This window comes from Lonchura striata, chromosome 1 (genome assembly GCF_046129695.1).
Source record: "Lonchura striata isolate bLonStr1 chromosome 1, bLonStr1.mat, whole genome shotgun sequence".
In the NCBI taxonomy this organism is placed as follows: Eukaryota; Metazoa; Chordata; class Aves; order Passeriformes; family Estrildidae; genus Lonchura; species Lonchura striata.
Window position 1 is genome coordinate 88,680,772 of NC_134603.1, and position 104,671 is coordinate 88,785,442.

Below are 104,671 nucleotides of genomic sequence, written 5' to 3' on the forward strand. Positions count from 1 at the left end.
AAACCCTTATCCCAGTTAATGGGAAGTTGCATCACCCCAGCAACACAAACCATGTTTGGATGTGTCAGATGTTATGGCATTTGGAGAACACGACCTACTTCCTCTGGCTGAATTTTTTCTTGTTTCCAGAGAATCAGCCACTGCAGCACAGCCAGGCAGGGGAGCAGAGCTTGCACTCAGCTGTGCTGCAAATCAGTATTTAACCTTCCCACTGCTGCAAAGGGGAAATTGCTGTGTATAGATCCTTGCAGGGTCAAACCTCTCTAGTTTATTCCATTTCTATTCCTTCCCAAGCTAAAGGTCAGATAAGAGAAATGGCCACGACCTAGCAGCTTGCACAGTCCCATCCCCTCCTGCCCCTGTGTTCCCAGACTTTGGAAGTTGGCACTTGCTCAGTCATAAGCCATGAGGTGCCTCATTATCCAGTCAGCAAGCCCACCCACAGGCATGATTCAATTTCTTCTGCAACCCCTCCAAGACCCTTGTTCTCACTGTTTAGAGCCCCCAGACTTGGCCCAGCTGTGGCAGAGTGCGTGACCATGGTCAATCTGCACCTCTGAGAAAAAGGATATCCTGCTTTCTGGATCAGGAATGTGGCTCTGCCCAGTGTGTTTGCTTCACCCATCCTTGAGGCCACACAAGGAAGATCTTTGGGGGAAGTGGAGGAGGAGAACAGGGAGGGACAAGGACATAAACACAGCTTCCTGTTATTGCTCAAGTATGTTCAAGTCAGGTGCCTCCAAGAGTTATGCAGAAGAGCCCCATCTGCAGGGTCAAGTCAAAGATGTGCCCACCTGAAGCCCTAATAGAGGCTTGAAAACTTCCCCCAGAGATGTTGGAAAAGAAGATTAGGTGCTGGTGTCCAAGATGTCAGCTCAGGGCTCTGTGCCACTCCAGGATCCACTAGGCAAAAGGCATGATCTCATATGACATCCCCTGGCAGCAGGGCAGAAGGGTCCCCACATGTCCCCCCTCTGTGGGTAGCTGTACCTCTCTTGTGCCCTGTGGAGCCAACACCAACACCAGCTCAGCAACACATGCAGGTCTCCATGGGGTAATTCATGCTGTGGTGTCCACCCATCTGCCAGTCCCTGAGCTGCCACTTTGAGAAACCCAACTTCAGACCCTCATCACCGACCTCCAACATCCAGAATCACTTCTGATTCCTCCGGGAGCGCAAAGTCTGTCAGCGTGCCCACATCAACTATTTCCCAGCAGAGACTGGGCAACATTAAAGGAAAAACAGCTAAATCATTCCATGAAATCATCTGGCATGAATCCTACATTGTTTTTTTACCTTTGAGTCAGACAATTATTGTTTTTTGCTTCCTGGCCCCTGTTTTGCCTGTTCACCTGTGTAATCCCTCAGTTACAAGTTGTTTCCCTGCAATGACACAAGCAGGAGATTCAGAGCAAGGAGCACAGCCAGAAACTGATGCCTCTCCACAGCTTTTCTGGCAGCTCCATTGCTTCCTGGGAACAGGGATGATGTAGTGCAACCTGCAGTATGGTGGCTATGATGGACAAAGAAAACTTCAGAAGTGCAAGACAAATCTCTCTGACACTCATCACTGTTTCCCTCTTGCTCTCCTTCTCCCTTCCCACACTCGCTTTCTCCTCTGCACAAAGTCACTGGTGAGCAGTCGCTGTTCCTGCACTGCTGCTGCTCCTCTCTCACACATCACCTGCCCTGTGCTGCTCAGGGATGCAAGCAAGGTGAGCTGGGTTTTACCTCAGGGCATTTGACTCTCTGTGTTACCACTTAGCCCAGACATGCACTGAATGCATTTACTGTGGGTACCACAAGAGTAAATGGCAGAATCCTACATCCAAGGCAGTATTTGGTTCTTCTTTTTCCTCTCTCTTTCCCACCTTGGACTTTCACATCTTCCCCCCACTGTTTTCCCAAAGATGTAAGTGAAACACAAACGATACAGCATAAAACAGTGCAAATGGTTTCTAGTTAAACCCTGTTTAAAAATAAATGGCATCTTTGCTTTTAGTACATTAGCATCCATTTTTTAAAACAAATCTTGGGGAGGAAGCTATTATACTTTGCTTGATGCAGTCCATAGAGTATAAAACAGTCTCTTCTTCCTCTGTCCTGCCAGGCCACGGGAATGCTGCAGCCCAGCAGCAATCCCAGCAGGCCCACATCAGTGCCAGCTTTACAGGAAGCTTTGGATGTGCAAAATCCCGTAACAAGAGGCAGAGGGCACATCTTCAGCCAAAATCACTGTCATTTCAAAGAATGACCAGGGCTAAGGGGAACAAGGATGATGGTGACACATGATTTGCAAAGAACAAAATAACTTCATCTTCCCCCACAAAATGCCTCCAATCCTCCCTCAGCAAAGAAATGCCCTACATAGCTCAAATGCCTTATCACCCCTGGACTTCTCCAGGCTTCAGACAGCCAGGTATTTTAGTTTCACATGCACTGGAGCATAACCGTGTTTGGGAAGAAACTGGTCACTTCAGGTGTTCCAAAATCACTGTGTTCATATAAATATATAGTTAGATAATGGCAATTATATAAAATTATATGATAGTATAATGATAACATGAGTAATGGGGCTTATAACACCTCCACTGCTGAGGTCATAAGCAATCTTGGTTGTCACTGGTGATTATCCTTCCAGCATGACCTCAGTTTAATGACAGTTGCAGACTTGGACTGACACCAAACCCTCGGTCTGAGAGGGACTCACCTTCCCAGAGGAGTGGGAGCAGGATTACTGAGTACCTTGCTGCTCCTGTGCAGGTCAACCTGGGGGAGAAGAGGTGAGCTACAGACATACCTCCCTGCCAGGGTATGTGTGCTGGGGGCACACATTTCCCTCTAGGCCACAATCGCAGACTGTGCCAGAGAAGACCTTGTAGATACTTAAAGCTGTAACACCCACTATCCCAGCCTGCACAGGCTCCAGGGTCTGCTGGAGTCACTCAGGAGTGAAGATGTTTACTGTTCACTTAGAAAAGCCACCAGTCTAGTTAAAATCAAGTCTCTCTTTGGTTTTAACTAGAAGGCTGGGTCTCACCATGCCTCAGTAACACCCAAAATACATGGATGCAGGATCAGGAGACACAAGGTTCTTAGGAAAAGAAGGGGTGGTGTCAGGGAATGGGTGTCACCCATTCCCTTGGGTGGTGTCAGCAACAGATGAGGCTGCTGGAGGGAGGCAGGCGTGCAATTCCACCAGTCTCCACTGCCATTCAGGGTTTGTCTCCTGCAGTGCTGTCATCCCACAAAAGTTTATACACAGGCACAAACTTGGCACAGAACACACTGGCAGCAATGGGACACACATGCACACGTAACAGTAATCACAACCACAAGCCCAGGCCTGGCACCGTCAAAACCCAAGCCACAACTGGCAAGAGTGACCAAAATCCTTGGGGGATTATAAACCACCAGAACCTTAGAATTAAGGGCTTGCTTTTAATTAACAAAGAAGTACATGCTTGATTTTTGGTGAGTTACCCCCTGTTATTTACATACATGCTCTTTTATTTGAATTCTTTTATTGATCCCATATGCTTCAACACTGGCAGCTGAACCAAGTCATCTTACAAAAATTAACAAAAATAATGTGGTCTTACATATTACTCCCATGATTTGTTCTCCAACACAGGCATTTGCCTTTCCCTACTTTAAAAGTGTGTTTCTCTCTCTGCAGTCAGGTTTTTCCTCTGCAATATTTATTTCGAGAGGGGCTCAGAGGAAGGGTCTTGCCACACCAGGAGCTAGCTGCCAGGAAGCAAATGTGAGCAGAGCCCTGGAAGGCAGGAGAGATACTGGGGCAGCAGCAGTCAGGCTCCCCCCGGGTCCCCAAACCTGCCTCTTCTTCCAGGCTCTTGGGGAGTATCGTTCATATGCCCTGTTCAGGTCCAAAGCTAGGATTCAGGACATTGGACAAAAGCTTCTACAACCATGCTCATTCCCCTTTGTGTTTCCTGTATAAACAGGTCTCACCTTAAACACACAGTTTAACTGGCTCATCTATAATGGGATTAGGGCATTGTTGAAAGAACTCATACGTGGAGAAGAGAGGTAAAAGGACCAAATTCATGACAAAAACTCTCCCTTCATCTCACCATGGTAGTACCCTGTCCAAGCTCCCTACAAGTAATGAACAAGTCCAAGCCAAGCTCTGTGCAGCAGCACAGCCCTGCAAAGGAGACACATTTACCACCTCTCACAGTGCTCAGGCAGAGAGATCCTCTGGAGTGGCTGTACCGGGCACCAGTTCAAATAATTACATAACAGCATGAACAGCTGTGCTACTTGTCTGGAGGGAACAGGCAGGAAGAAAACCCACAAGCATCACAGTCTATAGGAGGGATGGGACATTATGGGAAATCACACATCTTCACAAACAGAATTAGTAAGAGGGTCATATTTACCAGCTGAACTTTAACCAGGACACCTTTGGCTAACTAGTGAAGTGTCTTTTCCTCCAAATAATATCTGCAATACAGACCAAAACCTTTGATTAAACACTACCACCATACCAAATGGAAATTTTCTTACAGCCACCCAAAACCTCCATTCAACCTTCCAGAGTTCTCCTGCGGCCAAGAGCCCTAGACCACATATCGAGATGATGTGTAGACAACATAGCTCAGAGGTGGTAGAAATGAGTGTTAAACCCAGCCAACCCACCACTACCACATGCACTCTTCTGGTTTCTGAGCCACCACAGATTTATCAGGCCCTGCTGGACTTCCTTGCTCAGCCAAGAGGGACTCAAGTCTGGCTGCAGCCCAGAACATCCCTGTTACCACTTTGAAACCACTGCCCCTGAGGAGCCACAAACTGCTCCCTCCTGAACCGTGTGATGACACAGGATGGAGACCCCAGGGCATGTCACATTTTAGTTGTTTGTAGTCACAGCCTGAGCATTCTGATTGTGTTTTTAAAATGACACTACCTCACTTGGTGCCACTGGCACTATGACACTGCTCACTTCAGCCAGCTTTGGTAGCAGACATGCCACAAGGAGTCTACAGTCAAAAGATCATCAGGAACATCGTCCCTTCCAGGCAACATATAGATCAGCAAAACTGAACACAGTGTAGCAGAAAACAGATTAATTCCCCTCTCCTGGCAGTGCTGAGGGCAGAAGAACAGAGCTTAGTCAAGCTTCAGTATCCCAGATATCAATCTTTCCCATTTATCTCACTGTACACTCTGACTGGAAATCCCAAGAAGAAAAACCTCCAAATGGAAGCAGGTACAGTTAAAAAACAACCTCAAAGCTTTCTCAAAAGACCTGATCAAGGATCAAGGTCCTGAACTATCTCCTCTCCTATCCAGAGCACTGCTTCTGGGCACTTCCACAGGGCACTCCCTGAATCCCCTTCCTAGGGCTTGACTCACAGACCCCCATCCACAAAATAGTTTGGGTTGTAAGTGTCTTTAAGGTCATCTAGTTCCAACCCCTTGCCACAGGCAGGGACAACTTCCAGTAGATCAGGTTGCTCAAAGTCTTACCCAGCCTGGTCTTGAACACTTCCAGGGATAGAGCACCCACAACTTCTCTGGGCAACCCAACCAAGCAATAGGATGTTCAGACACACTCACATGAGTCAATCCAACAGCTCCCAGAGCAGCTTCCCCACTGGCTGTAGTGCCCAGGATGAGCAGGGGCTGCTGGAAGTGCCCACCTGGGCTTGAATACAAATTTTTTTTGGCCAAGGAAAGACTCAGAAAAATACAATTACCAAGTAATTGGCCAGTCCTCTAGGTTTCTCAAAAGTCTGAGCTCTTGACACAGGCATGGATCTCAAGAAGCGAGACTGTGAAATTATCGACTGCGCTTGATAATGGATGATGATAAAGGGTCAGCATTCAGGAAGGATTTTTCATTTCTTCGCTACATGATACTACCAAGGAAAAAGACATGAGGTGCTCTTGCTCAGAGGCTTCACCCTTCTGCAGACACTTTTTATAACCCCATTTTGAGAAATCAGAGATCCAGCAATTTTCCCCTTTTGGATAAAACATGAGCATGTCTTCAGGCATGTGTGGACACAAAACTTGCTTAAGAGCTCTGACACAGTTATTCCAGTCTCCCTATTAAATTTTAAAGTGCACCTATTGCTAGGTGCACTGCTCTCTAGAACAGCTAGAACTCAGATTAGGGAAAGGCATGACAAGAAAGTATTTAGGTTTTTTTTATACTGAGTATCACAGTGCAGATTTGAAGACTTGAGTTTGCCCATTGCCCTGTGAGACTCAGCGTGGCAGTGGCTGCAGACATGGCTCACTACAGAGGTCCTAACAAGGTGTTCCTTGGGCTGAGAAGCTCAGCATGAGACGTCCCATTCAAGAAGTAACCCATGGCACCAAGTGGAAAGTGTCTCCTCTGAGAAGTATGATTTTGTGGGGTGGTATGGGATGTTGGTTTGGTTTTATTTTTGTTTTGGGTTGCTTTGGGTTTTTTGATTTTTTGGTGTTTTTAAGTTATGTGATGTCCATGGAAGGCTCTATAGAAAGACAAGCCTTTTTGTTCTAATTTTACATGATCTCCGGTTTCCAAAAACTAAGGAGTTTTCACACTGGAAAAGTTATAGAACTTGAAAGAGAAAGGAGATGCCAAGCAGGCACCAGGATCAAAGGACATTGGGAAAGATCTTTGCAAGGGCAATCCTTCTGAGAGGCAGGCCATTGCTGCTTACAGGGGAGGAAGGATTCCCAGAAGTCACGGGCCCACACAGGAAAATGTGACAGAATGATGATCAGGTGGGTAGCACTATCCACAGAACGAAAATGGGAGACCAGCAAAGGTTTTTTAAGAGGGTAATGTGGGTTGTGTTTGTCAAACTGGAAGGATGGATCAGATTGTGGATCGTGTAGAAGTAGATGTAGGTGAGCGGACAGATGTGCACACACAGAGGTTAAGAAGATAAATAACATCTTATGTAATCTCAAAAAACATGTAGAGCTTAAAATTGAGGGATATGGTTACAAATAACTCTGAAATAAAACGATTTTGAAGAAAACTAATCTTCATGACAAGTGCAGGAGCTGGGAGGGAAAATTGCACCCTGAAGCTGGGATTAAATCAAATTTGTATCCATTTGTTTTTTTTTTTTATTTTCCTGGCCAGAAGATGTTTGAGTTGCTCAGACTAGTCTGATTTGGAATTTTAAATACTGGAAATTCAGAAACGTGTATCTTTTTCTTGGGAAAGATTTGTTGGTGTTTTGTTCAAAGTTGCCAGGTGAGGAGCTGGCAGTTTGCCCACCACTGGCAGCTGGTAGGCTGGCAGGGTACCAGGCACACTGGCTGCCAGCAGCTGGTGTCCATCACAAGTCTGACAGAATGGACACATTCCCATCAGAAAGATGGTTGTTCACTAATCAGCAAGATCCTCTGAAGGAAAAGTGCTGTGCTGGAAACCTTCATTCTGCTGCAAGTCATCACCTTTTTAATTTGTGGACTGGTAAGTTGCTCCTGCTTTGTTGAACAAGACCAGAGCCTTGAATACACACACATTAAAAAAAAAAATAAATAAAAAATGTACTGTGTTTAAGTGGAATAATATCAGTCCTGAATTTACTCTAAGCAAACTAGTGGGGAAAAAAATATACATTCATGACCAAAATTTAAGCTGTAAGTGACAATGGTGATATTCTCCTCAACCTTCATCCTGAAAACATGTTCTCTGAGGCACAACTATCGAGACCTTTCAGATAATATATTGAGGTGAAAATCCCCACAGATGACAGACAAGGTTTCCAAGGATGTGTTAGCCAGTTGGAAAATCCTGCCTTCAGATGCTGAGTAATTGTAGCCAAGCTAGAAATATTTAACATAAACATCGCCTTTGTGTGTGATGCTCAGAACCACAGCTGTGATTGTCTCTTGTAAGCACTGCAGGATGTGGGAGTGTGAGGAGCATGGATGTCTGAAAGTGTACGGCAGGATTTAGCCATCCATCAGGTCCTCTGGAAACTCAGAGCAGGAAGCCCTGTTCTGCTGCAAGGACAGGCAGGATTGAGGGAGCAAGTGAAGAGAAAGGGGGCTCTGAAGCAGCAGAGTTTGCTTTATGTAGCCTGCCACACATCCCACATCCACTTCCTGGGGTAGCTCCAGCTCCTGGTAGCTCCCAAGCCACAGTCTCCACCAGACTTTGCAGGGGAGCAGATCTTTAGTATTTCTGCATTTCCACCTATGGAGAGCAAATACCACCGCTGTCTGCATGCCACTGCAGCAGCTCCCAGGGCTAATCCAGAACCTGCCCCACATTCTCTAAAAGGATTTTAATGTCAGTAATTCTTAAGAAAGTAAATAAGAGTCAAGACTCTTGATCACAGCTTTTTTAACTTCTTTTATCCTCAAGTTTCCATTAAGCACATCTGATGTATTCAAATTATTTCCATAAATTTTCTATGTTATCTTTTTAAAGGCAGTTGAAGATTACAACAAAATGAGATGACGTCTTTACACTGATTTTTTTAATGTTGCACATTTTGCATTTTATAACATCAGAAGAAAAAAAAACCCAAAGTAAACCTTAAAGACAGAAAATAAATATAATTTTTATGAATATATGCAGAGAGAGTGCAAAAAACTGCATCTGGAAAACATTTAAATGCTGAATCATACCACAAAAAAAAAAAAAATTACAAAAGCACTTATTTCTTTATACATGTCAGCTTTCTTCTTATAAACACAAAAATATTTTAACAAATCTTACAAAGATCAAACCCTTTTGCCCTTCACCAGAAGAAAAATGGTGAAGAAAGTGTATTACCCGGAGGAAAAGAAAAAACCCTTAAAACCAGATAAACAGAATGTAAAATCTGCGAGGGGCGGGACAGGGGTCTGTGGCTGCTGCTGGTTCACACCACACACACCCAGTGTCAAACTTGGACACTTCCATCTACACACATTTAAAACACAGGCTTTTCTAAAAAATAAGCAATGCTGGGGCAGTCAAAAGAGCTCTCACACAGCGACCCTTGGTGCCTGTGATGCCAATACCAGAATATGGAACAGTTCTGCTTCTCCTCATTCCCAAGCCTTGCTCTGTGGGTCTCAGATTCAGTCAAAGAAAGAAACTGAGAATTTCTAGCCAGGCAGAAGCCTGGGAAAGAGCTGGAGAAGAATGTAAATAATTCTTTATCTCTCTTGTTTATCACATTGTTTACAGTTAAGTTCTATCACTGTGCGTCAAGTACTCTGCACCAATGGTGTGCATTGTTTTCACTTCAGAACCAATGGACTTGGTCCTCACGAAGCTCTGTATAAAACAGCAGTGTATTTTAAATAAATCGGAGTCTTACTCTCACAGCCTTGTGAATCAAGTTTATTCATTCCCGTCCTTCCTCGACAGCAACATTGCTCATTAGGGAAAAATAAATGATCAGACCAGCTGAGCTCCAAATAGCTCATGTCAACTGAAGCTTCTGTGAAACTGGACCAGGCCAGCAGCGAGAGACTTGGAAAAGGAACAGATTTGCTCTGGGTTCTGGGGCATTTTGGAGGTGGGCTGGTAGCTATGGATAGGGCCCCAAGCTTGAGATAGGGCACCTGATGAAGATCCGGGATACGCTCGAACATGGTGAGATGGCCCAGCACAACATGTGCCATAGAGCTGGTGACACTTGAATCCTCACCTAGCCGAGTCCCTTGTGCACCACATCCACTGCATGGACCCCAGGAAGCCATAAAGCTCAGGCACCTTCTTGAAATTTAAGCAACTCATTGCACACGTACTGAAGCATTGCACATTCAACTGTCAGGGGTCTCCTGGCACATGGCCACCAGAAGATACAGCTTCTGTCTGGACATTCAGAAGGCATAAGCAGATTACTGACATCCTTAATTTTCATCCAAGAAAAGATAAAGTTTCTTGGGAAGAAGGGAAAAGAATGAGATTGTGTCTGCTAAAAAAGATGAGGGACCTTGCCAATCAGTATAATCTTTTATAGCCCAGATTGTGATAGCCAATAAAATTCATTGCTAGGAAATTACCTTTTCTAACAATAGAGATTTGCTCGATTCAAACAAGTAGCTTGAGGGATCATAAAAAAACCTCTGATATAACTACAAAATGGTAGGAAACATTTACTGTGGACTGCATCATATCACAGACATTTACTTTGCAGGTGCACCAGGACCTTCTCTATGGGAAGCAGAGGCGAAAAGCCTTCCAGTATGAATTCAATTAAAATAAATGTATCATATGATAAAAGCAATGATACTTCAGCCTTAGTATTTTATAATTACTAATTATAAATTATATTTGCATTGCATAAATTATAATAATAAATTATAATAATAAAACCACATTGTTTATGAGAAACTTGAGTCTCACGACACAAGACACATATTTGGGCTTCCTGTCCAGCAATTTCATTCAGTTCTCACTTCATTACTAACTAGAGGAAAAAAGAAAATGAGACTGCAGTTCTCCAGAGTCTTAGCAATAAGCTAACCTTCCAGAAGACTGCAGAAGAACCAACTCTTGCTGTTCCAGGAAAGGTAAATTTTCACATCTTTATTTTGAGCCATGTAAATTACCGTCTCATCCTACACACTCATGTGTGAGAGATGTCTGACAACTGTTTTATAACTAGCACACTCTGTTCAACTGCCTCAGCATATTTATAAGATTATCTTCCTGGTTAAATATACTCTAGAAAACCTCCAGAGAGTGAATCCTTAAATCACAAATCTATACAAGAGAAGTAATTTTGATTTATAATAAAAATACATATACAGGATGTAGGTTTTTTCAGGTTCCCCCCCGCCCCCCCCAGCAGATTTCCAAAGAAATCTGCTTAACAATAGAAGCATCTCTTCTGTGAAGCTCAAAAGCTGTATGGCTCCCTTATCTATGAGCTGTAACAAAGCAGCCCTTATTTAGGTCTTACAAGAGAACTTCTTAAGCCTCAATAAGTTTTTCTAAACAAGCCAAGTCTGGAATTTCTAACTTCAGTCAGGTAACTCAGCATCAAATTTCTTTTTAAAACCTGGGAGAAAATGGCTGGAAGATTTTTATCCTCATACAAAGAAATCTACTAGCTTTGCTCTAAGACTCTGGCCAGAATACAGGATGAAAAATAAGATCATAAAAGAAATTAGTTTGAGAAAGAATGACTGGGAGAAGATTAAAGTGCAAAACAGATTTCAAAATTTTAAAGGCAGGTACTACAGCACAACCACCCATTGTGCTATCAAAAAATGGAGTGACAAAAAGTTGATTTTATTGTCCCATCGTGGAAATGCAGTTGTATCTGTCCACTTGTATTTATTTCTTCATGCAAATATGGAGGCAATATCCAGTTTCTCTTAGTTCATTCAAGTAAACTTTGTGTACATTTTAAACTTATCTTTGGATTCATGCTATGTTACTGGACAGACAACAAGATGTAGCATTTAGCATCATTAAAGCACTGAGAAGCATTAATTATTGTTACCCCTTGTACCCTTTTTTTGGGGTAAGTAACCCCACACACCAAAAATAAACCACCACTTCCTGAAGGGCAGCACTGAACACCCACTATAGTTCTGGAATAAATACTGCAGAGATGCACTTATGCTGTAGCATGACAAGTATCTTCTTTTTATTAAGAGATGGATTTGGGAGCAGGTATCATCATCCTCGTTTTAACACAAGAACATGGAATGCTGAGTAGGATCTTCAGCTGTATCTGACACAGATCCAGTGACTGGTGGGAAATGATGTGATATGTGTCCATGGAGATTTGTGGCCAGATGCAGTACAAATCCAGATTTCTAGCACTGGTCTCTTAAGTTTAGGAACTGACCTTTAAACACCTAGAGCCCAATTTTCATAAGGTCTGAGTGCTCCTGGTTCAGAAGGAATGGCTTACTTTCCACTTCAGTTCTCTGAGAGAGGTGTCTGTGAATGTCACATTAAAGGGCCAAAACCCCCAAGGTGTCTCTCAGTGGATTAAGGCCCAAGAACGAACTGGTGATGAGTCCAGGGTGGGCAATGTGCTACTGTGTGGTACCTGCACTACCACAGCCCTGAGCTCTCCCCTGGCTGCTGCCCCCACACCAGCCACCTGCCACAAGGGCAAGAAGAGAGGGAAGAGCAGTGAAGCCTGGTAGTTGGTAATGTGCACCAACGCACACCAATGTTGTGTACATCACTCAGATGGAGCTCAGGAGAGCAGATTTACAGATACCTTGATTAAGAAGAGTCAGATGTAGTCAGAGTCCTGTCATCTTTAGTTCTCCTTAATTATTACTAGTATTATTTGTCATGCTTTCAATAAATCTTTTATAAAGTGACTTTAATGTTTCTTACAAAGTTAAAAAACAAACAAAAGCAGCACAAAAGCAAAAGCCAACACTGTAAAAAGATTCCTATTAAAATGTTTCTCTGGAAACTCTGTGAGCATAGCCAGTTGGTGCAAAATAGCTGCCTTCTGGAAAACAAAGCAACGGGGCTTTCCTGCTCCCAGAGCTTCAGCACAGGTAATGCTTAACTTGGCCAGGCCAGGGTCTACTTAATGCACATGCTCAAGTATTCCCATACAGTGAAAATCCAGGATACTTGGGGCATTGGACATGGCCTTTTAAAGAAAATCATTGTAAAGCTTTAATTTTAAGCTCTGAAGATGTCTAGAGTTTCCTTCTTGGTCCACTTGTTGCACCTACACAGCCAAAGGAAGGGGTGCCTGTAGCTCATACCTTCCTTATCCAGTTTTTGTGTAAAGATTCCAGGAAAAGCCTGGGTTACCAATCCACATCTAGATTTCTTAGATGCCTGGACTGGCGCTGAGATTGCCAGGCTGCATGACTAATTTGTACCAGTTTTGATATGCCCACCAGGCACTTAAACTGGTGCAAGACAGCTGCCTTCAGCTGCATTTCTTTAGCAGAGGGAAGAACCTGAGAGTTTTATTAACACAACAGTATTAATGAAAAAAAAGATCTGACACCTTCATTCCAATAAGCATTTTAGCAAAAACAGGCCAACAGAAAGAGCGAGAGGACAAGGAAAGAAACCAGACTACCAAAGGATGCATCGGTCATGGGTAAGATAACAAAACATGAAAAAACCTCAAATTTCAACATGCAAAGGATATTGGTACATTGCAATGCTGGTTATGGTTAAAGAAACTGTACAGCTCCTACATCTTTGTCCTTGTGGCTTTGTTAAAGTAAGACCTGCAACTTCAAGTTCATAAATAAAATGGAAATGACAGTAGTGCCATAAAAACGTAGGTAGAAAAATAGTGCAAAGCCAAGGGCTGGACACTTTAATCTGTCACAAGTACCCCAAAGCACTACCATTAGTGCTCTTCAAGAAAACACATACAGAAAACATTCTTTATCTATTATAAATGGCAGTTGCCTGCATTGCACTCTGTATTTAGAATGTCTACCCTTCTGCTTCCCTTCAAAGCTGAGGATGAAGAATAAATATAGCCTTTCACACTGGCGAGCATTGCCTGCCCTCCAGCTATGACTGGTAGCAAAGTCATACAGTATTTATAAAAGAAATCAATTAAAAAGTAAAACAGACAGTATCATTTAAGGCCTCTGTCCTTGCTAGTCTGCTCAACAGACTACACTTTCTGAAAAGAAGAAAACCTGCCACTTTTGTTACAGTAACCGGAGAGTGAAGTTAAACAGAAAAAAGGTCACATTTCCAGCTGCCAAGAAGGCAAAGTTCCTGAGGCTCGGCCAAACACCACGCACAGACAGCACTCCCAGCACCCTCACAGCACTCTCCGGTGACCCGCGCTGTGTTCGGAGAGGGGCAGCCGGGCAGAGCGCGAGCCCGACACCACGCTCGGGCTGAGCATCTTCAAACCCTGCAGCCCTTGCGGAAAGGGGTTTGGAATTACAACCAATTATACAGTGCAAACTTGCATCTGTTCCCACAGATATAGAATGCACAGACGGGAGTCCAAAACAAAAGCGCCACCGGCCCCGGTTGTGAGAAGCACCATCCATTAAGGAAATAAACTCCAGGGAGCAGAGTCTGATCTCAGCTACTCCTGACTGACCCTGGAGTAATTCCAGCTCTTCAGTGAGTTTCCAATGAACTTATACAGGTGTAACTGATACCAGGGTTTGAATTGGCTTGGTGGTGAGGCACCAAATTAAAATGAAGCACTTATTAAATGACAGCCTTTCAGATTTAGAGTAACTAAAATATAAATAACAGAGTTTGTTAACCTTGAGCAGGACAAAAGAAATACCCACCAGTGGACAGAGGTCACATTTACACAGCATTTCTCAAGTATTCACTTCAGCAGGTCCATAAGATTTTGAAGGAGGGCTTGGCTTAGCTTGGTTTCAGTAACTTTTTAACAGGGTTCTTGCTGCCACCCCATGTAAACTGTTGAAAAAAATACACTGACTGCCCATATGTACTTGGTATATCTGCGCCCATGCCACCACTCTGCACACACCCAACCAGGATCCCAGTGCTCTGCACAAAATGGGAACTGTTATCACAGTCTTTCTAACAATATTACCTTCACTGTGAGTTTGCTACACCCATGATACTGAAGGCATGCCCAATGATAGGGAAAATATGCATATTTCAAATATTTCATGGTAGATATGTCATGTTTGATGTGAAGAAAATAGCAGCTTTCTCAAGGTAGTCCAGTCTCTCAGTAGAGAGCCCTATCTTGGAAAGAGTTTTGTTGTTTTTTTACTTCTGTAGTTGAGATCAATGGCAAAAATCAAATCTATTTCAATGCTGAAAGAAATGCCATGGTAGCCAATTGACAGGAAACTACCAAACGAATTTTCTTAATGGTTTGTTACATTTAACTGGACACAAGCTAGCAGACAGAGGGACCCAATCAGGCTTTTCCCTCTCCCTCTTTCACAAAAGACCCAAAACTTTCTGAGAAATCTGTGTCACCAAGAACCAGCAGCAAGCACAACAGTACTGACTGAATCTGCAATGACAGAGTAATGTGGCTGGATCAAGTCATGTGCAGCTGATGGAAAATGGTAATGTTCTATCCGTCTTGAACAGCAGATCATATTAGAATATGAAGTACTGAATGGTGTCCTGTTTTCCTCTTCAGGAAGCAAAAACCTATACTGCATGTACTGCACAATAATCTGGACTTGTTAGTGATAGAGTAGCCTGTAAAGAATAGGCACTTATCCCAAGAACTGGCAAAAAAAGGGAGCATTATTTGGTAGGTATGGCACCAAAACATAACCATTGTGCTTTCTCACATACATATGCTGTACAGATGGAGACTCAAAAAGACACAGAATTTTAGGTTGTTGGCAGGCTAGGTTTTTTCTTTTTGCTCCGGCAAGATTTGCAAATGCAACAGATGATGCATGGAGATGCCACAAGCAGCAAGGGGGAGGTCACCAACGCTATGATACCTAGTCCAACGAGGATCCCCACAACCTGAAAGACAGGGTGGTGAAAAATACATATTTAGATAGCATGGGAAAAAAATGTGCATGTGCATGCATAAACATAGCATAGGTCACAAAAAAAAAAAAGATGAAAATATGAAAATAATCATCTTGGTTCATCTCTGAAGGCTAAAATCTCTTTGTTCCATACATGCATGAGAGCTCTGCCCAGCTGGCTAGGAACACACCTGTGTTCTGTTCCACATCACTGAAGCCCGTGAGTGGCCCAGCTTGTTTCTGCAAGGGCCTCTGTCGTAATGTCGTAAGAAAATATCATTCTGAAAAACAAAAGGAGAAGCTGTAAGAGCAGGTTACAGAATTGCAGGAAGAAGTTCAAGACCAGAGTGGAAACACAACCTTCCTGGCACTGCTTTGAAATTGCCAGCTGCCAGCAGACAAGTTCACCCGTCTTCTAAATAATTACCTAGAATAACTTCTTGCAGTTTCAGAAATTGGCATATGTTTGGCACCTGAGCTATCTATCACACAGCATCTTTCCTCCTCCACTTTTAAAAAGCATAAGCACATGAGTTTCACCTAATTGCACAAGTACCTGGTCTATAATTTGGTGATGATAAAGGGAACTGAAAACAACAGGCATTTCTGAAAACTAGCAATGTAAGGTATCGTCTTCCTGAAGTATTTTACCTTCTGTTCTCCTGATGTATCTACTTCGCAGTAGTTCTCTTCTTAGACTTAACAGGAAAATACAAAATGTACAAAAATCCTGTCTCATTTCTCTTTTACCATTAATATTTATTAAACTACCCATTCTTTTCTTCAGAACGTGACTCATGCCCTGCATTACCCTCCCGAAACCACTGTGCTGTAACCTGATGCTGCTTCCCCTTTCATTTTTCAGCTCTGCTCTCTAGCTTTGCAGGTATTACCTTCATCTATGCCCGGAGCTCCTGTAACCCCCACACATTCAGAAAAACTACATTTCAATCACACAGCTACAGTTTCTTTCTCTCTTTCTCCCTTTGAACTGACAAAAACTCAATAAGGGCACGTCTGCAGAGGCTGCAAGAATGTGACACTCTTCTGGTTCAGCACAAAGTTAAGCAATCGCCATGTACTGCATGTACTCTGAGGCAAGCCCTAAGACTCATGTTGAAAAAGCACATTCACCCACACAGAAAGGGGACATAACACTAAGGGAAACCTGTTTAGCACACTGAGTAAAGGATGAAGACTGAGGAAGTCTCGTTTGCTGGCTGTGGAGTACAAAAAAGACGAGAAAAGCTAAGTAGCACGTAACATTTTATTTCAAGTGCTGGTAAAGTCCTTTTCACACTCCCATAGTTGTTACTGGTGACTGTGCCAAAAGGGCAAGCTGCCATATATACAAGTGCATTACTTCCAGAACTCTTTGTGCTGCTAGGATACTTGAAGTCCACACAAGTTGAGACTGGTTTGCAACCTTTGAGAAATAACTAGCAACATGCACTTCACAATCCATGTTCATGATCCAACATTTTTATCCTCAAGCCTAACAGCCAATCATTCTCTTAAGCAAACACAGCACTAGAGATGGACTAGTGAAGGAGACCTAATCCTCCTTAGCAGGGAGCCCTTAACCCACCATACTATGGAACAACCTGCTTCACCCAGTACTATATCATTTTTTAGACACCATTTTGCATCTTTTGCTGTTGAAACAGGTGGAAGATATCTATTTCCCTTACTCTCAACCAAATTGTTTTTAGAAAGAGGGAATTGGAGTAAGGTATTGCTGGAACAAACCTCCAGAAAGCAACATGTTAGTCCCATTTCCCTCAAAGAATTAACATGGGACCCATAGACATGGCCATAACCCTTTATGAAGAGTTATGCACTTATATGCACTTATGGAAGAAATAAAAAACTATATTGATATAAATAAAAGGACTGAGTGAGAGAAAGCCACTGAGTCAGAAATTGAATTGAGCCAAGAAATTCACTAGGACAGCAATGAACTAACAAAGAGCTTGTGCAGGGCCTCAGACTAACCCTAACACCATTATTTTTTATCCTGGTGATTTTTCTGCAGCACTTACATCCAAGTTCTGTAGACAATACCAGCAAAATGTGTGCTTGCAATTCTTGCACATCATCTGAGCACAGCCCTCGTTTCGCTCAATATAAATTCGACAAACTGGGCACTGCTTAATCGGCGCTTCTGTCTCTGCTCCAATAAGGAACCTAGAAAAGTAAGGAAACATTAAAGTGAGATCTGAACAAGATTGTTGGTATTCAGGTCCACTGCCTGATATTTATTGTGCTTATTCTACAGAGCATCTAATATTGTTGTCCTAAGTGTCCTCAGTGTGAGAAGCTTCTTATATTCAGTACAATACACTGAATCATACTCACTACAAGGTGTAAGACTATTAATATCACATAAAAGTGAAAATCACTTGCCTTGTTCCTTTGTGCTATATAAAACCAGCACTCACTACACCCACAATTAATCACCTATAGCATTAAAACTTAGGACTTCGTTACAGAGACCTTGCACAATTCATTTAACAGGACTGGATTATGCAACTCGTAATCCTTGTCTGAATCCTCCTTGTCTCAATAAAATAGGCTTAAACTCTGCCACAGCCAGAGATCACACCTGGAGAAGAAAAATCATAGCAAGAGCTTTTTGGCAACTCCTATTCCATGGAGTCACTAGCAAGCAGAATGCTCTAGGTTTGAAGTTTTTCATTTATTAAAAACAAAATGATAGAGAAGTTTGAAAACATGACTCAACATAACCTGATTCTGAAAACAAAGATGGATAGCCAAAGACATGACATACTTTAAACACAGAAGTCTCTCTTCTATAGATTAATGGCTTTTACAACCTGATCTGCAGGTTGTTTGCACTTAAGGAAAATCAGCATAAATCAGGCTTCTCACTCCAAGTGATATTTACACTGCGTAGGAGTTAAGGTATTTCTATGCAGAGATTCTATAAATATTACGCAGGGGTGATTTCTTAATCACAGTATAAGCAAAATCTGAATCCTAAAATATTGGTATATTGGATATCTTGTATGGGCACAGGTCATAATTCTAGCATGTGAACAAAGCCTTTAGGCAGATTTAAAGTCCTGGAGGGTTTCACCTTTTAGAAGTGTCAATTGCAACCCAAGCTTGACAAGTACACAGATAATATAAGTATTAAAAAATAAAATGTATCATTAAAGTAATATTTAGACTGGAGTTGTATTTAGGAAACACCAGGAGAGAGGGACAGGCTCCGAGCTGAAGCTGTGGACCTAAAAGAAAGTTGCTCCATGAACCCGATGTGAGCCCTGTGATGAAAAGAACCAAAAGATGGCACGGCCATTGGGGATTCCCATCTTACCCTTGCTCGGTCGACACCGGAGTAATTTGGTTTTCCTGGCACAGGTGCTGCCCATGCCACGGCTCCTTGCAGGAGGAGCAGAAGCTCAGGTGGCAGGTGGGGCACTCCACTGGCACCGGTGCTCCTGACTCGCTCGGTGCGATGTGGCACACTGTTTGGCAGTCGGCTGTGGGGCACCATGTTCTCTGGGGGTCCAAGTGGACTTCTGAAATGCAACAGAGAGAGAAAAATAAAACTTTTTATACAGTCCCCCTCTTGTTCCAGTGACAAGTGTCTAGGTATACAACACCCAATTCTGCACAAGGGTGTGGAAACCAAAGGGCTCCACACCCACGCCCATGGGCACTTGGGCCTTCTCTTCTTTAGGCAGGTCTGCATTTGTGCTCTGCTAAGCAGCTGTGCTGAAAGCATTGCAACAATAGAAATACATCCCACAGAATGTGTTCGTTGACTTTTTATAGGGAGATTCATAAAAAATATGAACCTAACTGCTGCTTGCTGAGAAGCATGTGTCTTTTGTAACACTAGGCCACTCCATGTCTTTGACATGTGCAAGCCATGCAGTAACTTCCATATAAACATCAGAAGGACTATAATTAAATTCATATCAGGTCACTTTCCATGTGTTATTTTTCTTCTCTACCTATAAACTGCAGTTAATATTCACTGTATCATATCATTACTATTTGTCTGGTATCAGATTATTACAGGAGTCAAGATTCAGGGTGTAGACACTGAGTTACAGTCATCACCACACGGAGAGAATGATAAATGTTGATTTTCTCTCTCACTTCCCAATCTTTATTCAAGGAATTTGCAACAAAAACCCAGCTGGGACATATTCACTGTCAATTCCATGAGATGCAACTGAACACTCACACCCTGCAGAGCCTCCCCAGAAAAGGTCTGTCATGTCTGCAGGAACTACCTTGCCCCTCCTCCTTCCCTGGGAGCTCTCTGGTACCACCATTGAAAATAAATAGATGGAGGGGATGTCTCCGAAGTCACTGGAAATCCTGACTGTGAGATGGCAAAAGCCATTACAAGGTACCTCCAGCAGATAAAATTAGCTGTCCCACTTGAAACAAAAAGCTGCACAAGGATCTCATATATATGTTCTCTGGCAAATTTTGCTGAAAGCACGTATGGATGTTCATCTTCTCTGCTGGCTGCAGGACACACAGGTACACAGTGCTCTGAATTCAGTAATTTCTGAGTCTGTGTCAGAGTGCTCCAAGAGATGCAGAGAATTTCTATTTCTATGCAAAGGCTGTCACCTACAATTTAGGCAGTGACAGCAAAATACCTGTACCATCTACCCTCAGCCATTTCATGGATCTAGTTGCATCTTTTTCTCCGTATTGCACACTCCTTCTTTACCTCCCAAAATAAACATTTTGCTTTCTACCGAATGAAAGCAAAAACAAATTAGTTCTCAGCTTCATTAGTAGGGAGAAGCGAGTCACAGCAAAACAAGTAACTTTTCATATTTACATACCTTTAAAAGGTAATGTCCAGACTGAGAAATTTTTATTTCTCAATGTTCCTTTGGTGTCTCTTAAAAGAAACTCTAAATTGGGTAAGACTATGGCCTAGTTCTTGCTATTGAATTTAATCCTTCACACAATAGGTTCTGCATGTTTTCTGTTGAAAATTCAGCTTTGGAAACCTGAATTCTCCTATCCTGTGTTTGGGTGAAAGACAGAATGTCTGGTTTTGACATCACTAGAAGGAGGGGAGTTGGGTTGTAAAACTGCTTTTTATGAACTTGTTGCAGCAAGATGTAATACAAGAGAAGAAAGTCCCTCCTCTCCTACTTCCTCCATTTTACAAAGAACCTACAGATGGTGTTTTGCAATCCACGCTGTCTCATACTGTTTGGTTTACCATGGAGTACAAGCAAAACCAGAAAAAAATAAAAAGACACAGCCAAAAAAGGGAAAGAGGCTATGATCCTGCTCTGGCAAGTTGCTCCATCTGTTGGTTAGGGCCATTTCTCTCCCAAACCTTTTCCCTGCTTCCCTGGAGCAACTTCAGTTGCAACTCCCTCCACTCTCAAGAGTAAAAGCCTTCCCAAACAGTTCTGTTTTGGGCAGGGATCTGGCCAGTTTTCATAAAAAATGCACACCAGCAGATAAGATGTGGGTGGCAGACAGGGGGAATGCAGCACCCTGAAGAAAATAATTTCTGGCTCAGAGGAGGTACTCACTGGAAAGACAAGATTATGGCTGTATTTCACAGAAATCTCCATTTAAAACAGACTACTTTTGAGTCCGGCATAAAATGCAGATTCTCTTCATCTACCGAAGCCTACTGAGTAATTGCCACAGAAGCAAACATAATTCATGTGCCCTAACCACTTACCATGTGCCCTAATCACTTAACCACATACCCTAACCACTTTCCTCTGTTTCTTTACTTCTGTTGACTACATCAAGACCATCCTAAATAGACACAGAGCAATTCCTGGTTTCTAATAAATATGTTTCAAAGAAGCTCTGTGGCTTAGCCCTGACTGGATGCAGAGAAGTTACAGATATGCAAAAAGATCTTGTTTTTAAAAACACATTTGCATTTTAAGAACACAAAACTCACAGGAGAATAGCATATTATCAGTGCATCTATTATTAAATTTAACAATTGTCTATAGATACAGCATTCTATACCAATTACTTCTCACTATGTTTTCACACAATGTTATTGGCCCATTAAAAAAAGAAAGCAATGAAAATGAGAATAAACATATTCTATTAACATAGCTAGCACAGATGGGGGATGGAGGAAATAGCTGTCGGATGTGTAAGTCCTTCTTGGGGTGCTCCAAATTTTCCTCAAAATTCATCTCACAATGGAAAATGTCTGGAAGGGCTCTACCGATCACTTGAAGATCAGGAAGGAGTCTCTGGACACATTCTGGGTCAGAATCCATCCCCAGCAGATGCCATCAGTGAGGTTTATTGCTAGTTTAAGAAAAAGAGTGTCAGACCAGGGCAGGCAGGCTTTGCCAGGTAAGGCTCAGGTCTGAGAATGGAGCTCCTGGCCAGCAGAAGTCAATAAGCCAAGTCCCACTGACGAGTGCAGAAAGGTCAGCCTTGGGGATAGCACTAAAACCAGGATAGACAAAATGTCTTGGCTAAGACTTGGATTAGTGCTAGGTCTCCAGGTCAGAGCTTTAGCTAGCAGGAATCGTTGTTCCCAGACATCAGTAAGCTGGATTTATTGCTAGGGCCAAAAGGCAAGGCAAAAGGGCTATGTCTACGTCTGCTGCTTGGACACCAGTTTTATCATAAAGGAGCAAGGGCAGATCTTAGAATCATAAAGAAGAGAGATAGCAGAGGTGGAAGAGGATTTGTCAGACTAAGGCAAGAAAGAAAAGGAAAGGAGGATTTAAAAAATAGACAAGTTTCACACTTCTCTGTGTGGGAGGCAGGGAGAAAAAAGTAGCAGTGAGTTGGGCAAAAGATCATGAGTTCAGCTTTGGCTAGTTATAGAGGAAGAGATACGAGGAAACCAGTAGTTTCAGAGCCTTCAGTTAAAAAAAGGTTTTGCATAAAACAGATTAAAGTATTGCAAGATGTTTCTTTTTCTTAACTCTTTAGTATGGTGATTTGACAAGCTCTGATTTCCATTGTCTAGGACTGTAGACAAGCCACTTAGCTTATGAACTGGAGAGACTTTGTAAGAAATCGTAAGAATAAACAAGAAAGTGGTAAAACAGGAGAAAGAAATAAAAAAATAAAGCAAGATTTAGGATTTTTTTTTTTTTTTTTTTTTAACCTGAGTGCCTGAAAATCATAGCTACTATCTGCACTTGCCCATAAACTCTGGGGCATGTCTGAGTATTTTGCAATTTTTCTACCTTGTGGTCATTCACAAGGATTCGTGTCAGATGAGATTCTGTAAAAACCTCTATAATCTTCTATCCAATCAACTTTTCAAGTGCATTACTTTGCCTAATTTTTATAGACCTCTGCATTGCCTTACACAATCCACTGCATCTTAGCAGGCATGCAGAGCAAGAGTATAAATACAGTCTTTCAAGGAAAGTTTGAGAACAGGCAGAGTGGGGCAGTGTCTCAGGCACACCACTCTGCATGCTACCATGCACTGAGTTCTCTGAAAAACACTACACCTTCCAGCTGGTGGAACTTTCAAGCTGGTGGCAGTGTTTAAAATCAGGAATGGGATCTCATCTTTCTGACTCGCAAGTTTATTCTTCAGCCTTGTCAAGGAACCATCTATTACTGCAGAAGAGTGACCTCTGGGCATGGGAAAGCTTGGCCTCAGTGAGACTTTCAGTTTTAAACTTCTTTACAAAGTAGGCCTTTCTCAGGAAAGAGTGGACCTACTATTCCTTGGGAAGAAAACTACTAGATGAATACACATGAGGCTTCCGCATAAGCAAATCTATTTTGTAGAGACGCTTGCAAAAATTCGCATTGCATTTCAGAATATGTGACACTTCCAGAAGCTCTGCAGTTGTGCATCCAGAAGCTCTGAAGACCCCTATGGCTGTGTAAAAGGACTGTGTGCCCTGACCAGCACCAGTCTCTACCACCTTGACAAGTTCTACCAGTACAACCAGCTCAAGGATCCAAGAAGAATGTGCCATTGGAAGAACAATGGAGTCCCAGGCTGAGAGCGTTGCCCACAAGCTTGAGGAGAAGTCTAGTAATTCATTAATGCTGCTTTTTTGATTCTGCAAAACAGAGAATTTCAAATTTGTCTGTGGAACACAGTCGGACCTAGTGACTGCTCTTAAACTATTTCAAAGCAAAGACATCTTCTCTGTCTCTTCCTTAATTCACTCAACAGGCTCTGTCTCTGCCATATATAACAGTGCTGCCTCCACTGACAAAAGAGAAGGTAATAGAAACAAAAATCTTCACACCTCGTTCAAACTTCAACCTCTTGTATAACTCAAACTGGTCAACAGGAACCAAACAGGCAATCTGAAATGAGAAATACATAAAATAAGCATTAGAAATATAAACTTTTAAAAGTTCATAGGCACTATGTTCTACACACCTGCTTTCCTGAGCTGGCTCTCAAATTCACCTTTTTGCTCCTGCTTGCTTTCAGTATCTTATTCTTCCATACCCTGACTTCTCCAAAACTTAAAAAAGTAGTTTTTAACCTCCCCTATTTCAGCCACGCAACCCAGTAGTTCAATCCATGTCTTTCTTATCATGCACACAAAAACCTTCTCTGTTGATTGCCTATTTACTTCAGGCTTCCCAGTTTTATTTCATGTTGGTTTAGTGTAATAAAGTTTGACATTTTGCCTGCCCTGGAGATTGCAGCATGCTGTTCATGCACAAGAATACAACTCAAATGAATGGTTCTTCATTCATGTCTCCCAGTGTTAATAGCAGGGGCTACTTAGCTCTCAGGAACTGAAAGCCAGTCTGGTTTCCATTTTTTATTCATTTCATGGGGTTTGGGCCAAGACAGCTCATGTCATTGCTGTTGGAATTTGCCTTAGACACGGAGCAGCCTATTGGGAACCCAACTGAAGTTAACAAATTTCATTGGCATAGACAAACAGGCTTTGCTGATACATTTTACACATTACCATAATTAAACTAGCAGCCTAAAAGGCTAAATGCTCTAATTCCAATTAACAGTCTACGTAAGAAGACCAAGTACCCTATTTAAAACTAATAAGCAAACCTGCACACAGGGTATGGAGGGGTTTAAAAGAAACTTCACAGGCACTTCAGGAGTCACATGTTTGTTAGATTCAGAATGTGGGACTATTCTCTTTATCTGATCCATTTGCAATATTGTACCAGCACTGAAAATATTTTTCTCGTTTACTGAAAATAAACCTAGACTAATATAAGACCTGGAACCTGATCATTTGAAGTACTGCGAGATAGTGTAGAACTGACAGCTTCAAAATGACAGGCTTTCAAGTCTCACATCCAGTATCCTACTATAGTCCTTCAGATTATTGTAAAAGGCAAAATTTGCCCTCAGGGAAGTGGACACTGGCCCTTGCTGTCCTCCTCAGTTGAAGGATACAGCACTCATGAGAAGAAATATAATGACAAAAATCCAATATATATTCAATATCATGCTGTGAATACATTCTCTTTCACAGATGTGAAAAAATTGTATTATAAAATACAAAATTGCTTTATTAATATCTCAAATCATTGGACTTGATTGCACACAATTGTATTTTGTAGCAGATGCTTGGATCATTTATTTAACCTAAGCCAGAGTAATAAAAAAATTAATCCAAATTATGTTAAGATTTAATAATTTAAAGATTCATATGGCTTTAAATAATTAATATAACTGTAAGACACAGAGATTTTTCTGGGAAACTCTTCACCTGTTCATCAGAAGTCAGCTGAAACACTCTTGGAAAACACAAAAAAAAATTTAAATCAAATGGGTAAAAAGAATGAAGTTTAGCAATTTCAGCAATGACATATCATTTCAGTTTTGCCCTCTCCTCCCCAGGGCAGCTTCACATAAAAATAGTTTGTAAAGTGAAAAGAGTCATCTGCATTTCTCTAGCTTGGTGAGCACTGGCAGCTATTTTAAATTTTCCTTCATTACAACAAATTAAAAGAGTGAGTCTCAATGCTGTAAGAGCCACTTGACTGAATTGTTCAGTTGGCCAAGGTTCTTCTGTATTTGCTTTTACTTCTAACAAACAGTTTTTTCAAAAACCGTTCTACTGAGCCCAGAATTTCCCATGTATTAAAAATTAGCCTTTTTGATTACAGTGGGAACAGAGTTATGCATCTTAACGCAGATCTCAACAGGAAGCAGAGGCAATGCTGAAAGTTTCCTATTCTCCTGGGGAAAACTTCAGCTTACCATGCCAGCTTTCCCCACTGGCTTCACTCAGCTCCACTCTTTTTCCTACATATCCTCTTCACAGCTCAGCTTCCCCCTGCTGTGTGCAGCCCATCACCTGTGCCACTGACTCCCACAGGCATGGAAACACCAGGTCCTGAGGGCACCTGCACATGGGTCAGCCTGAGAGGTGCTGAGCCAAAGCCTCTCACAGATTAAAAATCTTTAGGCATGAGGAAAACAATGCAAAAATTCCTGCTGCTTGAATTCAGTGCCACATGAAAGCTGTATGTGCAAACTTAATTGAAAAAAAAAACCAAAACAAAACACAAAACAAACATTAATATCAGGCCCCTATAAAAAAACAGCAAATCCTTTCCTCAGGGGACTTTTAATCTCATTTACACCTAATCAAGATGGACAGTCATAAGTACAATAAGGGGATTAGGTGTTTATCTCCTCCTACTTGGCATCAGTCTAAAGGTACATTTCCAGACAACTTCTGGGTGTCTGTCCATTCCATACACCTACTCTCCTGCACACTCATATCTCTGGGCTGGTCAGGGTATGTAAATCTGGGGATGCAGCAAACCAGTAACCCAGCAGATGGCAAAAAGCCAAAGACCATGAGCATACCAGAAAACAGGCTTTTCTTATTTTATGCTATGAAATTATTCTATATAGGAAGAAATGCTAGAGGACAGTTTGGTTAACTTTTCGGGATTTTTTGGGTTTGTTTTTTTTTTTTAACACTGGGGGTTTTAATAAAAAAAATACAGGCTAAACTCTCTTCTCCTGAAAATATCTTGATTTGAGTCTTATTAGGCTGTTAGGAGTTGAAATAAGTTTTCTGATTTCTCAAACCCTGTAAGCAACATCTGCAGTTAAAATACTCTTTCTGAACAGCACAAGAACACACAAGAGCTATTGCTAAGAACAGCAGCATTCACCTGAAGTAAAAATACTGATGGACAAAAGCAAAATTTTGAAGGCCTACTACCACAAAGGCTTCAGCTGGATCCTTGTCAAGCATCCAAAAAGATCATGTCATGGAATGTGTCACAATAACTAGGGTCCCTGCTACTACATGAGACAAAAGAGCTAAGGAAGAAAATTGAAAGAGTTCAAAATAATTTTGTTCTGTGTACACAGCAGCAAACTCTTCCAGGCAGTGTAGTAACCAGGACCCAAGGAAGAACAACTCCCCTGTTTTTAAAAACTGGCTACCACAGCGGAAAGGAAAAATCACTACTCCACCTATTCTTGAACTTTCAAGAGAGATGCAAGGAGGCAACCAAGCAAATTGAATAGATCTTACTTCCTTTCACACCCATATGAATCAAACCTTGATAATGTCAAGGGAGGGAAGTTCAGCAGGACAAAAGCTTCTCCCTTTCTCACTTCAGCTGACAGGCAGCAAGGGCAGATCCTGCACTGGCAGGGTGGCAGTGCCCACCTCTGCCAAAGCCCCACTCACAGAGGCAGTGTCTTCTTTTGCAAGCAGTGTAAAACAGTTCCAACAGGGGCTCTGGCTTGCTTTTGAAAGGGGTATGGGAGCTCAGTCTCTATGCTGTTAGAAATTACACCCACAACTTTCTTTATCAAGCTACCATGCTCACCAGAGTCATAATGAAATACTAAATTATTCATGTTCTCCATTAAAGAGCTCTTCTCTTATTTAGCGACAAATAAAAACAAAATTAAGGCTCTCTCACTTGCTCCCCTAGGCCTTATTTAAAAACAAGTAAATATGAACAACAAAAATTTTTATTTTGATCCTAAAAAAGACAGGTCAGCCTGCAACATTTTCTCACATTCCTTCTCATTTTACCATTTCAATCTCGTCTGCAGCAAAACGTAAACCAATTTTGAAATTAAAAATCAAACTGATATTTTAGACCGAGTCCCAGTGGGATTTTGTGTTTGGCTACATATGGACTATAACACAATTAAGAATTCTAAGATCTGGGTTACTGTCCTATTTCAGCATGGCTTTACAGAGTGCTGACAACCCTCTGTCAGGCTAGAACTGGTGTGGATCACGGATTTACACAGACAGAGGGATAACAAGCAGAATCTGCGCAGCATGCAAAGGGGTAATTCTGGACAAATTTAAGAACCCAAATCAGTGCCTCCTTTACCGATTGCTGCACAGTTTTAATCCAAATCAGATTATGTATATATGGATCACTGCATCGATGTTATAAACCTTAGAACAATACAGGAATCAGAAACAGCAAAGCACAATGCATAGATATTATCCAAGTGGGCATTACAGTAGAAATCCCTGTATGCAGTCGAGATTTACTCTGATTCATAGCTTACACTGGTGACTGGATTCACACCAAGTGAAATAATTTCAAACCATGATAAATTACCCCTTATTTAGATTAGGGATATTAACTGGTCCAATTAAATCAATGGAGCAAGTTCCCAAGAGAGACAGGAATATTCTAGCCAGAATAAGTCTGCGTGTTTAAAGAGAACTATATTAACATAAGATGTTCCTTCTACCTTCTGCTTCCAGGAAAGAATCCAAGTAATCTTTGTTTATTGTGCCACTGGAGCTTGAAAGGGCAAACATTTTGTTTAACAAGATTGCTTTGGAACTTCCCCTGTTTTGGGTAACCAGCTATTTGAAAAAGAGTCTGTAGCCAAAACCATTGCCTTGCCACCACCACCCCTCATTTACTTCTGCTACAAGGCAGATATACTACAGCAGCTGCTATCTAGATGTAACAGGTCAAGATGTGACCTAGGATTGCACTTGATTTCAAGCACTTCAGTGGAACAGTTCCTTCTGTTTGAATGCACTATTTGTCAAAACACAAAAACTACTGGGAAATAAACCAGTTTCAACTAGATTTTGTTGAAGGAAAAAGAAACCCAAACCAAACCAGAGGGGTTTCAGAAAACATATTTTCAAAGTACTGAAAAGTACATTTTTCTAGTTTAAATGACTTTTCACTTTATGAATTTTAAGAATAAAAACCTTCAACATTTTTTTCTGAGGTCTAGAGGGATCTCAGAAAGTAAAGTCTTAATTCCCAACATCTCCTATACTCTGTGAATAAGCAGTTTATTCCCCAAGCACTGATGAAATATTCAACTGTTTTAGAGAAACACATTCCTACTATTCACATTTGCTCATTTCTTCATGAGACATACAAGAAGAAATTCTATTCTGTGTTTAAATTGTTAACCAGTTTTTCCCTCCCTCCCTTCCCCAAAAGCAACTGAAGAAGAACACAAATCAGAAACAAGCAAGAGCTTTGAAAAGGTTCTAGTAATTTAGGACCAAACTAGACAAACTCTTAAGAATTTTACTGAGAAAATAAACAGGACTTAATTCTGATTTGTCTAAATGAAGACAAACAGGTCACTGGAAAGCACTGAAGGAATGCTACATACCCTCAATAAGGAACTCAAGAGGGAGAAGAAGAGGAATTTTCATAGCTATACTGGGTTATATATGCTTATAAGCTTTGTTATTAATTGCTCAGTTTCCTTATTGAAGAAAGCTCAATCTAAAACTGAAGTCAATGAAGAGGCTTCAAATTATGTCTAAAATAATGACCTTTATTCTCCCTTACGCAGGCTATGGTAAAAGGCATTTCAAAAAGCAAACAAAGCAACTGCTTTAGCTAACATAAAGTGATGCATTTTGTCAAAGTATAGGACCCAATTCAGCAACATGTCCATGACAAAGACAGTTTGAACTGTTATTTTTTTCTCCAAATTGTAACAGTATCTGATGAACAGCAGTCACAGCATAGTCTGAAATGAACATGACATGAAAAATACACCTTTTCAAAACACTTGATGCTATCTTAGAGAAGATAAAAAAGACCTTTTATTTTTGTTTCTCCCCACAGTACAGGCAACATGTCATTCCTCATACCATGGTCCCGGTGAGGAACCTTGTCCTGACAGAAGCCAGAGACAAAAAATCCAGACCCCCCAGAGGTGAGGAGCCTCCTACTTTTACACCAGGAGTTTGAGAGTGTAAGGAATAAACTGTAACTCTAAATAGTACTTCCATGGCAAACAATAACCCTAGTTAAGCACATTCTGTATCATTTGATAAGGTTTTTTAAGAAACAGCTTTCAAAGGCCACATTTTCACAAAGAACAGTCCTTATTTTAGAGGAAAAAAAATAATAGAGAGTGTTCATACATAAATCTGTAGTTTACATACTGTTCTTTTGGACTGTAAATGGAGTCAGTCTATTCTTTCTGTCATTACTGTTAACCAGGTTGGGGATTTGTTTGCTATTCAAGCAGAAGGCTTGTGTTTCAAGAACATTGCCAAAAGGGAGTGTCAGAACATTCAGTCATCCACAGGACACTGATGCACATTTGGGCTGTTTATCATTCTGCTGTCAGCCCAAAAAAGGATTAGGTCAGTGGTCCATTATTAAATACCCCTGGAGTGTCCTTTACTAAGGGGCATCTTTCTTAATTCCTATAGCATTATAACCCTGGTTGAACAGAACAGAATTCTTCGGTTATTTGGTAATTTTCCTTTAAAAATAAATTTTCAATAAAGGCTAGATGCCTCCAATCTGGTGCAATGGGTTGCAGAACATCGCTACACCCTCTCTGTATCTTTGCAGAAAGGGGAGAAAGGGAAACAGCTGGATACTTTACAGCTGGATTCAGCCAAGAAAAAGGCTCCACCATATGCCTGCATGCCATAACAAACATAGCTGAAAGTCCCATGACCTGATTCAACTCAGCATAACATTTCAAATGTATGCTAGAGAGCACATCCAGATTTTTTCTGGAGAAAAAGTCATTTTTGGTATCAGGAGTCACACTGTCACTGATGGCATTTGAATAGGATTATATATTTCTGCCACAGTTATGGCATCTGTGTGCACAGGGCTCAAGACAAACTTCTCTTCTTCAGTTTGAGGATGGAGATCTAATTTTCCTTGATTTTATTCCTCACATGCTGAGAGAATGCACCAAATACACCAAAACCAATCAAAAATCCTTAGGCATTTTATTTTTTCTGTTTGGTTGGGTTTTTGGCTTTTTTTGTCCTACTTCTATTCTCAGGCCCAGCAGGGACATTCCTGCCTCACAAAGTAGGCAGGCAAGCATCCCTTGGGTGTATCCCAAGAGACACCTTCCATATCTCTTAAGATCTACTTCTACCTGGTATTGTGTAGGTACCTTTCTTTCCATAGAATTATACAGCCCTGCATGATTATACTGGACTGCAAATTGGTTGCTGCAGCCCAAGATCGACATACACAAGGAAATTCTGGCCTTGCATACCATAAATCTGAGTTCTTGCTCTTAAGAAAGATGCAAGAATTTCAGTGTTTGCATCCAAATCAAATCTGACTGAACTGACAGTCTAATGGAGACTCAGCAATTCTGGTATTCTGGTTAAGTCACCATCATGGGTAATTCAGAGGCTATCCAGATGCCAAAGGAACTTCTCCCCCAAGGCATGGAGGGAGGGAAAAAGGAGCAAAGCCTTGAAAAACATCTGTTTGTTTCTATCACCTCTTGTCAGTCAGGCCTCCTGCCAAAAGCTCATAAAAGGTAATTAAAGGGAGGGAAAATTGTATGATTTATATTTATTACTATGCAGATAAAGAAATATGGGGGATATACATTGAAAAAGAAAAAAAGAGAGAGAGAGAGAGAAAGAAAGAAGTATGAGAAGTATAGATACCTCTGCTTCTTGTAGGGTCCCATGGTTCAAGCATACCATGTCTGGACATGTGATGGGGGAGCCACAACCTTCTTGAATTGCCAGCTTCATGTACTGTTTTAGACACTAGAAACAAGCAAAGAAAAGAAAAAAAAAAGTTATAGCCCACATGTTGGTAACAGCCAGATGTCAGAGATGCTGTGCAGTTCCCACCTTCACCACCTTAATTGGCTGTCCTGAAGCTCCAGCACACAGCAAACATCAATTACTATAAGCGTGAATGCTACAAGTCATTACATTGGAAAGAATGCAACAAAGAACAATTAATTATGCATGACTTCATCTGCTAAGCACTGCATTTACCTAAGTCAGCAAGTCAGACCTTTCAGCCCTAACAACCCCTACACTCTGCTAAACTGGGATTGGAGGATTTGGCAGGGGTGAGTATTTTTTATCCTAATTAAACAGGCTTTGTGCCTTTGTTTTTCCTCCTGTGTTCTCAATTCAAACTCTCAGACAACAGTCACCGATGTAGGAGAACCCATTTACAAAAAAGACACTGTTCTCAGCTGCACAAAAGAGGAAAGGGGTTTAGCACCTTGTTGGGAGGCTATAATCTGCCCTGGAAGATGTGCAGCTACCAGTTTTTCCTCCCCCTCAACCCCACCCCTCCCACAGTTCAAATAATTTCCATAATTCCATACAGCCTCTACTGTATCCAAGGTCTATTTCTAGCATGGAGGCCACTTTATGAATGTTTCCAGATTGTTGCATTACAAAAACAGCAGGCTTCCCCTCTAAGTTCTCTGTTCTCACAATTTATCTGGCATGCCAGTTTCAAATATATTCAACTTGTCTTTATAACACGTATTATAGAGTCTTCAGTAAAATCATGGCACAAAACTCATGCAATGGACCAAAGAACAGTGCTTGAACTCCAAACTGCCCAGATAAGTAAGGTCAATTCACATAAAATGAACCAACAGTCTCCACAAAATAATGGCAAAGAATACAATAAATTGCAAGTCACCATTAACAGAACAACAAAGTATGGACTTCTAACAGATTTTGGTATCAGCTTGCATAGTTTACTGTAAATGAAAATAAACATATGTTATTAAAAGTAGGACTAATGCAGCTTTTTCCCTACAGTTTTATCTTTCATTCCCACATACAAACCTCCTCCCCAATACTGCTGATTTCTTCCTTATTGTCTCATCAATTTTCAAGAAATATGTCCAAGTGAAATATGGTTTTGAGACCTCTGTCTCTCCGCCAACTTTTTGAAGAGGCACTGAGTTCAAAAGCTAATAGATGAGTGATGGGGAAATCGCAGCCCTTCTGTGTATGGCAGCCTTAGACTCTTCAAAAAACGTTGGTTTATTATTTATAGGCATGTAATATTCAAGTCTGTGTTAGTCTGGACTATTCTGAGAAGGCCTTGCATATTGTGGTCTGATTAAAGAAATTTCCTCATTTGTATTTTTGATTGGAAAACTGATTCTCTCTAAACCATCAGGAAAATTAGGACCCTTACAAATGGAAATTAGATTTCCTTATTATTCTGTCTGTCTCCCTACTGAAATCTCCACATCCACATTTTGCTTAATTCTGATGAGCTATAAAGATATTAGCTCAAGCAAGTAGAATAATCTTAACTTAGTGGCATTTTAAATTAACTTACTTTTGATTTGTAAATATTTGAAGTGTATTCTCTTACAAGAACATTGGTATATAACCTAACTGGTAAGCTTTAAATGTGTATCTCATTAAGAAGTAATGTATTCAGGTCCAACATGCACCCCTATAGGAAAGCAGCAGAGCAGGTTGTAAGGCATTGATGGTGCAGGTAGCTCGTAGGAGACAAGGGAGATACTCACAGGTGAAAAGCAAAAGATATCTCATGTCAGTCATGATTCAGCTAATACTGAAGGCAGTGTTAGCTCCCTAGGGATTATCAGCCCAGATGTAATCAGGAGTTATTCTTCTATTATTCCAACAGCAGTCTCAGTGCCCTGGCCCATCTTCTCACTCATTCCTCCCAAAGGCACCCAGGCACAGTGCTTTTACAAAGTCAGTTTACTCACGGGATCAAATCACCCCTGGCACAGCAGCTCCCTCACAGAGTAGTGAGCAGCAAACAGAAGCAGGTATGGAAGCACAGTGGAGCCTGGGAGTGGGCTCCTGGTGACACTGGAGCTGCCAGGGCCATGCCCTCATCTGCCACCATGGTCTGGGCAGTGGCAGCAGGCGACACAGGGAAAGCCCAGGAAAAGCAAGCCCAGAGCCCAGAGTAGCTCCCAGTGCCACCACTGGTGCAGATGGAGGCTGTGGGTGACCTTGTCCTGCAGCTCCGTACTCATTAAACACTGAGCATTGCCCACATATATGCTTCAGCACATATCACAGGAGAAATGGGGCAGCAAGTACTCACTCCCTGCACAGATTTTCTCCCTGTTTTGTACCTGTACACAGCCCCCTTCCACAAATAATATAAACAGAAAATTCTGCCCTCAGAGTCCCTTCTCCAAGGCCTGCACATGCTGCAGTGTGTTGAGTGCACTTTATAGATACATGGGCAGAACCTCCCTACATCCCACTTCATCTCCTCATGGGAGACCTGATTGCTTTCTGGATCAAGTCTCAGGGCAGCATTGGTGAAGGGCAAATGCTTCTTTCCCGCCAAAGCATTTAGGTTGCCTTAATTCCTCAGCAAGCATGAGAGAGCAACCTTTTACTTTTGCTAAGATCCTGGCTTCTGTCTCCTCTGCAGCGCCGCCTGATACTTAGTAATTTGTTTTGACAGCAGGTACAGTGGATTTGTATTCTGGGGGCAGCTCAGGTCAGGAGGCTACAGAGGGAGGACAAAGCCTGCAAAGTTACTGCAGGGCCAGCAGCAGCCCAGAGGCTTGTTCTTAATTTAGACTCTCAGGACAGGAGCTCAGAGTGCTGACAATTACGCTTCCGTACAAGGATGGGCATGAAGCTCTCAAGGAGCTTCGATCCACAGTATAGATTTTGCAATAATTTTACATATGGAGTATCTAAGTCATTAGGGGTATCAACCAGGAGAACAGAGGTTTCTGAGGATCGCTAATGATCTGGATTCTTCTTCTCTTCTAACCCACTGCTTGGTTGTAGGTGAATCTAAGTGGGCAACCAAACCTTCTGTGGTTCTTTTAGATGTTGCTATGTTTTCTGCTTGGAAAGATTTTGTAATTGGGCTGTGCAGTGCCATGGCTCTTCAAGTATTTCCCAGAAAATCTCCCTGTTAAATCATTTTCATATCTATGATATGAAATCTTTGGTCATGACTTTTTGTACTTAGAGAAGGTGCTTTGGGTGCAATACAAGAAGGGCTTCAAGTTGCTAGGAAACTCGAAGGAAGCATTTAATACTTATTGCTCAAGGATTAGGCTTTTTACCAAAGTATGCACATGAATGAAGATGTGAATTTCTTGTTCCCTCTTAGCACCAAAGGAGACACACTGGAAAATCACTGAAATTTTAAAATATGCCTTCACTTTGCAGAGAAACTGTTTTCAGAGGGGTTTTACCATTATTTACAGCTCAGCTACTAATCTAGGTGATTACTTGAGAAGTGACAACTAAGAGTATCTGAAAAGATGCAAGTCAAAAACATGATGAAAAGATGTTTCCACGTCTGTATAGTGAATCATGTCTGACCTTCTCAGTAGTGTGTCCTCCCACACTTTAGAGGATACATTATTACAGACATCAAATGGCAAGATTTTTTGTGCATTTTGTCTACAAAAATCAGCAGTGTCTCAGGAAAACTGCACACACTACATATGCTACTTAATTGCTCTTCAAAGTTAAGGGAAAATCAAGATGCTCTGCCTTCTGTGATACAAAGCATTGCCTGAAAAAGTCTGAATCTTGACATCAAATAAATCATGAGATCTCAACACCCTGGACTACACTCTTCTCACCAATTTCTTGAAGTGCAGTGACTTTTGAGCATGGAGAGCAGTCAGTGGCTGGAGTGGCCTCAAGATGGGATCTGTGGCTTACGATGATATTAATGCCATCCTCTTACTTTCCATGGCCAGAGCCAGCAGTTTCCATGAATGTGTCATGCAGCCAAAGCAGAATGGTTGAGACAACAAACTAAAAATTGACCAAGGTCTTGCTGAACGGGTTAGAATCCTGCTGACTACAGATCACACACTGGAGGTTTGATTCCATTGTGTTCAACCCTCAAACAAAAAGCAGACATCAACTCAAGTAGTTTTAATTCCCATACCTGCAAGTGTGCTCTAATCAGTTAACCTGGATTTTCCCCACTGAGCAACTATATCATGTACATATCTGTGTCCTGGGAAACATAATAAAATCCTGAGGCATTCAAGCAAGAGAGATCAATTCAAATGTTATAATATAATTCCACTAGTAAAACTCAGTACACCTAACAGAATGTCTCGTTGCTGATCCAGCTTTGCAAAGCACGTTTTGCTCCTGCTGGACTACTGACAACTTCAGTCAAAAGAGGAACAAGTTTGTTTTTTTTCCCTGCCTGAGATTCATAACATATAATGACTTTTTTTTTCAATAATTTGTTGTCTAAGCGTTTTGGGGCAAGATTTTTTCCTCTTATGCTGGTTTTGTCTTTCAGGCCATCACCTTCTTCTGTTTAATAAGATCAATATCCAATATCCAGTTACTTGCTTCACAAAATGCTACTCATGAGTATCTAGGAAGTTAAGGCCTATAACATACCTGGATCAAATTATCATGCAACATATATGCGTTTCTTTTTCTTTTTATCTTGCAAGACTTGTAAGAAAGATTATGACTTAGGCAAATTCTTACAAATTCCCCAAGTACATATTCCCCTCCTAGAGCTAGGGGTTTGTTGAAAGAGTACATTGAAAGATGATGGAGTAATCTTTAAAAATACACTGAAAAGCCTAATCAAGGAATGCACACACTAGTAATGTAAAAGATTCCTTCTTCAATAATAAACACAAGTGCTTTCTATGGTCAGCTTTGAGCCTAAGAAAGAAAAATTATGTTCAGGCTATTGATAGATTTTTAATTTCAACACTTCAGCATGCTGCTCTAACTTCAACCTTTTTCTCCCCAAAGTACATTGTACAGAGGTTATTTTTAATGTACTTAAAAAGAAAAAGATGTCTGTTTGGTTATGTATTTACTCTGCAAAGGGATCATAACAGTTCTGCATTTTAACATAAAAATGAGTTCAAAGTGTAACTTCAGTGTTAGGTTGCTAGGTAATGATGTGATAAAAGCACCATATCCCTTTCACTGTGAAATCTGAAGTTTCTATTCAAATACACTTTCAGATAATTTATGTATCAAAGACAAAAGATGGATCTCAATCATCATTCCTCTACATACTGCATTTCAAGTACCTGGACATGTCCCATTACCTTGCTCCTCTCCAACCTGACTGCAGCTGTTCAGCTTCCAAAATGCAGCCTCATTAGTTTGGATACAGAAGCATAAAAGAAACCCCATACGTAATATGACAAAACTGAACAGGTATCTTTATTAATAAACATAGATAGGGTGGGCTGGAAAGAAAAAAGAAACATAAACCACTGGCTTATTTTCCTGTCAAATGTCACCAACACTGCTGCCAGCCACTGTGTAGCAGTTGGTACAGGATAAGCAAGGGTATTTGTCTTTAATTCAATTATGGAAAGGTGAAGAACAGATCTACAGTATATCCCAGATAGTACTAGTCCATGATCTATATTAAATGTGAAAATGCACAAAATTATTGAAGGCATCTTGCCAGAACAAGGTCTTTCCTCCAAACATGTAACTTGAAGACAATTTCCATTTCAAAAAAAAAAAAAAAAGAAGAAAAACTCAGGTCTTCCTCTTAAAATCCACAGGAGTTATTTACAATGTTAAATCTGTCCTCCAGAGATCTTCTCAAAACAGTTTGTTGGGGGTTCAGGTTATGTTTAGCCTAGGCTTTTTTACAAACTCCAGATTTGGGGGCAGGGCATGGAAATACTGTATATGGAGAGAACACTTAACTTTTCAGTTGATATTCCAGAGTGTCTCAAGATTCAGAACAGATTAATAGGTAGGCATTCAGTTTTTATTTTAGTTCTGGGCCATGGTTATGTACTTTTTATTCAGTAAGATGCAATGTTCATTTATTTCTTATACTTTAGAAATGTTACCTGTTCTTTAGTGTGTACACAATCTAGTATTACTAATTTTGGTGAGACAGTTCATGTCAGAACTCTAAATTTAACCACCTTGATCTATCCAGTATCTAATCAAACATATACTAAGATAAATACACCCCCCAGACAGTACTCATAGTGTTTATGGCAGATCTATATAATGTCTAATAATACATTCATCATTGCTGTGACATCTGCACTTGCACATGTTCTATCACCAAAATGGATCAGTCACTTTCAATGTGTGGTACTCAAACTCCTCAAGTATCTCTCAGAAAGTCTTAAAACTAGATGAAGTAAGTGTATTAGCAATTAGCTTGGAGGCATTTGCACTTCACTTGGAAAAAAAAGTGAGGCTCTTCCAATTAAAGTTTTTAGACAAAAATAGAAATATCTTAATTTGCTACAGATAAACTTATGATAGGCACAGTTTAAAGTGAGAAACAAAATTCCAATGAAATATGCATATTGCCCAATCTCTATTTTAACTGTTAAGGACCAGATACAGTGATAAATGAATGGACAGAAGATCAAATGGATAGAAGATCAGGCCACATAAAAGCCTTATCAAGAAAGATGCTTGAAAGAAAGTGAAAAAATGCCCCTGTAGCTTCAAAGAACATACAGTCAGTTCATGGTTCTGTATGAGGGAAGGAATAACATCACTAACAAAACTTAATTTTGTCAACACCAAGCAAACATGACAATGGACCAAAACATAATTGCCTCCTCTTGGTCCACAAGCCTGTTTTTTATGGAATCCTTCAAATGTACCTGAGAAATATATTGTCGTCAGCACTGTCTCAAAATATCTACCAGTGATTCTGAATTCTGCTGAGAAACACAGCCTGAAACCAATTTACTCATGGTCCAAGATATCCTGGCAGCCTTTCATAAAAAGCAGGAAAGGTTCCTGGTAATTGTTGCCATGAAATGGTACCACAAAACAGAAAAGGACCAGACAAACTTATCCTTTACAAAACTGAACCATTTGCAAATATAATTCCTCTTGCCAAAAATCGTGTCAGGCCAAACCCAGTTTTACCAACAGCTACAAAACAGACATGAGCATGAGGCTTATGTCACAGTCTGGCTCAGTTATTGTGGCACTTCAAGGCATTGACAACTCACTTAACATCAATTTCTTCATTGGTTAAATGGAGATAACACCAACTGCATCGATGCAATGGCATCATTAAAACATTAGTTCCCTCTTCCTCCCATCTTCCCTTGGCCATCATCCAGAGGCTGCCACCTCTACTGACTTCAGAAACATGCAGTCCCTCTTCCTGGATTCTAGTATCCCTCAAAAGTCAATGGGTACATCTGTACTCTTTTGGTAACCCAACTCTGCCTTCGGTGTTACTCTGCAGAGAAATACATGCAAGAAGTTCTTAAACCATCTAAATTACTACAGAAGTTCTCTGTGTTCAGTGCCAATATTACCAGGTGTAGGAATTCTCTTTTTTAAAACTTGAAAAAAAATTATTCTGAAACATTTCAAATGTCGAGCTGAGAAAAAATGAATCCCAAATGTCAACACTTCCAAATGGAAAACAACCTGAGATGATCTTTATATAAAGTAAGTGGGGCATTGCAGAACAAGGTATATTTAGGAAGAGGAGAAGGTAGTGAGTGTTGTGGTGCAGGTGTGAGAAGGTATCTCATAGGATGGGGAGAAAAAGAGAACAAACTCCTTCTTGAAAATGAGGACAAAGAAACAGAAGTGATACTAAAACCCAGTTTTGGCTAGATGATGGCAAATCCAAATATTCCCTTACTCCTAAATTTCAGTGGGTTATTGATACACAGTTGTTTCACTTAGCAGGTATTCCATTCTTTTTGCCATCTGCCTTCTCCTTGTCCTACTTGGTCTACTCTGCTCTCAAACTCTTCTGCTCATGTTTTTTGTGAAGACCCCTCACATTACTTTTTCCAGTTTCCCAGTGCTCCCCTCCACAAACAATCTGAAACCTCGCAGCACTAAGGGCTAAATGTCACTATTCAGCCACCCAAATGAGGCAGGAAAATGCACAGCTGTTACAGAAAAGGTTAAGGAAAGCAGAGGAGCCTTAGAGTGTCATGTTGATGAAGAACCAACAGAGAAACTCCTATCCTCTAAGAGTTTCCTCTTCTCCTCTAGTAAAAGCAGCCATCAGCAGCCTCTTTTCGAGGCTGAAGGCCCCCCAGGGCCCAGGCAGGTGGCTGCCCATGGCACCACACCACCCACAGCAGCAAAGGAGCCTTCTGAGTCCATGCCTGGCCCTAGCCTTGCTGTCATACATAGCTACAGCAGAAAATCCTGTTCTCCAACTGCCTTTGGAACACTGCCTACTTGTAGAAGCACAAGTCAACACAGAAGCTACCTGGGCTTGCATGCTGACTTCTCCTTCTCCTAAGGCTGCATGAAGTTTAATCTCATTTGGACTGCATTGTGTGCACCACAATTACAAACAGGTAGATCACCATGGTATTTGTTTTCCACATTTTGTAACCCAGTTGCCTCACACACTTCTCAGAAGTACAAGACTCAACAAAGAATTTTCTTGGGAAATAAAAAAAGGGTGAATCATGCTAGTTCTGCATAAACCCATGCCAACACAGAATAACATACTTGAAAGCATCTTCTGTTTTCAGTTTGTTACACATCTTCGACATCTCAAACCCTGTGCCAGTAAATAACACACAAAACAGATGGACATAAGCTGCTGCTTGACATAAATAGAAGCAATCCCATTTATTGCTCACCTGGCTCTCACTGGGGACCTGAAATGCTTAAGAGGAGGGAAGAAAAGAAGAAAGACAAAACCAGAAAGAATTGGTATGCAGGGAAAAGCCAATGCTGGGTTTTTTACTGACCCCTAAGACCACATTTCTGCAACAGCAGTGCACTGGTTCCCTACTGTCACTACTGTTACCAGGGCAATCTTATCCCACCTCCTAAAACCTCACCTCCACGACTGCTTACAGGCTACAGAGTCACATCAAGTCTTTCACATGGCCCTTGGCATTTCCAGTGTTACTGCTAGTCCCACAACCCTCTCTAGCACTTCTACCCAGGGGATGCGAGATGCACATGATCACGCCACTCGCTGTCTCTCCCTGCTGCTTTCCCAGTTTCAGCCATGTTTTGAAAAGGCAGGAGTCTCCTAGATGCACACTTTCTGGACTGTCTAATGAGCACCAAAGTCTGAGCAACACTCAGTGCAAAGGCAAAGTGGGAAGGGTGGCCTGTCCATTCCTGGCACTGCCCCACCTGAGTCCTACCTGAGTGAGGCACTGCAAGAGCTCTCTGGGCAAAGAAGGAAGGAAAAGAGCAAACATTTAGGAACTTTTATTATAAATAAGTATAATATTCAAAGTACTATTCTGAAAGTGGATCAGTAAAGAAGTAATTAATATAGCTTCCTTTGGACTCAGATGCACTAACGTGTACTAAAATACTGTATTTTTTAACACTATAATGGTGTGGACAGACACAGTGCATAATTATTTCACATACACATGTGAGCACCATGACCACCACGGGGGCAAAAACCTGAGTAGTTGCACATCCAAGGAAGAGAAAGTTGCCTAAGGGTCTGCTAATAAGAAGGACATTCTTCCCCACCCCACCCCCCCAAAATATACAAGGATGAGCGGGAAGACAAGGAACAAGATGGGCAGTATCAGGAACAGATGAGACCCCCCCTCCCCTTTCAGGAAAGGGACAAGTAAAGGTGACAAAGGGACCATAAAATAGTGCAGATTGAGCAGTACAGATATTGCTGAATATCCATATGTAAAAGTGTGCATCACAGCATAGCACTCTGCAGAGGTTTATAGGAAATGAATAATGTAAAGTTCAGACCTCTGAAACTTTTACAGGTAAAATATATCTCACATCTCTTCCCAACTCTCTTCAGAGATCAGTCTTTTATTCAAAACTAATATAAATCCCAACACAATGAAATGAAGTCACTAGGTACACTACAGCCATCTCCAAACTCTTGGGATGTGTAAATGTATGCTTTATCTCACACTGCAGTGGAATCTTATGCCAAGTGCAACACATGTTGAAAAATACAAGGCTAATGCCTCTTCAGACCTGGCTGAGCTACCATGTAAGATGGCAAGTGTGTTCTGCAAGCCATCTGCTTTTTCTGCTGAGAACAGAGAGAGCAAAAATGTTTACAGTTATTTGAAAAACTCCTGCCCGACTAGCAACATGCCACCAAAATGCAAACATACACATTCTAAAACACAGTTTACTTACTTTGGCTAGAACACAGCTTTTATGGGGTATTTTGTTTATTGCAAGAGTTTCTAAGCTAAAAAAAAAAAAAAAACAACTGTACACAATTCTAAGTTGTTTGAATGCCTTGGTTTTACAGGCTTCAAATGGAAAGGAAATGTAACCTCACCCCCACAGATACCTAAGTAGTAACAATTTCCAATTATTTCCACAGCCACAAATACTGTGAAAAAACAATCATTGCAGCATCACCATTACAATTAGGAAGAAAAAAAAAATAACATTTCACATGTAACAGAATAAAAAATTAACTAAATTTTCACCTTATTGGAGCAGAACCTATTATGTCCATGTCAAGCCCTTTTCTAATTCAGGTTTAATACCACTCCTGGACCCATAAAATTACCCTAAGTGACAGAAGGATAAGCTATATAAGCTGAGAGCATTGCTGGCTGAAAAACTACAAAATTGATTGGTGCTCAGCCCCATAGCTAACAGTGGATATTCTTACCCCAAAATATTTCTTCAGTGTAGTGTGAAGGTATCTAGATGTTCTGGCATGGGTGAGAGAAAATTTAGGGCATGGCACACCAGTAGAGCTGCTGCAGGCTGTGCCCCAAGCAATCCACCATGCAAGTCCCAGCACTCTGTGTCAAGCTGCTCCTGGATAATGCTTTTTGGAGGCTGCCCAAAAGTGCAACTCATATGGCCTCCCAGAAACTCCTCTGGTTTCAAGAGAGCCATGTAGCCAGGTTAGAAGCTTCCAGAATCCTCTCCGTTACAGGATGCAAGATCTACATGTCTGGGCATGCATCAGCCCAGACACATCCATCGGGAGGCCATTGGGACACAGACAATCAGACAAATGCTGGACTTGGAAGCATAAACACAACCGAGACATATTATGCCCATTGAAATAAATAGAGCGTGTCTAGAGGCTTATCCCAGCTGCATTCAGGCTCACTCATGGCTGGCTCTTGGGTCAAAGTCAGCAAAGTTTGCACAGATGCCAAACAACTGTGACTGCACCCTCTGTGTCACTGTCACACCACTGGAGTACCAAGCTCACAGTGGACACTCTTCCTGGCGCTGGCCAGGGAAGGAGTGTATGGATGTGGTGGTAGCTGTGGCACCAACAGGGGACATGTGGGCACAGCAACCTGCGCAGCTACCCCTGACCTCTCCCTTTGGCCAGTGTCCTGCTGGAGTGCAGAGACCGGCTCTGCCTGGCACAGTCCTCAGCAGCCCATGCTTCCCTAAGGGTTACTCTACCCAGCTAGCACTGAGGTTCAGGTACCATTAACAATACTAAATCAGAACACTGAGTTCTTGGATAGGAGTGGGGCCACTGTAAAAGTATCAACTTCTCCAATTTTCTAGGTTTTTTGTATTTAAAGTAGTATCTTCACATCTACCTTTTAGGTTATGTGTTCTTCAAACTTTTGTTACAAACTAAAATAGAGAAATGTTTCATGCAAGTCAGTATGGAAAACAAACTCCATGAAGTTCAGGTTGAAATGCATATTAATTAATCTTATGCTAGTTTCTTGAAATACACAGCTAGATTCTCATCCTGTTTAAGCTACCCTGAATTCACCATAAATGAAGATATTCTCACCCTCACTAGCTTCACAAATATCAAATTTCTTAATGAATTCAAACAATCAAGGGTAAAATTTAAACATGCTTGATGCATATCTACAATTTGTTTTTTTAAAAATAAAATCAAGTACATTTATTCTAGAGTTTAGAAAACCAACAACCCTAAACAAAGCAAACAAATGAAAAACAAACAACAAAAAAATCCACATTAACATCCTCCAGTGACTTCTGACCTGTTTTCAGGTCAGGTACATTGGTTACCATTAGTGAGGTACATCAAAGTCACTATCACTAGAGAACAAGGTCCATTTTCCCCATGCTGACAAAGAGACCAAAAGAATACTACTATCTGTAGGGCTTTTATTGCTCATTCAACTTCTCCCTCTATCATTTCCACCAGCTTTATTTGATCTGAATTTGCAGGCCAAAAAGTCCTTACTGACTACTATAGGCAATGCATGACCTGAGCAACATCTCTGCAGCACAGAGGCAAAGGTTCAAAGGGCCATTTTTGTTTAGATTTTCTGACTGCCCTTAAAAGTTACATTGAAGACTTTAAAGGTCCCTGAGACCTCAGAAAAGGATAGTAGGGAAACAAAAGTACTGGAATTGTCTTCCCAGGGAGGTGGTAGAATCACCATCTCTGGATGTGTTTAAAAAAAAAAAAGACTGGACATGGCACTTGGTGCTATAGTCTAGTTAAGGTGTTAGGGCATAGGTTGGACTTGATGATCTTAGAGGTCTCTTCCAACCTCATTATTCTGTGATTCTGTGAAAAGTTAACAGCTATCCTATAATATTTCAAGGTTTTGCTACAGAAAAAAGTAAATACTGTGATTGCATGCAAACTGTGGATGTTCTCCTTAAACTGCATCTTTTTCCCTTTTATTCCTGGGTTTTACTAGTACTTGTTATGGGAATTTATGTTAGTTACAAATTATCAAAAGTAAAATGGCAAGAGAAATTTTTTAAATAAGGCAGGACAGGCTAACACCAAATGCTCTTCAGAAAAGCATCCTGCGTCATCTCGGGCAATACATGCTTCTTGTTCAAGATAAGCTATCCCATCTCACAGTTCTTTCCATCTTCCATTACCCCACTTCTGTAATGTAAAGGGACTGACAGATCTTACCGCTGTACAAAAGATGCAGCTGCATTCCTGAAGAGTGGTCATCTTATCCAGGGAATATTCACAGAGACATAGCTTGCACGTGAGGAGAGGCTCCAGAGCTAACCCTCCAGCTTCAGACTCATCAGCAGTCATGGTGTCAGGGCAAGCCTTCCCAGCAGAGTCCATTCAGTCATTAATGATGCAACTCAATCTGAAAAGAGAAATCTGAAAATGAAAAAGAGCTGAAACTTCATACAAGCTATGCAGTCACTTCCATTGCTCTGAGAATTTACGTCTCAGAGCTGTAAAAGCACCTGCACACCCAAATGTACTATTCAATATCTTGGAGCCAGTCTCAACTTCAGGCCATTCAAAATTTACAAAGAGAGCACACCTCCTCAATATACCTGAACTGTCTGGGTTCTCTGAGAATATTCACCTTGCTGGCACAAAGCACCTCAGTCAGGCTGCTTAACATCAAAATAAAGAAAAAAACAAAACTCACAGTGATGGAGCATTATATAAATATATATATATATAAAATACTTTGCCTTTTCAAATGAGTTTCAGACTCATAGTCCTCCCACCCAAATGGGATCCTTCAGTCTTCACTGCACCCACACAGTTCCAGTGAATGCCTCCATGCCCACTTTCTATTCCAGCTGGTGGCATGGAAACTCCCCTAGGCAGTGCAAGACAAGAACAGATTCCCACTTTCTAGGCAAGCACTTCAAACATTCAGTCTGTAATGCTGGTGGTGGGCACCATGAACTCCACCTTCCCCATGACTTGTCACTGAGATAGTGAGCTGGCTCTCTGCTGCAAGAGGGATGGTGAAGGCATCTAAACCCAGGAAAGAGCTTCAGCTTGCATGTGCAACTTCACACGGGGCTGGAGCATAAAACCAAATGAGTAAGAGCATTTTATGTGCAGTCTTCTTTTTTGCATTGCCTTAATGATGACAAGAAGTAGCCTTTGTGCATCCCACTTCCTGGCATCCAGCTCTTCTATTTATTTCATAGACCTCCGAGGCATTTAAGTGATGTTTGTGAACCAAGTGCACTAGCACTTTGACAGAGAGATGCTCACCAGAGCCATGTTTTCACTACACATCACAGCAGTGCTTGGGGATGAAATTTCTCTCCTTTGATGAACAGCAGATGGAAATTCCATGCCTGCATGGCTCTGACCTAAGCATTTGAAAACACTGCACCATAATCGTAAAAAAAATCTCAAGACCCCCATTCTTACACAATAACACTTGAAAAGGGGAATTAAAGAGAATATCCTTGTGCTCAAGCTGAAACAATGCAAAGCCTATTTGCATATTTTACTCACCTTAGCACAGACAGTGGAGTTTTAGTATTTACAGTATTTAAGGCACAAGAAAAATCTATCCCCACCTCCAAGAAACTTGGCCCAACTTCCACAGATCTTCTGAATACACTTTGCTAATGGCAAGACAACCTTCACACATATTTTACAAGCAGAGACCTGATGGCCAGCTGTGCACAGCTGCTTGCAGCAGCACCAAGAATGCAGTTCTACTAAATCTCAAGAACTGAATCACCAGTGAAGGCTGCATGAACATGAAACCAACCAATGTCGATGTGCCTGTCAGATCTGACAGCTCATGAGAGAAACCAGAGACTTGAGCACTTTGGTCCTCTTCTGCTGGCCTCCCCTGCAGCCCCTGAGCACCCTCTGGGCAGGGCTGTCAGGTCACATTTAGCAGCACATCCCTGCTGCCATTCTGTGACTGCCAGAGTGGCCAACACAGCTGCAGACCATCAATGCATATTTGATGTACTGATTTGCAGTGCCTGCTGAATTCCTCCCTAGTGGGAGAATGATGGGGCTCATGGAGTTTGTGGAACCTTTCCCTGCAGCTCCCACCTCATAACCTTATTCACAGCTGAGCTCATCCCCAGTCCTGTCCCCAAAGCCTCATGCCCTCTGCTCCCATAATCTGCAGGAAGACGCTTTCTCTTCAAAAGCCACAAAACCACAACAAAACTGGGTCAGAGAACACTTACCCCTTTTCAATTTTTACACTTGGTAGTCTCCTAGCCTAGCCTATCAGAGAAGCTATCAGATTTGTACCTTGGAAATCTCTTTCTTGTAAGCACAATTTTAAAAGATATGAACATCATGGCCAAGATTCTGGCAACCAAATTCCTGACCACAAACCCAAAGCAAACTCTCTTTTTATGGCTTGCTACACTAGTTCATAACATACGCTATTCCCACATTATTCTTGTTGCAGTCCTCAGGCCTTCTACCATGATGTCCCTCACAATTTGTTCCATAAAGCTGCAGAGCTGGAGCTTCAGCATGGCCAGAAGCCTTAGAAGGAAGCCTCCCTCTGAGTCAGGAACTGCAACAATCTTCTGTAATTACTGCAGCGGGGTGGGGGGGGAACACTGAGTCACTGGAAACACTATAGCAGATCAAGAACTACCTGTTATTTAACCTACATGCTAGACATCTCGTTATTTAAGAGATAACACATTTACTCAGGTTGCTTTTCAACAGCAGCTGCACTGTACAGGTGAGCTACTCACCCTCACTCTGCACTGATTTGAAATCTCTTCATTTACACAGTAAAAGACAACAAAAGGATGGATGCACAAAAGAACAGGCAGGAATATTTCAGGATGTGGGAATGGATATAAAATGGATACAGCTGTTTCAAAAGTCAGTGTTCTTCCTACAACTAAAAGGGTTATGACCCTGCATGCAGGCAGCATTAAGGCAGCTGTAGGAAGATTCAGGTGTATGACTGAGGTTTAGGGCTAGAGGCTAATTTTAGATGGCCTATATCCAGCACTCAGTGTGACAGTGAAGAGCAGGCTCCTGATACAGTGCTCTGCGCTAGCAGCAACCTAATGCCACAGCGTGATTGCTTTAGAGATTCGTTATGATATCCCACTGTCATTGATGATAACCCTTGTCCCCAAAGACTGTAGGCTAAATTGAGTTTTGCCCCCTGTCCCTGCACACATTCACCCTTCTCTCACACCAGATGCCAGAGTACAGCCGAGGTTCTCCCTAAAACAGGCAGAGCACCCTGTAGAAAATGCCAGCAGACAACACCACTCAAGCCTGGCACATCAGAGGATCTACCCCCAGACAGCCCAGGCTGGCTCAGCTCACTGCAGCCTCATCAACTCCATCGGAGTCCATCAAACCAAGAGAACAGGATCAGAGAACATGGAGACAGCGGCTCAGCTGAACACAGAGAACACGGAGACAGCTGCTCAGCCCTTGAAGGAAACATTGTGGCTACCATGAAGAGCACTCTTTCCATGGTCCCTGAGATGCTGGCTTGTCCACAAGCAGCTCTCCAGGTCAGGCCGGCACAGGCAAAGCCATCCTGCTAGAGCTGAACACCTGCCTGCCAAAGGGAGAGCACACGTGTGGCCAGCTTCTTTTCCCAGAGCAACCCAGCCCACTGGTCTTTGCATCTGCCCATTAGAATTGGGATTTCTGCTACTGCTGCCAAGGGACACATGCTGGGGAAGAGCTCAGGGTTACAAAGAAGGGTAGCCCCATGAAACAGCAGCCAGGCTCTGAGATCAGGTCAGCAGGAGAGGTTCATTCTCATCATCATCAGATCAGATGGTGGTAACAATATCCTAATATTCTCTTCCAGTTCCCAGCCTCTACTCCTCCTGTTCTTTCATAATGCTTCAAAATGCATTGTCCTCTCTCAAGATCTCCAACTATTTCCTCAACTTTATAAGCCTGTCAGAACTGACTTTTCTAGGGGCTCCAGGGAAGCCATGAAGTTCCACCTCAGCTGCTCTGAATTTTTATGGCTTTCACTTTGCTACTTATTCCACAGACCGTCATTACTTAATTACACATCCATCAGTACTCTTTACAGAGGATTTAAATTCCTATTGTAATTACAAGTGAGTTGCCAATAGGTCATATTGAAAATTAAGCATCTTGGGCGTATGTGTTGTGCACAAGAAGAGGGAATCGCTGAAGAATGAGTTAGGAACAAAATGTAGAACGCCATTCCATGTTCAGTTATATGAACAAAAGTAATGAGAAATTAAAGTAAATGGAAAGTTTCTGAAAAACAATGGATACTCATATAAACACAACACATTGTTAAGCATTAAAACCTTGCTTTCATGCTTAGAAAAACAAATGCTGTTTAGGAAAGCATCCCAAACAAAGCAAGAAATGCGTCACAGAAACCGTAGTGCAGCACCTCAACTCCACAAACAAAACCCCACTGAACAGCAGCACAGGCTCCATGAGATGTTGTGGAATACGCATAAATGCTTCTTGAGGGCATTCTAATCCAGAGAAATATACTGGTCTGAATCCTGCACCAGCGTGAATCATGGCAAGGAAGGGGCAAACTGGCCCTGGCAAGCACGAACACTCAGGAACTCTGAAGATCCACTTTTTTTGTCTACTTCTATCAGCCACATGCACACACGCAGACCATATTCCTATCACACTGCACAGGATTTCCAGGAAATTGGACATCTTTCCTCAAATTGTATGCTGCTCTGCTCATAGGAACACTCATACTTCCCTGGCTGTGACCCTGACGGTGCTGATGCCACAGGATGAGGCAGGACCAGAAAGTCTGAACAAATGTGAGCGAGCTAGGGAGGGTCAGCCCTGTCGGGTGTAAACTGCACAGTCACCAGGAGCATGGCTCGCCAAGCGCTCAGACCTGTCAACATTTCTGTTCCACTCATCTGCCTGCAGACACTTTCGCTTTGTTTCTAGGAAGTGACAAAGCTTTGTGCTTTCTTGTAGCACTGGAACATCTCAACGTCACCCGTAAGCAAGTGTGCTCAAAGCAGAAAGGGCTGAGAAGGGTAAGTACAAGCAGAAACAGTAACACAAAAGCATGGAGATTTTCAGTGAAATACGAAAAACAGAAGAAAAGCACTGGAGGAAAGAGTGCAGAATTTGTCTGCCTTCAGGACCTCCTTACACCAGAGTGTCTGATGTCTAACCTTGAAAATTACTTCCTAACATCAAGTATCTCCAATGGTTGCTTCTAGACAGGTACCCATTGCAAATCCTGGCATTAGCATCCCAAAGTGGAAACTACTAACTCCCTGTGATGGGGGTGAGAGAGCAGGTGGGTGGGTGTCCAGGAGGCATCCAAGGCCAAGCCATCTCAGCTCCATAGAGGTATCGAAAATCGATGGAACCTACTGCTGAAGCTTTCCGTATAAGCAGGAATTTTAAGGTAACATCCTTGTTACAGTCGCACAAAGGCTCACTTGAGCCTGCCCAGCTGCCTCAAACCATGACTACTACCAAAGAACAGAAGTTACTCTGTATATGAAATAGAGAAAACAAGCCAGGCAGTCTCCTGAGCTGCAACATCAGGACTCTGTCGGAGTACCTGCAACCAAGTCACTGTATTCAGTTAAAAAACGTGTCTGAATGTGACTTTCAACACTTAGAAACATCACACAGACTGATTAAAGCCTCCTGCACTGAAGCTGGAGGAGAATGGATGGAGTATGTTCAGCACCACAAGTTACACTTTCATTTTTCACATGCTGCATCCAATTGAAAAAAAAAGTAGCTTGGAGAAGCTACTTCAAACCTGTGCTTAAAACAATTCTGCTGAAGTTAGTCAAGCTATATGCTTTTACCTGCAATTAGAAGAAAGCCAAGAAATGCACAGGTATGAGACACATTGTTCCAGGAAACATTAATGGAACAAAAAGGGTCCTTATTGTGTTCCCCTGTGGGCGGGCATGTCCATCCTGTGGGTAGGGTGAGACCTTAGAGGTCCCTCTGCCTCAGTACACACATAAACCAGTGCCCAGGCATGTGGTCTTGCATAAACATGGTGAGACTGAAAAGAGGTATAAGGATACATGTGGGTCTAACACCTAGCACAGCACTAGCCCCCTTTTTTTTTTTTTTTTTTAAAAAAAAAGCAGCAAAACAAACTCACAGCATGTGTGCTATACTCCTATTTAGTGTACCAGGTATTTCTCTCCTGGAGATACATTTGCAAGCACTGCAAGTAGTTCTTTCTCATGCCCTAGAGATTTTTCAAGTAATCCACCCATTATGAAATTACTTCAGTGCCATACAAAAACCTAGTTTGACATGGTTCACTCAGAATTCTGCTGTTTCCTGTAACTAATGTTCCTTCCTTAAAAAAGAAAATAGAAAAAGAAAAGTACCTGAAAAACATGAGTTCAAAACCAGTGCTAAAAATCAGGTCTTTGGGGAAAAAGAATAATTACAGAAAGATTTTTAAAAATATAACAGAGTGGCATTAAGATAATGGGGTCAAATTACAAGATATAAACTGAGCTATGAAATTAGGACTCGTGAAGACAGCTGTCAGAAACCCACATTTCTATCAATTTCAGTGAAACGCCATCATTACCAGTTTTGGTTACAAGTCCTTAGCTGTCTCAACTCTCTCAAGACAATGTCATTCAAAATTCATTGCTAAGACAGACTTTTTAAACTCAGCATCTCTACTCAAAGAATTAGTCTGAGTCAAGTGCACTAGAGTTTCTGTGGTCTTACAGACAGACCACTAACCCATGGCGCACTAATTCCTTGCTATGATGTGCACTGCCTACACAGAGCTACTTATCCAGTCCATACAGCATTACTTATCAAGCAGTGATCCAGTTAGGCTTCAAAACATGTGATTAAAGCTACAATTTTAAAAAGCCTTCATCTTCAAGAATGACATTTAATCATATGTTTAAGCGTTCCTGTGTATCAAAGCCTGAATGTTCTGCTTTATTGCAATGAGGTTATTAAGAAGTTAAAGAAGTGCTTCAATTTTCTGAAATCATGGTCTCAAAAAAAGCAACCAGATCCACAAATAGAAGGTCTCATTTTAAATACATTTTTAATATATTCAGAATTACTGTATTACATCTGAGCCTTAAAACAGCAAGCAGTTGATTACATGCATGTAAAAGGAGAACCTATTTCTGGATTACCATAATATGCTACCAAGCTGAAGCATTAGAGAGAATAAAAGTATTTCAATATCTGTTCTCTTTGAGTGAGGTTTAAGGAAAGTCAGACGTATAATATTTCATGACAGCTTTCTACACTTTAAAATTTTTATTGTCAGAAAACTTGTTTAAAGGACAAGCAGCCTAAGTAAATGTGTTGGTGCATGAGAACACACCAAAGGCAATTTCTCTCACTTGTTTTCATTGGAATGCCTGGGAAAAAAAACAAAATCTTGAGCTGCTGTTCAAGAAGCAATAGCTATATGGAGTATTTTCATATCATGCTAGCAACCAGAAAGTAAATATATCAAATACTTTCAAAGGAATGCAGTGAGTGGAAAGCCTCTTGCACAAAAAGAAAAAAAAAATGAAAATAAAAAAGGGAAAAAAAAGGAAAAAAAAAAAAATAAAAAAAAAAAAGAAAAAAAAAAGACTGACTATAGTAATTCAGAATATGATCCATATTTCTGCCAGGAATTTTTATACTAGCACTTTAGGATATTTAAAATACACATTGAACAGCTTCCCAAATCTCACATGCACCCAATCATTCCAAAACATTCTAGTAAATCAAAAGACCACTAGGACACATATATATCAGTCTCCACAAGACTTTGAGAATGTACTTGTTGGATAATTTCTCTACTGTACTTTACTACTGTGAGGTATGAATAACTTTGAAAATTTAGAGCACCAGTTCTTCACAGCAACTTCTTGTGACCCTATGTCAATATGTCCTCAGGGAGGTGGGGTTGCAAGACCATGAATATTAACTGAATATAGCAGAATATAATTTTTTTTCTGAAATAGATGCAACTCTTCAATTGTGGGAATCCTTTATAGATTTCCTTGCAATACTGCTTGAGAAGAGGCAAGAGGGGAAAAAAGTGGACTTTTCCCCCTTCCTCTCTTAAAAAGCAGAAGAGCTCAAGAACAGGGAATTCACAAGTTAATGGTGAAATAAATGCTGCTACTCACAGCTGAAAGGAGATAGGAAAAGCACTTTTTGATCACTTAAAGATAAAAACATGCTAACTAAAACAGAAATAACAGCCTGTTATTAAACTGAAATGCATAATCAAAACATGGTATTCAACTCTTTCCAATACTGACAGGAGCCACAAAACGGCAATACTCATTGAATCCATGAAGATGGGAGCAAGCCATTCTGCATGGGATGTGGTCAGACCATATTGCAGAAGCCACCATTTTCACTCAGTTCTGTGCTTGAAACTAGTACATATCAAAGTTCAGGACACAGCTCTATCAATACTGGCAGGCTGGAAAGTCACAGCTTCCTGCAGCAGATCTACTGGATGTGAGTGCTGGGCAGGTCTGTGGGTTTCCATCTCAGGGTGACCCAGATGGATCAGGCTTACTGTGCCTGAGCAGTGGGATGGTGTTGGCCCCAGGCACAGGCTTATGGTGACCTCCTGGTCCTGCAGGAGGTCAATAGCAGGAGTCTCCTAAGGTTTTATGTTCATCCTGGTCACAGTGCTCAGCAAAGCTGATCAGCACAAAATGCAGTGAAATAAAGTGCAGTCAGACAAAAGAACTAGAGTGTTTTGGCATGAAACATTTCCAAATATTTCCAAAACATATTCAAACAACAGAATTATACCAAGTGGAATTCCAAGTACTGGTTACCAGGTCTGAGATTAAAATCTAAAGCTTTTCTAAATAATATCCTCTGTTCTTAATGATACTATGCAACATATGTTAATGCTAAGCTACAAGGAATTTCCACCCAAACTAGTTTGGTGTACTTTACTTTTAACATCCTGTTGACAAGAGGTAATATACCACTATTAAATAAAAACATATTCTTCAAAATGACAAATGACAGATATTTCTTTCAGACCACACCGAAGGCTTTTGGTAGTTGTGGCATTTACTAAGTAAAAGGAATTGACCTTCTGGGAGGTCAAATGGGTTGATAACTTGGCTAGCTGTCTCTGCTGAAACAGGAATAGAAAGTCAGATGTAACAATTTGCCTTTGACACAGAAAAAAAAAAATGTTTGTTTTTGTTAATCAGATAACAAAACCTTGGGATATGCTAAACCCCTGAGCTGGAATGTTTACAGTTTCAATAGTGTGTGTTCAGAAGACATTTGCAACACTGGCCTGTTCTAACATAAAGGATTTTTAGGAGGTATTTGCAAACATACATAGTTAAAGTGAAAGCAGTGGAAAACAGAGGGACCAGCTTCATGTGATTGCAGTTTGCACTCTTCTTCTAACAAGAAACTAATTGGGCTCTCGGGGTCCCCTGGCTGGAGACTGCCAAAGCTGTGTCTGGAGTAAGCAGTGTCCTGACTGCAAGGCAAGCAGATTAAGGCAAATCGAGATGTGACACAAAGTCAGGCCTCCAAAGTGCCAGCAATAAACTTATTGGTGCCGAGAAGAGAATGGAGTTTTCCAGAAGCCAAGGAACAACTCAACTTACAGGAACAATGATCCTCAGCTGAATTCTGCAAAATGTACTGAAAGCCATGTATTGGAAAAAAAAATTACCATGTGTTTATTTTTAGAAGGGATGATCTGAGAACTTTTCTTTCAGTGCTTGCAATAAGATGATACCTTTAACATCTCTGTCATGTAGCTTTGTTAAGCCACAGAAAGTGCAAACTTGCAAGAATATGGTCCTATAGACTTCTTTCACTGCAAGCATTGAAAAGCACTTTTAATAACTTTAGATTTACACCAACAGAAATAACAGAATAAGTTGATTTTCCTCCTATAACAATTTTTGTGTGACTGCTCACTGAACAAAATTAATACATAAAATATTTTAATCTGCCCCTATCTTACAGTCAAATACACTATTCATTATTATACAGTAAATATGTTATTTGAGGTAACCAAAATAAAACAATTAAAATATGGAAAACTGCCCTTGATCCAGATGTATCTTACCCAGTGGTTTCAAGTCTTAGCTACAGGACAGTCAGTGAATCAAAGACTGGGAGTCAAAGCTGAGGATTAGACCTTGGGGAAGTCACTATCTCTAACATAACCCTGTGCCATTAAGAAAACAACATGAACAGCTACTGACTGTGCTGAAATTTGGCAAGAAAAATAGTAGAGGTTTGGACCTGGACATGAGGCTATTTTGAAACTAAACACATTTAGTGAAGTAACTATTACTACTGCTTCTCATGACTGGTAATTAAGCTAGTTGGAGTGTATCCCTAAACCCCTCCTCTGCCAGCTCCTCCAGTCCTTCCAAATGCAACTGGAGATGAAGAAAGGACAAGTTCCAGCTCTGGCCAAATCTGCAGAGGCAAAAAGGAGAAGTAAACACCAGTAACAATCCCCTGACTTAGCATCTCTCTGCTTGTACTCTCAGTATTCACATTTCATCTCCCTCTTTCCCAGCCCATGCATGGGAAAAGGTAAGAGCCCAGCATGCTGGGAAAGAGATCCTGGGAGGAATTCTGCTGCAGGCAATTTCTTCCATATTGCCTACTACTCCAGTGTGGAGGAGCCCCATGTGCCAGGCTTTGAATTCGGGGCACCTCTAACCTCTGACAGGCATCACATACATGCTATTGAACAGAAGATGCAAACTATGCTGGAATAACAAAAATACCTTCAACTACTATTAGTTTTACACTCGACCAACAGCCATGGATTTTTAAAACAACTCTATACTCCCATTTTGATAAATAAACATTTTTAACATACATTATCTATTGTGCTCTGCATTTTATTAACAGTGCCAGACAAATATGACATTTGCTTAAACCTGAGTAAAAAAGCTGTTTGACTGATGACACTGTCTATAACACAACATTGTCTCACTGCTGCCCTGACCTCTCCCACTTTCTTTTCCACATCCCCCTTCTGTCTCCGTGCTTCAGGCTCCAAGCATTCACAGCAAAATTTCTGCCTGTACTGTGCCAAGCACAGGGAACACAGTTTCTCAGGGGCTCAATGCAACTACTTAGAAGTACAGATGTTAGTGTAAGACACGTAATAAACCAGAGGTGTCCATCAAATGCAGTAAGAGGTTTGCATTCATCTCTCCCTCACTTCCATTCCAAATTTCAACATTCATTGCAAAAATAATTACAAGGGAGAACAGCAACTTATAAACATATATATTTCAGCCTCAAGTGCCTCAGCATCTACTGGCTAGTCTCTACAAGATCTTAGCCATGCAGTCCAAGTCCTGCCAAGGGGAGTGTTTCCAAAGGAGTGTTTTTCAATGGACCTGTGCATTATGTGTGCAAAGATAAGCAACTGGGAGCTTATCTTGGAAAGAAGCTGCCCCACCTCCCAAACTTTCAGAAAAATGAGTAAGGAGAACTGAATAGAACTCATAGACCTGTTACATGATAGGAGGGCAGTCTTAAAGAAACCTTTCTAGAAACTTTCTGCTAGCTGGTCTTTTATTTATGGCCATAACAACTAATGCCCATAGGCAAAATGGGCACTTTGTCCTCATTATTGTGGAATTTGGGGAAAAGACAAGAATCGTTGACTTTTTTCTACTCTTCACAAGTGTTTCCTTAAGTTGTCGGTTCATCCTCCCAAAATGTGATAAGCAAAGTTAAAAAGGGGGTTGAAATTGCTCAAGCCATGCACACTGCTTGGGTATTTGCAACAAAAACATTGACCACTCCTAAAAATACATATCCTCATAGTAGTATTGTCTAAATTATGTACATGTATGTTGCTTCTATATCACTCCTGGCAAAAGGGTATGATTGCCTTTCCCACAGATTTTCTGTGGAAACTGTGATGAAGAATCCCCACCACTGAAACCATCAGGGCAACTGTGGAGAGGTCAAGAGGGTGAAAGATTGCATCTTCTTCATTGTGCAAAATTTCAGCAAGCAAGTTATTGCTGGCCCTGTGGATGTTATCTTAGCCCTAAAATGGGTAAACCCCATGGGGAAGAGTTCTAGTATCAGTGGTTGGCAGAGCGCCCGCTGTTGTGAAAAATGTTCCACAGTGACTGCAATGGTAAACAGCCCACAGGATCAGCTCCATTTCCCCAATGACTACAGATCTGTAACAGTCTTTTTTTTGAAAACTGGCTTGTTTTCCTTCATCGTCTCCCCACCTCCATCAGAATTCTTCAAAAATTAATCACAGGCAGACCATATGAACTCTCCCATCTACTGCTCAGACATAAGCAGTGCCAGCCTGTGTGTCACTGCTTCTACTTAATTTTGGAATTTTCTTTGCATGCAAAGGATTAGCCTGGATGCTAGTTGTCATTAAACGTGTTTTTCTTTCTATGTACACAGGGATTTAGAGCATGTAATTCTGAACTATTTGCAGCTACATATACACTTGCAAAGAAATCTCCCCTATGCTGCAGCAACATACAGTACGTAAGAGAGCAAGCAGGGGTAGCCTCAAAGTAATCATTTCAGTCCCTGAAAACAGATACAGCTCTTCCATTTCCATGATTTTTCCTCTTTGCAAATATACAGATGTTTTCGGATCCGCAAATTTTGTTCCTGTCTATCTGAAAATTCAACGGTTTGTATAACTAAACATGAATATCATCAAAGCCTCTGTCAGATACCCAGACAATGTCCACTCCTTGAGTAATGACTCATGTCTTACACTTTCCATCCTCTCCTCATTTTTACAACAAAGCAAAAGGCAGAAAAGCTTGCAACAGACAAATACTGACAGTCTCAATTAAAGGGCAGAAGCATGAGCATGACAGTAAAATGGTAATTTTTCCTTCTAATAAAAAGTGATTCTGTATTCTGTCTCCTAACCATCATCTGAACAAACTAGAGAAGTGGGTGCGTAAGAAATAAATGGTTCAGCAAGTTCAAGGGCAAAGTGCTGCACCTGGGTCAGGGCAATCCCAGACATGGGTACAGAATGTGAGAAGCACTTCACTGAGAGCTGCTCTGCCAAAAAGGACTTGGCAGTTCACATGGATGAAAACTTGGACATGAGTCAACAGCATCAGTGCTTGCAGTCCAAAATGCCAGCCACACCCTCGGCTGCACCAGAAATCAAAGTGGGTGGGAGATCAAGGGAGGGGATCCTGTCCTCTAATCTGCTGAGACCCCACCTAGAATTCTGAATCCAGCCCTGGGGTCTTCAGCACAGGAAGCACATGGCCCTGTTTAGTGCATGTCTAGAAAAAGGCAACAAAGATGATCAGAGGGCTGTAACAACTCTCCTCCAAAGACAGGCTGAGAGAGCTGGGATTGTTCCACCTGGAGAGGGGAAGGCTCCAGGAACACATCAGTGTGGCTTTCCAGTAGCTAAAGGGGGTCTATTAAAAAAAGGAAAAGTAATTTTTACACAGGAAGACAACGATGGAACAAGTGGAATGGTTTTAAACTAGAAGAGGGGAGATTTACATTAGATGTTAGGAATAAGTTCTTCCCTCAGAGGGGTAGTGAGACACCAGAACAGATTGCCTAGAGAAGCTGTGGATGTCTCATCCTTGGAAGACCAGGTTGGATAGGATTGTGAATGACCTGGTCTATTGCAAGGTAGCCCTGCCCATGGCAGGTAGGCTGGAACTAGATGGTCTTGAAGGTCCCTTTCAGCCTAAGCCATTCCATGATTCTATGCTCTCTTGTCTCTCCTTACAACAAAAAGCACATATAACAAGTACCTCTGATGGCTGTGTCTACAACAAGCTCAAAAAATACACAGGAAGAAACTCCATGCAGGGGATTTGTTCTAGTGTGCATGGACCCAAAAATCAGATTCATGTGTCCCAAATCATTGTGCCTGGTGCTGGCTGGCTTTGGGACCCCAGAGATATTGACTCACTCAGAAGGAGCAAGGATGCTAAGTTAGCCCAAACTCCATGAAAGCTGGAACTGTGCTTGCAGGAACCAAGGACACTCAAAACAGAAGGTAAACTGCTTACCTTTCTAACTACATATTATGGGATTTTTCTTGCAGGCTGAGCCGATTCCCCTAAAAATTTAGGAAAAAAAAAACACCCAGATGTTGGGCAACTCAGGACATTTTTTCATTATTATAATAGAATAAAAGAAACCAAAAATGAGAAACACATATGTCATTGTGCACAAGTACCAATACATACAAAAAGATCTAGGAAACACCAAAACCAAAGTGGTTTTTTACATAGCTACATTTTTTTACTTGAAAGTATATTTGCAATGCAATTAACCTAGTTATGCTCTGGAGCCTAAAAAATTTCTACTTGGCACCTCTGTTTCTCCTGGAAGACTAGGAGTTGGAAAAGTTCTACTTCAGCAGGAATGGAAGGATAAGGACCTTTGTAACTTGCAATACTCTTTTTTTTTTTTTTTTTAGTGTTTTAAGATCTCCTAGAAGTGACCTACTTTATGAATATAAAGCCCACTCAGTTCCCACTGAGCCGAAACCATTTAGAAGAGGCATAGAACGATTACTGAACACTATTTTCTTACTGATCAGCACAAAGTTATTTGGCACAAGCATCTCTGTAAATGTTTGCCCAAGACTAGGTAAATTTGCAGTGTATGATGGCCCTCAGACCTGTGCTTCTGTCAAGTGAGAAGGCTCATAGTCTAGCACTGCAGTTGAGCTATGCTACAGCAGAAATACAGAATGCTAGAGGCTGAGCTTAATATCACTGTTGTCTTTCCCTCTGGATCTGTTCTTTCTTGTTTTGCTCAGTGTTTCCCTTTGCAAACCAAAAGAAGATTAGTTTTCACTTGGAATGAACATAAGGGCAAAGAAGAAAATTCGTGAAGTGCACTGGCATAGAGAAGCCAGAGAAAGAGGAGGGAACCGAACTCAGCTCTGGGCAAGTACCAGAGGAAAAGCACAGCTCCAGAATCACTTTCAGCCTCGTGAAGCTGAAAGCAAAGTCTGCTTTAGCATATGCAAGGAGGTCTGATGGAATCAGCTCACAGTGACGCTGGCAGCCTGCCACAGTATTTTGTTCACGTGTGCCTGTGATATCCATGGGCCCAGAGCTGTAATTATGGTCTCAGATATCACAGTAGTACTAGCCCAGGAGATATTTATGGATTTGATATGTTCAACCTATAGGCACTGTGAAGTTTCAGGCACATTCAAGAAAACTCCCCACTCCAGAAGAGGGACATCAAGTCGAGAGCAGTTCTTTTGAGCGACATCAAAGCAACACAACTCCACTGGGTCTCACCACTGAAAGTCACTGAAAGGTCTGAACAGGGTGAACTGCAGGCACAGGGCTCAGGCTCACACCACAGATGATATCAGAGGCATACTAATGAGCTGTGAACTAGGTTAAGCATTAGCACTGCTTGTTTCCCTATGCTCATTCTCACAGTTGCATTTTAAACTCACAATAATAATCTGAACAAGTACATACTTTACTCCACCAAAAGGGAAAGGCCAGACAACTACTTCCATACTATTTATTTCTACAAAGCTTATGAAGCATTTAGAGAATAGAGTGCAATCCAAGAACCTATCTAGAGAGAGAAAAACTCCATATTGTTTGCTATTTATATTGCTAACTTTTGCCCCAAGGCATACTATCACATAAACAGAATCATCAAAATGTCACACCTGTGGGAAAGAAGCCCACGAGGTGCATGCAGAATATTCCTCAGCATTGGGAACAGAAACTATTCCAGGTTGCCAAATGCTGATTCCACATGAAGCCTAGGGAGGTTTCTGTGTCCTTGTGTGATCAGAGAGGATTTTGTGTGAAATGCCCCCATCAACCAGTAAGATGCATGGAAGAAAAGGAGCCTGATTCTCCTCACACTTGCTTGGCTCTGGAGTAACTCTGGTTTAGTTTGAAAGAATACCATCACTTTACTAAAGCTTTAGACACTCTGCAAACACACATTTTTCAGGCCATAATCTAAAGCAGCCTAACTGCAGCCATTTCTCAATCCATAATCTAAAGCAGCTAACTTTCAGCAGCCTAACTGCAGCCATGCCAGCTTATCAATGTGCAGTACTTTCTCCAAAATAGCTTACGTTCATTGATGGAAGGGTTTCAGACACTTTCATGTTAAAACAACAACCCAGACACCCACTCACATTCAGGTACAGACAAGTCCTATACAGGACAAGCATCAGGACAATATGTTTGTTTTGAAAAATATTTAAGGATAGGATTTTGAAACTTCTGTTTCCGTAAATATTGGAGTCCCAAACCCAGTGCCTGCCCTTAACTGAGACCACTTGCCCTTCAGGCTGAGGGCAGCCAAACGTATCAGATTGCTCTGCCTGCTCACATGCAGTTGGAAACCTGCATGGGGGTATTTCAGTCACAGCCTGTATCTCTGCTAAAATTTACTTCTTTAAAGCATTCGGTGTCTATTGACCAAGAGGATTCAAAGCCACCCTACAATTCTTTCTTTACTATAGTAATTCTAAGTATTTTACAACTTACAGTGCTCTCTGAAGGAAGACATTTGATATTGCTGTATGCAGTTAGGAAGCAGAGCGCTTCTGTATTACAGAAAATACAGAGCTTTAAAATAAACTAGACTGAAATATCTTCATTACTAAAGCTGCTTTGCACTGAGAAAGCCTTATGATGAGAAAGCACTGCAAACATTCCAGTAAATGCAGTTGTCTATTCTCACTGTCAAAAAAATTTTAAATGCAAACTAGAAAACTAAAGTATGATAGATTTTGTATGTGCTTACATAAACAACATAACCCTAAACCCTGATCAGATTAGAAGTGTACATTAACACGGATTAGAAGTTAACACATTTACAATACAGATCTTTTCCTTTCTGATACCAGCTGCATGAGACTGTGACAGAAGAAATGCCTCTAAACCAGGAGGAAGTATCAGCATTTTAAACTCAGGCTTCCTCCAGCTTGATCAGGTATTTTTTCAGAATTAAAGTTCTTCTATTTATACTAAAACATATGCCATTTTAGCAATTGCCTTTCACACAGATATATCCTAATTCTGCAGCATTTTTAAACACTTCACACAGATATTTCTCCAAAAGTTACACTGACAAATGTCATTTCACTCTTTTGGGAAGTTCTTGATGTCTATTTTCAGCCTTTTAACAGTCAGGACACCAAGGTTTCCTTCTGCCTCAGCTCTAAGCACCATATAGTTTGATTTTAGCCAAACCACAAATAACATTTATTTTAGCTACTTAATCATTCTAGTCCTTACCTTAAAAAAAAAAAAAAAAAAAAATCCAATTTCTTCCATTAGAAGCAAATGCTGGCTTTCTGTTCTTTTAGGGTATCCTCTTAGGGATAAAAGGAAAAAAACCAGACAGAAATCTGTGTTCCAACGTACCTTGCAAGGAGAGTGGCACTCACAGCCAGCTGTGACTTTTCAGTGGCTGCACTCCGACTCGGGCATTGCCGAGAACCACGATGTCACAGAGCCCGGAGCTCGCAGCGCGGAGCGGAGCCGATCGCTCTCGCACGCCCTTCCCCGGCGCTGGCGACCTGACAGCTCAACACTTCCAAAGGCTCGTCTCCCGGCCCCGGTGCCGCTCCGAGAAATCATCCCCTCCCTGCTATTGAGCGCATGCTGCCATTATATCTGAACGGCGCGTCACAGCCCGCATGCAGCAGCTGTGGGAAAGCTGCATTTATTTGTACAGGAAGCTTGAGCACAGCACTTCCTACTTCCCATGCGAGACTCGGTTCGGCCGCAGGTGATCCCGACACCCGGGCACACCCTCACCTCCTGCTCTGGGGCTCCGTGCGGCTTTTAACCACGGCTCCCATCCCGGCCCCAACACGGTAAAACTGAGAGCAGCGAGACTTCAGATGTCACACTCATCAAAGCCCTCCCAAATTAACCTGGCTGGGGAGAGCAGTTTGCATAGCAGCTGACGTCTGAAACCTCGCTGGCTTCTGCTTGTGAAAAATGTCATGCAAAAAAAATGAAAAAAGTGATATTTTCACGTTGGAGGGGAAGTGACCAAAAAATCTAAACTCAAAAGTAAAGTACTCGTGCAATTTCAGATATGAGTGTTTAATGATGATGGTGCTCTTCTTATTCTGTCAATGCTAAAATTTCACTCTTTAAGCCGTCCCTGTGTGCAAGAGGGCTTGGGAATCCTGCAGTTCCGTATTCCAGACCTAAGGGGTGTGATCCGCAGCAGCCAAGTAGCAGGAGAATATCTGATTGTGCCACATGACACCAAACCCTCAAGAACTTTTCCTGCTGTAGGAAATGCACCACACCCACAGATAAGAAATATAGATATATCAGAGTGCAGAGGGTGCAGAAAAACAGAAGGAAGTATAAATGTTAATCTACAATTTTCTTATGATGAAAAAAATTTACTTTGTACTTCATGCAATCATTGCTGGCATTTTGCCTTCAGTACTTTCCTGTGAAAAATTATATATAGGCATTTCTTCCGGGGTGCATAAAAGCTCACAGCTGAGCTTTTAGTTATTTTCAGACAATTATACCACATCACATTAATTTAAGGGGAAAAAAAAAAAAAAGCCTGTGCAACTTTAATTCAGCCTCCTTGCTGAATTATTCCTTTATATTACAACTTTGCTTGAATTACCATCATACACTCTTTTCCTCTCAGAATAAGTACAAACCTAGAATTTATCTATTTAACACTGGATGTTATATGTAATTTTTGATATAGTTATAATATATATAATTTATATAATTTTATAGATACAATTTTTATAAATGTATATATTATTTATATACATATTTAGGGAGGGAGGGGATAGTAATCAGAAAAAAATATAGCTGTTCCAACATGTGGAATCTTGTTCATCATTATGGTGTTGATCAACAGGGTTGCAACAGGATTAGGCAAACTAGAGCCATGTCACATTTACTGCCACTGGAGCTAGCAGAACATTTCCCAGCAGAAGCAGACATATATATTCTCAGCAGTGGCCAATCCTAGACAAGACTCAAGAAACACTGAGGGCTCAGAGCTATTTTTTTAGGCTCTAGAGCAGTACTGAAAATGTAGAATTCTTTGAAAGACTTTACGAGTAGAAAACTACTCTCTTTCTGTGGTTAGATTTTTATCCTCCATGTTCTGTTCTAGTATGAAATAGCTTGAGCCTCTATCAGTAGTTGCTTCACTACCTTCCCTCTGCTTCCAGCTCCTATATTTTCCTCCTGCAGCTGCCCCCTTTGCTACTCTGGCTCCATCACACAGGTACTTGATAGGCCACAGATACAGCTCAGCAGGAAAACTCTTGCTGTTCTCAGCCCCTCTGCTCAGCACCACAGCACGTGAACAGCAAAAGGCAATTATCTCAAGGAGGAGAGTGGTGAGAGGGAGGATGAAGGAAATCAAGTCATTCATGCAGGTGTAGGAAAAATAGCAGGGCAATAAGTTCAGAAGCAGAGCAGGGCAGCTGCCAACAGTGGAGTAGCAAAAGTAGCATCTGGTTTGGTACTTACTCCTTGCTGGCACAACAAAACAAAATCAAGCTACACTGAAGTAGCCTCCACCAGTGAAGAGACAGAACTACAACAAAGATTAGCCATCTTCTCTTCAGATAAACGACACCTTGTATCTGGGAGAGGGAATGTTCTTTTAAACTATGAAAACTAGATTTAGTACATCAAAATGGACAAAAAATTCTGGAATCTTCAGCTACAAACATCCTATCGTATTTTTATCCCATTTCCTACTGCCTCCATGCAAGTTATAATGTGATTGCATAAACGTGCAAAACTGCTTACAAACAAAATTATTTTCCCTTAGACATCACAAAATTGGTGAGAAAAATTATGTTTCTTGAGACATTTAATTAACTGGAAATGTTAATATATGCTTATTCCAAGCACTCCACTTCTTGGGTATCAAATCCTAAACTGTGGGGCCTGGATTTACATGCCAGACAACCATTTACTTATGCTCTGTGGACAGCTGGCTATGCCCCTGCTTCCAGCTTCTCTCTGGTATTTGCCCCTACTTGTGTGCTTACCCAGGATCTCCACAGCAAAGAGGAGCTGAAGGTGACGTGGCACTGTGCAGGAGCTCAGGCTATAAGGACTTGAGATGATCAATACTGATGATTCTTTCAATTGCCATCACCAGAAGATGTGAGCTGGACTTTTATGAGCTCTTCTGTCAAAATGATTTTTCTTCCAGCTATACCTCTAGCCCAGGTACTTCACAGTTTCACAGAGGCACATCTTCTTGGCAAGCTAATTTTATGAAGTGTTATGAGTCATGCTAAAATTGCTACCCAGCTCAAATCCCTGAATCTCTTAACCCAGATTGATTTGCTTCCTTTCTGAGCCAACAAATAAAAAAGAGTTTCACATTGTCACACAATTCCAGACAAGACACAAGCTAAGTCCTCCCCATTTGCTTTCTTCTTGGACAGCTATGATATAAAGCACAAAACTGAAAGGGTCCAATTATTTTTTTGGACAAGCTTAACTGATGCTTTTATACCTCCAGACTCAGGGAATAGCTGAGCCTTTGAGATGTCAAAATGCAGTATCACTGGAAACTTTTAGTTGAGTTACTAGCCAGAATAAGAATAAGAATAAAAATAGGAATAAGAATAAGAATAAGAAAATTAATAAGAATAAGAATAAGAATAAGAATAAGAATAAGAATAAGAATAAGAATAAGAATAAAAGAATAAGAATAAAGGCTGGCATAGTTAATTACTAACATCACTGTGTCATCCTTGCAGTGATTTGAAATACTTCGGAAATGACTAAGCCATTCTGCATTAACTGAAATTACTAATTAATTTTTGACATAGATGGGTAAAAAAGTAATAGCGTGACCAGTGAAAAGATCACTGACATCCCACAAACAAAATACCATTAACAGCAAGTGAAAACACTGAGTTAGTGTATAACTAAGAGTTTCATTGTAATTCTACGTAAAGAAAATAGGACTAGCTTTTGAGGGGGAAAAAAAATAAAATTTCACTATCCTGTTTTGCAGTTTTCAACTAACAAAAACCAAATAACCTGAAAAGTAATTGCTATCCATAGGTGTAATGTAAAAACAGGTTTTGTAACAAGGTTTTTAAAATCAGAGCCTAAATTAAAAAAAAATTAATCTTTATCCATTTTACTTAGTGTACATACAAATAATCCATTTCCCTATAGAAAAAGAAAGTATTGGTAGATGTAAGAGAGAGTTTCACAACAAAAATAGATACTAATGAGTAACATAACCAATGCTGAAAACAAAACAGGAAAGGGTTTTGCACCGGCAGTACAAAACACATATATTATCTGAAGTTGCAAGTGTGACGCCTCTGATGTCATGGACTATTAATAGTTGTCTTCAATGGGAACTATTTTAAAGGGGAATTACACAAAAAAAAGTCATTTGTGGTACCTTCATAAACCAAATGTTTTAAAAAGGAATCTCTATTCCATATACGTATTTATACAATCACACAATACTAGAAATCAGGTGTCAGTGCAGAAAAACACAGAGCTATGTAATATTTGCATGCAGAAAATCAGTATAGCTACAAGAAAATCCACAGGACCACATCTTTTCCTGTTTAAATAACCCTATTGTTCTACAATTCTGACTTGGTATGCAAGTCATTCTCTGACAAACCAGGCTTGAAATCTTCATTAATCCCTTTGCTAAAACTTTATTATTAGTTTTCTATTGGAGTGAAACAAATCAAGATAAATTATTTTAAAGAATAGTATGTGCAATATAAAGAGTTTTTAATTTTACAGTAAAAAAGGGAGTGGGATGGCACACTGTCTACTGAACATTTATGATTATGATCTCAAAATGAGAGGATTTGTCTCAGACACAAACAGGAGTGGTAGGTGACTTACACTCATCCTGCTCCTACAAACAAAACAAAATGCAATATTCATTAAACTTTGTTGGAATAGTGGACCATATCCAAACAAAATCATATGGCTTCCCTAAGTTCTATATTTCTTCTCCATCCATATTTTTTCCTGTGTTTATACTTTAAACTATCTTTTGGTATTTGATCCATACAGAACCGTGCTAGAGGGGGAAAAATAAAATAGACCCTCAGCAGAAAGCCATGAGAAGTCAGCCTGCTACCCCAGTGGGTGGGTTTCAGGTGCTTAGAAATTTCAGCTTAAAGATCCAGGCCGGTCGCTTTGACAGTGTATTACTGGAATTCCAGTGCAACTTGTCTCTTTGGGACCTGGAAGCATCAAAAAAGACAAAGTGTATTTGCCCCCACAGCAAAACCTGCTACTGGCAATACCACCAGGAGTGGGCATTTTGCCACTGGCACCAAACAGTTCTGCAAAAAAAGCTCTACAGAAATTTTTGCTTAGGCTAACTCCTTCCTGCTCACTAAGTGCATGAAGAACCAGCCTGCAAAAAGAAAACAAGCTAAGTTGCTATGAGCCTGCCATAAATAAGACACTGATGAGCTGCCAGTGAACAGCAGACATTCAGCCCAGGTGCAGCCAAAGCAGCACCCTCAGCCCAGGGCACATCCTCAGCCACCTCCTTGCACTTGGGATGCAGGGAAGAGCCAGGCTACTGTCACACTCCCCCTTGACCTTCTCCTGTGACATGAGGCATGCCAGCCACCATCTCATAAGGCAGTTTTGTCCCTCCCCAGCCACACAGTGGCCATCAATGAGGTGACAGCACTGCTTCTGGAGACTCTGCTGGCAGGGTCATGGGACACCTCTCAGGCCCAGAGGCCACCCTGTGCAGGCAGGTTCTCAGCTGGACAGCACATGTAGCCCCCTCACCCAGGACTGCCTCAAGAACTGATGATAAAAAATAAACCAAACAACTTGCTTTGCTCTGATCTTCATGTGTTATACATACAGAAGTGGAGCTGCTCAGTTCTTATGAGCATCAGATAACAGGTGAGACTCTAGCTATAAAAAGAGTAATTTATAAAGCAGCATTGAAGGAACCATACTAAATATACATGAAAGAGGAGACACTGAAGCTGTCCTCTTCTCCTGCCTTCTCTTAAAGTTAGCACACATTTTTAACAAGAGTATATAAAGATTTCATGGGGATAACAACGCTCAGATACATTAATTTGTTTTCTATTAACTGTGCTTAATAGTTAACTTCAGAGCATGGCACAGACTTTCAATCATGCACAGATTTTTTTTTTTTTCCTTTTGATTATGTGCCCAAAATGACACATTCTGTTGATATTAACAAAGTGTTTTAGTAATGTACTTGGAATTGCAGTGATTTCAGACATCAGAATCACCATCAGTTTAAAAATGGAGAGGGGAAAACCATCCTGGCAGCTAACACAGGAACTTTATAACAGAAGAGGTCATCAACCTGTCCTTGTCATGAGATAAAAATGTGCACTGTTTTCATGTCTCTGATTCTACTGTGTTTCCTGTCCTGCCTCAAGCTCTTAACTGCTTTTTTGGAAATATTAAGAGACAGCTTTATTCCTTCCAACCCAAATCAGTCTCCTAGGTGATGGCTTTGCCTTAGCCTGATGAGACTCTATCTACAGGTTTATAAGACAGGTAGAATTCGGAGGGGAGGTGGCAGAGGGCACCTAATAATACATTTCAGCCCAGACCTTGTTGATTTAACTAACTTCTGAAGTCAAGGGTGGGCAGGTCAGAGATGAGACAGAGCTGAGACACTTAATGTTATGGCTATGAAAGCCAACAAGAGGACTTTCACTGATACCTGGCTGAAAGGACCAAGGTGTGGAGTTAACATACACCTTTGAGTCATAACTTTTCTTTAGCATTTAAGTATGACACACACACTTTGGTTTATTTAGGGTGAGAAATAGTTTCCAAGAGGGATTGGAGAGGAGTTACTCCAATGGACTGGCTATGCAGGGAACTAATGGAGCTGAAGAATACCCATAGGGGAAAACCAAGAACTTGTCCCTCTCTCCCAGCATCCCTCTCCTTATTCCAGGAAGGGTCTCCATGCCATTTCAATCTTTCTACAGTCTCCTTTCCCTACCAGAATTTAAATCTCACCTATTTATGATGAGACCAAATATGAAAAGGTTTGTCCAGATCCACGTTTTTCTCAATGGAATTCAATCACGTGATCAGATAACACAACTAATAGTTTCTAAGGATTTCAGCCTCTCAGTGCACCACAGCAGGGCTGTTTGAGTGATCCTGTCTTCTCCCTGCTGCTTTAGCCTGGCCACTTTTGCAATGGCAGCATCCAACAAGAACACAGTACCACTTCCCAGATGAGAAGCAGCAATATGTTAAAACATGTGCAACTGTTTGCTGGTGGCATTCTTATCACAATGCAGCTGTAGTAACAAAATCCAAGATTGCTTCACATTCTCGTTAGGATAGTGATAAAACTTTTTTCTCTCCTCTGCTCAGAGTAGAGCAGACAGCAATTACAACAATCTCCTTGAAAGGACACCTTTAACACGCACCAGCTAGCAAGCAGTTGTTAAATTCAACAATCCCAAAATGAGGATAGTGGGAGCTCAAAACCAAGCGCATTCCTTGCTTGTTGCAAGTGACATAAGGATTTATTCAGTTGCACTGAAATAATTTGGGAAGGGTTTACTTAATCTTTATTTTTGTATCTGTTGCAATCATCTGCCAGGTAACTTCATTAAAAATAGGTGCTTTTAACCTAGTAATTTGTTTAAGATTCTTATAAAATTAGGGTTACCTAGCTGGGCAGAGAGAATCTCTAGGAAAAGAAACCTGAGTTTTACAAGACTCATCAGGGGCAGGAGGGCAGGAGACATACCAAAACCTTTGGTTTTCCAAACACTGCTAAAATCCAAGCAAATAGTTTTCTGCTTCAGTACTATCTGCGGTCATTGAAGAAATTACAAGTGAACTCATCTTTTTGTTAAGCTTGACTTCATCTTTGAAAAGCCCCTGGCTCCACCTAACTGCCCTATACTCATCACGGAGAAATTTAAACAGATCAAGTATTTCCTCCAAGTTTTGATTTTATACATGTATATATATTTCCTGGCATATGACAAAACACAGTTGGGGCAAAATGCATAAATAAATCTGTTTCCACAGAGAATTACTTTGCATTATACAATATAAACAAAGCTTTGAAGTGGGAACTCTGAATTTTTAGTGCCCATGAGTTCTGTCTTACAAGGTAAAGAAATCTGTTCAATGACCTCTGTGAGTAAATTTTTATAAACTACATTTTTCATTACATTATCTTTACATACTCTCTACATGCTTGCAATTTATATATCTTGGGAAAAACAATATCCTAAATCACAGGGAATGGAAACACTGCATTGTGGAATAAGAGAAAGTGACATTAGACAAAAGGAGAAACAACTGGCCTACTTGCAAGTAAGAAATCCTGACACCTCTCTCACTTACCAAATGAGCAAAGCTAGGTCAGATCCCACCTGCAGAAGGCAGATGGGAAGAAACTTCCAGGATCTTGAAATCTGCCAAGGGGGTGTGAGGGAACATGAAGTTTAAGGAAGAATTTAACACATAAGGATTGGTGGATGAGAGGCTGGACATGACCCAGCAATGAACACTTGCAGCCCAGAAAGCCAATTGTATGCAGGGCTGCATAACAGGAACCAGCAGTGTGAGGGAAGGGATTCTCCCCATCTCTGCTCTCATGAGACCTCACCTGGAGTGATGCTCACCCCTCTTGGGTCCCACACACAAGAAGGCCGTGGACATTCTGGAGTGAGTTCAGAGGAGCACAACAAAGATGATCAGAGGGCTGGAGCACACCTCCTACGAAGACCAGCTGAGAGAGTTGAGGTTGTTCAGCCTGGAGAAGAGGTCCAGGGAGACCTTACAGCACTTTCCAGGGACTTACACAGGAGCTAGGGAGAAACTTTTTACAAAGGCGAGTAGTGACCAGTCAAGGGGAAATGGCTTTAAACTGAGAAGTTTAAATTAAATATTAGGAACTAGCGGTGGTAAAACACTGGAAGACATTGCCTAGCAAGGTGGTGGATGCCCCATTCCTGCAAATATTCTAGGTCAGGTCAGATGTGGCTCTGAGAGATCTCATCCAGATGTCCCTGCCCATTGCAGGGGAGTTGTACTAGATGGGTCCCTTCAATCCAAAATACTCATGAATCTCACACAGGTCAAAGGCAGGGAAACCATTAACTCTCCTGTATATTAAATTAGCAGCATGAAGAGACTGAGCATAACACTCTCCAGTCTTTCTGGGTTTGGTTCATGAACAGAGTACATTTCCTATACTGAAAAAAAAAGCCAGTGAAAGGGAAGAAGAATCACACACTCCTACAGAATATTTTGAACATTGCATGAAAAAGCACTAAGACCTTTTAGCTTTGTATATCTTCATGGCTTTTTGAACAACATAAACAAAAACATGACAAACAGGACTTCCCTATAGCCTTGCAGAGAACAAACTCAGTGTCACAATCCAGATATGTAGCATCCCCAGCACCCCTGCTGGTGATCACAAACATCTCACCAGGCTCTGGGCGTCCCAGGGAGCAAGTTGCCACAGGCTTCAGCTGGGAAAGCAGCACGAAGCAGCTCTCTGGGCTGACAAAACTGGAACAAATAGGCTGCTTCCTACTGAGCAAACCTCAGAGTAATTATACAGCACAACTTGGTAAGAACAAAGAAACCTCACCTGAGATCTTCTTGAAATATGGTGATCATCACACTATGTCACAGAAACAGGATTTACAACAATGGCTTCTTGCCTTTGGGTTAAAAATAATATCAGATTGTTATGTGAGGTGTAGCACTAAAACTTGTATGTGGAAATCGAATTTGGACAGCAGGAGAGCATAGCTTATTTCAGGATTTATTCCTGATAATACTGGTTTAAGGATTTGAAGAATTTCTGGCAGTTCTGTTAAATTGTTTATTTAAGGATAATTGTTTCTCTTTCCCCAAGGAAAATGACAGGAAATATGAATCAAGACTGTTCAAAAACTAAAATAACAACTTCATTTGTCCTTACTGATAACATTTTTGTTTTGTGACCTGTGTGGGTATTTGTGAGTGTGTTTACTGTGTGAAATCTTTTCCCAATGAATCATTATTTTGATGCAATATTTTGCATAAAGCCAACAGTGGATCTTTTGTGTAATTTCTTTTGTTGTCAGTAGGACTAGGAAGGAGAGAACTGAAAAGTACGTAGGAAGAATAAATAAAATTAATATTTTACAGGAAGTCGGATGTTCTCTGGATATTCTGCTGCAGTTAATTTCCACTAAACAAAGCAGAGTATGACAGGAATGAAGATAGTGATTATGAAGGAAAAATTCCAATAATGTGCATTCATTCTTTGATTGTCTTTCCAGAGAAGGTTCTCCAGCCTCCTTTAAATGGCAACGAGTGTGCAATAATTTGTTTATCTTATAGTGATAACTCAAATGTGCAACACTCCACATACCAAGATGTTTTGAGTTTCAATACTATTATGGGCCACAAGGCCCATCCATCACTCTGTCTAGACCACACAAAGTCTGCTAGTGACACTGTATAAAGGTTTAAGATCCTCTCACATTAAAGCACCCCTAAACCAACAATCAAGATCTCTGCTTTCAATACCATCCATGGCCAAAAACTTTATTTTTTCTATTGTAAAAAGATTCCAAAAAGCTTATGAATTTAAAATAATGAACACTTGTACAAGTGTTTCCAGCTTGTTGCTGAAAAACAGTCAGTGAGTAAAATATTTTCTTCCCTCAGAAGGCATTGCAAACCATGGTTCTCCCCAGGAATGGAGGTTTATTAACTTGGCAGATTTTATGCTCCAAACTCATATGTGAAGAAATGGCTGAGCAGCAAAACTGACAAAGCTTGGTTTCTAATGATTTATGTGCTTTAACACTAGTAAAAGAATAACCCTAGTTCCCTGGTATCATTTCCAAAGTGCCCCTGGAGCAGTCATAAACTGCACTGCCCCACATGCACACTGATTAGTGAGCACTGTATGTGATGCTGTTTTTTTGACTGGATGTACCAGAAAATGTACAACACGGGAGTCCTGCCTGCCTTTTTATATCGATGGCTAAGAAAGTTGTTGAGCATATCAGCAGACAAATAGTGTAATCCACATGAGCTCTATTTCCCTAAGAAATTCAGTTAAGCAGGAGACTTAAATCAGCTCAAACCTTTAAGGATTAGACTGATCATTTCACAAAATCATAGCAAAAGTCAGGGCAGTTTACAGGGTACTCTTCAAACGTGTGTGGCTATGTACAGCCTTTCAGTTTCATTATACACAGTAGGAAGTAAAGGGGAAACACTTTCATTTGACATGCTGGTTTTGACCATTGGAAGTTAACTTCAGAAGTTTTGAAATAGGTTTTCCAGCTCTTTAACAAAAAACACCTGGAGCACAGATAAAAGGTTTAGAATTTTTCCTTCTTCTTTTCTATGCTCTGCCACAAATACCCTCTGACCTTGGAAAAGCACAGTAATTTTATCACCTCTAACACCATAAAAAAACTCCACAACCTTACTTACTTGTATACAAACTATACAACACATGCCTCAGCTGTTCTGTATGCTTTGTTACAGACTGTTAACTGTCTTGCATTCAAGAGCAAAGCAGTGAAACACAGATTTTCAAAGGGAAATCCAGAATTAATTAAAAGATGAAAAGTTAGTCCCTATAAAAATAAGTTTTCTAGCGAACATCACTGATCTGATGAAGTATATTTGTTTGGAAGACAATACAAATGATCATTCAAACAATACAAAGTGTCTACATGTGTTACCATCAATCTTGCCAAACTAAGGTAGAAGACATAAATGCCATATACATTCTACCTGCCAAAATACTAGGTGCTAATACAAAATAAATACAAAATGCCTGCAGAGGAGCCAAGAGGCCACTGATACCTCTCATTTCTGAATCTCCTCCTGTATTCTTCCTCCCACCTTCCCCTTTGACTCATGCTCTTTCTATCTTGTTATCTCAGCCACACAAAATGTTTGGCAGACAGTTTCTAAAACTTCCTGCACTACCTGTCTGAAACCTGTCTGAATCTACTCTAAAAGTCTAAAATCTCTTCACCTGTTCCTCAGAATAGTTACTTCCATAAGTAAGCAAAATCCCAAATATCCCACTGTGAATATGGCACTAGCTTATGATTTTTTTTTTATCTGTAGAAATATATAATATGCTCCAGTGTGCTTGATCTTGTTTTTGCCTTAAAGGCCTTCTTGTGAAATGTGTTGGACAAACAATTTTTCTTCTAGTATTTACATTTGGGTTCCTGTGCTACTGCAAATGTAAGTGAATGACCATGACATTTTAATGTTTGTTATTAATGTGTGCATAGGATTATCAGTAGGCAACTCCTTCAGGTAACACCTATTTGACAATTCCTAACTGCTAATATTTCTACTTTTAAAAGTAATGATAAGAGGCTATACTTTGTGATACAATAAAGTAGCCTGGTATCTATACTTTTTATGTTAGAGGTTTTCTGTACCCTACTTCAGACTGCAGTCCCCTGGCAAGGCATCACCCAAACACACTGTCACAGAATTCACAGTCTGAGTTGCAGTGAGAGGGAACCAGAAGAAGAGTTGTGAAATAACACAAAAATCAAGGCAGGAAGAATGTGACAGGAAGAAGATACAAGATACCTTTGTACACAGTGAAATCAGTCTGAACATCTGACATTTCTTCTTCAGCCTCCTTTCCTCCTCATCAAGAAAATAAACAGCTGCAGTTCTTGACCAGCATTAACTAGTCATCACTGTTGGCTAGCCACTGGTACAAGTCATAGAGGAAACTAAGAAGCTGAAAGAAGAGATGTTTCCCTTACGAATAATAAGGCAAGGTGCTTTTTTTTATAGATGGGCCCACATAAAAATTCCTAACAACACAAGGAAGGATGACATCGATGGCAGAAGACAAGGGAGTAACAGTGAGTAGTGAAGGACTAGAAAGGTAGAAAGGAGAACCAGCAATCCTCCCTGCTGGAAGGCTGTGGGAGAGAGGGTTCTCAGTGCAAGCTACAGGCTGGTGCAAGGACTGAGCAAACAGCTGAACAGCCACAGCCAGCACCACAGGATGTTTGATGGTAACACCTAATGCCTGAAAAACACTCACAACAAAACCACATATTTCCTTTCACTGTTTCCAGAATTGGTCATTTTGTCACTTAAAAAAAAAAAAAAAAAAATCCCTAAAACAACAACAAACTTTTTCAAGATTTTATCCATTGGCCAGGACACTGTTCCAGACTTAAGAGCCCCATGAAGCACTCATCCATCAGTTATCTCAAACATTTTATCACAAACCTGACAGTCTCTTCATGGAATTAAGTGAATAATTCCTGGGAGATTTCCCCCCTTTTCAGCTTTTCCTAGGTCATCTACCAACCCCCTCTCCACCTGCCCCCTCCCCCTCAAAAATCCTCACTGTTTCAGACAGGTCTGGGAAGAACCTGTTTTAGTAATCAGTAGGGTGCTCCAATTACTTCATCATGACACAAATATTGCCAACACCTCAGAAGCGGAGGTGTTTCTGGCAGAGTCTGTGTTTTGCCTTGTAGCCTTCCTCCACAATGGGAGTCACCTTAATAAAAGAAGACATTTTGCTGACACGCACAACTGAGACAAACTTTCCCTGGCATTTGTAATTGGAGCCCCAGAAACTGATTGTCCTGAAAAATGATACAAGGAAACTATTCTAGGAGGGATTAGCTCTTAGTTAGGAGATGGAAACAAAGCAGAATGTTTAAATGCCATGAAATCAGGGAGCACTCCACAGACCACTCTGGAAGAATAGATCTGTGTGGATTAGCTTCCTGAAAAACAGACATAGAAGAATGCAGAGACCAGGCTCTAGAAAGCTCCTGTTTGTCTGTCTGTCTCTGGGGTTGGCAGTAGCCAGGCAGACAGGTGATCCCCTGACTCAGCCCCCTTGCGGTGCCACACAAAGCTTTGCCTTTTCTCCGATACAAAGTTCCAAGCCCTGATGACAGTCAGCAAGGGATCAACTATCCCAGTCCTTAGCTAGACATGTTTCTCTTTTCAAAGTCCGTTTGACCATTTAATTATCATGAATGCTGTCTTTGTCAAGCCTGCTTCCAGTCAAGTGGCAGATTCAATACGACTCAATACTGTCTGGCACAGTAATTGAAACTCATAAAGCATGTGCAGAGCAGTACTCTGCTCCCCTGAATCTCAGATAATTCTTGAGCATTACCTTGCCGTGATTTTAGACACCGGGAAAGATTTTTGCCTTTGAGAAACATATGGGCTCCAGAGCTCCTCCTCCATTTCCACCTCTACTTCCAAGTGAGAACAATTAATCCATTTTGCCAGCCTGACCCAACTGAACAAGCTCTCCTCTTTTTTATATACATCTGTTTCTCAGTCCCTTCCCCGATATTGACACCTACTACAAGAAAACAGTAGTGGCCGATTTGTGCTTCCTGCAGCTATGCAGCCTCTTCTGGGCCGTGCTACATTTGTAGACTTCCTCTCAGGAGAATTGCTCCATGTTAGGTAAAACTACAGTAAAATAAGAAATTACTGACAGAGGGGTCTGGCCTGAAGTTCAAAAGGTTCACAGAGCATGTTACCAACATTTGAAGTGTTGGACAACCTTTAGTCAAGTATTTTGATCATACAGTTGCATTATTTGTCTTAATATCATGCACAAAACAAACCTGATGGTATCTAATGAGCTTTTCAACTTCTGCAAAAGGCAAAACCACTAATGCATACTAGGACTGTGTGTGAATTTCCAATAAGGTTTCCAAGAGGTAAAAACTATGGTGATAAAAGCCCTCTGCTTCTGTACGCTATCTCCTTCAAAGAGCTGCTGAGCAAAGTGCTAAATGAACATGGCTATGAGGTCACCTGAAAACCAGCTCTGACCAGTTATTCAGTGGTTCTTCAGGAACAAAATAAATACTGAACATTTCAAAACGCAGGTCATAGTTATTATTTACCCTAGCTTAAAAGGAGAATAGTCAATAAAATAGAAGACTACTTAGTCAAAGCTACTGCAGTAAAAAAATCACAGAAAACATTAAAGAGAGAATGCAAATTAAGAGCTGTGATAACTGGATAGTGTCTGGCATTAGCAAGCTGAAGAAAAACACACTACTGTGTAAAAGATGAATAATGTCTGAAAAGAAGTGCATTTAGGACCAGCTATAACAGGATTTAACACATTATCTCATCAGACTACACCAAACAGGTTCATGAGGATCTTTGTTAACTGAAATCAGACAGATGCTGCTGAAGGAGGAAGTTAGTAGTGCTGCCAGTGGCTCACTTGCAGGATAAATGCCTTTCAGATCCAGAGCACCAAACAGTGCACCAAACTACAATAAACTACACTTTAGCTTTTTGGTTATTTTTCCACACTGACCATAGCTTGCTCACTAAGCTTTATTCACTTCTCTTTCTGCCTTTTTATTTTGCTCTGCATTACAATGTGTGGGATAATGTTGTTAAACAATCACATTTGCGAATGTTAGGAAAAAAGTATCCTTGTGAAATAATTCAGTGGGAATCAGAAGAGGAGTTGCATACAAGGACCAAAGATTATTCCATCCCCTCCAAAACTGTGAGCTTGAATTTCCCTTTTGATGCAACTATATGCCAGTCTCAATTTTAAAGATCTCAGTAGAGCTACTGCCTCTGCATTCTTTTAAACTATTGTGAAGAAATATTAACACAAAAATATCTATTTTTATATCAATATTCTAAAGGCACAAAAAAGGACTCTAGTTTTGTCCTCATGATTTATACTGTCAATAGAAAGCTTTAATTAAGTTACAGTAATATTATTCAGTTGGATTTGGATTTTTTTGTATAGCAAACATGTGAGCTATAAATCTCAAGAAACAAAAAAAAAAACTATTTAGCTGTAGGCGCTTTTGTATCACCAGCAGGCTTAGGTATGCTTTCAACATTTTGTCTGTTCAATGCTAATGGCAATGGATTAGGCAGATTAGATATGCCTACCAGTGCAGTTCCCCGATAAATTACAGGCTTTCTATCCTCAGCAGGCCCTCAATAATTCCATTTTCTGTAGAAATGAAAATGTGTCTTTGGAACAAAAGAAAGCACTCAGTCTTCCAGCCATTCACAGAAAGTTTTGCTGGTATACAGCCATATGTCAAAGCATGCCTACTGTTCTGTAAGTCACCCTGGGAAAAGCAGGACTAACGAAGCCTGGTTTCCTACAGAATCATGTTCCACATTTAGTGCCCACAGTGTAATGCAGTGCCTGAGCCCTCCAGTGCAACACAGCTGTATTGCCTATGCTCCCTCACAGCAATCTTGCACAATACCTGAACTGCTCCATCACACACATCTCTGCCCAAGTGCTCCCCCACAGCATTTCTTCACTGCCTCCTCTCCACGCCCTTCCCCTCCCTAGAGTTACTGCACTCGTCCTTCCTCCTTCCCAGCTCCTGCCAGCCTAGTGCTGCATCTGTACTGATGGGTGACCAGCAGCAGCTGAACATAACAAGCTAGACCTGAACTCTGTCTCCTCCAACCTGGCAGGAACAACTACAAGTTGGGCGCTAACACCATTAGAAGGAACATGGACAGACAAAGGGATACATAGGGTGGTTGCACACACTGTGTTTTCTATGAAAGCAGAAAATCTAGTCTCTTGAAAAGGCTGCTGAGATGCTTCTTGGTGCTTCTTTTCAGGGAACACATCAGCATGACAGACTTACCAGAAAATTCACCCTTCAAAATGTCCTGAGATAATTATTTTCATTGCACAACTTCTGCTTCTGAGAATTTATTCGCACAGCAAAGCCAAAGAGAGAAAATACCCAGTAAGTGTTATTAAGTTTTATGCATTTTATTGAAGCCAATAAGAAGCTATCTAAGATCAGTGCTGCTGCCTCAGACTGAGGTTCTCAGTCCTATCTTCCAACTACAAAAAGGCCTTGGGATGACAGAAGAGGATGCACTATGCAATTCCTCAAAAAACAAGGACTTGTGGCAAGCTGTTCAGTTTCCTCTAGCTGTGAGATATCAGAGCTGTATCAGCAAGAGATTTAGCAAGGTTTTGGCTGCTGTGTTATATGAGAGATCTCAATAGCAGTCAGTTTTTGTATGTGTATTTTTAAATTGTGTCATGGATTCTAAAGCAAAATTTGCTCTATGGAGGAAATGTGCAACTGGAAAAAGTATGAACTCTTGGCAAAACAAACATGGATAGTTGGGGAAGTCCACAGGATCCAGCCTGTCTTTGTGAATCTTTGGACAGGCTTAGTCCCATGAAAACGAAATAAAAAGCATAAGTGGAAAGATAGGGACATAGTCATGGGTACACTGTGTCTGTATGCTTTGCATTGGAAAAAGGGTTATTTTTTACCACCACCCACATAAAATTTCCCACTTCCAGCTAACTTCTCAGCTGAAAACTGGGAAATATCAATTATAGATAATGGGTAGAGAAAAATATATCTGCATACCTATCACAGGAATGTATTTAGCTGTGGTAACAGTCGCCAACACCCACCTTCTGACATTATGAATAAGCTGCATTTATATGAAAAGCTATTAACATTAATTATATTGCTTATATGGGTTACTAAATATCTTTGGGTTTTATAAACTTCATCAAAACCATAGACCTCTTCAGCATTCCCACACCTAGTGGTATACAAAGTAATGGGAATTGGTTTGGCCCCATTATCACCATTTTCTATTGGGGTATTTCTAAGTCAGGGTCTAGCATTAACATTTCACTTTCTTCCCTTCCTTTTCTTTCACTGCCTCTCTACAATCCAGGTAGACATTACCTTTTCCTCTAGCAAGAGCCATGCCTTTGGAGAATGATATTAATATAACTTGTTATAAACTAAAAGAGGCATTGAGGCAAATAATACTATATGTGAAAGAGGATTACCCACATTTGTTAAAATTCCCAGCCCCCACATTTGTTAAAATTCCCAACAGAATTTCTTTCATCAGAAAGACAGAGTTCTAAACGTGCTTTTAATTCTTTTTTTTTTTTTTTTTTTTTTTTTTTTTTTTTTTGTTATGATTAGGCTTGGCATAATTACTTATTTACAAAATGTCAAAATTATAAATTTCATTTATTTTTTTTATGTTTTTACCAGAAATAGTGTCAAATGCTGTCTGCAGCAAGTTTTTACTTCAGAATTTATGTAATACAGAACAAAATTATTCTCCTTCAAAGAATCCTGTCCTCAGACAAGTTATCATTTTAGAATTACTTGATTCTTTTAAACATAAGTCTTTATCTTCTAATAATGTGAAATACATTAATCTTTCCTGACTATTTGTCACAACTTAGTTTCCTCCTGATGTGCTGCAATTCTTGCAAATTATTTGAATCTTGTCCTAAAACCTAGAATTGAAAAAAGCTAAAAATATTACAATATATTCTTTCAAGTAGGAATTACATATATGTATATATTAAGTCACATTAGCAAAAATTTAGTAGAGCTAGGAAATTAGCAGAATCACAGTATTTCACTTTCTATTTTTTATTCAAACAAAGCCTACTCAAATAGAGCTAACCATGACACAGAAGACTGAAATATTTTTTAAATGCATTATGTTCTTTTCCCTGAGCATTTAGTCTATTAAGCTTAGTGCCAACACAGGTTCTCCTTAAATCTTAGACTGCACTTATGGGATAAACTGCTGATTATCTCAAAGGCATCTTCTCATTGCCAAAGCATTTGATACCTGGCTGGCATTTTCTCTAGGCAAGTGTGCTTTGCAAACTCTATGAACTGTGTTAGCTTATGCTATTTTGGTTCTATGATAGTTAGAAGCAGCAGCTGAGACAGATCCAAGCCTGTCAGCTTCTAATCTAAGTCACCATGCACATCATGCTTCATCAGTGCTGAAAAATAGAAATATAGCATCCGGACACATCTTTGGCCATAGAATGTCCAGAAGACATTTTAATGAAGTCTGATGTCCATAGCTCAAATTCACTTTGTGTGCAGCAAACTGAACTATACAGACAGTGCATTCATCCTCAAACAAAACTGAAATTACTTTGATTCTGGTAATTGTTAGGTCTAATATTAGCAGTGTTTGGAGAAAGAGAGCTACGCTATCCTCCATGGAATCACTTCAAGGCACCTCAGCAAGATGAATAAAACTAAATGCTACTGCCCCAAGGGTGAGAAGAGGCTGTCCACATTGTCATGCCAGCAATATCAGGAAACAGCAGCAGAGCAGGGGTATGGGTAGGGCAGAGGTGATAGGAGTGGAGTTATGGTTGTTGGGGAAGTTCTTGGACTGCAGTGTAGAAAGGGTGAGGACATGAAGGAGGTCTGGAGGGATTCCCAAATGTCCCTAGGGAGTGGGTACCAGCAACGAGTTAGAGGGTTCTGAGAGGGGTAGAATGTTTAGGAGCAGTCAGGGATGATTTGTGCTTGTAGCAGGTTTTCTTTGCCTCCTTTCCCCCTAATCTTCCCCACTCCTCCTCACAGTCTGACCTCAGTACAGCAGATCCCTCAGCCTATTGCTTTTCAACACTGTATCTTCTTTCCCCATCTTTTCCACTGGCAGGCAAAGCACCCCAATTCCACCTCCATCACTCTTACATACCATTCTCCAAATACTCTCTTTCTCCCATTTCCCTCAAGAGCTTCTAGCATGTAAGAGCAATTAAGTGAGCTTGATAGGACTCGGAGGAGAAAAAATTATAAAATGGACCACAATGTTCTTTCCTTGCTCTCTTTGCAAGTTGTTCTGGTCAGTTACCACTTCACTCAACATCAGTAAGAATCTTTTCTGACTAGGAAAGATTCCTGCTTGTAAATTCATAGCCCCCTTTTGAACAATGGATATTTTGAGTCACCAAGTCTCAGGAAACTAAAAGAAAATCCAGATGGGAATAGACCACTCTGATCTTGAAACAGTTCAAATAGATCTGCTCTTGGGCCCACTACATCATTACATTTCTTTACTTCCAAAAATTTCACTTGGAGGCAGAGTGTTTTGTACAGAACACCACCACCAAGGGCTAAAAATAAGTTGCATATACCTGTAACTGGAAACAGTACATCAGGGCCAGGAAAAGACAAGAAAGTGGGGAATGTTTGACAGACAAAGAAAGTGTCTCAAGTAAAATTACCCTGCTGCTGCAAACACTATTTAAGACAGAAAAATCTCCACTGGCTTCTAGAACATTGGTCCCACAAATAAAATATCTCCCAACTTTTATTTAAAGTCTCATTTGCTGCTTTGATGATTGACTTGCTATTGGGAAAAATAATGCCCTTTATTTTTCTAAATAAGCAGCCTACTCATTGTTCTCTACAAACTCTACACTTGAAACAAGTGTACATTTGTGTCTATGTAAAAGCTTTACATTTGAAAGCACAGTCATACTAATTTTGTTTCATAATTTCAGGCTTCCCTCTGACAATAAAAAATTATGCTACCTAGAGTGATGTAAATTGGGTACCATAATAACTAATTCAATTTTTAATGTCTCTCCCTTTCTCTAATATCAATTACCTTCTGCAACACCACAGTGTTCTTGAAACACACTCAAACAAATTATGCACAAGAACGACTATACAAGGAAAAATCAAGAAGATATATAAAAATATATATCTAACTACAAAGACTGTGTAAACCAAGACCACTGTTCCCCTACAGTTTATAGAGTGGTCTTCTTTTATGATGATTTTTTTTCCCATCAGCATAGAGTAGGTTTTATAGCTCCTCCTCTCCCCACAAATGGCATCAACTAACACTGGAATAAATACACCCAGTCTACATATCAGCCAGTGTAAGATGGCAAAGCCTTTTCAGGCTGCACTAGAAATTCAGACCAGCTAAGAATCATTTTTTACACTCATGAAACATATAATGTTTCGTCCTTTTTTGAAAAGCAAGTTCAAAGTGTTTGAAAAACACTTCCAAAGAAGCATAGCGACATTTTACATTCACGTCAGCATACAGCAATCACGTTTATTAGACTGCAAGGCAGACTTGGGCTTCATAATATAGGGGCTATTATAAACTAACCACCATGTAAAGAAAGACATTTAAAGGTGGACAGACAAGCAGAAAAAAATATAAACCATGCACATAAGATAAGTTATCTTAAAATAAACCACTTGGGAAGGGAAGATGAAAAAGATCTTGATTGCTAATCAAAAATATGGATAAAAATTGAAACCAGTGGGATGCCTACATATAAAGGCAATGTTTCTCAGAAATTCAAACACTTGCTATGTAACAACAGGTTAAACTCCTCTCCTTTCAAAGACATTGATTTATTTTTTTTGTTGAAAAGGGAAGCATTATGCTATTCTAATGAAAACAGTGGTTTTGATTATTTAATTCACGGTACCAAAATGCCTCAGACATATCCTCAATGATAAACATGACGTGGTATTCTTTTGCTTTAGTCTAAGGAGCCCTCTAGTGCTCACTAACAGCAACTATAATATATCATTTCAAATAAGTAAGGAACTTACTTGCAAATCTTTGCCTATTAGCTCTACACCTCCAGCTAAGGGAAAAAAAATGAATCTGAGGTACTGGGTGATACATCTGGATGATGCATGAAGAAAGTAACTAAAATTCCATAGTTAAGACTGTTATTTGGAAAATATGTTTACATTTCTTTCTTATAATTTGAAAGGACTCATGGGTTTAAACAACTTTCAGTCATCCTCTAATAATATTCATTGATACAAGTTTATTTATAAATAGAAAAAGAGCCTTCAGTTATCAAAATGATTCAGCTCTCTCAGTCACCACTGATGAAAGTCAGTGACTAATGCAGTCACGCTGCAATTATCTCCAGAGAGGTATTTTTTTCCACAGAGGTTCTATTCAGGTAATTTCATGAAGGACCACCCCATTCCACTTTAAACAATTAATTCACTCTAAACAAAAACCTACAGATCACATTGTGGAGAAAAGGTGCTATTAGCTTAAGACTTCTTATTCATTCACATGCCCCACTCCCTCATTTGGGTCAACAAAACTGCCTGTGGAGATAAGCTGTGAACCACACGATGACATTCCTCGGTGCTACCACAGGCTATAGAAAAAAAATAGAGAGAATATGACTTCAAGTTCCCTACCCACCATCTGAGAAAGGATTTTAACCCATTCCTCCACTGAAAAGAGCTGCAAGACAGAGAGATATGACAATAAATTAAATTGCACAAAATTTTCTTACATTTTGTCTGGAGGGAATCTACTGATAGACTAATTTGATCCACTCTCTAATGTTTAATATCCTGAGTTTCTGTTCCTAAAAAAGTTTAGTTTAGCAGCACAGTACTTGTTGAATCTTCCAACTCCCACCAGTAACAATCCCATAATGGATTTACCAGTGAAGGATGGTTGCCAGCTATCCTAGAATGAATACCATTCCCATTTTTAAGGGGAAACTGATTCTTATCCAAGCAACTGTAATGTTAGAATAAAGTTAGTACAAAATTGTAACTATTTTCCTTTTCTTATCCTAATATCAGCAAGTTACTGTTGCTTATACCTTAGAAACACTATTTTGTCAACTGCAGTCACAATCCAGATGTGAAAGAAAAATACATTCTCTGCACTTTAAAATTAAGAAACTACTTGGGTACTTAAAAACACATGCCAGAGCATTATTTCTTCACTGTGCAACCAGTATCATACTAAAGCCCATACCCAGACTCTGCAGGAAGCTTTCAAAAAACAAAAAAAAAACCAAAAAAAAACCCCAAAAACCCAAACAAACAAAAAACCCAGAAAAAACCAAAACCAAAACCATGTGAAGCCCCTCAAAGCATCAAACCTACCCTCTAGTTTAGCTGAGGATCTATATAATCTTGTATTTACTAAGACACAGACAGAGCCTTTGGTCCTAGCAATGGCAAAGTGCTGGCTGTAACCCTTAGAGAAAAGAATCTGGTACAGGAGATGATGAGATTTCTTCAGCTCTCACAATTCTTCTAGACCCCAGTATGCACCCAAAATTGTCCAGGACAAGGTACTTCTACTACCTGAGCCAGGAGTAGAGAATATATGTGTCTAGAGGATAATGAGATGGCAAAGATTTGTCCTTTAAGTTATTACTTGTATGGACTAAATGGTTACAGTGGTACTTCTACAGCACTTTAACTAGCCTTGATACAGCTCTTGAAAGTGAATTTTAAAGTTTCTCAACCTGAAGGATCCTTGTTGTCAGCAAGAGAGGCAACTCTTCATCTACACCAAAGCATTTTCTTTAGGGAGATAATGCAATAGATGTCAAAGTATTATGATATTTGATTCTTTCTTCTCTCATGATTTGTTGTAGTTTCTTATATCCACAGCATGATTGCAATTGAAAAAGGGCTAGAAATGTAATGCTGCAGTGAGATAAAACTAATATATTAAACACTCTTACAAAAAAATATTAGATTTCTATAATTTCTTCATTTTTGGAAAGACTGTGCAAAAGTTTTGAGAATAAAGTTTGGTAGCAAAGACGTGCCCTCTGACTAAACTGATATTCATCCTCAAGATGTTATTTCAAAGTCCACTATTAAATTTGTTTCAGTATAATGTTATATTATGTGCAATCAAAATCACTGCTAAATTAACAGGATTAGGAGGCATAACATCTGCCTTTGTCTGAGCTCTGTTAGGCAAGCTGGACATACAAAAAGCCACATAGTGACTTCTTGTTCACTCGTCCATTAGGAAGAATATAGAATATGTAACACAGTCTTAACTCCCATATGTTTACTTACAGGATTCTTTCTTCTAGGACTTGAAAAGATACTTCTGTGTTGCAGTCACTGTAAGAACAAGAAGTGTGAATTATTTTAAATATGGAATGAAAATGTTAATTCACTTAACTCAGAGAACATTTTTGCAAAAGCTTTAGAAACGTTCATAACACCCTGGCATTAGCACAAGCTGGTTATCTAAAGTAAATGAATTTATGTTTCCTATGAAATCAGTAAAATTATCTAGGGAATATAAGAAAAAAGAAAATACATTAAATCCTGTAGTGAATTTAAGTCTATGAAATTATTCTATTGAGGTCAGTGATGACAAGGTCAAAGCGCATACAACTTCACCAAGAACAACAGCACCAAAGAAAACCTTGTTTTCCCAAAGGAAATTTACTGCTACTTTACTATTATTATATTTTCCCATGTAAATTAAGGTTCAATTCTCAGTGTCCTGTTATGATTTCTCTCTTCCTGTAACCTCCATTAGAAAATGAAATGCAGCATGAAAGAAAGCAGACTGACACTAGAACAAATTAATTATGATGCTCTGACATGGGGGATTAGATTGTTTTATTATATTAATGATAATACAGATTAATTTTGAATAACCCTACTGGCCCTAATTCACAGAAACTAGAGATGCCACAAGACCATTTTGTTAAAACAAGTAATAATTTCCAAGGTCAGGGAAGAACTTTGTATGCCATTATTTGACAGGAACATTTTCAAATACTTTCATGACTCAAAAACATGTTTGACAGCTGCTCTCAGGTCAACTGTCACAAACACATGGTTTCATTTTCACCCTGACATAGCCAAAACTATCAACTAATCTATCTCCTGAGAAAGACACAAAATATCAAATTCATTCAACATTTTTTCTTTTCCTCCTTGAAAAGAGGTCAGGGTAAGGAAGAAAGCATGCACTACAGATCCCTATTGAGAGATGACTCTGCAAAGGTCAACCCAAGTAAGCAAGCATATTTTCTTTATCTGAAAATTGAAAACCATAGCATGAATACCCATCTTCTGCAAATGCTTTAAAAAGAACTGTAATTCTGTAGTTACAAAGGTTACAAGTGCTTCCATCTTCATCTTTTAATAGTACATTGAACAAAAATAATTTGCAAGCTGTAACTTCACACTTTCTGTTCCACGTTGGATTAATGACCTGCTTTTCTTTTCCACTTCTCAGAGAGATTTCAGAAATGAATGCATTTTCCTTCTGCAATCAAAAAGGTTTATGGATCTCATAAGACTTTACATTGATCTCTTCAACTGCCTGTTAACATTACATGTGAAAGATGAGGAGATTTATATATTTGCCTGAGATGCTTTCAACCCATTTCAAGTGAAATAAAAGTCAGACATTAAAAGTTTTACAACTGTTTCATGTAAAGTCAAGTATGAACTGAACTCCTAGTTCAAACTGAAGCTCCTTCAAATTCTGTGGAACCCAGAACAAAGCAGGGAGCTGCTGCACAATGGCAGTAGATGCTACAGCCATCATCCTGCCTGGAAAAAATCAGTTTGTAGCCCTGTACTCAGTGGTCACTTCCAGCTATGAAAGCTTTAAAGAGAGCAGCCACCAGTCCTTCAAAGGCCTCACATTGGAAACTGGTTGAATTATACAGAATTAAGAATGGTGTGAATTAAAATTCAGGGCTTCAAAGCAAATCATAATAGTAAACAGCCAGGAAAGCAGACAAACTCTTGGACCTTCCAGAGGCAGCTGGAGTGCTCACCTCTCAGAAGTGGCTGCTCTCCTGGTCCAGCAGTGTAGTTCTGAGCACATGTCCAGAGGCTGCCTGCAGCTGTGCAAAGACTTTAGACAAGCTCAGTTTTGATTCCCTGCATTTACAGCATTGTGCCTCATGGTAACATATCACATGAGAATCAGTATTTGGCACATAAATCACCAATATTTAAATAATATTACAAAACATGATTTTAAGCAGTTACTATGTCTGTAATTGTCCTTCCTACAAAAATACACTCAAACTTCTAGGGTGCCTTCAAAGGTCAGATTTACTAACATTGACATAATAATAAAAAAAAAAAAGCATTAGAACTCAGCTCCATACATTAGAACCAGCAAGTTTTCTCTTCTAAAATAAACCTAACTGGGAAGGCAACAGGATTTGGGAGTTTTTAAAAGTGTTCTTTGTAAAAGTCTTTATATACATTTAACTATTTATTTAATGAAGAAGTAGCAGGGGAAAAGCCAACTGTTCTGAAAGTTGCCCAGCTCCACAAAACTTCACTGTGTACTTTAATATCTGTGGCTCACATGGCATAGTTGAGCCCTCTTTATGTACTGGGAGACTAAGATCTCCCTAGAGCTTTTTTCAGGCTGAACTACCCCAACTCTCTCAGCCTGGCCTCATGTGGAAGGTGCTCCAGGCCTCTGACAGTCTTCATGGCCTTCCACTGGACTTTCTCCAACAGGTTCACATCTTTCTTATGCTGGACACAACACTCCAGATGGGGTCTCATTAGAGCAGAGCAGAGGGGCAGAATCCCCTGCCTCAACATGCATCACGCTTCTTTTGATGCAGCCCAGAGTGCAATAGGCTTTCATATTCAGTTTTTCATCCAGCAATTCCCCCTAGACTGACTCTCTCCACAGGGCTGTTCTCAATGCACTCATTGCCCAGCCTGTATCTGTGTTCGGGATTGCCCCAACCCAGGTGCAGGACCTTGCACTTGGCCTTGATGAAGTTCAGGAGGTTTGCACACTCCCACCTCTCAGGCCTGTCCAGGTGCCTCTGGATGGCATCCCTTCCCTCCAGCCTGTCAACTTCACCACACAGCTTTGGTGCCATCAACAAATGTGCTGAGTTGGTGTTGCATGTACTACACAAGTACAAGCAGTAGTCCTAAACCTAAAATAATGTTTAGTGTATAAACAACCCACTGTTTTCTCAGAACACATCCCCCCTTTCCCTTGTTAATGTCTTCAGGTTGTCTGAGTTGAGTTTGAACTAACAGCTTTTTATCCCAAATTCTTCTGTCATAGGGCCAAGGGAAGAGAACAGATAATGAATAGGCAAATGACAGATGAGTGCTCGGTGGCACTCATTCAGAAGATGGACGTAGAGAGGCAGGAGCTCAGTAAATCCACACACACCAATATCCTGGATGAGGGAGGTCTTCAGGGGCCTTTAATTCCCTCCTGCCACCCCAAGGGTGTCACCATATGCACACTCTCAATCCCTCTACACATTGTGCCAGTCCAGCTTCTGCCTGTGCTTTAATTAATTCCTGCACCCTTTCATTCACTAGCTGGATCTCCTTAGCTGATGGACAACAGGACCATCACAGCTCCCTTAATTCCCAGGTAGCAATTCAGGACAAAGTAGCACGCGCATGTGTCTCCTGAGAATAAAGAACCAGGAGACAAAGCACACAAGGAGAGTCAGAGGTAATGAGCATGTAATCAGTGATGAAAGGCACTCTGCACACTCTATGACTTTTTTTAATGCCTGCCTTTTACAGCTTTTGTAAATTAACACAATTAGCAGGCTGGTGGGAATCTGAGTCATGTGTAACAAAAAATCAATGTATTCAAATGTTAAACACAAGCAAGTATAAGTTTCAGGTTTAAGGAGATACTAGAATTGTAACTTATTTTGTTTTGCTAATAAAAATATGTCCATGTATACTGTGTAAAAAATCTAACGTTTTATCCAGTAAATAAAATTATTCAATCAACTAGTATTCATATTACTTCACATTTGGTTTTAAGACCCAAATCAGCTAATCTCTGAGGATGCTGCAAAATCTGATTATAAACACAGACTTTATTAACACACAAAAAAGAGAAACATTTCATAAGAGCTAAAAAACCCCAGAAGCATTCAAAATAATTAAAACAGTGGTTTGTTTTGTTAATGACAAAATAGGTCTAATTCTTATTAAGTTTTCCCTTTATGACAAAAGACCAATTTTTTGAATTCAAAAGTCATAAGAACTGTGAGGACAGAAAGAAACATACCCTCAACAGAAATTCTACTCAAATTTGTACTTTGTTATTTTAAATATTTAAATATTTAGATGTAATATGACTCAAACACCTTCCAATAGTTGCAAGGCTGGTGCAGCCCTGGGCTTCCCCTGAAAAACGAGCCCCTACTTGCCTTGCTCCCCCTCACCTCTCTCTTCCTTAGCTTCATCTCCACCAGGAAGCTGGGGATAACTTGTGCAACCACGAAGACCATCCTGCTGGTTGATATGTCAGAACATTTAGTCTCCTGCCAACCTCCAAAAAAGAAGAACAATTTTCATCAGACCAGTTTACTGGACTTGCCCCAGGAACAGAAGAAGTATAAGAATTGGCACACAAATGTAATAGAAATCCCCTTCTTCCTATGGGGATGGCAGTTGTACTAGACAGCATCATATCCATCATATCAGGGCATAGTTTTAAGCTAAAACTTATCTAATTTCATCTTACACCCCAAATAGAAAGAGAGTTCTGACTTCTATTTGTGCCAGAATAGTACTGATGTAGGCATGTGATCTGCAAGGTCTGGCCACTGAGCAGAGCCCTAAATGACAAAAAACCTGATCCCTTTCCCAATGGTCCATGTCTATTATCCAGTTAATTAAGTGGCTAATAAATGCTAGAAGTAGCATAAAAGAGAGCAGCAACACTTGGTGAGTGGCCAGGAGGAGGACAGAGACAGAAGCACAGACTGAAGGTTTTTCTGTGCAATGTTGAAGACAAGGGCAGTTCCTCCAAGGGCCCAGAGCAAGGTTAAGGAGAGGAGCTCCACCTCGTGAGGCCAACAGGCACCAACCAGCACTTTAGTTCTCTGTAATCCTTGCATAGACCCTTGTGATGGATAAATGGTCAGGCACATGTGAAACTTTCTTGTGTTTGAGTGGGTTCTACAGTTTTAACATCCTTCCACTCCCCAGTATTGTTCGTTTTCTTCTGACAGTTCAATGAATGACAGAGTGATCCTGCTAAAGCAGCACCACTTTTGCAATAAATAAACAGGAGTTCTCTCCCCAGTCCACTACTATTTTAATAAATAACTAAACCAAATAATTTCACTTTAGCTGGTTTTATTTTTTTTTCTTCCCATCTTCATCTCATTGTACTGAAAGGAGCTGGACATCTACTACCAAACATACAATAACTGTACATGCAACATTTGTCCACCCCTCCCCTCATCAGCTATAAACATCAATTAATTCATTTTTTCAATTACTTAAAGATTTGCTTTTAAAATATCCTGAAACACTTCAGTTCTTTTTCAAATGTATCTGAAAACTGACACAAAAAAATATAGACAAATTTCCATATTATACTATATTTGCCTGAATAAAATGCAACACAGAAAGCAAAATAGACCAGTAATCAGCTCTTCAATGACTACAGAATACAAGTAAGCAAAAATCTGCATTCTAAAAAACAAGTTTTAGAAGTCCCAATATGCTGCAAGCATGAAACATTTAATTTACATGAGCAAAATATAGAACAGAAATAGTTGCAAGTCTATGAAGATGACTTATTAACCCTTTACGGAAGAACCCCAAGGACAAAACCAGGTATCCTCAGAAGAATGCAGAAACCAACACCTAGTAGTAATTCCAAAGAAGCTGCTTCCAGCTGCTCTGAACTGTTTCAATTCATTTTCATGACTGTTTCCCTGAGGTCAGGAGCAGAACCCATGCCAAAGAACATGATCTGTTTCACTAATCAAAAGGGAATATTTGGTTTGGGAAGCTCCAAGAATGTTTAAGGGTGCATATTTTGGATTTTTTTGCAGGTTAGTACCAGGAAAATTCCAGATTATTTGGTCTAAATTACAGGAGAAGAAAGTGATGTGTAACTACTTATAGGTTATAAAGAAGCTCAATATGCATTACTACACACTAGGTTTGAAAAGCAGTCAGTATCCCCAGCAAGAACTATATAAATGAGAAAGATTCCACATGTTCATCCAAAGCAATCTGTACAGAATATAATCATAACTCCAGAGAAGGAAGCTTGCCTTCTCCCACCAGTAACTGCATTCAAAATTTCCTCTTACACAGTTTCTCCAGTTCTCTTCCACAGTTTCACTGTGTGAGGACCTTTGGAATCAGGAATGTCCACATGAGAAGCAGATTTTTGTACTGCTTGAAAAGTGTGGGAAGATATTCAAGAATACATTCAAGAATTGCATTAATAAAGAAAAGGACTCTTACAGCTTATCTACACAAAGAAATTACTCAATATTAATTGAAGGTATGAGTATATAGTACAAATTCAAACACCCAACGACTACTTCCACATGCAATGAGCTGAACACTCCAGTATAATGAGCATTATGATTCAGTATAATTTACACTGAACAAGAATATTCAGTAACACCCAAAGCTACAGTCAGTGTGGAGCAATGCGTGCTTTGTACATTCTGCTTTTTTCCCCAGTAAATTCCCTTGGAAGAAGCATTTTCAGTATCAGTAAAACATAAACAAAAACAAAACAAAAACAGAACAACAACAAAAAAAAATCACCAAAACCACCCCACTGTGCATTTTAACTTAACACAGATTTCCAGGAAAGAGCACATTCCTATTTCACGGTTTGTTTTTGTAGACGGATCATTTACAGAGACGTTCTTTCTACTGATGCAAGTTCTGCCAAAACCTGAAAATGCCAGGGAACAGTGAAGTTGTTACCCCGTTTTGCTGCCTGGCCCACTTTCTGCAAAAGATGACCCTTGCTGCAGCACAGTAAGCAATCTGTCCATGCCTCGTGCCTCCCCAGTTCACAGTCCCTTCTATTTCCTTTCTCTGAATATAAGTTTGTGCTGTGTACCATCTGTGAACCACCCTGGCTGCTCAACAAGTACCCACCTTGTTCTGCTGCTCTTTGTCCAGCAGACCGAGGAGAGGATCAGAGCAGAGAACTAGACATAGTAATCTCTGCAATCACCATAGCACAACTTAAAAGAGTTTATTAGCCACAACTTTTGGGAAGATTAATTTCAAAAAGCTTTTAAAAAGTATTAGTTAAATCATAACTAAAGTTTAAAAGCAACGGTAAAATGCTCTTGTTTAACTCACTCAAAAAGTAAATTTAACTTAATTTACTTCAGAATTCACAAACAAAAGTCACTTTAAAACAAAAGAACCCATAACAGATTGGAATGTGATTTAATTGATAAAATTTTGACGTTATCTCAAATTAAAAATAAAGAATGTTTATGCAGTAATCTAGAATATTTTTTTCCTGAATGTTCCTATGTATGCAAGCTGAGAGACTGCTATTCATTTCTTCTGAGACAGAAAATGCAGTGAAGACAGAGGACTGTTTAGAACTGGGCAGGAAGGTAGCTATGCAGAAGTGTGAAGTGAAAATATTTCAAGTAAGTATTTTTGTAAGGCACTTGCAAAAATGACAAAAAATTGCTCTGTTGCCTAGCTCATTTTTCAAATGAATTACTTAACCAGATGGTAAGCCAAGATATGTGACCTTCTGTGCCAAGTAAGGTCACATATCTGGGGTTTGGGGTTTTTTTCCAATAAAGTTTAAAAGTAAAAAATATTCTGAAAAGACAAGCAAAACTTTTTTTGGAAAACTAAAGGTGAATGCATTTTCTAAAGGATAATTGCTTAGTCAATGAAACACACAAAAGACATGTAATCTAACAACACTCAGACTTCTAAGAAAATATATATATAATACCACCCCTGAATTATTGACCATTCTGATGCATACTGCAGGCCAAATTCTACCTTGCGAAGTCACCTCTTAAACACACCAGGAAAAAAAAAAAAAAAAAAGAAAGAAAAAAACAGAAAATTACATATATATTTTTACATAAGAAATAACCACAGCATAACAAAATTCTTACTCTGATGAGAGCCATGGCATTTGTTTTTAATAAGCCCTAAGTTCTGTAGTTAATGCTAGATCCTGTTTCACTTTTCAGCATCTGCATTCCCTCACAGCAAAGCCTGCTGCAGATTAGATGGAGGCTTAAACTTACAAATTTAACTGACATTTACAAGTCAGAAGTGACACACAGAAACTCTGCAATTGAATCACTCAGTCTGGGTACACTCCCAGCTGGCTTCAGTAATAGGATACATCAGATTGCAATTTACCGTGGACAAAAAGACTTCTCTCACAATTGCTACATCCAGGACTTCGTTAAAACATTGCGAAGTTTTTATGAGGCTTTAGGACCTGACAGATCTTATAGCAAATTTTAAGGAAAATTAAGTAAATTGTTAGTGTTTTGGACATGTTTACTTTTAAAGCCCAAAATAGGAAGTGTAATAGAACAACCAGACTTATAATATTTCAACAGTAGCCTCTTATATAAAGCTTTAAAGCCTATTACAGAGATGTCATCTATGTTACATTATTAAGGTCTACAATCCTGCATACAACTGTAGAAACCTTGAGTATGTGAATAATCCATCTTTATTTGGTGAACAAATCAGGAAACCACTCTCATAGGTACTTCCAGCACTGGGATTTCAGGACCTGTTTCTGAGACGCAGACATCTTAAAACACATAAAAGTGTTTGGGTTACAAAACTCACATGTGACCAAGGATCTTGTAATCAATCTGCAATCCACCACTAAAAAGTCTAATTCTTATAAGTAATAAAAACTGCTTTACGTAGTGGGTGTTAAGTATTTCCCTTAAGGCCTAACTAAGCATCCAAGGAAGCCTCATCCCATCCAAGCAGCAGCAAGTGTAGTAGGTATTTATTAATTTGTACTAATTTACAGCAGTCTAAGAGCACAGCAGTACAAGCCTCACCAAACCATAGCAACCAGCATGCAAGTCTTTCAATACAGCATAAAGCAGCTAAGAGTAAACTAGAAACAGACACCAAAATTTAAAAATACTTTTTCAATTATTTATTTCCAAAGTAATTAAACTCTCAATAAGAAATGGCCAGGCTAAAACTGTCAGATTATACAGTTGTGTTTCTATAACACCAGTCTCTTTCTCCAACTACATTTCAAATGGGAAAAGCATACCATTTTTTTTTTTTTTAATCAAAACCAGCCAAAGTATTTTCCCATAAGCTTTCCAGGATAGTAAACCTCTGGACTAAAACCAAACATAAAACTTTCACCGGGAAAGGAGAATATTTCATTAAATTGTGAATACGCAAAGACAACATTCAGACATAAAATTATGGAGAAAATTCTTACTTAACTTTCCACTTAGCAGCTACTACAGACTACCACCTATTATAACAAGAACATAACATATTAATTTATTTCAAAAAACTCAACTGAAGTCAAGGCACAGGCATTATATTGTGTGATCTCTACTTCTGTCTCAGTTTTGTGCATTAATCTTCAGCACCAGGAATGAATGATCAAAAAACATGAGACTATGTTCTACTCTACAAAGCTACTTTTGTCTATATAACGATGCATGTTTTGTTCCAAAAAGCAGTAGATAACTTCATAGAATCACAGGATTTTGATAAGTTTGCTGGTTCTCATTTTTTCCAGTATTGAAGACTTTTAGCTTATTTATAAAATAATTACTTGTAGAAGCTGGGATATTTATTTTAAAATATGTATCACCTTTCTCTAAACAGAAAAAATAATAAAAATAGCTGCATCAACAAAGGTTTTGTAAGAACAAAAATTCTGAAGTGTCTTGTAAAATTATTTATATAAAAACCATAGGGTAAAATTTGAAACACCCCAGAAACTTTTGCAGAAAATTAACAAACCCAAGGTCTTTTTATTAATTCGTAAATCTTTAAAAATTATTGTAATGCCTTTATCTGTGGATATTGGATCATTAATAAGATTTAAGTGAAACACTTGTTCTAATAATGTTCTAAATAATGTCCCATCTTAAGCAACCTCAAAAAAAAATACCAGTTTTGAAGTTAATTTTGTATTTCAAGATCTACCTTAAAACCTGTTCACAATGTACATAAAAATGTGTGAGTGAGAATACAGGAGACATCAGGCCTGTGCATACTTTGCTCTTATTAATACCTCTTTGCCCTAAAATAGGGCACCTACAGTAACAGATGTTTGGTTGCTTTGAGCTGGAATCCTGAAAAGCACAAACAGCCAAAGTTTTAAAGTCACCCTCAAAAACTGAAGAAAATAATCGTGTTACAGTTTTCGTGCCAGCAAACCATGCATCATAAAACACATACACATTCACAAATACAGCAAATAATACTTGGAAGAGAAAAGTCATCAGCTTATATCCAGTATATGTCTGGGTTTCTGTCCTGAATCCCAGCTGCCTTTCATGGATGGCAACCCAGCATTTCATCTTAACACACCAAGCTGTAGAGCACAGCGAGACTGCTGCTTCATAGGCAGCAAAACCACCAAAGGAGACAGAATGGGCATCAGAACCATTTCCAGATAAACTGTTCCTGTTAGCAATTAAAGGTCTTATGGGACTGTACAGCTTGAAAGTCTACTGACTTTCAGGAAAGATGTAAATTTCCATTTTCTTTTTCCACTGCCCACACAGTGTGGATAGGAATCAGCAGACTTGGAGCCTATTTCCAGTTCTGCTATTAAACAGTATTCATACTATGTTAATCCTCATTTTACTAAGACATAAAAAGAAAGAATCCCAACTAACCAAAATAACAAGGAAAAAAACACTGTCTTTACCTGAGCAACTAGTCCAATTTGGTGTTTTAGAGGTGGTTTCACACAGAGACACTAACTGGCAAACTCCAACTAGTTTAAGAATTTTACCTAGCTAGTCTGTGCATTTTCTGGAAAAAGCTTAAGCAACGACCCATGGATGCCTGTGGGTAGCAATGTGATGTTATTCCTGGAAAGTGTATTTGTAGTGTCCACATTTCAGAAGTGGCATCTTCAGGCAATTCAGTACTCAAATTCTGCCTTCTGTGACATCCTTGCAATACTTTTCACCTGTACAGAGATTGCTGTAACTGAAGTATTTTACAGAGAAATCTAATTTTCAGAATTTCATTAAGTAAAAAAGTGTATTGATATCATCTGCAAAATAAATAGGATACTAAAGTACTGATTTCCATGTAAGTGGATACTCTTGTGTTTGGGTATTTTGACCAGAAAGGCTTAGCCCAACTTTACAGGCATGACTTAAAATACAATGTACAATTCCATTGTCCATTTTGAGAACTTACACAGCTACCATTCATGGGGCATCACACAATATTTTACTTTTTGAGTGAGCTTCAGAATATCCCTGCTAGAGCATGGTGCTAACAGCACCAAGGTTGTGGGCTCAATCCCCATATCAGCCATTCATTTCACAGCTGGACTTGATGATCCTTGTGGGTCCCTTCCAACTCAGAATATTCTGTGAATCTTTAATTATATACTCCATATTAAACCTACAAAGCCCAAGTACAGAAACCTTCGTAATTTGTCTTTGATGACACAGGAGGTAACTGTCAGATTCATACACATAGGACTTGCTACTTGTCTTCTAGTTCCATATGGAAAAAGCCTTTCCACTTTTTCAAAGATGAAGAATTAAGCAATATTTGGTAAAAATATTTAAATTTTGAGCAAATGTTTTCTAAAATCCATCAACACATGTAAATACACTACTGTATACTAGGAAGACTTCAGAATGTATCTGCTATCATCATGAGAAAAGAACTGAAATACCAAAAAAGGAAAAATAAAATTTACAACTACATGCTTCTCTTCTGTACAGAAAAAAAAAAAAAATGAAAAAGCTGAGCAGCCATTCAAGATCAGTGGCTTAAAGTCACTGTCTTCCTCTACAAGGAATGGCTGAAGTCCTAGGGGTAAAATTTGGGGAGATGTGAAATTCTGCAGAACTGGCTCCAGCTTTTGCATAGCAGCATCTCCAATCACTCCTACTCCAGCATCTTAATTTCTTTATATCGTACCAAAAGTAATGAGTGTCCTTGAATTTCACTCCTACTTGTTACAAGCAAAATTATCCACCTCACGTTTTAACATGGGGAATTTTCTCTTACCTATTATAATTCCTGCAAGCCAGATTGCTTTATCTGGTAATTACCAAGGCACAGTCTTTATTTTAAGCTCTGGTAAGAAAGAAATTTTTATCACCACGTCCACAGCTGCTAGTTAGGAGTTATTATTTTCACAGCTTTCAGACCTTGCCACATCATTTGAATGCACTATACAATGGCACATTTCAGAATGATGAGCTTCTTCAGCCAGTATATCCACGGGAAAGAATGGTGACTGATTCAGTCCTCTCAGCCTAAATGCACTCTCCCTTTTTATGGTTTTTCATAATCATGACTGCATATGGATACCTCTTGGAATTACTGAAATGTATGCATGTCAGGACAAATCTATCATGCTCCAAACTCTAAATAAAACATATCAATTAAAGTTTACTTGGAAAAATGATAAATGAAAAGGCAACAGGGTAGAGAAATATAGCGACAGAAACTACAATTAAAACTTCTAACCTTTCTATAATGTTTAGATTAGGCTGCAGCTCTGCAAAAACTTCAGAATGTTTCTTTTCATTTCCCCTTCAGGTAACAAGCAGTTAAGTCTCACATACAAAATTAGGTATTAAACCACATTTTCTCCAAAATAAGGCTACTGCTATCAAAATTGATACTTCAGGTAAGTGTTATAAAATTTGTTTCCACTTAAAAGTATTGTAACAACATTTAAGTAAGACTGAAAATCCATTTCCATTCATTCATACTTGAATATCAAATTTCTGTATAATAAATAAAATGAGGCATGTCCCCTTTACATACTTTAATGTTTAAAATATGTCTTTCTAGGTTCTTATACTGAAAACAAACTTTACCTAGATGGCCCCTTAAATATGCATTAACAAAGAACAAGAACAAACCAAGACCTGACTTACAAAACAGTAAATTTTCTGTCGTGTGTAAAACCCCTACAGCTCTCTACAGGCTTCATGCAACTTTCCTTGGTGTCCTAACCCACCTCACACTAAGAGAAAGCCAGATGCAGAAACCAATGAAGCCTCTGAGTCCAGCCACCAGAAAGGAATATATGAGCTTCTCATATTTAAACTGCCTCTCTTTCAGAATGTCACTGCTGGAATTCTTGTAACACTTTAAAAGCCTTTCTTATCTCAACTTTGCAAGTTTATTTATGTGCATACACATAAAATAGTTTCCCTAAAACCTTTAGTTCTGTCATATCAGAATTTCCACTAAAAAGTCACCAGGACTGAAAGCTTATAGCCATACAAAACAGCACGGTGGTTTCTTGTCTCTACTAAAAGCATATTTCAAATTCTGCAAGTCCTAGTAGAGAGGGGAATCAACTAAACTGTGTATTATCCAATTTACATACAAATCCTGTATTAAAAACTTTGACTTGAGCTGGCAAAGTAACAAAATATAACAAAAGCTATTGAAGAAATTCAGGCTCCAGTGACAGTCAGGTAAATTTGCGGTGACAGGTCTGAAACAAATAATGTTACCATGGTGTAAAGTCTGAAGTAGCTGTGGACAGAACTTGGCCACCTGGCATTTACTTACTTCACTAAACCTAAAGCCCTGCAAGGGTCAATTAATAACTACATAGTTTGTGAGAAGAAATGCCTAGAAACCCAGGATACAGAGGTTAAATCAGGATAAATGCTTTTCTTCCATACTGAACTTTATGGCTTTTATTAGTCAAAGCCAGGTCATGGATATTGCTTTAATATGCTATGAATATTTTCAGTGTAAAATTACATTCATTTAAAAATAAGACATGCTTAATATAGAATTCACATGGAATTTTAAAGTAGATTGAACATTACAGCCAGATGTATAAACATTTAAACCACTTCATTTGGGATTTCTTTTTCCATATAATAAATGTAATTGTTTCAACTATGGACTAGGACACTTGGATATTTTAATATTTGCTTCTGAATCTAGTTTATGTATTTCATAGCAAACACCAGGGTCCTGAACCTGAAAAGTGTGAAGTTTAATCACATCAGCAGTCCTTTCAAGGCTAAGAAGCTTTTGTAGTGTTGCACTTGCACCTTACATGTAGCAAAGCACACCTAAAGAAAACGTACATGAAAAACAACTCAAAACTGTCAAAATTACAGAGAGAACAGGCTTAAATTAATGTTATTTAAAATAAAAATGAAACCTCAATTAGGCTTCAGAATATTGCTTGTAAGGATGCAAAATGAAACCCCCACTAAATGCCATTATCCCATTATGTTAGCCCCGGAGCATACTTGCATTCCGAAGCTTCCAGTCGAAAGGAACCCCACGCAAATCCCAAAGCAAATTCCAGTTAACTTTAAAAGTTCGTCTCTTTTGCATAAGGTAACGCAATTAACACACATGCCTCGAGCCAGCATTCACCTCCTCTTCGCCTGAACGGCGGAGGTGGGGAAGCTTCGGGAGAAGGAGGGAAGGGGCTCAGCTCCCTTCTCCGCGCTTGCAGGTGCCGGTCGGCGCCGACGGGCCCCTGGGGGAAGAGCGAGGCGGCGGCGCTGGGAGTGCAGCGCCTCCCGCCGCCGGGGCGCGGCAGCCGCTCGGGACGGGCGCTGCGGGGCGGCCGGTCCCGGCGCCCGCTCCCGCTCCCTGCCTTTACCTGGCCGCGTGTTTCCTCTGGGTGCGGGGCGGGCGGCGCTCCAAGGGTCGTATCCCACGGGAAGACGGCCGGGGAGCTGCTGCGAGCCCCCGGGCCGCGCTCGGGTCCTGCCGCCCTCGCAGCTTCTCTGCCGCGTCGCGCATCTGCCTCCCGGCCCGGGGGCTGGCGGCGAGGGCAGGGACCGGGGGTGCTCCGGCCGCCGAGGCCGCTGCTGCTGGCGGCCCCGGGTGTGCAGCTGCAGGCGGTGCTGCCGCCGCCGCTTCCCACAAAGGACAAATTCATTTTCCACGTCCCGAGCGCGGCGGCGGAAAGGCTCGGTGCCGGGTGCGTCCCACCGCTGCCGGGCGGCTGTGGGGGGAGGACCTCTCTCGAGAAAGAAAAGCCTCTTGTCTGCTGGACAGCATCGAATTATAGCATGTCAGGAAGACAAGTTATTACCAAGATCACCTTAAATCATGAGAAAGCCACAGTGTTTTCCTTTTTCTCATCTTCGGCTCTTTGGTGGATTTTTTTAAATAGAGGTTGCCAATATCTATATACAATGTGTGTGGAAAACCACTAGTTTCACTTTGTAGCACAACTGGACGGTCTAAGTGTAAACTCCTCCTAGTTCAAAGTAGTAATAGTCCCAGCAATGTTTTCCATTTATAGTAAGTTCAAAAATGTGTAATTGTAAATTAATTGTACAAATACCTATGGACTTGTCAAGTAGAAATTTACAGACTTTAACCTTTAAGGCATAAATGAATGAATGGACAGTGTTTCTTTTTCCAAAGTGTGAGTTACATAACATTTGCATAGCTCGCTGGCACATCCACGCACTATTCACTGCAACGCTCTCCCCAAGGTAGCAGGAGGCCAGTAACTGAGTGAGCATTCACTGCGGGTCAAATTCTGTCCTTGCCATGCTTTGCTCTGGAAACTGTCCTGTGAGCACAGCTCGACAGTGAGAAGTGCATGGGACATTAAGGCAAGGGCCGTTTTATATCACTCTCCTTGGTGTCCACAGCAGAGCTCTTTCGGGCTGTCGCCTGCGGGAGCTACAGGTCATATGTGCACAGTTCCCAGGCTCTTCCTTCTAAATGCTACATCTAGCAGTAGGTCTAAGCACTGCATAGAACACATAAAAGACACGCATGCTTTGACTGAACACAGAGTTGTAGATCTTCCCAAACACACACAAAGCAGTAATTTTCAAACCCTGCAAAGTAAGATTTGACTTCTTGGTAAGTGGAAGGTAAACAGAAATCCCCACACAGAGCTCAGTCTGACAACACATCGATGTTGTCATTCAGACACAGATGAAAAGCATGTCTTTATATCCTACTTTGATTCATTGTCTATCTCTGATGTTTCTTTGTACTTTACAATTTTGTTGAATCTTGCACATACTTACCCTGAATCATGGCACAAAAGGGGATTTCTAAAGTATAGTGAATCTGCTTATATTGATTTCATATTGATTACACATTTCACATTTGCACGTATTTGTATTTACAGGGACAACTCTTTAAGCTTCTTAAAGGGTCAGGCATGACAAACATGATGATGGATATAATAGCCTGCTAGTCCTGAAACATTTAGATGGGGTATAAAAAAGGAAATGAATGTAGGATGCAGGATCCCCTTAGGAAACACTGTGCAAACTTAGTGTTCTTATCAGTCAATAAATAACTTGCACAGCTGTGCAGTGAACACCTGAAGATTCTCAGCTTATGTTATTGATCACATCACAACTTAACTGCATACTACCCAAACAGGTTTCAAGTTCTTATCTTTTAAGATGTATTAATTAGTACAATTATTAGTTCATATTTAGATTCCTGCTTTCAGCAGTGATTAAGCAACCCTTAGATTCAAAAGCCACACACTGCTCCTAATAGCAATAAAGATGTACTTGGCATTTGCACAGTTTCCTCAGAATTTCATAGGCCAGGCATTTTGACATTTCTAGGAAACCTTGTCACATGACTGTTAAAAAACCCTGAAGTGTGGACACACACACGCATATATAGATTTAACTGACTCATACAAGGACACAAAGCAACAGTACCCACATTATTAAAAAAGTAGCATCCCATCATTTGTTGTTGTGGTATTTTACTCTATGGATAAAATTCCAGATGAGAGGTACTTAGTGTCTACTTTGATGCAGGGCGCTTTGTCTGCAATCCACAGATGGCCTTTTCTGTAGTTTTGCCCACAGCAGACTTGCCAGTTTCTGGGCTGATGGCAGGACATTGCAGTGACAGGTCACTTTGGAAACAAATAAAGGCAGCCCTGGGGGACTTTGTAAAGGGAAGCCTACATTTCTGCTCCCAAAAGCTGCTCATAGGTTGTTTTATACTTTATACTGAGAGCCAATAAGCATTGCTTGCCAATACAAGTTGCTCTGAACTAACTGAAAAGAGCTGTTTTTATTAATTAACAGCAGCTGGTGACCATGTTTAAAACTGCACTCTCTGGTGCATTTCAGCATAAAATACAAGCTTGTAATGTATGCTGAAACACGAAGCTGCCCCTTTTTACAGTCCCCTCAAACCAGTTTTCACTGTTTAATGCTACTGAGCTATGATGTCTAAGAAATGTACCCTTTGATATCTAAAAGTGAGCCCAGGTACCTCCAGAAGAACTGTGTTTCATAGAACTGGCACCTGCAGACGGAGATAGCTGTCAAAACTCAGTGTGTCCTTAACATTAGGATAGGACTCTAACAGTAGAGAAGCACGCTCTCTGTGATGGAATAAGGGGAGCAGGCTATAGGAAGCAGCTCTTAGGAACCACTTAAAATTACTTATCCCCTTCCAATTGTCCTTCTTCCAGGACCAAGGCTTTTAGGTTGCATTTAGAACCTTTCATTACAATGTCTAAACACCTTAGATAATGTTAATATGTTATACCAATATCATTATCCCACCCAGGTCCTTCAAATCTCACCTGAAATAATATAATTAAGTGAACTTCCTCAGACTGGGAGAAGACAGCAATATAGAAGTGTGGATACAGAATATCATCCCAAAGCAGTATATTGAGAATCAGCATTCTTACTCATAGTCAAAATGAGAAGACAAACCAGTTTCAAAGTATTTTTTTGAATTTAGAAATTTGCCTTTAAAACATGTCTGATTTTTTTTTTTTTTTCAAATTGGTCACCTCCTTCTCCAAATTATAGCTTTACATATTTTTTCTGAAGTCTGCTTAACCTATATTGTCTCAGTCTTATCTGGGAGATGCAACAACCAATTATTAAACTGTTGACAACATACTGAAACTACTCCATACAGCTGTAAATCAAAAAGATACTATGAAGGGCAGAGGTTTCAAAAAACACAATCAATAGAAGTTATCATAGCTATTGAAATTCTGCCAGAGGAACCTGTGACAAAATGAAATTTACCTACACCGAGTATATAAATTCCTAAATTACTGGATTTGGTTTATGTTTAAAGGTCTGTCAGCTACTAAAGTGGTATGACTTCACTAAAAGGATCAATGAAACCATTATCTTCTATTTCTCCTCAAGATGAAGGTGCATCTAATGTGGCATGTATAGAATATCAACATATATAATTCAGTTAGGCAAATCATTTCCATTGGGTAAATACATCCCTTTTTACAAAAGGCGATCTAATTTATCATCACAACCCGAAGCACAGCCTTTGGATGTCTTCTGTCACAATTCTGAATTAATCCAAACCTATTCATCTTAAAGGAAGTAGTTTGTTGTCTTCAAACATCTGTCTCGTGCCATTTGTGTAGCCCATGGCCCAATGATATTTTTGTCTCCTTATTAACAATAAGCTTGTCTAATTATATATTGTTGGTAAATAATTTACATTTTTCCTTATAAAATGACCACCGTCTGTGTTTGCACAGGCTTTAAAAAAAAAAAAAGGTTTAAAATAAGAAATCTGCATCTCTCTTGCCTAAATTGGATGGTGATTAATACACCCTCCCCAGATTATCCTTTTGTACACAGCATATAAATTGTAGTATTTCCTAATATCTGTATCCTACAGATTGCCTAGAGCAGCTGTGGATGCCTCATCCCTGGCAGTGTTCAAGGCCAGGCAGGACGGGGTTCTCAGCAACCCGGGCTAGTGGAAGGTGTCTCTGCCCACAGCAGGGGGATTGGCACCTGATGACCTTTAAGGTCCCTTCCAACCCAATCTGTTCTTTGATTATAAATATTTTGTAATATTTGTGTAACATATATTTCCTGGGTTTATTACCAATTTTATGATACTATGTTTTACATCCATCTAAGATGAACAATTCACAGAAGTGTGACGCTCTTTTCATTTCCTCTCTTTTACCCTCCCTTTACCTCCCAAAGTAAGAGCCATATACCTACAGCTACTCACAGTACCTAAGAAAGTGCTCTTGGGATAACACGGCTTTTAGACAAGTCACCTGCACTGGCTAGTTCGGACTGCTTCCCTGCAACAAACCGTCTGCGTACTCCCAACTCCTGTTGACGGCAACGTGAAGACCAGCCTGGCCACCAAGATTAACTTAGGAATTGAACTCGGGCCACAGAGCGGGGAGTGGCCCTCGTTTCTTTCGGGGACCGCCTGAGACCCTACATTTTGCAAGAGCAAAGAGGCGACCTCTCTCCTCAGCCCTTGCCGCCCGCTGGCCGCAACGCCCGGGAGCGGCCGTTGCAGCGGCGCGGGCCCGGCCGTGCCGCCGCCGCGGGGCCGCGGGCAGGGACCCCCCGCACGGGACCGCGGGCAGGGACCCCCCGCACGGGACCGCGGCAGGGACCCCCCGCACGGGACCGCTGCAGGGATCCCCCGCACGGGACCGCGGCAGGGACCCCCCGCACGGGACCGCGGGCAGGGACCCCCCGCACGGGACCGCTGCAGGGATCCCCCGCACGGGACCGCGGCAGGGACCCCCCGCACGGGACCGCGGCAGGGAACGGGCGCTTCGCTCCAGCCCCGCGGGGAGGAGCCGCGCTGGAGCAATACAGAGGAAGTGGGAAGGATGCCACGCTCCTGTGAATGGTTCATCGCAGGCGCGTGTGAAGCGTAGTTACGTAGAACTAGTAGTAAAAGTAGGATATATGTGTAAGACGAACACTACTAAATACTTAAGAACCCAGAACGGATTGGGTTGAAAGGGACCTTAGAGATCATCTAGTCCCAGCCTACCTGCTGCGGATAGGGACATCTTCCACTAGCCCAGGTTGCTGAGAGCCCCATCCAACCTGGTCTTAAACGCTTCCAGGGATGGGGCATCCACA

General features: G+C 40.4%; 1 protein-coding gene across 2 annotated transcripts; it reads right to left on the reverse strand.

Annotated features, from left to right (window-relative positions):
* Nucleotides 1-12,935: 12,935 nt before the first annotated feature.
* RNF144B (ring finger protein 144B) lies at nucleotides 12,936-62,142 on the reverse strand. Of its 2 annotated transcripts, none has more exons than XM_021553420.3 (8): nucleotides 61,972-62,142; nucleotides 44,381-44,570; nucleotides 31,246-31,350; nucleotides 23,629-23,689; nucleotides 18,738-18,942; nucleotides 17,437-17,581; nucleotides 15,586-15,675; nucleotides 12,936-15,386 (listed from the first exon to the last, which is right to left on the reverse strand). In XM_021553420.3, exons 2-8 carry the CDS (start codon nucleotides 44,543-44,545, stop codon nucleotides 15,246-15,248), a joined length of 912 nt encoding a protein of 303 aa, XP_021409095.1. In that variant the 5' UTR covers nucleotides 44,546-44,570; nucleotides 61,972-62,142; the 3' UTR covers nucleotides 12,936-15,245. The 2 variants fall into 2 exon arrangements, with proteins under 2 accessions (XP_021409095.1, XP_021409089.1); XM_021553414.3 differs by having other exon boundaries at nucleotides 61,576-62,141.
* Between the last annotated feature and the right edge of the window lie 42,529 nt (nucleotides 62,143-104,671).

What these genes read in the sequence shown, in the direction of transcription:
- RNF144B (XM_021553420.3), bottom strand. Translation starts at nt 44,545, where the DNA reads ATGGACTCTGCTGGGAAGGCTTGCCCTGACACCATGACTGCTGATGAG. An exon ending in GAGGTTGAAGTTTGAACGAG is followed by an intron (nt 18,943 to 23,628) that starts GTGTGAAGATTT and finishes GTTGCATTTCAG; the next exon opens with AAGTCCACTTGGACCCCCAG. An exon ending in CCGGTGTCGACCGAGCAAGG is followed by an intron (nt 17,582 to 18,737) that starts GTAAGATGGGAA and finishes TTACTTTTCTAG; the next exon opens with GTTCCTTATTGGAGCAGAGA.